Source organism: Pectinophora gossypiella, chromosome 2, assembly GCF_024362695.1.
Source record: "Pectinophora gossypiella chromosome 2, ilPecGoss1.1, whole genome shotgun sequence".
Lineage (NCBI taxonomy): Eukaryota > Metazoa > Arthropoda > Insecta > Lepidoptera > Gelechiidae > Pectinophora > Pectinophora gossypiella.
This window is the reverse complement of record NC_065405.1, coordinates 2923106-3043719: the sequence shown is the minus strand read 5'-3', so window position 1 is coordinate 3043719 and position 120614 is coordinate 2923106. Positions and strand designations below refer to the sequence as shown.

General features: G+C 39.2%; 11 protein-coding genes across 15 annotated transcripts; 5 read left to right on the top strand and 6 right to left on the bottom strand.

Annotated features, from left to right (window-relative positions):
* Positions 1–1778: 1778 nt before the first annotated feature.
* On the bottom strand, positions 1779–13527 carry LOC126372219 (protein disulfide-isomerase A6 homolog). Its single transcript, XM_050017886.1, has 8 exons — positions 13396–13527; positions 13101–13294; positions 11927–12148; positions 9187–9339; positions 7609–7818; positions 4370–4524; positions 3634–3792; positions 1779–2713 (listed from the first exon to the last, which is right to left on the bottom strand). Exons 1-8 carry the CDS (start codon positions 13421–13423, stop codon positions 2548–2550), a joined length of 1287 nt encoding a protein of 428 aa, XP_049873843.1. The 5' UTR covers positions 13424–13527; the 3' UTR covers positions 1779–2547.
* Positions 13447–15864, top strand: LOC126372417 (deoxynucleoside kinase-like). Of its 2 annotated transcripts, none has more exons than XM_050018158.1 (5): positions 13447–13553; positions 14055–14233; positions 14417–14669; positions 14952–15106; positions 15560–15864. In XM_050018158.1, exons 2-5 carry the CDS (start codon positions 14084–14086, stop codon positions 15734–15736), a joined length of 735 nt encoding a protein of 244 aa, XP_049874115.1. In that variant the 5' UTR covers positions 13447–13553; positions 14055–14083; the 3' UTR covers positions 15737–15864. The 2 variants fall into 2 exon arrangements, with proteins under 2 accessions (XP_049874115.1, XP_049874106.1); XM_050018149.1 differs by lacking the exon at positions 13447–13553 and adding an exon at positions 13715–13893.
* Positions 15865–18433: 2569 nt separating this feature from the next.
* LOC126371936 (solute carrier organic anion transporter family member 74D-like) lies at positions 18434–67924 on the top strand. Of its 3 annotated transcripts, none has more exons than XM_050017411.1 (11): positions 18434–18840; positions 41152–41873; positions 47231–47371; positions 53346–53480; positions 54343–54507; positions 55695–55820; positions 56865–57001; positions 57974–58110; positions 59060–59262; positions 59643–59819; positions 61193–67924. In XM_050017411.1, the coding sequence occupies exons 2-11, from the start codon at positions 41213–41215 to the stop codon at positions 61333–61335; spliced, it is 2025 nt and encodes a 674-aa protein (XP_049873368.1). In that variant the 5' UTR covers positions 18434–18840; positions 41152–41212; the 3' UTR covers positions 61336–67924. The 3 variants fall into 3 exon arrangements, with proteins under 3 accessions (XP_049873368.1, XP_049873359.1, XP_049873350.1); XM_050017402.1 differs by lacking the exon at positions 18434–18840 and adding an exon at positions 27150–27332; XM_050017393.1 differs by lacking the exon at positions 18434–18840 and adding an exon at positions 40831–41078.
* Positions 24832–25931, top strand: LOC126372503 (uncharacterized). Its single transcript, XM_050018305.1, has 2 exons — positions 24832–25043; positions 25174–25931. The coding sequence occupies exons 1-2, from the start codon at positions 24890–24892 to the stop codon at positions 25713–25715; spliced, it is 696 nt and encodes a 231-aa protein (XP_049874262.1). The 5' UTR covers positions 24832–24889; the 3' UTR covers positions 25716–25931.
* A 4088-nt stretch (positions 67925–72012) lies between the features above and the next one.
* Positions 72013–74070, top strand: LOC126372690 (heterogeneous nuclear ribonucleoprotein A0-like). The gene is made up of 3 exons (XM_050018541.1): positions 72013–72136; positions 73032–73262; positions 73880–74070. The coding sequence occupies exons 1-2, from the start codon at positions 72025–72027 to the stop codon at positions 73256–73258; spliced, it is 339 nt and encodes a 112-aa protein (XP_049874498.1). The 5' UTR covers positions 72013–72024; the 3' UTR covers positions 73259–73262; positions 73880–74070.
* Positions 74071–76212: 2142 nt separating this feature from the next.
* Positions 76213–79428, bottom strand: LOC126372653 (ATP-dependent RNA helicase laf-1-like). Its single transcript, XM_050018505.1, has 3 exons — positions 79271–79428; positions 78000–78135; positions 76213–76611 (listed from the first exon to the last, which is right to left on the bottom strand). Exons 1-3 carry the CDS (start codon positions 79353–79355, stop codon positions 76461–76463), a joined length of 372 nt encoding a protein of 123 aa, XP_049874462.1. The 5' UTR covers positions 79356–79428; the 3' UTR covers positions 76213–76460.
* A 6029-nt stretch (positions 79429–85457) lies between these two features.
* On the bottom strand, positions 85458–86718 carry LOC126372614 (uncharacterized). Of its 2 annotated transcripts, XM_050018450.1 has the most exons (4): positions 86577–86718; positions 86131–86316; positions 85899–86082; positions 85458–85599 (listed from the first exon to the last, which is right to left on the bottom strand). In XM_050018450.1, the coding sequence occupies exons 1-4, from the start codon at positions 86638–86640 to the stop codon at positions 85593–85595; spliced, it is 441 nt and encodes a 146-aa protein (XP_049874407.1). In that variant the 5' UTR covers positions 86641–86718; the 3' UTR covers positions 85458–85592. The 2 variants fall into 2 exon arrangements, with proteins under 2 accessions (XP_049874407.1, XP_049874399.1); XM_050018442.1 differs by having other exon boundaries at positions 85899–86316.
* A 2880-nt stretch (positions 86719–89598) lies between these two features.
* LOC126372673 (uncharacterized) lies at positions 89599–91379 on the bottom strand. Its single transcript, XM_050018524.1, has 2 exons — positions 91244–91379; positions 89599–90767 (listed from the first exon to the last, which is right to left on the bottom strand). Exon 2 carries the CDS (start codon positions 90585–90587, stop codon positions 90225–90227), a length of 363 nt encoding a protein of 120 aa, XP_049874481.1. The 5' UTR covers positions 90588–90767; positions 91244–91379; the 3' UTR covers positions 89599–90224.
* Positions 91380–93263: 1884 nt separating this feature from the next.
* On the top strand, positions 93264–94627 carry LOC126372553 (uncharacterized). The gene is made up of 2 exons (XM_050018377.1): positions 93264–93358; positions 93792–94627. Exons 1-2 carry the CDS (start codon positions 93268–93270, stop codon positions 94292–94294), a joined length of 594 nt encoding a protein of 197 aa, XP_049874334.1. The 5' UTR covers positions 93264–93267; the 3' UTR covers positions 94295–94627.
* A 4039-nt stretch (positions 94628–98666) lies between these two features.
* On the bottom strand, positions 98667–101113 carry LOC126372125 (uncharacterized). The gene is made up of 2 exons (XM_050017724.1): positions 100966–101113; positions 98667–100728 (listed from the first exon to the last, which is right to left on the bottom strand). Exons 1-2 carry the CDS (start codon positions 101018–101020, stop codon positions 99257–99259), a joined length of 1527 nt encoding a protein of 508 aa, XP_049873681.1. The 5' UTR covers positions 101021–101113; the 3' UTR covers positions 98667–99256.
* Positions 101114–111811: 10698 nt separating this feature from the next.
* On the bottom strand, positions 111812–113151 carry LOC126372484 (uncharacterized). The gene is made up of 2 exons (XM_050018282.1): positions 113001–113151; positions 111812–112620 (listed from the first exon to the last, which is right to left on the bottom strand). The coding sequence occupies exons 1-2, from the start codon at positions 113089–113091 to the stop codon at positions 111989–111991; spliced, it is 723 nt and encodes a 240-aa protein (XP_049874239.1). The 5' UTR covers positions 113092–113151; the 3' UTR covers positions 111812–111988.
* Positions 113152–120614: the final 7463 nt, after the last annotated feature.

Here is a 120614-nt window from a genome sequence, read left to right as displayed (position 1 = left end):
AACCTGAGTCTATTTATTCGACTGACCCTCGCTGTACTTGGTAAGTAAACACTTTTAGATATATTATTGGTGTTCTAGAATATTCGTGGCTGTATAAAGTTATATGGTTAATTTACTTTTCAGTGATAAATCAACTTTTATCACCTTGCGAGGGATTACGCGGATATGGTAGAAGCTATGGTAAAGATAAAGGCTACAGCGACCCTGGGAAGCCGAAAACACTAGGAGGGACTTCTCCTGGCCTTCCTTCTCAGAATTCTACAAGAAGAGGACTGGGTATTTCTGCTTGGGGCATAGTTACAGTTATTATTGCAATGATATTAGCAGGAATGGGATTTTATTACTTCGCCTTGTGCTACCCTATTCTATGCAAAAAGACACGTAAGTATGACATGATTGGGTTGCCCAGTGTGGCATAAGGGTATGATTAAAATATCAACACTTTCAATTTTAATTGTATATGTATGTGGTTGTGACTGGGAGAATTGTTTGAAGCTGGTTATGGAATCAATTTTTAAGAAGTATTTGCCATACACACTTTAATACACATGTAACTAGTTTGCTTATCTGTAAATGAAGTACTATGATCAAAGGAAACTATTTAGATTATGTTAATGTAGAATGGCACTATTTTAATATAATTCAATTGATAGTAAAAATGCATTTGAACTCAATGAGACTGCCTTGGACCAATAATATTGTAAATGAAATAAATGTGAGTACATTTATGTACAAAAATGTGTTCAATTAGTGATTAGGAATTGACTGGGCTATTTTTAATAGGTACCTATCTTTAATGTGAATTAAATGAACTTTGAAATTAATATTGGCATTTATTGTCTTATTGAAGCCTGTCAAAAGACATTTTTTTATTATAATAGAGTTTAATTGTTAAACCTGTATTGGACTTTGTAATAAATAATTAAAAGATTATGAATTATATAATTTGTAAAGCATATTTTGTGACCTAAATACCTCCCTGATAGAAGGTGCCATGTCCTTATTTCAGTGTGTGTTAGCTAAGCAAACAAGCTTATCTGTAACTGTAGTATATCTTTTTCTGTACTGTTCCATTTAGTCATCAATTTATACATGTATGTATATTATGTACAATGTTGGAATTCATATTATACAAAATTTGACTCAAAATGTTTGGATCTCTACACAACAGTATTATTTTATAGAACCAATCTTATTGATAATGTCACAAATATAGTGAAGACTGTATTTTGTATATTAGTTGTAATCTTAGAATAAGTTACTTTTATAGTTACACACAGCAAAATGCTCAAATATATGATTGTATCCAATTTAACGATTAGTTTTACTTTTACCTTTCAAACCGAAGCAAGACTGAAACATTTACTGTGAAATTTCGAATTATTTGTCACGATTATTATCGCGGGAATGAGTTTTCGCGCGATAATCGAGATTACTGTGTCAAATCGATCATTTTTTGTTTCAGTATTAGCTAATGCAGTGGGATTAAAGTTTGAGCTGTTGAGTAAGCAGATACCAATATTTCAGTTCTTCGAAACTGGCGCGTAATCCCCTACAGGCGAAGTGTTCAAGCGTGCAACATCGTAACCACAAAACGAATTACCCATTGTTTTATCCATTGCTACGGTATTCGAGCGTCAATTGTTATGCAAATCGAACAGCAGCGCTTTTTATGGCAACTAAGGCCATTCTATTTTTAAAATAAGTACATTGTATTCTTGGAACATTCAGTTTCATAGCGATAGTGTTGATTTCTGGGAATGAATAATACGCAAAGATAAATTATAAAAATGTATTATGAACCACTTTCACATTACATAAATAGTAAAATTGTATCAAGTACGGCCGCGTTTTAAATGCTTAAAAAACTTAGTGGAAGTTGCAGCCAGGAATTATTTGCGGTAGAACAACTATTCAAAAATAGTTTATCAACTATATAGAATACACACCTACAATTATACAAACTAGAAGATTTGAAATTGAACAATCACTAGGTCAAAAAGTAATATACATTCAAAAATTCTAAATTTTGGGCAAAAGAGCATTTTTAGTCTAAGAAAACAACATCCATTATATTCACGCTTTCATTCAACGAAACAGTAAAATTATTATAATAAAATAGTACTTGTGATTTGTAAATTAAGATTTATAAATACAATTTTAAAGCAACAGTGAGCTTATCAGAGGTACTTATAGAATGTGGATATGTATTATGGCTTGTATATTTAACATAGATGGAAAGTTCATTTAAAATTGCATTCAAAATAACAAATTCACCTAAGCCATGTATAGTTGTGAGTACTCAATAATTGCTGTGAAACAATCTTATTATATCATTCAAGATTTTCAAGTAGTTTAGACATGAGGCCGTTATTTCGCTTAATGGCAACACTGGTATTAGCTAACAGAATATTTATTGCCAGAGCTAAAAAATACAATTCAAGTTGATAATTTCCTACTACACTGTCTTTACGTGTTTAACGTTAGATCTTTGAGAGCATGGGAACCACATTCATTCGTCAGTCCACAAATCTCCATTGATTAGATTTATAACTCGTCTTTCTTGACGTCGTCGAGGTCGACGTCCGAGAGGTCAATGTCCTCTTCTGGGGGCAGCTCACCGTCCTTGCCGTCCCAGGCCTCGGTGGTGGAAACTTCGGGCATCTTCGCGCCCTTCACTGGTGCCGTCTGACCACGACCGAATGACAGATCCCTGTGGAAAAAATCAATAAGGCGTGAATACAACTTATAGTACTGATGAAAAGTTCCTTTAATATTTTTCCCAGTAGGGTTAACATGCGCATATCACGGTAATTTTATCCATTCTGACGTTATAATTATGTAGTTTTGTCGATTGGTGCTAATTATGTGAACCCAAATAAGTCATGTAGTTCTTTCAAAATACGAACAGAGTCACGTGGCAGGCATGTTAGGGAAAAAACTAAGTTATCGATTTCGACAAAAAATAATTCATCGATCGATAATTTACGCTGCGCATGTTAGCCCCGCAGGTTCTAGTTCGAGCGAGAAGAGAAAAATACGTGTTTCTGTTACGACAAGTGCGAGTAGACTGAAGGTGTACTATCGCCAAGTTGCACCTTTTCTCTTCAGGTATCCGTGCGAATACACATGGGCGGTTTGTTCGCGGTCTGTTTGCAACAACCATTGAGCCAAACCATTCTTAATTAAAAAAGAAAAATATTATTTATATGGTAACATTCGTTCCAACCATTCATTCTCTCTTCATTTTAAAATTATATCGAATCAACACGTTCTCTGTAATATCTCTTTTGAAAAAATAAATAAACCGTGAAATTGCCGTCACAAACTCTTTTATTTATGTCTTTCCTAGACACGGTCCTTGCTAGGTGGAGGATCCAATCAAACTCAAACATATCCCGAATCCATCACTGAAAACCGCATGAGTCTAGTAGTTTTGGGGATAAATGGCAAAAATACCACCAATGGTTTGCCGTCTGCATTCGGTACCACGACCGTATGGAGACGGCAAATCTATGTTGCCATTGTTGTAAGTAAAAATATCTTCATTTATTAGGTAACATAGTTAACACGATACGTGTCGGATTGGCCAGATTGTCTACTACGACTTCTGCCAAGTGTTTAGGAACTTACCTGAGGAATTCATTGATGCCGGACTCGGAGAAGGAGCCTCTCAGCGTGGAGAACTTGAGCTTCTTGGCGTTGACTACAGCCATGGCGGGGTACCCAAACCCGCCGAGCTCCAGCGCCTCCTCCAGTGATGGCTGCGCGCCCGCTTCCGCCCAGATCCAACTGAAACCAACAATGAGAATCTTTAGCAATAAGAATTACGTTTGTGTTTACTTTTCTATTAAATGTTCTGTTGTAATTTCTCTTGTTTGTTTGCTGGTATGCATGTGTGCCTTGCTTGAATGTTTTCCCTCTCACTCTTTCATAAGAATCTTTATCACGACAACTCCTATTATTTCATGGGGATGGGGATGGGGAAGCAATATCGCTATTTGACATTTGTTTGCATTGCGCAATTACTTTTATATGCGCAAATGTCGAATTGCAATATTCTTAGATGAATTGCTTCGATGTGGCCATTTCAACCCCCCTGTTCTACCGTACATAACATACGTAAACAGCATATATACGTCCCAATGCTGGGCACAGGCCTCCCCTCAAACAACCGGAGGGGGTATGGAGCATACTCCACCACGCTGTTCTACTGTAAGCGCTAAAAAAATGCAAGTATATGGTTCCGTCTGCTGTCATTCTAATCTAGCAAGATGAAGAAACCAATCCTCCTGATGTATTACAAAATTTGATTCTAAAGTGGCATCAAAAGACATTCTCATAAGATGGAATGTGTATTTGGACTCACCCCCACATCTTGTTCTTGTACTTGTCTCCCAGCCGCGCGAGGATGCTCAGGTAGTCGTTGCGGCAGGCAGCGTTGCAGTCCAGGATGTGTGGCAGGATCGACACCACGCATAGAGGCTTATCGCTGCATGCTTTCAAAGTTTCCTCGTTTGTCACCTGCAATCATAATACAGTGTTAGATAAAAAAAAATTAGGGGTAAATTAGGGGGGTTATTTAGGAGAACATTTATGAAACAAATATAAGAAACGGTGCAGGTCGTGTCGTAGCAGGAGGTGAAGGATTTGGCGGGAACAAGAGAGGAATGGCGTTTACTCCTCTTACATAAAGAGGGATCTCTATAACGTCGCTTTATAGTGAAATTCTCGTAAGCGCGTTTTCGAATAATTACATTCTGGTGTGATTTTCTCCAATAAAACATCGAATTCATTCAATAAGTGACTTTCCAGGCTACTTTGCTCAAAGATAATATAGTACATACATACTATAGTACAAACAGTTGGGTACAGTTCAAATTCAAAAATATCTTTATTCAGTAGGTAACATAGTTACACTTTGAATCGTCAATTTTTACATAACGAACGTCTCATCCGCCTAAAACTACTGCAGCTTCTCACAACCTGTATAGCCGGGGAAAAGAAGCTGCAAGAAAAACCTGCTCACCAAAAAAACCGGCTCTAGACGTTCTTTAAAAAAATAAATAAACATAAATATTGTTATACGAGGAGCTCGGTGGCGCAGCGGTAAACGCGCTCGGTCTGCGATTGTTGAAGTTAAGCAACTTTCGCAAAGGCCGGTCATAGGATGGGTCACCACAAAAAAAAGTTTTCATCTCGAACTCCTCCGTGCTTCGGAAGGCACGTTAAGCCGTTGGTCCCGGCTGCATTAGCAGTCGTTAATAACCATCAATCCGCACTGGGCTCGCGTGATGGGCTGCCCCCAGCAGTGGGGACGTTAATGGGCTTATGATGATGATGATTGTTATACAATTGAGTAATTCAGCTGCCTAATATCAGTATTCAACAATACCATATAATGGCGGCAGAAGCATTATATAAAAATCATTGTTGCTTTATATTTGGATCACATTATGTATAGAATTATGTTGCTCTCTATATTACTTCCCGGAAGAAGACGAAGAACAGCAAGACGTAATTGTGTCTGGGTGTAATGAAAAGGGTCATCATTTATACCCAAAAACGAAGATAAAAGATGCATGTCTGTTATCCATGAAATTAGAAGGTTAAACGAATGAAAATCTTTACAGCGCAATTTATTTTGTACTTGCGGAACGTAGCCTGGAAAGTCCTCATTAATTGGATTCCCAACGGCCTCCGTGGTCCAGTGGTTGAGCGTGTGGCTCACGATCCGGAGGTCCCAGGTTCGAATCCCGGTGGGGACACATCACAAAAATCACCTTGTGATCCCTAGTTTGGTTAGGACATTACAGGCTGATCACCTGATTGTCCAAAAAGTAAAATGATCCGTGCTTCGGAAGGCACGTTAAGCCGTTGGTCCCGGTTACTACTTACTGATGTAAGTAAGTAGTCGTTACATGAGCCATGTCAGGAGCCTTTGGCTCAATAGTAACCCTGACACCAGGGTTGATGAGGTTGGTACTCCACCTCACAACCCACACGATAGAAGAATTGGATTCCGAGTAAAAATTGGGACTACCAATTTTTACCTGGATTCAAACTAGTTTAACAAAAGTCACATTCCAGTGTGATTTTTCAAAAAAGCGCTCGCGATGTTTTTGAGGCGAACTTGAACTTTGTCTGCATTCATTACAAAAATAACCGAGATTTATCGATTCATGACGAAATGCTAGTTATGTGTTATTCTGTGTTTTGTTTTTTATCTATTCTGTGGTGTACCTTTCTTTCTTTCTTAAATGATTGACTGTGAAATATTCAAGAAAGTACTTACACTAACGTTACAAATACATTTCGCGGTCGCAAATTCACGACTCCTACATAATGTTGATAAAATTTTACGACGTTTCACAACGTACTTGCTATAAATATAACAGCATCTAAGGTGGCATGATCGGGTGCCGTTGTTTTGACTGTTCTCTTGTAATATACACTTACAACAATACAATAATACCTTAATAACACATAACATTCGTGATGGGACGTCGTAATAACGGCCGATTGCCCGCAGTTTCTTTGAGAAATTCGGGAGAGCCACACTGGTGAAGGCATCATATTTTCAATACAATTTTCTTAAAACACTTCCCTTTATAATAATGATTGTTTTTTGTGTATTTGCAGTTGTTCACGAGTCGTGAGTAGGAGTCTATGCTTCGTGTTTTATGTAAGTATACTGCCGCCTGCGGCTAGGTCCTGACCACAAGAAGTGCCTATTATCCAAAGGTGATAGATTGCGCGCAAAAGGGAAGGAAAAAAGTATAAGAGGCATAAAGATCGTAGGAGATAACATTTATCGCGTCATTTTATGTGTGTCTTCAAGCAATAAACAAGGTAAATATTGTCAGGGTCGAATGAATCGTTATTTTTATGTTTTTTTTTATAAGCAAATCACGCATGAATTAGTGAAGTTATTTTTTTGTAATTTATTGGCCTACAACGCGGCCCTTACGAAGATCGCATTCTTACCTTTTGCCGCGTAAGTGTGAACGAGACAGATAATCCGCGCGCTGCCCCTTACTCCTTAACGGCTTACAGCCATTTAGACTAAAGTAACTATAGCTCCTCACTAATGCGAATTGGTGCTTGGCGGAGATAGCCCATTCCATATACATATAATATAAAATTATGTCAGTGAGTGAGTGAGTCAGTACATAGGTCTCCAGCTTAATATAATATAATAACTGTCATTGGTACTGTTTTGTGTTGTGTGGTGAGTATAAGACGATTATGTATAGTACAACACCCACTCGTCGCCAGCTATGTTTAGTCCCATGCATAGGGTGAGCATATTTCCATTAACCGGGCACAAATCCTGGAAGACACTTCGACGTGGAGCTCGGTGAGATAGATAAAATACTTTATTGAGCACAATGGACACAAAATACAGAGATAAGGACAACAAACAGAAAAGCACAACAGGCGGCCTTATTGCTCATGCAGCAATTTCTTCCAGGCAACCAGGTGAGTACTTAGTTTATCATGCGATGGATGTACCTCTGACTATCTAAATTGGGACACCAAACTCGGCTACACGCTCGCTCGGAACAGGGCTATTACGGTTTTTACATGTATGTCTATTCTACTAACCTGAATAATTTCCGGCGGCGGCACATTCTCGGCCAGCTTGTCCATAGCCCACGCCACAATGTCGCTGGAGGTCCTGCCTCCGTTGTAGTCTTCCGCAGAGTCGCTGCTCTTCTTGCCGGCCGGGAAGAACTTGATGGTCGGGTAGCCTTGCACCTGGTAGCGGGAGGCGGTCGACGAGTGGACGGTGGCGTCGAGTGCGCCCACTTTGATCTGGTGAAAAGAGTATTTATTCAAGTTTACTGGTCTAATGGTTAGAACGGTTTAATTCCCGATGGGGACATTGTCGAAATCTCTTTGTGAGACTGTCCTTTGTTTGTTTGGCAAGGACATTGCAGGCTTGAATCACCTGATTGTCCGAAAAAGGGAGATGATTCCGGGCTTCGAAGGGCATGTTAAGATAGTGTGTCGTCATTATGAAAGCTTTGGACAGTTTGTACAAAATGCTCACTGTAACTTTCTTAGTATGCCGAGCGAGAGACCCTTTGCTTTATTATATAGTAATTAGTTTCTCTATGCGATATTTATCTCTATGATTTGTCACTATGCTACTTCCGCTATATGGAAAAAAAAACAAATTAACCTTTTTGTAAACTAATCTGCCTACCCCGTAAGATTAGTGACGTGAATTATGTGAAGTTCAAAATACGTAACGTGTAAAAAAATCAAGTAGGCATTGAATTAGTAGTAAATAGTTTGTGACAATTAGTAACACGAGTGATTTGAAGATAGCGTCAGTTTTACAAATGTTGCAATAAACATTAGGTAAATTAAAATTAATTATACTTTGTGCTATTAAATGATTTTGGTTGCTTTTTACACATAGGTTGTCGAACATGTGAACATCATTGGATCGGAACTTATCTTCTTTCTAGTAGGTTATAAGCAATGACCGATCTCAACCCTGGTGTAAGGGTTACTGTTGAGCCGCCATAGGCCCCTGACATGGCTCATGTAACGCCTTTGTAACGGGTTCTTACCGCGTTTAAATCAGGGATATGATACTCCCGATATTTCGACACTGTTGCAAGTGCCATGATCACGGGATGACTGATGAGATTGGAGTAGGTAAATCCATAAGTTTGAGGGTAGACATACTTAGATAAATAGTAGCCGGAACCGATAGATGCTGATTGGTCCAATAAATTCATGTCATTATTAAAAAAATATATATCTATACTCATCCCTGATTTTAACGCGGTAAGACCCCGGTTATAATGTATTGTGGTTTAAATCTATACTCGGCTCAAATACGAATTGGTGCAGGGAGGATGATGTCCGTTCTATACATAATAATTATCATAATTAACATAGTACTGGGGTGGTTAAAAAGGTCATATCAAAGAAATTCATCTAGAAAAGCTATATTGCTATTTGACATTTGTTTGCACACTTACTTGTATAGCTTATGTTTGTACGTATTTAAAATTCCGTGCTGTTAGCTTTCCTCAATAAATAAATAAACAAATGTCAAATAGCAATATTGCTTTTTTAGATGAATTGTTTCGATTGTGGCTTTTTTTAACACCCCCCCCTGTTCTTTATTATAGGACAGTGCTACAACTATCCAGCTGTACTTACCTTGCCCTTAAGTTCAGTGGCAGCCTTTGCCCAGTGTGGTTCCAGGTTCTTGCAGTGGCCGCACCACGGCGCGAAGAACTCCACCAGCCACATCTCATCACTGTCTAGAACCTTCTCCTTGAAGTTGCTGTCTGTCAGCTCGACCACGTCCGACTGCAAAGAAGATGATTACTTGATTATTAAATGTTTACATTGGCTGTTATTTTATTGAGTATATCCTTAGAGTGGGGGATTACACTATTTTTGGGCTCGTACTGGGGAAAGATAGTAGACTGGCGAAATTGGCGGAAACTGCCAAAGAGATATTCCTTGAAATTGAGTAGTTTCTCAGGTCAAATATAAATTGTGAAATTCTGATTACTAAATGTAATAATAAGTGCGACATTTAGTCACGTGTTTCTATGACGTCATAGGTTACTTTCTCACAGAAATTCCAGTAATTTCGTGTTTCGAGTTTTAGTAAAAAGTAATTGATTTGACTAGTTGGAAACTACCCTATTCCTCATTTGTAGAAGTCAAAACGGCAGTAACTTTAATTTGAGAGAAACCAATATTCCGAAATTGAAAAATAATTGAGAAAATGATGTAAAAGTTTTGTATGTACTGCATTATACGAAAGTTTTGGTACTTTCTTATTACCTACAAAAAAAAAAAAAGATTAACGACCTGCCATACCTACCACTACCATTATTAAACCCTATATTAAACAGTGGAATGATAATAATAGACCAGATCGATTGAGAAAAGGTGAAGCAATTTTTCTAGGAAAGGTACCTACTTGTAATCTGGTAGAGGTTTATAGACAGAAATATGAGCTTAAGTAGCCAGAGAAGTATACTATAATAAAGAGAAACATTGGTGTTGTCTTTGACTACTGCCGTTTCTGCCCACACCATTAGATGTCACGGGCGTGAGTTTATGTATGTATTTATGTAGTATGGTCTATAGTAAAGCTCAGCAGTAATTTTGTAAGATCTACGGCATAAAATTAAGTACTAAATGTAACAAAAATGTATTATTATGTTTTTTTAACTATACACCGGCGCTATGACATTGTTTGAACGATGACAATTTCAAGGATGTTTCGAAAGGAGAATGAATGGACTGACGTGGCGCGAAGCCCGATTTGGAACAAGTCGAAGTGAGAGTTTTGAGTAGGCGAGACGCCGCCGAGCGTGGGTAGATCACCATTTTTACACGTCAGAAAGTGTTGTGAATCACAACTTTGTTACTAGGTACGATAAAACTTTCAAAATAACTACTATACGATAACTAGCTTCCGAATAACGTTTTCCGTAAACAATCCATTGTATGTACAGTGATAACTATAACATGTCAACGCCCTGAACATTAACCGTATCTGTTATGAATAAAAACATTGAAAATTTTTAAAAGGTTTTTAAATATTCCCTCTTGTATATTCTTCTGAAAATAGTATTTGTAGAAAAATAAGTGATAATAAAACTGAAAACCAAGAAACATAATTTATATTAAGCATGTACTTCTGATATGTGTTCCTGTTTCAATTCCTGTCTGTGTTCAGATGTCTACCAATCTTTGCTATCAGAAGACATGCGTGGTTTAAGCCTTCTCCTTTTAACAATCATATTTTTATACTTCCTAGGTTTATTTGTAACAATGAGAGAAACTTCGAAGTCTGACAGTCTTCGGAATAGATTTGCTTTGAATCGTTCTAGCTTAAATAAATTCTTCGCAGTAATAGGATTCAATGGTGAAGGCTTGACTATCTGTTTCTTTTGCATTGCCTTAGTTCTCCCGTTTCGATGAAGTTTTTTCTTTAGATCGGCTAAGACGTCTACCGTTGTACTAGTTGTAGTTGTTGTGGATGTAGTTTTTTTACCAGTTGTTCTTTTGTTACCCCCCTTCCATGGTATGCTGTGCCCTTGTATGCCCACTTCTTTATGCCTCTATCAAAGTAGATAAAAATCTTATTGTTTACGTACTTTTAACGGCTTCCATAGTCCAGTGGTTATATTATATAGTGAGGTTGATAGTGCACTTCACAACCCACACGATAGAAGAATTTAAAAGTATTTAAAAACAAATCCCTTTCTTTATTCTGAATCATTATATGAATTCCATTTCCATTGGTGCAGTTACTATACTAATGTGCTTTTTAAAATTTCGTAATCCGGTAATTAAAAAGTTTTGGAAAAAGCTTACAGGACTTAAAAACTAACTTATAGATCATTTTTTTAACCCTTTCACGGACAGAGACCATGGTTCATTGGTGGTTCATAATAGGTAGTATGACACCTTGGAATCGCATTGTCCGTAGACATTCTGCCCTTGAAAGTGTTAAACAAGAAACATAATACGTAATATTTTCCAGACACTTAAGTGTAAAAGAATGATTCTATAAGCCTAAAAAGACACTACATTCTAGAATAAATAAATAAGTAACCTTACACTATAGTGTTCTAACTTTGTTAACAATATTTTTAAGTAGATTTTTATTGTCACTAAAAACAACAAAAAACAACTACAATGGGATAGACCTTTACAGAGGTGATGTGATTGTTCTAATGCCTATCACACTGTGAAAGATGGAAGATATAAAGGGAAGGAGGTTTACCTAGCAGTGTTAAGAATGAAAGGCCTAAGCCGTAGGGTGCTGTGCCTGATACGTCTGCAATGCATCCTTAAGTCGTAACAAGAAATTGTACATTTCAGGAGGTTTTGCCATATTTGTGGTTAAAGTGGCCAATATGTCTGATACCTGGTCTGATTTGCTGCCGGGTTTACTGCCAAGGCGTTCATAAGCCTTCTCCCTGGCTGCCTTCAAGCCAGCTTCAACAATGTCCTCAGCACTCCTCTTCCCCTGGTACGGGATGTGTTGGCTGCCCTTGAACACTTTGATGGTGGGGAAACCGGTGACCCCATATTTCTGGCCTAAACTCTTGTGGGAGTCTGCATCAACAGCTCCTACATTCACTATACCCTGGAAAAGACATTAAAGAATTAAATGGTTTGTAATAATAGGTATAGAGATTTTTTTTCCCACTAATAGAAATTTCAATTGATGAGTACATTTTAGTTTTCTGTCCACAACATTTCCGTATATTCTTTATAGCAATAAAAAGACAAAAACTACAATATCAATAGACTCGCCTCTTATTACATGGGACTTAAATACAGTTAGCAGTACATGTAAATACCATACACCTCTGCCTACCCTTTTGGGAACACAGGCATGATGCTTTGTTATGTTTTTGTGTATTACAATAAAAATCTTGTCCAAAGAAACTAAGAAACGGTGTAACAAATAGTGGGCTTATCTATTTTACACCTAATTTAATAGGTATATTACGTTCAATAAAGAATAACCATGACGCCAGGGTTGATGAGGTTGGTAATCCACCTCACAACCCATGTGACAGAAGAAGAATAAAGATGACAACATATATGCTGACTATCTTCTTATTACTTTAGATAGAATAGAAAAAAAGCTTAAATAATGACATGAGAGAAATGGGTACATATTTTGCCTAAACTTAATGGACAAAGTTTTGGCCACTTATATGTATATCAATTGAATAAGCAAGTACCAAGGACAGCAGAAATGTGTATTATTATTCTAATTGACAATGCTGGATGTTTGCCAAATACTTTCTATTCATTATAAGGAGACAAAAGAATGTATCATAAATATCTTCATTCAGAATATAAGCAATTTTTTGGATGACTTTAATTTTCTTTCTTGGATATATGCTACTGCCTAAATTGGGTATTATTTTAAAGTAAAGAGATAAGCCTAGAATATTCGATCGACAGCGAAGAGCTATTGAAACTAGCGCGAGAAGAATAAAAAAAAAGACTTGCAGCTGAACTACCTCTATTACTTACAAACCACATTAATTATGACAATACTTCCAGTAGTTGTTAGGGCTTACCTTTAGAGCTTTAGCAGCTTTCTTGTACTCCGGCACGAGATTCTTACAGTGGCCGCACCAGGGGGCGTAGAACTCAACCACCCACACATCATCAGATTTTGTGACTAATGTATCAAAATTTGAAGGATTTAACTCCACTACGCCCGAGGAGGAGTCGTACATGCCCCACGACCCCGCTACGCACAGTAAAACACCTAAAACATTAAATATGCAGTTAAGAACCGGCCGTTTACAAAATATTAAAATAACCATGAAGAGGAATTTTACGGTATAATTTTGTATTTTATAAACTTACCCAAGCAATATGCCTGAAGCATTTTCATTAATTATAACGTAACTTATTTACAGATTACCGGCTATTGGGAGATCGAAGACCAGACAACGTGAAATAAACACGTCAATTCTCTTTTTTGGCAACAGATTGTCAATGGATTTCGTGGTCGCGCATCATTGGTGAATTTATTTTTTCGCGGGCTACGCTCCCGGACATTATTGGCATTTGATGCGATAACGATAACGTGTATCCGAATTTATGTGTCTATGATTATATTTTTTCTTTTAAATCTTGAAAAAAAGAAATCATAGACAAGAAAGAAAAAAAATATGATCATAAATTAACAAATCGCTGATTGGCTGACTGACGCTGAAACTGTCTTTGCTGAAAGAATTTTTGCGTTTGTTATTGAAATATAGCATTAAATTCGCATTTTTGTTATGAAAAAGAAAAGGAAAAACAATTAAAAACACATTTTTACAATGATAAAACGTCACTTACAAATGCTTTTTAATAAAGGTACTTGTGTTTACTAATTTCATGGCTGACAGGTTATCTTGGCGCGTCGTTGTTTATTTTTGGGGGCAATTTCGGCGGGAAAGCTCATAAAGCAAGTGCCAAACCGTCTGGTGCATCGTGCTAGTGGTGGATTTAATAATTATTTAAATTTTAATTTGTAGCTGGAAGATTCTTCCACACAATCAGCGCAATGAATACCAAGCCTTTCACTGTGTTTGTCGAGGGAAACATTGGAAGTGGCAAAACAACCTTTCTAGAACATTTTCGACAGTTTGAAGATATAACGTTGCTGACTGAGCCAGTAGAAGAATGGCGCAATTTGAAAGGATGGAATCTCCTGGTAAGTTTGTTTTTTAGTTATTAAACAAATTATTGAATTATATATTTAATATAATAATATCTATTTAAAAACCTACCTCCATTGTATTTCCAAAGTGACACATGGTATTTATCTACAAGTTTATATTTATTATCCACCTAGATTGTCTATCTCTACATGTGAATATGGTGTTGTGTTTTCCAGGATCTGATGTACAAAGACCCGTCGAGGTGGGCAATGGCTTTCCAATCTTATGTTTCATTAACAATGCTGGACATGCATAGGCGACCAACTACCACACCGGTGAAGCTGATGGAACGGTCACTTTATAGTGCTCGGTATTGCTTTGTAGAGCATATGATGCGCAGTGGAACCTTGCACCCTGCCGAGTTTGCTGTCCTTGATGAGTGGTTTAGGTTTATTAAAAATCAGATTTCAATTGAAGCTGATCTTATAGGTATGTGTTCTATCTCTTTATGCTTACTCTTTTATTAGTATTTTTCAAGTATTCTTAGGAAAGCAATAACATATTTATGGTCTTCTATTTGTAATTTAAAGTTATATCAAGACTTCCTACATTATAAAAAAAATCGTTTATAAAGCATTTATAAAGCGTTTTTCCTTTTGAATTATATTTGCTGTTAGTAAATGTCTCTTAGAGTAAGTATGGGCAGAAGAACTTGACATTATGAGACAGCAAACATTTAAAAAAAATAACATAATTTCCATACAATTACAGTGTACCTCAAGACGACTCCATCAGTAGTGTATGAGCGGATCAAGAAGCGAGCCAGATCTGAGGAACAGTGTGTGCCTTTCTCATACATTGATGAGCTGCACAGGCTGCATGAAGACTGGCTTATGAACAGGACACATGCTGAATGCCCTGCTCCCGTAAGTTGTACATTAGCATGTCATTTTCTTTCTATTCAGAAAGGATGACAAACAGATTGAAAACTGTACATCTCCTGTACATACCCCTAGTTATGACATGGAGAAAGTTACATTCCTTCTAATTGATATTTTGGGAAAGTAATTACTGCTATCTGAGGCCAAACTACAAAGTCATTAATAAACTATGAACCACACTGTTTATCAGCCTCATTTAGTCACAGCAGTAGGTTGGGCTATTCCTTTGTGTAGGATGCCATGACAGATGCAATTTCAAGCAATTTTTTTTTATAAGAAAGAGAAAAATATTTATTCAGCATACTTAACACTAATTACCAGAACATATTTAGGTAATTAAATTACTTAATAATAATTATACATAATGCTGAATAATAAATAAAATAATAATATAATATTTGTGGGACAGTATATAAATGTCTACAATTATATTTTCAGGTCTTAGTAATAGATGCTGACTTAGATCTCTCTCAAATAACTGAAGAATACAAGAAAAGTGAACACCAGATCCTCAGGAAGGCTGTCGACGTGGTGATGAGATCACCAAACAAACTGAGTCCAAAGAAACCTATAACCACATCACCTATTAAGATAGTGCCACAGATAAGACTATAATGTTAGTCCCTTTTTATTTACATTAATTATTATTCATTATAGTTAGATTATGTTTGACACATTTCAAGATTACATCCACATTGATAAATATTTGCATTGTGAGTTAGCAAAGCGAATTTGACAGTTTTGTTAAAAACAAAATATTATACAGTTTTTTATTATGTCCAATTTGTACTAACATTGTATAATTTTATTTATCAGTGTAGATGCAACATTTAGACATTAAGCTTCAACATAATGGTTGCTTTAATTTAATCAGTTGAGTTGAATAATACTGATTTGTATTAGTATTTTATTTTATAGTTAATAAGAAATAATTTATATCACAAAAGATCTTAATGATTTAATGAATTGTTGAGTGAACAGTTAATTAATTTTATTATATTCATGTTTAGGTAAGACTGTCTTGTGTGAGACAAAAAATATTCCAATTTTGTGACTACCCTCTTTGGCGCATTTAACGATACAATCATTTATTTGTTTGATACAAGACTAGCATTTGAAATAATTGTTCCTGCTAATGATTTCCAAAAAGTTGAGATAAAACTTTGTTAAAAATGATAAAAACTTAAATATTGGTACAATATTTTTATACCAGAAAATAGGTACACTGTACAACTACTGTAAGATAGCTGTGTAAATAAAGTTGATAGCTTTAAATATTCTTTCTTTATTTTTTTACCGTTACCCGTATCATTATTAAAAAAGCCCAAATAATTAATCCACGCGTGCGCTGTGTTAAAATTAAGTACCTATACTATGTAATTCATATTTTTGTAAAAATAATTAGTTTCTCATCTACTGCGTAGAAAGCGTACCTGCCATGCTCGAAAATTGCTAAAAAAATACGTAAAAACTTGGTGTTACCATTTTATTTTTAAATTTCCACATCCGTGTGCTACTAGTGTGTAGTGATATACACTTCTCATCAAAAAAATCGAAACACCTTGCAAGTTTACGTTTTGTCAGGATTATCAGAAAAATGTGTACATTTAGGAATAAATGTTAAATGTCATTTAATAGTGAGTAATATGAGCTTATCAAATCTTAATGTTAATGTTCTAAATTTAAATGAATTTTTCATAGGTTTCGTATTTTGTTAAATGAGTCATTTTTATTCCGTATGGAGTATAAAGGAAATGGATAAAACAACACACGTAAATGAAAAAAAAAAGCTAAAAAACGTTTATTTAATAACTTGTATTCCCTCCCCGAGCTCTAATTACTGCTTCCATACGGTTCTTCATCGATCGGATGAGAGTCACGATCACATGCTGTGGTATATTGTCCCATTCCTCTTGGATTGCATCTTGCAGCTGGCTAAGTGTTTCTGGGGCAGGATCTCTTGCTCGAATTCGTCTCTTTAATTCATCCCACAGATGTTCAATGGGATTCATGTCCGGGCTTCTTGCTGGCCATTCCATAATAGAGATATCGACTTCGTTAAGATAATCTCGTACGACGCCCGCGGTGTGAGCCCTAGCATTGTCGTGCATGAATATGAAGCCGTTGCCAATAAAATGTGCATAGGGCATCACATGAGGCTCGAGACACTCTTCGACGTACCGATGACAGTTTAGTGCAGGCAGACGTGGCCCAGACACGAAAGCAAGCTCTGTCTTACCGTCGGCGCTGATTCCTCCCCAAACCGTCCACGAACCGCCACCATAGCTGACCTTTTCTTCAATGCAGCATTGTGCATAGCGTTCTCCGTCTCTTCTGTAGACCTTGTTCCTTCCGTCGTTACCATACAGCATAATTTTACACTCATCAGAAAAGAGAACTTTGCTCCACTGTAGGTATGACCAATTTAGGTGCTCACGTGCAAAGTTAAGGCGCGCTCTTCGATGGTCTGCAGTTAATTTCGGCCCATTTGCTGGCTTATGCGGTACCAGTCCACGATCCTTCAACCTTCTTCTAATTGTAGAGTCACTTACAGCCACCCTTCGTACAACACGAAGCCGCTGCTGCAGTTGAAAAGCGTTAAGGCGTCGATTTCTTAAAGAAGTTGTTACAATAAATCGATCATCTCGCTCAGAAGTGACCCGATTCCTGCCAGATCCTGAACGGCGCGTGAACAAACCAGTCTCCCGATAACATTTATAGACTCTATGAACAGATGACAGGCTTAGATGCAGTCTTGCAGCCACAACACGCTGACTAAGGCCAGAATCCAGCAATGCCACAACTTGGGCGGCTTCTGTGGGCGAAGTATCCATACGTTTTAGAAAAAAAACCTTTTTTCAGACGTCCCAAAGTCACAGTATTGAAATAAAAAACAAAAAGTTTAAGGATAGGCGCCAATTTTTAGTTTTTAAACGCTAAATGTACTCCAACCCTAAACACACATTTGTCTCAAAACAGTGATTCATTTCGTTTATAAGATAAACAAATGAAATTCTAATTTTGAATTTAGAATTTTCGCTTATTACTGTAATGGCCAAACTGCCAGCTATACATTTATGTATTTTTTTTCATCGTATGAATTCTTTTTTGTGTTAAATTCGGACAGAAACAATGAAAACGGAAGTGTTTCGATTTTTTTGATGAGAAGTGTAGATTTATTGGGTATTGTATAGGTAGAAAAAGCAATGCATTTGTTTGAATGTACTTAATTCAACAATACTTTTATAAAATAGATTCTACCTAAATCATAGGTAAGTTATAACAAATGGCAATCCTGATTACCTGTCAAATTTTATTGTGTCATTGTCAGGTGTTTACATGCCGATATTATTTATTTAGGTCAAAATTTACAAAATTATACCATAAACATGATAATTACATATTAGTTAGCATAAAAAAATGCATAGTAGAATTAGTTTAGTTTAATTTTACTATGGTTTGTGATGAGTTCTTGTTGCGGGAACGAATTTTTGTTCGGGTCGGTTATAAGGGAAGTGTTCGACAGTAATTTGAAGATTTTGGGGGATTTAGGGAATATCAGCTATAGTTCTTGGTTGATTCTTCTTGGCGTGCTGGTCGGCAGTGCGCTGCTGCTTCGTAGAATCACCGGTCAGAACCCGCGGTCAGCCTAGCGCTCTTTCGCTGAAAGTAAAAGTAATTTCCTGCGTTGAGTGCTTGTGACGAAACTACTGCGTAAGGTGGGTATGTTTTTATTATTACAAATACGCCAGTATTACATGCATAATCCTGTAACTTTAAAAATATTGTTTTATGTAGGCATATTGTCTTTTTTTAAAATTTTGTAGGGTACCCATATAATATCTGAGTACATCTGTACTCTGCCTACCTGTACTACAACTACCCAACCTATACTATGTTTAAAATTTAACTGTTTTAGAATGTAGGTAGTATGCTTATAAAATGACTACTAGTTTTGCTTACTATTTACTAATTAAATTTAAAAGAAACAATAAAAATCTTTTACTTTAATGATAATGATTTATGAGTTGTATGTAAATATAATTAATTAAATGAGTTGTAAATTCAATTTATATTTGTAGTAGACTAATGCGGTGAATGTTATTCTTATTTTGAGACTCCTTGCCTATGCCTCTAGTTTCTATGAAAATGTTAAGTCACATCTTATAAGTAAAATGTACCATGAAGGTACATCTTAAAGCTAAATTAAGTTTTTATCTATCTTACATTTATGTATAAGATAGGTACATTAAAGAAAGAATAACTTCTACTTAAAAAAAAGAATTAACATCTTGTCTCCTTAACATTTATTCTGTTTTTGACCCTGAATGAAGTCCTGATTTATTGACGAGGTCTGGGGTTTACAGAAGCATCTGATCAACTGCAATAGCATTTAATTTTGACCAATAAACAAGTTTGTGATAGGTCATAAAAGGTAACACATAAAATAACAATATTTTGATATAAGCAGATCATATGTAATGCTGTTATAGAATTTTAAAGTAGCAAAAGTATGGAATAGAACTCAATTTAAAAAATAAAAAACAAAATAAATCATAAATTTTGTGGCAGAAAATTGCACTTGAAATTAACTCAGAATCATGATCTGAATCATCTCCCTCAGTATTTGTTACCTTCCCTGAATCAAGTGGATACAAAAAGCATATAATATTATGAAACACCATCTTGTATCTCTGTTCTTTTAAATAAAAATAGCAAAGAATCTGCAGTCATTATCTTACCCTGTAATCTAGGCATCTAACCTGAACTACCCTGGACTGGAGACTAACTAATATTAACTCTCAGCTGTATATAATACCTGTTATCTAGAATTCTAGATGCTTGAAATGAGCACTGCACTTTGCTTGCAGATAATTATTTAATACAGAGGCATTTTTGCAATGGTGTGTTATGTGGCCTACTATTAACACTGCTGTTATAGTCTTTGTAATGAAAAATACAGAATGCTCGGTGAGGTGTGGGTACTTAGTTCATTTTGTAATGGATTCACCTCTGACTACCCTAACTGGGATAGTCATGAAGTTATGTTATTTGTAATGATTTACTCTTTTTTAATGATGTGAAGTTGCACTGCATACCATTATTGTATGAGCTTCCAAACTTATTTTCTCTTCTACCTTCCACTTTAAGGTTATGGCGCGCCTGAAGAGCTCCACGCACTAAGTCATCGCATTTTATAAATCTTTGTATGAAATTAAAATTATATGCGACCCGCATTTTGCCGCAAAACTTCGGCGCGTGCAGTTCAATTAGGTGCGCGTTCATCTTTAGACATAATTATTGAATTAGTTCTTATTTTCGTATTTCCTAGGGCGTCTAATACAGAATTGAACTATGATATACAGCAAATGTACGCAAAACTCACGCTCGTAGTTCCGGAAAGCGGGTAGATAGATTTTATAGGCACGTCAATAGAATACAAAGTTGCGTAATCGTTTTTAGCACATTAGAGCTTGGTTTATGATAATAGAACGAATTATAGGTAGATTTTCCTTTAGATATATGACTAGGTATATAAATTCACGTCCATAATCTAATCGGGTGAGCAGAGCCACGAATAGTCTGGTCACAATTGGAATCACTTTGAATACGAATAAACGGTATGCCTACGTCGGTTTTTACGACATATCTGGGTTATATGGCAATAGAAGCAAGTGAACATCTAAATTATTGTAATTAGTTCCCATTTCCAGAATAGAAGCAATTCCGTTTTTAAATATCTCTGATTTTGTAATGAATAGGATATTCTGGGTCAATAAATGAGGAGTAGTTTACGACGAACCTACATCTGAGTTAATTCTTGTTGATTTGAAGGGGTGAGGCCTTACTCTCGTCATATTTCTTAGTACAAAGTAATTTGTGCCTTACTGCAGCCAATAAAACAACTATCCCAATTGCTGTGAGTTTATGTTTTATTACCAACTCACCATATTATTGTAATTCTAGTGTTCTGGCGTATTTAATCATTAATATCCCTCTTAGGATTTCGTATCAAAACTGTCTGGAAGTTGTGTTTTGAGCACATGCGGCTCTGCCAACTTACGTATTAAGTTCCATGTATGTTTTATTTTTGGATTTTTTCTAATTTAGTTAAAAAGGAAAATATTCTCCACCACCATCGTCGCACAGCGCTAATATTTAATACGCTAGTTTCCAACTAGTCCAATCAGTTACTTTTTACTAAATGTCAAAACACGAAATTACTATGGAATTTGTTTGAAAAAGCACACTGTGACGTCATAGAAAAACGTCGTAGAAATGATAAAATGTCGGACTTATTACGTTTTTCTTGTTAAAAATTCATAAATAAGTTAAATAAAAAAAAATTGTTTTTGGTTAGTTTTAGATGTGTCTTCTCCTTCTCCTATCGTGTGGGTAGATTACCAACCTCAGCAACCCTGGCGTCAGGGTTGTTATTGAGCCGCCAAAGGCCCCTGACATGGCTCATGAAACGATTACTCCCTTACATCAGTACGTAGTAACCGGGACCAACGGCTTAACGTGCCTTTATTTTTACGTGTCTTTTTTGTGCCTTATTTTTCGTGCTTTTGTGATGTGTCTTTATTTAGTAATTAGAATTTCATAATTTATAAAGAACCTAGTACACGACCGAATTGATAAGGGGGGTATCAACTTTCGTTGCTCCATGTACATGATTGGTTAGAACCAGTGCAGTAGAAGGGCTTTCAACTAAGGTTCATGGGACTGGTTATGTTCCAACGAGATCCGAACGAAAGTGAGCGCGGCCGGTGAATGCCGCTGGTCTATCGCACTAGTATTACCTCATTCAACACGACCACTTTTTCACTTTCCTAGGCAGAAAGCGTGAACTGTGTCATATTCGTATTTTAATTTTATAGTTTTTGCCTCATAAACATAAGCCCACTAACAGACCAAAGGCGCAAAACTTATGTAAAAAGAGCTTTATTACTTAACCCTTAGACGGATAAGTAGTTGAAAGGCAGCCAGTTTAATAAAGTTTAATTTAATTCTAAATTAAAAAATAAATAAAAATAATCTAAAATCGAGACACAATTTTTTTCCTGGATTAAAACTAGCTTGTCTATAGCGAGTGTTTTTGTTATCAAAAATTACATCCGAAGTGGTTTTTCAAAAGGTGCTTACGTGATTTTCAGTATAAGTGAACGATATTTGAAGAACTAAATGTGGTGAGTCACCTTTGATTCCTTCATTACCTACCAGTACTTTTCATCAATTGTTTATCAGTGGATAAACTTGTCAAGATCATCAAAAATAGGTACCTATAGGTTTACAGGTATCACCTCCCTAGCATTATCCCGGTTTTCACAGGGTCCACATACCTAACCTGAAGATTTGGCAGGTCCCGTTTTTTACAGAAACGACTGCCTGTCTGACCTTCCAACCCGCGTAGAGAAAACCAGCCGGCAGGTTAGGTCACAGACCTCCGAAAACGCATTTCTCGGGAATGTGGGTTTCGTGTTGTGTTTTCCCTCACCGCTGAGCACGTGATAATCATTTACCTATGATCCAAACGTGAATTCGAAAATAAATTTGCTGGATTGGAACCTGCAATCTCAAAGTGAGAGGCAAGCGTTTTACTAACTGGGCTACTACGGCTCACATGTATGATTTAATTTTATTGGTATAGGTTTACAAATATGATATGGATTTATCAAAGGGAATCAATAAATAGCTTTATCTCAACAGCTGTTATCGGTATCTTGTACCGAAATGACCCATTAACTCCTATCGCGTCCGATTTCGCTCTAGAAGATTCACGGTTGGATAATTTCAGTTGGGGTTTGCCAAAAAAAAGCACTCCAATCAGTATCAATACATCTCAATATGACCTATTGAATTTGAATAGTCAAAGATACTAAGGACAGGTCAACTATTGGTTCTCTCTCGAAACACGCTCGTCGAAGTATCAGCTTCCCTTAGGGGCCTTAGGAAAGTTGCAAACGGTTATGATAGTCGACAGTGACAGTGAAGGTAACAGTGATAAAATGTATGGGATTGACTTTATGTCAACACACATTTTTATCGCTGTTGAGCTTCGAAAGACATGGCTCGTGCCTGTATCGACTACAACTTAAAAGTAAATAGTAGCCAGGACCGACTGCTTAACGTGGCCTTCAAAACGCGGAATCATCAATATTTTCGGACAAAATGATTTTTTGTAAGACGTGCCCCCCCTCCACCGGTGCCGAGAATTTTATAATGTTTGACACCTGCACGTATGTACCTCATCATCATCATCATCAGCCGTACGACGCCCACTGCTGGGCATAGGCCTCCCCCAATGATCTCCACGACGATCGGTCCTGCGCTGCCCGCATCCAGCGGCTTCCCGCGACCTTCACCAGATCGTCGGTCCACCTTGTAGCGGGCCTACCCACTGAGCCTCGTCCGACGCACGTATGTACCTACACAGCTTCATAATAAATGTTTCTTGTTCTTGATTCGAACCCAGGACCTCCGGATCCTGAGTCCTTCGCTCAACCACTGGACATCGGAACCGTTCCAGTCTAGTCATGTGGTATTTTACCCTGGCAAGTTTTCCGGAAGTTTGAAAATTAGTGAATTGACAAATTATAAATTCGCTATTTTGTCACTTATCATCTCGTATCTTTGCTGTTCGTGTCGCTCGCCCGTCACATTATGATTTATGTTATGACGGTCCTATAAATTCAGCCGCACGCGCACGTGGTTTGGAGTCCGAAACGAATTTGTATATATTTAAGTGGTTAGGAGCCGTGGTAGCCTAGTTTGAAGGTTACAGTTTCGAATACCCAGGCCCAGCACGGGCCTATACTAATAATTTTCGAATCCATGTTTGGATCATACTTTACTATCACGGGCTCAGAGGTGAAGAAATTAGTCTCGGAGGTATGAGACTAAACCTGTATTGGGCTGGTTTTCCCTTCGCGGGTTGGAAGGTCAGACAGGCTACTGTAAAAAACTGGACCTGTCAAATCTTGACGTTAGGTAAGCGGGCCCTGTGAGAAACGGGATTACTTCGGGGATAACGCTAGAGAGATGATACGGTTAGGATTCCGTCGAGTTCCAAACACGTGGTTGCGCCCAGGGCGATCAATTTGTCATTTGCAATTTGTAAAATGTCAATTCGTCTCCATCACCATGTTTTGTATGTTACATAGTCTGACGTAATAGAAAGTTAAATGGGCTTCTAGGAATCAAAATTAATGAATGTAGAGCATTTGGACTCTGGATGGATGATAAACAGGAAAATTTTATCTTGTAGGCAATGAGCGAGTTTGTTCGATAAAGGGTTTTGTTTTAAGTTCATCTGCATTGTGATCTATGTTTTAGTTCTAATACACCATTAGAGCAGGTCAGGTCAATATTTGATCAGTGCAGTTGGTCAGTCCGAATGATACCAGCCTGATGGACGTCTATTTGTATGAACATGTTCATGTAAAGTAAGCTAAACCTAAAGGTACCTGTTTGAAAACAGATTGTCGAAAATATTAATTCCAATTTAAATATTAATCAAGCGTACTGATCATATGTGAATCTAATAGATAGTATGCGCAGTGTCCTAAGGTTATCTGGTAATGCACAAGTTATCATCCAAGGCAAATCTACAATACCTATGTCACGTCAAAAACCAACACGTACGCGACACGGAAGGCACAGCGACGTTGCCGGTTGGTGCAGATAACGTCACGCGTCCGGCGCTCGCGCACTCCGCGCACGGGACCAGTCTCGCCGTGCCGCTGACGTGCGCTCGCCGTCGACACGATGCCGTCGCCGTTCACCAAGGACCAAGACCTCAACTTAATAAAATTTGTCAAGAAATCTCCTATACTTTATAACAACAATCATGACAAATTTCTGGATTCCGAGCAAAGGGAGAATGCGTGGAAGAGGATAAGCGATGCTCTTGAAAAACCGGGTGAGACTACCGCGAACTTGTTTTCAATCTCTATTACGACTTAGGCGTCTTTTGTTTCGTTTGTTTGTTCGTATCACTGATGTTCCCATACTGATAACCCTTAACTGATTTGGATTGTTTCTTATTCCAGCAATAGCGTGTAAAAATCGTTGGATTAATATAAGAGATAATATGAGACGTAAGATCAGAGAAAGGGAAAAGTTTTCGAATCAACCATGGAGGAAAAATCAGTCTAAGTACAAATATAAATATGAAGATGAGTTGGCGTTCCTGATCCCGTTTTTCAGAAACATTAACGTTGAGGGTGGATGTTCTGAGGAAGCAGACGACTACGCAGATAACGAGAACTCCGGGGTTGAATCTGAGAAAGTATTTTTTGATAATGATTATAGCACGGAAGATGTGTTAGACGTGAAGCCTAACGTGTCTAATTTTGTGCTCGTAAATAAAAGACAAGATGAATTTATTAATAATGCAAGTTTTGACAACGTTTCCACGTCACAGGAGCGACCATTGGATCCAGTTGCAGTGTTTCTGGAAGCCATAGGTTCGACGCTGAGGGAATTAAATCCGTTTTACCTGAATCAGGCGAAGACCAGGATATTCCAAGTAGTTCAGGATTGCGAGCTTCAGCAAATTGTCAATAAAGGTGAACAACCGCCTATAAATTGAATGATGAAATGTAGCCTTGACTATTGTGACAAAGTGCCATGTGATTTTAATAGTGTCGTAAGAATATTTTGGTATTAAACGATATAAAATGACTGTTATGGCTGTAAATGAATATTTATTGTAATTCGATATGTATATGTATTAATCATTAAATTAATATTTGGAAAAATAAAGCTTTTACCAAATAAGTTAAAGCTATTGATATTCCGGAAGTCCTATTGTTGTTTAATTTAAAAGCAGTTTAGTATATTCGATGAGTAGTTACGAGACTTAATTTATATCTATAAATCATAATAGTTGTCAATTCAGTACCCATATGCAGTTGACATGGAATGATGGGAAAACGATAAAAGGTTTTATGTAACCACATCGGCTGCTTTATATTCCACATAAATATTAACAACGCACAAACTGCGTCAGTGGCCGATATTTTACTAACATCAACTGTTCCCATAGACGCTTGACTTTCATCAGGATATTTTTGAAATTCAATACGAACAAAAACCAGGCTGTTTTGTTCCTATATGCTAATGGGACTTGTAGATACAATTGACAATACATGAAGGTATTTTTGCAATAGTTTGAAGTTTGAACAACGGTCCTGTCGGTTGGCATGATACGAGTAGAGCAAAAAAGAGAGACTGAATTTATTGAAATAAACATGCATGGTTATGGGAAATAACAGTGTTTTCCAGCTTTGCGGCAAACCGCTTGGATGTTTTATGTCTATTGCTCTTTTAACTCCTTGAAAGGGCCATTCGGACATGACGCCAGGATAGTAAAACAGACTTATTACACAGTGCGTCCATACCAAGTTGCACATGAATGCATCGCTCCAAAGGAAATGAATAAAAAGTGGTTTGAACGTTGAATATTTCTAGAGTCGCTTTTGCCGTTCACAGGACCATAATTTTACCACTCATGAGACTCGACAATGAATACCTATAATTCAATTTTATTTACGACGCGGATTGTGCAAGAAGATATTAAATAGCATAGAAATATAACTAATAACGTCATTATTTTAATATGTGAATATTCTAACTGGACTCGTTTGTATTTTATTTCATAACGAAAAATTCTTCGCCTAAGTTTTTTATTTAATATAGACTAGAAAGAAGATAATATTTTGAGGGCCACTCCAATCAAAGGAAACCATTTCAATATTTAAACAGCTAATCTTATCGTTTATCAAATTATCATGCACATTTTTAGCTCACGAAAGAGTTCGTAATCATTTCTCCTTCTGAATCGTGAGAGCAAAGATCACAAAAGTAGTGAGTGCTCGGCTGTATCAGGGGGCAGCAGTGAAGTGACGTAAGTGAACGGCTGAGGCTTTTCGGGGCCCCCACCAGCGTTTGGGTTTGTTGACAAGCGGTGGCCGGTGCGCGGGCTGCGCTGCGAGCGTCTCGCACCGGCATTCCGCCGCCGGCCTGCACGCGCGACGCCCCGCGGCCGCCGACACCCGCTCCGAGCCGCACCTCGACATCACGCCGGGTGATGCGCTAGTGCCGACGCAAAAAAAAAAAACAAGATCCATTACAAAACTAGTCCAGATTAGATCATTCCACGGAATTCGTCGCGCCCCCGACTCTAGGACCCTCGCCGAACAACATCGTAAGTCACTTCCTGAAACTTTTTTTTAAGTTACCAATGTGCTCTTGACTTTTGTGTTATGAAATGACTCGTGCTGCCTAGTTCTGCTAGTTGTTCTCGTAGTTATCACTAAAGTAATATGTTCAAGCGAACGTATTAAGCGATACTTCTTGTGATTTGGACGTACTTCTACGTGAAGGTCGTAATTTTATGTCACTTGCGTTCCTTTTCGAAACTAAACCGGTTGAGATGTTTTTAGTTGGTGTAATAAAATTAACATATCAGTGCTGGGATCGGTGCATGTACAAACTTTGTGGGATCGATGTGTTTGGGGCCTGTAAATGTTCAGGTGGATAGTAAATATAGCCATTGAGGAAACATGCGGCGGCTCCTACACACGGCTAACTACGACGATTGATGGTTTTGACAATCTAATGCATGTTTATCTTAAGGCCATTTAAATTTTGCTTTGAAATTGTCTTGTAATACTCAAATATTACGATGATAATACTGCACTTTGATCAGACATGACCTTCCCTAATCCGTGGAAATTTTCGTAGGCGTAATGGTAATACTGGGAAGAGTATTTTTATATTGCAAACAAGCACTCTAATTTTAGACGAACACCCTTCGAAAATATACCCTCTGGTTGAGAATATTGAAGGGGAGGTATGTGTAGCTCCTAGTACACGTGCACCTACTGACATTCACATACGTCACGTAGAAAAGGCAATAATTATCCGTGCGCACACGAATTTATCAATACTGCAACGTTACGACAGTATTTGTATTGCATTCGATGAGATCGTTCTGCCCACCTTTATCACCGTATAAACATGTAAACAGATAAGCATACGGCTCAATATTACCTAAACGAGACCAAGTGGGTGACTTTATGTAAGACCAGTATAGCAGTATTACACGACTGCCTTGAATTCATGTTGTTGAGCTCCTTATATATAAATTTCTTGTCTATTTTGGAAGACTGGTGCGTCTGTTACATCTGTGTGTGTAATAATATCCTCAATTTTGTTTACATAAATTTAAATACTCACGCCTGATGTCTATTTGTATGACACTAGTTGAAGACAATTTGCAGCTTTAGTAATGGTGTTCATAGACGATATGATTAATGACATGTTACCAGTATTTTGCCTAAAATTAGTTCATCACGTTTGGATAGTACGCGTACACGTGATTTCTTTGATATAATTTTATGTTAAAGCCGGCAGTGTCTTGTATATCAAAGAATTTATTTCTTAATTCTAAGTGGCCATGTGTATCAAAATACACGAGACGCCAAGAAACCGATCAATACTCTTTGTACCTAAAACAATTTGGACTCTTAAACATTATTAAACTTTCCTTCCTTCTTAAGCAGACATTTCTTGTTTTGTGACTGTCAATATTTTTCGTTTTACTAAGTATTTACTTATGATTCAGGTTTCACTGTTTCTAAATGATTGACACCATTTCACCAGGTTTTAATGGCAATTTTCTACTGCTAAATCTTTGGCACAGTTTTTTTCAGGTCTGTATCGTAAAACATAATTTTATCAGTGATGCTTGTTTGAAATCTTGCAGTCCAATTTCAAATTTCATCGACCTTCCTCGACCATGCTTCGAGTTACCATGTAAGCTCTTAAACCTAATAGGTACAATCGTGTATAAATAATGGTTTCAAAATATTAGGACGAGAAAAGATTTCGGAAATATATTGTCGATAGTTTTTTTGTCTTATGATATGATAAATCTATAAAAAAAACATCCATTTCCTATGAATGTCATCGACGAATTGTAACTACAAGTAAAAGTTTTATACGTTTATACATTCAGTCCAGTACGAACACCCTCTTCCTTGCGACCTCTAGACAGGTGACCTTTGACGCTCGTCACCATCAAATTGTGCCATATAAACAATACATTGTTTCCGAGAAAGCCTTGATTGAATGTTATGGGAGTCTACTCCTTGCCATGGCTTGTTATTAGCTAATAAAACAACTAGTTATTATTATTTTTGCTTTTTTATTGATCTCACTATTGTTTTTTATGCTTGATTCTTCTGGTATACACTTAAGGTCTTCTCTATCTTAATTTTGTTCAAATGTTTACTTCTTCCCCACAGATAACTAATTCGTTTTTCACTTTGCTTGTGAAAGTAAATGAATACAACTCGTCCTTTTCCATTATTATCTTTGCTTATGCGTTAGTACTGAATCTGATATAGAATTTTGTTAAAGTATCAAGTTTCTATCTTGTATGATCTGGTTCTGGTGAATATTCATTCAATACTGATTCAATAAATTAATTATGATAATGGACTAAGAACACCTGTTAGAGTTGAGATAAGTCTGCGGGTCGTAGCGACGCATAAATCGCAAATAGAAACTGACATTGGCTGTATTGATCATAGATACTTTGTAAGCTTGGTAGGATACAATTAATTCAAAGAAACATAAAATTATTACATTGATAAATCGCTTTCTTTCTAAAGCACATATTAACATTTAACTTTCGCCCTATAGATTGTACCCGTATAACATAATAGTTATTTTTATTTCAAAACAACTTTATCTTGCTTAATTACGACTGTGTTCACTGGATTGCAGAGCACATAAGGCGGGTGATAAGGTCTTCTCCAGCACGCACTATCGGTTATTGACCCCATCTCACACGCGTGAATCGTTTTATCTCGCTTTTAATTAACTGGAATCGTGGGAATAATGAAAATAACTGTAAAGATGAGCCCTCGCGTTTGCTTTCAAGCATAGAATAAAAATAATACTACGTATAGAAGTGTCCGCCCCGCACCTATTCGTATCCGGCACTGACTTCACCCCCCCTGAGTCTTAAATGGCCGTAAATCGCTGAGGAGTGAGATTTTTGTATGGAATATCCGGGGTGGGCCTTGAGCTTCAAGGACAGATAATGCTAGAGTGTGAGTAACGTTTGACACAAATTCGAATGTTATAGTTGGATGGGGCCTAAGCGAGATTTAATCTATTTTGGTCGACATTTTTTGTCGGACAGCGATGCCTAATCGCTGCTATTAAGTATGTCGTAAAACGCTCCTTGTCTGCGTACCTACGAAGGTCTTTCGGTACTCGTTTGTTACTACTATGTATTATTTAACCTCATTTAAGTACTATTAGTACGCCTTAGGATTAGGCATCTACTGCTGATTATAATAAGGTAAATATGTGGAGTAAAGAAAGATATACTATTATAATGTGACCTGTTCCAAGAGCCACTGACGTAGATAGATAGATAGAATCTTTATTTAGGTTTAAGACGTTACATAAATTTCTTAATATTAAACGTACTAGGTTTTGACATCTTTTTTCTTGCCGCGGTAATCGAAACCAAATATTTCGTTACAATACGCTTTATAAACATTGTCATCATCAGTTTCCTTAAATTCCTTTCCTACATGATCATCATCTTCTGTTATCTACTTCCTTCTTATTTTATACTTTCTGAATCTTGTTTCATTTTTCGTCCAAATTTTTGTTCTTTGTGTCGATGGCATATGATATCATTTATGGATTTTCTCGTCAATTATTGATCGGCCATTTTAACAAGGTCGTCGAACCATCTGGCCAGCCACCTACAGACAGTTCGGCATCTTCAATACCAAAGCATAATATTAGAAATTGGATCGAAATTGTATTTCAATAAAGACGTTATGCAGATGTTTACGTCATCTCATGGATTTGGTCTACACTAATTCTACATCTGGGTCGACAGCTTATCGTCGACCGATGAAAGTAATTAAGTTTTCGCTTTCGACCGGCCTGTTCTCAGTACTCTCATGATCATATTTATACAATTTTCCTTCTATTCTGTGTGTATTAATTATCTTGGCACTAAGTTCATTATGGGAATTGTGCATAAAACTACGAATTCTAAAAATACTGCAAAAACGCATATGAAAGCTGTAAAACGCATATAAAAGCTATTTCAGAAGTTCTAATTTTGCACTTTGGTTTTGGGATTCATGCATTATTAAAGGTTTTATGAAGTCTGTCATTATCACTGGCAAAAGTAAATTGAATCTAATCGCTGTATCGTAAGTCTATAGTTTCAAAACAATTTTTATTTTTGTCTGCCAATGAAATAGTGATTTTACGTGCTTTTCTTAACTATGCTTCAACGTTGTTTTATTGTGGAATAAATCTTTCATACGGAAAGTAAAAGTTCACTTTCGGCGTCACTTACAAATGAAAGTAATCCACTGACTGGTCTATTCGTTTCGCTCTCGTCGCTTGCTGCGAGCTTCTTTATCTGATAATTCGACCGGATTTTTATGCGGATTTAGGACGGTGTCCCTATTGGCAAATCGCCGCGTTTTATTCAATATAAACTTACAGTGGCAGAGTTCATTTTAATGTTCTACATTATAAGCCAAGTATCATGTAGCACTGGTTCCATAAAAGATATAAATCATACGATTTGAGTTCAAGGTATTGTGGAAAGAAACCGGTAACTGTGAATATGTCGACCTTTAATATGGTTGTAATGCCTATTTGTGTTAGAATTATGTTCTTTAGATTTATTTTATTCACATAATATGAAGTAAATAATTCTGCGTTGTGATATACTGTAAAAGTTGTCTTTAATTTATCCGGTTTTAAGTGAATGCAAATCTTATGAAATTTTGGATGCATACGAGAGAGAAAGTTCTGCGGTTGTTTGCGTCCGCGCCGATCTGTGCGATGATGGCATACGTCATCGCGCGAAAAGTTGCGCGGAAAATACGCTTCATTTCGTAAGCAATGCAAATCAATATTTAGCATAAAAGTTCCATTCGTCTAATACTTTGTGATATCATGTCTGAAACGGAATTAAAATTCATTCTAACAATATTTCGTATAGCAATTTAACAGTTCACACACCTTTGTCAGTTTTCCTCCTTTATACAAAAACTGAAAAATCCATCTAGATGATAAAAGGTTCAGTTATTCAGAATGTAGTTCTATGCTACTCATCCACCATTGAAAGAGAAATTGGTGTCATCGCTGAATTCGTTCCTACGGTGGTTCGGTTACCCGGTGCCAAAGTAAAAGTGTTCCAAAAAAATGTACCTACCTCGCGAAATTACATTGCGATTTCGCCGCAACCTGGTTACAGATGTGGGTCGAGTAACAGCTCTAACAGAGTTGATACTCTTTATTTTGCATCCGGAACACCATTAGCGAAGGCCATTGAAAATTTCGGTCGTTAGTCACCATTTATTGGACTTGTAACCGGCGACCGTGAATTTGCCAGCGTGGTCCACTTAACGTGCAATTAAGCGAATAGTAACTTACTTTGCATACTAGATAAAAGTTATCGGCTTTCAACTACTGGCTACATTCTTGACTGGGCCTTTTGTTCTCTCGTATCTGTAGACCGGGTCATTACCGAGTATCTTTACATCGTTAAAAATGCATTATGTTTTCTGTTTGTTGTTGACTTGTCTATTTATTTAAGGGCTGTGGGTTTTATATAATATCTTATGTAGTATCTTCTTGTCAGTGTTTCTGAAATGGTCTTGGGCATTATTTTACGTCCATTTTAATTGAACTGCCTGTGCTGTCATATTCGATTACCATAGTTATTACTCGAACCCTCTCTGCCCTACGACATAATTGGATATCGAAACCACAAGTGGTCGACGAAATTGATCCAGCAATTTCCTTTACTTACGTGGTTACATTCTCCCTATTTATAAGAACAAAATTACGTGTTATAACGATTGGAGGCCATCTTCGGTTTATTGGTTCTAATAATGTTATGAGAATGACGTACTTTGGTGATTGATATTACGAAGAATTTTGTAGGTGTAGCTATGGACTTTAATAGTAAACCTATCTTTACAAAGTATTTTCTGGTTAAAATTTACCTTTTAGTAACCTTTGACATAATGTTTATGTAAAAATACAACAAGAAATGACTAAACATGTCTTTAATTACCTGACGTGATCACGTGACTGTAGATATTGCTTTTACAAAGCGTAATAGTTGGTATATCGACTATATCTCGCAACTTTTTACAGTCGCACTTTTGACCAATTGAATCCAATAGTCGCAAACGGTGATTAGTCACTTTTCAAAGAGACCTTTAAGCTATTACAATACAACATTGGCCTTGGTGAAAAGTTATACCTAAGCTAGTCTGGACCTCAGATAACCTCGGCGTGACTAGTTAATGGAAAGTATTTTGCAGCGAAATTTTGTCTTCGGGCGCTATCTGTCGACCTCTGCTGAAGTTCAATTCTTGCAGATAGAAATTATTTATATTTAGTAATTATACTTAATGTTCGAGTAAGGTTCAAGATCACAGCTATCTGACTTAAGAATATTAAAAATTTAACGGTTTTCTGATATAAATTACGCATCCACTTATTCCTTATTTTTACGTTATTAAAATTCCGCATCGTATTTCTGAGGATATAATCCTCTCACCGCAGGCGCATTGTTTGTTTTCTTTTAACATTCGCACTGACGTGTTTGCTCAAACAGGCGAAGTACCTACTGCCTTTAACAACCACTCATGGAAAGTCTTTAGGCCTTGAATTAAAATTCTCCTCTTTATGTTTAAGTAGAGCAGAACACTGTGAACACTGTAGTATTCATTGCAAGAGGACTAATGACATATTGACTGACCGATGGCGATCTATGTCTGTAGTCTGATGTATTTAGGTCGAAGTTTTTCTATGAGTACTTAAGATTAATCGTCTATTGCTGTCATAGAGTTCATGAGTAACTCATTTATAAAATCCGCAGATATAAAATCGCAATCGGATAGTTGTAATAATAAACCTTTTCAGAGCTAATATGGAATTAATTAAACCAGTCAAGTGTTGCCCAATACAGGATATTATAGACATTCTCATAAGTTAATCCCTGTGAGATACCATGTCCACGTTGAGTTACAGAATCTCGTAGAGAAAATAAAAGTGTTGGTCGACTTGTGTGTTTTGTAGGAAGTGGCAGCCGCTGATATGTTTGCACAGGATTGTGCATATTTGTGCAATCTGCGCAGTGCCCTAATGCGCGTGAGCGTTGCTTAAAAATACTTGCTTTAATCCTGGCGGCGTGGCGTTGCTGTGTATGAGGTCGAAAGGAATGTCCAAAAGATTTTAAGTTCTTTTTTGAGACTGGTTTCTTTTTTGTGTTTCTTAGTTTATTTTTATTATTTTATTAGTTTTGCCTTTTAGGCCCTCGAATATTGAAAGATTAGTTTAAGAAGCTTTAGATAATGGTATGGAGTAGTATCAGACTTGATCGTATAACAAAGTGATTTGTTCGCTTCCTTCTTATAATATGTGAGCGCGTAATAATTAATTTTTGAGTGTATTAAATGCTAAACATCGTGTTCCATAACATACACATTTTTTGAAGTAACTATTTAAAGTTTTATGACTACCTCTATCTAAAGTTTGCTAGTAAGTACAAAAAATATCTCGCAGTAGTGTCGAATTTAGCTGCTGTTTTGTATGTATTTCTGACAATAAATCCAGTATCAATTTGTAATTCTTAAAACTTACCGTGCTATGATTGACCTTAAATTTCCACAATCAAACGGACACAGTCACAATGCTTACAGACTCTTAAAAGTAGTGCGTCAAGATTTCTCCACGCGAATCGAACTGCTCGTCGTTGTATGCAAATATCGAGTCTTGCTGCTATCCGAAGTCCAAAGGCGTATTCGTTGACATTTTATTTGCTCTCCCCTCGGGCCCGAATATTTCGATACTCGTTTATTCACTTTCACCGGGCATCTTGATGCGAGTAATTTTGACTCTCTTTGCCCACGTATCGAATTGCAACATCAGAATATAATTTATAATTGTAGCTTATTTGTCTTCCATCGTCGCAGCTGTATCAATATCGTTAATGTATTTGCCATTGCGATCGTCTTCATAATTTTTATGTATTTCGTTTTCTTTTATTATTTCAACATTCGCATCTCCAATTTATGTCAGTCTTTGAGCTATAACACTCATATCGTCACAAAGTTCGTTGCTTCATCTTTAATCTATTGAATGTCTGAATGAATATTACCTTGCGACGTGCCACATTTCGTCACTGAAGAGGCTTGTTAAACATTTGCAGGGTGGCGTATCAGTTCTTCATTTACACGTTCCACTTTGGCCAATAAATGGAGGTGAGCAATGTCAAATCGTCGGTACTCAATAATTTACAGTGTCCTTGCCTTGCAAGAGATCACGTTTCCATCAACTTAGCTTTTCATTAGGCGTTCGTTTTATACTTTTTTCTGAAACTAGAATGGACCGTACTTTCATCACGTTGACGAATTACATTTTTTGCAAACGGCTGGTTCGGTTCGTATCGTAACACACAATTGATTAAATGTGCAGTTTATTCACACATTATACTAATGTATGTATTGTGATGGTTCGTTACCAATATATATTTGGCTGATAAAAACGCTGATATTTGATTAAATCATACATTTGGGAACACATCACATAAGCAGCCAATTATATTTAAAAAACTGTAAATAATTCTACATGAAATAATTTTACGGTAACTGATTTGATGTCGTTGACGACTCAAGAAGACTAGGTTTACCTTGAAATTAATTTTGGAGCCACGTGACTAATTCATATGCCATGCTCATTAGCGAGGCCCGGAGCGGTGCTCCGACCAGCCGTTAGCTTACACATAGAGCATCGGGTGCCACGTGTGAAATCAACAATGTCAAGGCACGGTTATGTCAGTCTTGCGTAATTTGCTCACATGGAGTACCTTGCCACCGGTCAGCACAATAATGACTGTACAATCACAAAATTGCCGCCATGTTCAGATGTAAATAGTTGTTGGGCTATCAAAATTCCGGACGCGTTGCCGCGTTCACGTGATAGAGGCACCTCATATATTTTTTATGAACCTTTTGAGTTTTCAACACGTTGCAGTATATCGAACAACGTGATAAATCTAATTAAAAAGAGATAAAGACATGATTGCGTGAAATTGGCCCATACCTTTAAGGCTATAGTTGGGGGCAGTATATCTGATCGAAGCGCGGGGCGCGCCGCGGGGCGTCCGCTGTCACAAGGAGCTTTATGAAGGCACACCTCCTGAGATTTGCTTCACACGACTGTCTCTTTACGTGAATTATTGACTTTAATCAGCCTCATCTTATTTTTATTACCTTCAGATTTTCTTTCTCTTGTTATTTTCGTGCCCATGTTTCTTGGGATGTGTTTAATTAATTCCCAATTTATTTGTTTATCTTCGTACCGCCTGTTGCCCATAACTCGTTTCTTAAATTTGGATAAATCGATTTGTTTCGGATCGCTATCTGAATATTTATTATTTTAGTCTCTACGGCCGTGAGCTTTTACATTTATTATTTAAATAGGTTCGCGAAAAGTTGTTTCCAAATACGAAAATGCAACCTTAGATACACTGGGGCCACTGATGAAACATATCATCGGCGAAATTTGTCATTCGTTTAGCACCATGTAGGGTCTCGAGGGTGAACTTAAGAGAGAAAATTAACATTTTAAAGCGACGAATAAAAGCGTATTGAAGATAATAATTTCAATCTTATCACGCCTATGACTAGTATTTTGATCATGCAAATGTCATCTTTATCTGGATAACAATTAAATTGACTGAGGTGTGTATAAATCTCATTTGCTACAGATGTATAAATTGTTGAATAAATTAACACCGTTATAGGTATCTGCTAGTATAAATCAATTCTCTCATTGACAATACAGCTGCTGTTGAAAATGAATACATGCATTTACTAGAATTTGATTTGCAAATACGGCGGTAGTCACGCAGGCTGCAACGGGCTTCAGAACGTAGCCAATTACTTCCAGTTGATCCAAGGAATCTGTACTCCAATAAGCTCAAATACTAGAGACGCTGCTTGTCCTTTCACTTTAATACAAAAAGTTCAGCAGTTCATTGGACTGGATGTGAAAAATATTTTTCTCCTTATACTAATGTACACCTTGGATATGAACAAAATTATGGCGAAGAAAATCGAAACCAACTTAAGCTCACGCCTATATCCCAATTGGGGTAATCAGAGGTACATCCATCGCTAGATGAACCAAGTACCCACGTCTCACCCAGCTTTCTGTTAAACCAACGTGATAGGTGGTGAGTCGTATCGCCGTCTATAGTAGACGAGCCATGTTAGCGAAAACTGTACTAAGATAAATTAATAACTCATTGGTGCAAGTTCGGTACCATGGTTCGAACCGGCGCTCTCCGTTTGAAGAGCAAGCCGGTGAGCCACAGGACCACAGTGACTTTAATAATCAAAATTACTATACTTTATATGTATTCAGAAATTCATTAGCATGAATACCATCGAGATAAAAAAGATATACAAAATGTCAATCTGGCGATAATAGAATCATTTAAATATCGTTGACTGCACCTAAATAATATTATGCGTAATACGAGTTCATATTCATTGTAAATGCTAATCGATTAATACACAGCCTTTAAAATATTTGTAGTACACGCATAAATACATTGATATTATGAGCACTTCAAATAATAAAGATTACTTTTTATGCTTCACTCTTGGGAGGTTCAATGCGGAGTGGATTGAGAAACTACAACAGCCAGACGTTTTATTTGTTTGGTATTATTTATCTATATTTTAATTATGTACAAATATTGTTCATCCCGACACGAATAGCATCCTGTTATCGAGGAAGTTAAATGTTTTTCTGTTCACCGCAAAAACAATATATTATTTTTAGCCCCACGCATTTATCTATTCTGCTGATTAGTATGTTATTGTCTATAGGCGGCTTGTTGGCCGAGGTGGGAACGAATCCGGTTTAATTTAATTAAGACCAGCTTTAGTAGGTGTTTACTTTCGGTAGTACGCGACTGGTTCTGTCTATTGCCACTCTGCATAATCACTTGACATAATAGTTAAGAGATCTTATCTGTGTTGCCGATCGCTGCAATCTTCTGCAAGAAGTCATAATACATATTGAATATTTATGTTCCTTTAGTAGGTATTTTCATTTGCGTTGTAATATATTTGCTCTTGCTACTGAAGTGTTAATAATTTTGTGCTTTTATTGTTCTGTTAATTGAACTGTTGTTACAACTTGTTTGAATTTTAATAGCCTGTACAAATATATTGATTCATCTTGCACTGTTTCTGCAGTCTTTTTTACCGATTTCGTTACGTCGCTTTATATGGATAAGTCCCCAGACTATGATTCATCAAGCTAAGGGTGGTATTAATAAACTAATCTCAGCTGAGACTGCCCTCAAGATCATGCTCAAGTCTCTGTTTTTATATGAGAACTGTCACATTGACATGATCTTGAGGGCAGTCTCGAAGCTGAGATTAGTTTATTAATACCACCCTAAAACTTGTAAGTGATATTTGTAACAGCTTAATCAGTGTTCTACCATGTATTGACGTTATTTCTTCCTAGACTAGGCTGACCTCCATCACGGTCGGGACATGTCACGGGTTTGTTCAAAACATACGAACAATAAGGAGCATGGTGGCATCGCAACAGGTATCATTTGCTCACTCGCCTTGACCGCGCGAGGTCCTCTCACTTGCAGACATACTGCCTGCACCTGCGACGTCTCTTAAAAGGAATGCCTTTTGTCTTCCCTAGATTATGTGCCAATATCAAAATATTTTATAGAATAAGTTTCAAGAATTATATTACGTATATAGTATATTTCAAGTATTATGTATACTTAGTCTTGTAGAACGACTCTGCACAATGTTTAACGTATTGAATACTATTTAGCTACTCGATTGTTTTTCAGATCGATCGTTGATTTGTAAGTGACACGCACAAGTCTTCCAGCTCTTTTAAAAACCAGATGTCGATCGTTTGAGTTCACTATGAATTTCAAAACGTATGTATGAGATCACATTGTTTGTCCCCAAAACTCGAACTGCGTATGAATTTGAAATCTGTTTTATTATAAGTGCTAGTTTCTCGACAATCGACGGATGAATTTTAATGCGGTCCTTCATTTTAAATCTTCTATCGTTTGCCCATTTTCAAATAAAAATAAAACTGAGCGATCATATCGAGATGAGATTTTTCGTTTCCCGTCAGCATAATTTTTTAAAGTGTCGTTATCTAGAGGAGTATTATTTGAATATGTCGTTATTGTATGGGAGCTGTATTGAGCGATAGTTTATTCAATTTATGTCAATAGGTTGTCGGACGGTTGCTCAAATGATTCATTGCCACCCAATCGCTGGAGATTAAATAAATCGGCAGTTATTGTCCTCTTGTCGTCGGCAGAGTGGCCGTCGCGTGTCCCGCCTCGCCTCGCCGCAAGTTGATCTATAACCATCAGATATTCCACCTTATTCAGTAGCATATTAATTTTTACGCACTTGCTGGCCTCCTCTTTTGATTTTGTTTTTACGAGTACACACTATGCAAACATTTAATTATTATTATGCTGTTGGATATCTAAATAAATAAATAAATAAATAAATAAATTATGCTCATTACCTGAAAATGTTTGTTGGAAATTGGCCGACTAATTACTCAACACAAGCCTGAAAAATATTGCTATGTTATTAGTAGGATATTACAGAAGACGAAGACAAAAAATTGGCAAGACATCAACAAGTTTCCTCAAAATCGGGTGGTGTCTGTCAGTCTAAAACGCTTTGATGTGGCGGCAGACGGCAGACTGTAGAGATAAATAGGTCACTCCGCTAAAGGTTGTCGGGACAGCAACCCGGTTCAAGTAGTCTATTTGTCGCGTCCCGTTATCACTGGAGCGATAGCACGCCGCGATAGCCCACCATTGCGCAAGTTTCGTGCACTTATCTCGGAATGCAGTTATCCATGCGTTTCGTTGTAATAAAAAATGGGTCGATTTACGTATCTGTAGCATTTCTGTAACTTTGTATCTGTATTAATTAGTAGTATCAGTGAAATAGTTTCCCCGGTGGAACTGGTCGTCGACTAGCCGCTGCAGAGCGTCGCCCGCGCCGGTGCGCGGTGTCAGCGGTGGTCATCGGCCTCCGTTGCTCAGTTTCGCAACTCCAGTTAGCCGTATGACTCGTTACATTAATATTCTACACTTGCTACTACTGCGAACCTAGCGACTGCCCTACGTTCAACGTATTAATTATTTTACCTTCTTAAGTGCCACTTATTAGTACAATATAATTTGATCATCTTTGCTTTTATTTCATCGTTAACCTACCAGTTTCGGAGGAGTTCCAAAAGTGCATGCCACCGATGCGGCAACAATATTAATTTTATTTTAGTTTTTGTCATGAAGTGGAGTGGAAGTTGTAAGTGGAGTTGAGCTTAAAAAAGCTCTGTGCAGAGACAAAGACATTCCAAAGTGTCGAGACGAGAGTATCTTGGAGGAGGGCGTTGCGCAGACGGCTTTCATCGTGTGTAAATGCGTGCCGCACAAAAAATGGATAGGCGGCCAATAAAAACCCTGTATGGGGAGAACCGAGGGGCGGGCGCAGCGGGTGCGAGCGCACGATGCAACTTGCAGTCAGAGTCCGCCGCGGCCGCTGCGCGCACGCAGCCTCTACTCTGCACCCCATCGCTCGCTTCAACGATTCCCCAAAAAACTATGCGCACGCATCGCTGCAACCATACCGATTAGACTCCTTATTTCTGTGAGCGTTAATCACTACCCCATTTCTATTCCGTAAACGGATGGTCATAGCTACTTCTGTTATTCAAACGTTTCCACGTCAAATCTTATTAAAGTGAAGTATCGCTTAAATCGAAGTTAAGCCGTAATTATGACGTAAGTTGACTGTATGTCGTGGTAAGTTAATTAATTATGATCAAAAAGCTTATGAAAGCTTCTCTTGTTGCAGGGCGAATAAGGTCGCGCCACTATCAGCGGGTGGCGAGACGGGCCCCGTGGCCGAGGACGCCATGAAAGGCGTCGAAGCCACGCCAGAGGAACAGGAACGGCTCGCGACCGGCAACAACAATGGCTCCCTTGATTGCAAGCTACCCTCGCCGCAGCCGGCCGGCCCCCGTTCCGTGTTCTACTCCACCAGAGTGTTCATGCTCGTCTTTCTCTCGGGATGGGTACTACAGGGCATGTTCCTCACGTACTTCGTGAGCGTGACGACGACCATAGAAAAGTTATATAGAGTGGAATCAAGGACAACTGGGACATTATTAGCGGCGACGGAGATTGGCCAAATATGTACCGCTTTATTTCTAACGTACCTAGCGGGGCGCGGGCACCGGCCGAGGTGGATTGCCTGCATGATGCTGGTGTTAGCCGTCGGCGTGGTGGGTTGTGTGGTACCGCACATGCTCTACGGCACAAGGCTTCTCGACGTGCACTTGGACACGCACCGCGTGGGCGCCGCGCCGGTCTGCTCCCAGGAGAATGCCACGTCATACCTGTGTGACTCTGCGCATGTGCAGAGCACAGAGGCGCGGTCTTCGATGACGGCGATCATCCTACCATGGCTCTTCTTCTGCCTGCTTGTAGTGGGTGTTGGGCAGACAGGCATCGCTACGCTCGGCATCCCGTATGTCGACGACAACGTCGGTAGCAGACAGTCTCCGCTCTACATGGGTGAGTAGTCTTACAATTGTAAGTGATTTAGATAGAGGGGTCGCGTTTGATCTTGAGCGAGAGTAATAAAGCGTGGCTGACGCGGGCGCGGGTGCATAAATCACAGCCGCCCACAGTGCGCCTACGAGCCGCCGCCCCTTCGAGGCTTGCCGTAATTAACAATGTACTTACCGGTGAATACATAAACTGCACTTTGTTATGAGCGTCGTAAAATTAGCAGATTTTTCTTACTATTACTGGAAAACGATAAGCTAACTACCCTAACACCATTGGTTGGTCATTCGTATTTTATCTCCTAATCTCAGGGAAAACCAAATGGGTATAAACATAGATTCGCGATTCGGACACAGATGTTTCAAGAAATATAATCGGATAGTTACTACAAAAAGTTGTACAAAAACTGGGACGAACAATGCGTGTTTGGGTGTGAGTAAATAGTCCCAGAGCAAAAAGGTTGTGTTGGACTTTTGAACTTGTTTGTTGTATCTGCATCGTATCTTGCGTCTGCTGCAATGCCACTATTATAAAATCTGAGTGAGGTATAACGCAATGTAAATGAAAACATTTTTAAATATTTATTTTTGAAGGATCGTTTTTCCGAAATTAGAAAAAAAATACATCTCTCAAAATGACGTCAGCTGCTGTGTAACGGATAACGTCACAAAAATGATGCAACCACAAAAACCTACGTTGAAAGTAAAAAGATGTGCATTAAAAACGCCAGTGGTAGACACATACGTTTATTTACTAAACAACGACGGCCTTGTACTGATTTTATGTTATGGGCTCTGGAAATAGGCCAGCTATTTTCACATCAATGTATTAGTTTGTTGCACGTATAAAAACAATATCGATATCATGGATGAAGAATGCTATAGCAGGCTTATATAATATTGATACTGCATTTAAAACGGAAGTGGTAAGAAAACGGAAAGGAAAGATATAGAATAATGCTAATTTGAAACTTGTTAACAAAGGTATATTTAAATCACACGTTAAGAAGTCGATGCAAAATCTTGTTAATGCGATGACAGTATGTTGGTCTGTGATGTTAGATATAGCGGTGAGAGTGAAAAACAAAGTGTTATGGTAATGAATGTCGTGAGCTATGATTAGAAAACAGATTGAGCCATAAAACTAAGTTAAATTTAATCGTTGGAAAGTGCAGTAAATTAATAAGTAGGCACATTCATCTCTATTAACTTTTATTTCTGTCAAAATGTCATCTTTCGTTAAACGATGTTTCAGAGTATCTATGATAAAGGCAAAGGCCGTCGACGACGGTGATACCAGTTTTTAGTGTTCATTATTTTTTATCTCTCTTGTTCATTTATTACTTGATTAACGTCTGTTTGGTATCCAGAGATATTAAATTATGTATGTAGTGCAATGTCATCTTGCATCAGCTGTTAATCGCGAATTCATCAGCACAATTAGTGCCAATCTGTGCTAATGATTGCTGACCCGAATAATGGTATCGCATGCGATCGGTTTGTCGTTTCTCGATTTGGGTCGATGTTGTCCAGAACAGTAGATTTTAAAGTTTTAAATGAAATGTTCTGATGCTCTTTTGCATTGGTCACTTGGATTCTTTTCCTCACCTCTTTCGTGATTGTTTTCTATGATCGCTGCCAAATAGTTAATCATTGTGTTGAAATCTTCAACGTCTTGATCTTTTAAATACTTCGAATTTCTAGGATATCTTCCCTCGTAAGATTTTATATTTAATTCTGCATACCTAGGGTTCATTGACAGATAAAATTTACAATTGGCAAATAATTTCACTTGATGCTAAGTTAAATGCTTGTATGAAATGCTATTCTAATCTCGTTGAAGAAATGTGTCGTTCGGATGCGTTGCGTTACGAGGATGCAATTGCTATTTCAGTGGATGTTCGGTGCAAGTGTGTCAGTGGGCCGGGACGTCTCGAGACGGCCATTTCAGCTTGTTCTCGGCATTAGGTCCGGTAGGTATCTTCCTCAGCCCTAATTTTGTCTTTATGACTTGTCACATGAGCGGCTTGCGGCTTTTGTAATGTTCTGGACTGTCTGCGTTGTTTCTGCACTAAAGAACTTATTTATTTATCTAATCTTCATTAGTTGTTTTGTTAGGGTAACTAACTAGATATTTTTGCGTCTGTTCTCGTTTACATACTACCTCGTTTAACTAACGTGTTCGTTTATTTACATGGGTATGTTTGAATCAAAAGATTTGTACTTTACTTTTTATATAAATAACACAAGCTCATGGCGATATTCCCAATTGGGCTAGTCAGAGGTAAATTGAGTACCTGACTTACTTTTCAGTCAAGTTTATGCCAAATCTTTATCTTATTCTGATTCAACACTGGTCATTAGATGTTCTAAATTTTTGTCGGTCAATAGGTTTGTTAATTTGTCCAGATGTTTGGGTATTTCCATATTTGGTTTTATTTGTACTGCGTCACTGCTGGCCTATTGCACTACAAGTTTGATGGTGATAATTTGGTGGTCGTAAATTGAGCAACAGCATTGTTAACTATTTAGTTGTCCTTGTTTTATCACTTTAAGATCTTTAGATAAAGTCAACCGTTTTGTTGTTCAAGTTACTCTAAGTCTGCCACTTGACTTCGAGTTCAACTTTCTACGTCTGCATCGATATATCAAGCGCTTGTCGTTAAGTGCAAATCAATTGCTTGTACTTCACTTGCCCCTATAGTTATCTCATACCACATCTCGTTCGGTTCGTTAACCCTGAAAAACGAAAAGCGAATCGCCGGCGTCGTACCACTTGGCCATTGATTTACAATGCTAGAGTAACATTGTACGCGAGTTACGTCACGGCCCACGTTGCATGTGCACTTATGCAACTTTTTTGCAGTCGGCTCGCGTTACGCTGCAATCATTTGCGGTTGTTGCCGCAGGTCAGTTTTCTTGCAACATAATTACAGATTAGATTACAAAAAGGCTAGATACTGTCACTTTATCAATCTACATGCACGAGGATATCGTACTACGTAGGTGCATAATTAATTGATTATTTGTCTTCGATAAGACTTTGCGCATCATGTAATATTTTATATTTTGTATATTATTTATTGTCAGTATTTAGATGGTCAACGGTATTATCGTTCAGCGGTGTTGTTATTATAACTATTGGAATCGTCGTATTAAAGTTTCCTTCTTCCGGTGATATAAATATTATAATGTTTATTTCAACACTTCCAGTCGATGGCATTTCTATATCTTCATTGTTTCATCGAGGACGTCATATATAGTTTGGACAGGTGTGTTCTATCAATTCACACATCGTCTATTCATATGTTCGCGGTGTGGCGAATTAGTCATACTTCCAAAAAATTCGTAGGGGCAATGACCATTGGCTTGCATATCTAGACGATCTACTTATTTGTGGTCGGAAAGATGACTTTCAATTAAGCGAGTTAAACTGCTAATTCTAGATAATTTCGATTTCCCGGAATAGAGACAGGATTATAATAAATTCTGAGATGTCGATAAAAAAGTCGTGTTGTTTTAAAATTCTCTTACAATTTTCGAAAATAAGGGTAAGGTAATGTTTCTAGTCGTTTGGTTTTGAAGATAACTTTATATTCGATTTTTTATATCTAGGTGCTATCTTGTGGCACGTGTCATGACGTATCGTTTGATATAGTTTTTGCAGTGTGCACATGTTTGTGCAGTGTATCAGCAGCGTAAACGACCTTATTTGCTTTAGCGGACGTAACAAGGTTATCAGCGGCCCTGCATTCATATCGCCCTGTTTGATTATATTCATACAAAGAGGGTTTCATCTAAAATAGAGCATGTGTCACTTTGCCCTAATTAAACTAAATGATACTGGTTTGTTGCGGATGTCTACGGTGTATAACTGTTTCACCTGCGCCTGCGGACGAGGCCGGTGTGTAAAACAAGCTTCGCAAAAAATGGCTGGTCCCCGTTGGTGTTCCGTTCCGACTCAAACAATCTCAGAACGAATTACGAATACTAAGTAACTTTAATGGCGCAATTCGTCATTTTTTGACAATTGTTGAACGTTAATTCGAGGCAGCACTCGGCTGCTGTTAATGATGCATCGGAACCGGTACTGGCGTGCGGAACATTAAAAACTTGCAGGGGGACTCGACCAGCGCCCGTTTTGAAAAACGATCCTGACGAGACCATTATTTATTACAAAAGTGTATGATGATAATAGGATGTTGTATTTTATTTTTCCATCGACGTCGAGCACGCGAATCGAACACACGCCGTTTTTTGGCAACCCATGAGGCCGATTTCTGAGAAAGATTACATTTGGGACCTAAGTACCTGATTGTTTCTCGGTCAATCACCTCAAAGTGGTCCTTTGTTACGTTATTACAGGTTTAAATTTAAATTCGTATCTGGGACAGTACTGTGCATCGGTGAAATGCGTAAAGCATAATTCTGCTTAAAGGATGACGTTTAAAAGAAACTTGTATATTTTCAACGTTTCTGCAATTCATTCGCCGCTCCAATACTCAATTCCTTCTTATTCGCACTACTATACTCCAATGCTCGAGAGTATAGAAAGCGACAAAGATGACTGTTGACAGTCAATCCCTCAATCCATCCGCGGTTGAATGCCCTTCAATTAGCGTCCAGCTTTAGCCCTGAGATAAACTGCGGTCCACGAGTCCAGACATTTGCATAATGGCGTCTCCGCCTCCGTGATTACACCCGCTAATACTCCCGCATCATTACCCGTCTGCTACATAAGTAATGTTTCCGCGAATAAAAGAAACTCTTCAGGTGGTCTCATCATTTTTGGAGTAGAGCGAAGAACTGGTAGCGTTAAATTCAGCAAATCCTCTTGTGGTGTCTTCGTAGCTTTCATGGGCGATATAAGTAGTTTAGTGACCTTTGAGTAGACGTTACTACTTTAGATTTTCCTCATATCCTCGACCTGTTTACATGGCATCAGACTCTTATGAGACCATATCACCTTACACTGTATGTCTAGTGCGTTGCGTGCAATATAAATGCAGATGTGATTGGCATTGTGTTCGATAACGTAATCGGGACTAATCGCGTTTACATCGCGTGATGGTTACAACCGTGAAATGTGATGTGATCTGTGGAACATGAAGTTGGAGCCATCACGCAGAGAAAATATTTCGCTCATGAATTTGAATTTAGTTGTGAAGTGAAGTAATGCAGACTAATAAAAATCTTATCTAAACAAATGTTTGTAAGCAGTAGGTATGATAATATTTTCTTCAATAACGTCGATGATATTTGGAAAACTACCCATACATTAATGTTCTTATTGTTATTGTACTCGTACGGTTTTCCTTGTAATTGAACCTGTGTTAATGCAATTGTTTGTTTCTTTGTCCTCAGCCATTACAATCGGGATTAGGGTGATCGGACCGGCGTTAGGGTTCCTGCTCGGCGCGCTCTGCACGAGGGTCTATGTGGATCCTCTCTTCGACCCTGGATACGAGTACAGTGATCCACGATGGGTCGGTGCCTGGTGGCTGGGTAAGTAGTTATATCATCAAGTTTTGAAAAACTTGTTTATAACTCTGCGATTGGATTGGTTTCCAAGATGACAGACGGACTTGGTTATGCGTTAGTTAGTAGTTTTTTTCATATCAAAGAAGGACGTAACATAAAATCGTAAAGATAAAATCTTTAAGTAGATTTTAATAAAACATAATTGCCTTAAAAGTAGGACTGATATCTACCCCCTTATTTGGTTTATCCTTGTAAATAGTCAATGACTAATGTGTTTCCGTCTATTACGACTGCTTTGGCGATTACTGTATCCTGAATTACAATCTAATGATAATACATTTACATCACTTCCAATTATGAGATTCAGTGACGTGTTAAATTCAAACAAATTCGTGATTGAATCCTTAACACATGAACGAACTTTGGATTTATTCGAAACTTTTACATCGTTAAGGAAATGTAAGATTTCAATACTTAAATTTACTTTTTCATATCATTCTTGGAAGATTCACGTTTCAAAATTAATCGAATTCTCGAAGTCATAAGTCAATCGCCTTTATACATTCCTTATGTGGAGGGACCTTAAACTTGTATGGAGCGGTTACAAATGAGTATGCATGCATGCATATGCCTTTCCAATTAACCTGTCCACGTACAATGTTGCATTATCGCATAACGCACTCCGTTACACGCTAACGCATTTGGTAAATGGTCTTTGGTAGTGGTTTGGAAACAGGCGAGTCTGCTGTTTAACGATCAGCTTCAAACAGTTGTTTAAATTAGTTAAACATTTTAAGGAAACTTATAGAAAGAATATACGGGTCCAACCGAAAAACATGAAATTGACCAATATAGTAACATAATTAAGTTATCAAAAAGTCCATTAGTATGTTACAGTCGTCTAAAAATACACATATCCTGAATATAATTAGCTGTTGAAGATTTTTCCTGCCTCTAAAATTCAAGTTATATCTGGTGTTTCCTGTAGACATTCTATTCTTAATTTTGTCCATTATTTGGTTTATATATGTAGGTAGAATAGACTCTCTTTCTGTTTCTCATGTTCTTCGATGGTTTTCCCATCACTGCCCTTTCATCAATCATCGTTTACCTTCATAAACATTGTTTTTTATCTATCTGCTTTTGCTGATGAAATCAATTTTACCAAGCGGTTGCACTATGTCGTCACACATGTTGCATCCTGAAGTGACAGCATTGTAGGATAGGACGAAAATATAATATTGTCTTTCAATAAGTGTTCTTTAAAGATCTTACATTGAAAATAAACGTGTTTTATTTTAATAACGTTTGAATTCGCTGTTTCTGCGGCTGTACCGTGAGATTATCCCAGCCCGTGTAAAACAGAATGCAATGAATAAATGATCCCCCGCGCATGATTTAATGCATTTCATTAGCAGTTTTATTGACTTAACATATTATTGCAATCGCAACTGCTTGTATATTCAATACTCTCGCATGTCAAACTTATAAGAAACTTTCATTAAAATCTGTTAAGTTGCTGTTAGGTTGCGTATTTTACTTTCCGAATATAGAAGTAGGATGTTTAGAGTACTTTTCGTAGGAGCCAAAATTAGACCGGTCGACGACTTTTGCACCAATTTCGCCTATCGTCAATCACTAGACCTTAGCATTCCGGTGCCCTGTCATCTACCGTTACAGAAACCTGGCACGCAGATTCGCGCGCAAAATCTACGAAGAAAGCGTGTGCGTGACCGAAGTACCAATCGAATCGTGCTGGCCCTAAATGCACTCTTACAGTCCTTCAAAATTTACACTCTCCTGTTACCTAGGGCTAAGGTGCACATTCGACTGGAAACAGTTTTAACGAGTGATTATAAAGTATCGGTAGAAAACTGCCGCACGCGTGCCTCGACTGCGAATAAAGAGAATTCGCAAATACGCAATCGTTTCTGCGTATTTCCTTATTGTTCTGACATAAGTTCATGAATGGAGCTCTGAATTTTGATGAGTCTTTCAACGGATCTTTTTGTTGGCGGATTTCTGCCTTTCACACTGTTTTTGTTGCATTTAAATTCCATATGCTCCTTTTCACGGCCTCATTTTGTGTAGAGCTTCGTCTTTACCTATTTGTCTTTTTGGAGTAAGTGTAAATGATGTAGGTTGACTTAATTAATTTTAATTATTCTCTCCTCATCAAACTTATCACTTAAAATTATAATTTTATTGAATTCCTTTTCTTGTTTTGTCATTTATACCCTATTTGTTGTGTTACTACAGATTTTGGTATTTGTAGTTTTTTACCTCGAGTATCAATTCTTCAAAACCTACCCAACTCTCAACTATAAAGTCTAAGATGTTTTTTAATTGAGTATTGGGTGCGTGCACATTACTTTGTGATTAAATGTATCTGATCGTTTCTGAGAAGAACTATGGAGGATTTTTTGCCACGTGGCAATTTAGTGCAGCCTTTTGTTAAAGTTAAATTACTTTATTACGAGTAGGTATTTCGCGCTTGCCTATATAGACCTGTTTTAATGCCGTGCACATTATTGTTAGTAGGTATGCTTTTTTGAAAGCGTGTAAAATTTTAATAATTTTAAAAGTTTATTGCTGGAATAGTTGATTATTCTAATATTTTCGAAACGGCATCGTGTGGCACAGGTGTGCTCGTGTAGAGCTGGCTAGTATCAGTCGCTAAGGCGGAGCTGCAATTTCCACTCGGCTTTCGCTTTTTCTCAGCGGGTGGCCGTCACGCTGCGCCCGCGCACGCCACGCGTTACATAACGCACCTTACATCACGCGGCGTCACCACTACTAAAATAAGCGCTCTATGTACCGGTCACGGCCAAGGTTGTCCGTCGCCGGCAATTCGGTGCCCGTAATGAGGATTTAGTGGGTGGATCGTGGACACGCCACTGCCACCTCACTTTTACTTTTAAACCGGTCGCGTGTATATCTGACCTTCGAGGTTCATCTTCACTCCGGCTGTATGTGCCATCAATTTTGGAAATTCAATTATTATAATTATATCTTTGGATTATAACGCGACAGTGATAAGTCGCACACGTTGGCCGAGTAAACAATATATATCGCATAGTAGCTAGGTAGGTACCTGTGGTGTCTAGCGAACGCCCTTGACTGAGCGACGACCGGGCGACCTTGTAACAGCGCAAATGTTCTGTTTGGATCTATTCGATTGTTTTGACTCACACCTCGGGTTCTGCTGATATCGGTTTGTGATAAACAACACCCGTTTCTTCCCTTTGATATGTCTGAGTTTAAATAATGAATAAATCCTTTAGCATTTAAATTATGGCACATAAATCAAGAGTGTGTGTTGCTGAGAAATGATGAGTGGGGACGCATGACGGTTTTATTGCTCGCAATTTAAAGTAAAAGGAACCCCGGTGACTCTGTGTGTCGTGATTTGCTCAATTTATAGCATATTTTCGTGTGATTCGTCACGCTCTAGGGCGCCATGAACACTCACGAAATACAATCCTTCCTGTCGAATGCTCTGCCTGCTAATGTTATAATCCGATATACGAGGATCTACCTACAAGACCAAGATAAGAAGCCATTCTGAAACATATTCGAGATTTTATTATAAAGTAAACGGGCAAAGTTACAACAGATATTTTATATTTCTGCTGATGCCTAAAATAGATTGAAGCCTGTCGTGTTATAGGCATCAGTTACCACCTTAGTGTTACAACAATTATGATAAAGATACATTCTTGATGACGGAATTCGATTTTATGAGTTTGAATTCATGTTTGGATTGTAGATAATTGATATCCCGTGGATTTATGCCCGGTTAATGGCAATAGACTCCCTCCCTATTATATGGGACTCACACGTAGCTAGCGAGAAGTGGGTGTATTTATTAACCCCCGACGCAAAAACGACGGGGTGTTATAAGTCTGACGTGTCTGTGTAAATGTCTGTCTGTGGCATCGTAGCTCTCAAACGGATGATCCGATTTTAATGCGGCTTTTTTTGTTTGAAAGGTATATCTGTCGAGAGTGTTCTTAGCTATGTTTGGTGGAAATCTGTTCAGGTCTTCAAGGTCATCAGGTCGTTTGTTAAGTGTGATAGAAATGTTACACGCTCAGTTTGCTTGCAAGCATATGTGGGATAAGTTATTTCTTGCTTTTTATAGGATTAGCATTTTTAACCTTTTGTCATAATAATTGAGTACTTTTTTTTTTGGTCGGGGGTTTTTAAAATTTTTATTTTAATGTTATGAGGCGTCATGTTATGTCACAATTGATTTCCATGGGTATTGGGTATAATTGGAATGTTCCATACACGCGTGTACGCACATACGTATGGTCCATCTTGGCAACCACCTCTGTTTACTTGTTAGCGATTTTTTTTCACCCATGTCGATGATTCCGATGTTAGGTATTTGCGAAAACAATCGCACTGTTTAAGTTTTTGGTTAGTCAGATAGTAACCGGTACATAAACTCAACCGAAAATGTTTGTTTTTAATCTTATGCTGTTTATAGTGCCAGTGTTAATGAATGGATATAGGTACCTAGATGTATTTATAGATTTGTGGTATACACACAATGGTTTTATGTGAATTATAAATGAAGATAGACTGGTGGTTTCGATGTTGTGAATTAGAATAAACAAATGTTAAATAAAAGTGTATAATAGTTGTATAATTAAATAAAAAAGAGCAGCATACAATTTGGACTTATGAACAGTACAATACAAGACAAATGTACTTTATTGCACCAAAATAAAAGAAAATATTTACAAAAGAGACTTAACTAGGTACATGGCAAATGTTTTTTTCCTCCAGACAACCATAAGGCAAGAAAATCATCATCATCAGTATTATGCTGTCTTTCACAGGGTCCGCTTACCTAACCTGAAGCTTTGACAGGTCCGGTTTTTTACAGAAGCGACTGTCTGTCAGACCTTCGAACCCGCGAAGGGAAAACCAGCCCATACAGTTTAGGCATAAGGAATAATACTGCGTAGTTTAGGTCACATACCTCCGAAACGTATTTCTCGGTATGTGGGTTTGCTCGCGATGTTTTCCTTTACCACTGAGCACGTGATAATCATTTATGATCCAAACATGAATTTGAAAAACGATTTTGAAAATCATAGGTTTAGTCTCGTAAGCAATATGCGGTGTTATTTCTACGTAGCAATCTCTTTCAGGCTAACTGCTACAATAATAACAAGACAATAACTCGAGATGATTGGGTGTGAATTAGGTATTCATGAGAGTGTAATCAATCTCATTTAAATTAGATTGGCCGAGCGAAGTGCTAACAAGAGAATATGTGGAAAGTTTTTGTGTAGTCTACATATTCTAGATTTAAAGATATTTTAAATAACTATTAATTAAAAAATGCTAGAGGGTTAATATATTTAAAAGACTTGGATGTTGGTTAGTAAGTAAGGAGTTTTCTAACATGAATATTTTTTTTCCTTTTGCCCATTAGAGGGTCAGGCTAAGATCGTAAGACCATGCTGCCTAGTCTTCAGTATATTTTCTTTTATGTTTAATTTCAATATGTAAAGTCTTCCGTAATTAACATGAATAAATATTTTAATAACAATATTTTTTATTTTGATTAATAATGGCCCCGATTTCTGCAGACACATCCTAATTTTATTTCAAGTTATACCCGTCGTTTTCTTATCCGCCGAAAAGAAAAGAGACGGAGGATTTACAACAGTTAATTTAAAATGAATGAGCGAATTAATAATCCGGGCGAATAAAATAGACATTTCGCTGATTTGCAACCCGTTTGATGTGTGCTGCCAACTTAATTATGTCTGGTTACTGGCCAATATAAAATTATAATAAAAAAAAACTACTACCTACCCGCAATGGAGCAGTGTAGTATGCTCCATACCCCTTCCGGTTGAGGGGATGCCTGTGCCCAGCAGTGAGTCGTATATAGGCTGTTTATGTCATGTTACCAACTGAATAAATATATTCTGAGTTTTCAAAGTGGTTGATGTCAATATTGTTATGTTGGCAGGTATGGTATTCATCGCGGGGTTCATCGTGTTGCTGTCGGCGCTGATGTTCTTCTTCCCGCGGCAGATCAAGCCGGAGCTGCTGCCGCCGCCGCCCAAGAAGACTCAGGACAAGAACGATCCCCCATTCTTCAAAGGTCATACCACTTTATCATGGTTAAATTCGTAATACCTACCGCTGCTTCATAAGCGCACCTCTGATGATGAATGTATTCTGGTGGACCTCTAGCTAGGACATCGCCAATTGGTCGGTATACTGCGGAACTAACGCTATCAGCCGATTAATTCTTTCAAATATAAGCCTTTCAGACGATTGAGCTATGTACAAATTCACGTGGAGGAAGTCGCTATCATTATATGAACCAAAGAACATGCGTTTAGCTCGTGGCCTTAGCCAAGTTGCAAACTGAATGTGATATAATTATATGGGATTCACGACACCTTACGTCTATCGCATAATATAACGTGGATAGGTAGCCAATATATGCAAACAATGTATTTCTCTCTTTCAAATTATGTATTATAAACGGCCTCCGTGGTACAGTGGTTTGAGCGTACGGGTCACGATCCGGAGGTCCCGGGTTCAAATCCCGGTGGGGACATACCACAAAAATCACTTTGTGATCTCTAGTTTGGTTAGGAAATTACAGGCTGATCTGGTGATCAGCAATCTGGCGATTGTCCGAAAGTTAGATGATCCGTGTTTCAGGCACGTTAAGCCTTTGGTCCCGGTTACTACTTACTAATGCAAGTTAGTAGTCATGTCAGGGGCCTTTGGCGGCTCAATAGCAACCCTGACACCAGGGTTGATGGAGTAATCCACCTCACAACCCACACGATAGAAGAAGATCATGTCTTATACCCTCAGTGATTATCTCTCATCTCTCATGATAAAGAGATGATTTAAAGTTATATACTTATTGTTATGTTATCCTACATTCAAAATAAACGATTATTTCTTACGAGCAGTATCCCAAAAGCATCTATTACCAATTCCAGATTTCTTCGCGACAATCAAGCGCCAGCTGACCAATGATATCCTCATGTGGCGCACGGCGAGCTCCGTGCTCCACCTGATGCCCATCAGTGGGGTGTACAGCTTCCTGCCCAAGTATCTGGAGAAGCAGTTCCGGTTGCCCACGCATGATGCCAACCTAGTCTCCGGTGAGGTACTAGCGATGAGGGTGTGAGGATACCGATAGATGAATAGAATAGAAATAGTTTCTTAGAAAAGGACGCCACACCCAGAAACGAGACAAAAACATCATTTAAAATGTTCACAAAAGAATTACAAGAAAGCAAAACGGATGTTCGTTGAAATGATCATAAGGTGGTGATGGACGTCCTGAGATAAAACGGCCTCACTCAGCACAAGTCGCGGCCAAACCACGACGCTGGTATTATATGGACCCTGTTGATAGGCTATCAAATATTGTATTGAAAATCATAGGAGCTGCAGGCACACTCAGGACACTTCATACAAACAACCTCGTTTTACACAGACACTACACATTGACATTATCGTACACGCGCATCTGTGTGTGTGACGTCTGACGCCTAAACTCAAGTCTAAACTATGTTCGAGGGGGGTGAGGTAAACCTAGATCAGAGGCAGGTGGGGAGCGGAGAGTTGCCATTCTATATGTAGTATTATTCCTTATTCTATGCTGAAGGTCTGCGCGACAGCCGCGCCGCGCCTTCCAGACCTTCGACCAATAGACGCAGCGAATGCTATCTACGTAGACAGACGTTGTATGGCTATTGGTCGAAGCCCTTGGTATAATTGGGTCGTGTACTAGGTTTAAGATAAATTATGAAATTCTGATTACTAAATAAAGACACATCTAAAACTAACGAAAAACATTTTCTTTTTTCTATTAAACTTATTTATGAATTTTAATCAAGAAAAACGTAATAATAAGTCCGACATTTTGTCACGTTTTTCTATGACGTCACAGAGTGCTTTTTCATACAAATTCCATAGTAATTTCGTGTTTTGACGTTTAGTAAAAAGTAACTGATTTGACTAGTTGGAAACTAGCCTATTCGCGCCGCGCGCGTCACGGTTGCCGTGTCGCGATGGATGGACGAGAATGGTCTTTTATATCTTGGCCTCTCTTGCTATGGTGTACTTACCATGTCACATTCACTTGTTTGACAAGCATCAGCACATAATTCTGAGTTATTTCAAGTGGAATTTCCTACATACATTTGCGATGGAAAATTCCACTTGATGTTAACTCTGAAGCTGAATCATCCCCCTCAGTATTCAGTACGGTGTCACTATCCTGTAGATTCTCTGAACCGACAGCGTGTGCTGCAAGTTCTAACATCGACACTTCTGATTCCAGGTCTGGGTGGTATCCTGGTGATGGGATTAGGCATCATAACGTCGGGCGTGGTGATCGTCAAGCTGGTGCCCACTGCGAGGCAGGTAGCAGCCTGGACCGCCGCTACCGCTGCAATCTATAGTGCTGGTATTACTACTATTTCTTTAATTCGCACTAATCATCATCACCAGCCCATTAACGTCCCCACTGCTGGGACACGGGCCTACCCTATGGATGGATAGGGAGATCGGGCCTTAAACCATCACGCGGGCCCAGTGCGCATTGATGGTTATTAACGACTGCTAATGCAGCCGGGACCAACGGCTTAACGTGCCTTCCGAAGCACGGAGGAGCTAGAGATGAAAACTTTTTTTTTGTGGTCACCCATCCTATGACCGGCCTTTGCGAAAGTTGCTTAACTTCAACAATCGCAGACCGAGCGCGTTTACCGCTGCGCCATCGAGCTCCTCTATTTTGCACTAATATTTGCTATTAATCATAAGGCCGTCTATTACTCTTATTCCCTCTATTCTACTCTTATTGGTACTCTTTCTATTTCTCTTTTGTTTCGTATTCCCTGTACGTGCATAAAGTATTTGTTATGTTATTATCTTAATTATTTATTTAACATTTAACGGCCTCCGTCCGGTCGTTTGAGCATTGGGCTCACGACCCGGAGGTCCTAGGTTCGATTCCCGCTGGGGACACGACTAAAAATAACTTCTTCTTTGAAGGTTTGGGCAGGAGTCAGGACAGCGCAGAACCACAGAAGGGAAACTAGTATAGGCTATATTAATTATTTACTTTTTTACATTGTCTTTTTTTGTTTAGGGCATTGCAAGTTAGATCATCTGATTGTCCGAAAAAGTGAGATGATTTCGTTTTTCGGAAGGCACGTTAAGCCGTTGGTCCCGGGCGACTGGCGCAAACGTCTCCACTAACACTGGAGCAACGTGGTGGAGTATGCTCCATACCCCCTCCGGTTGATTTAGGGGAGTTTTGTGTCCAGCAGTGGGACGTATATAGGCTGTTTATGTTATACATTGTCTTACGTTTACGCGGTTATTATCATAATAATAATAGTGTCGAAATATCGGGAGTCTCATAATCCCTGATTTAAACGCGGCAAGGACTCATTATTATGTGTTTTAATTATTGTTTATGTTATGTTCTTTTGTATGCGTGTTCCAGGCATGGTGATCTTAATGTTCGTGAGTTGCCCGGAGGAGAGTTTCCGTCTCCTGAGCACTCCGGGGAACAACGCGACACTCGCCTGCAGTCAGATGTGCAACTGTGACGAAGGCCCATACACGCCTGTATGTGGACAGGTAATAATAATAATAATATAATATATCGTTTATTTCAGATTTAAAAATCCATACATTAAAAAAGATACCACAAACAATTAAAATAGTAAAAATCAAATTCAAATTACAAAATTAACAATTTAAAATTAAAAATCAATAAATAAAAACGAAGTGGTTCTATGCGGTATGGCGGCCTATCCACACCTTAAGAAAAGGCGAGTCCCACCGGTCCACCAACGCCCTCAGGATGCCGTTAGGGCTGTCGCGCGTCCTCGCTAGAAAGGAAGCAATATGCTATACTTATTTGTTATCCTAATCAATAGGCTAGTTTCCAACTAGTCAAACATGAAATTACTATGGAATTTGTATGAAAAAGCAACCTGTGACGTTATACGTATTATAGGTAAGTCGTTAGTCCTCTACTATTGCGTTATATTTTTTTTAAAGAACGTCTATGGCCCGAGGTTTGTCTTGCAGCTTCTTTTCCCCGGCTATACAGGTTGTGAGAAGCTGCAGTAGTTTTAGGCGGATGAGACGTTCGTTATGTAAAAATTGTCGATTCATAGTGTAACTATGTTACCTACTGAATAAAGATATTTTTGAATTTGAATTTATCCTGAACATTCCTATGCCAATCTCATCCACATTCTGCCACTAATTTCTATAATAATATATAAAATAAAAAACGGCCCTCCAAGCCGCTTGTCTATACCGGACATTAAGGTAGTCTTTAGTCAAATCGGATACTTTTTTAATAAACGTCAAAACACGAAATTATTATGGAATTTGCATGAAAAAGCAACCTGTGACGTCGTAGAAAAAGTTGAAAAATTGTCGTACTCATTATTTTTTACATTATTCTTGATTAAAATTCATGAATAAATTAAATAGAAAAAAGAAAACGTCTGTATTTAGTAATCAGAATTTCATGATTTATCTTTGACCTAGGAAAGTACCCAATTATTACATGAACCTTTGTATTGTTTATTCCAGGACTCGTTCACGTACCTGTCCCCGTGCCAGGCGGGCTGTGAGAGCAGCGAGCAGCTGGACAACAGCACTTGGCTCTACTACAACTGTTCGTGTATCGACGCCAACATACTCACTGATGGCGCTAAGGCTATCGAAGCGTTAGTATTACCACACCTATCAAACATTCACACCAGCTGCAGGCACACACATGACACTTCATACAAACATCCTCGTTTTATAGACACTACACATTGATGTTAACGTCCACGCGCATCTGTGTCTGACGTCTTCGAAGAACGTCGATTGAAGACTAAAGTAACACAAGTGAGGTAAACCTAGCTCGGACGCTGGAGGGGAGCGGAGAGTTGCCGTTCTGTACGTAGTATTATTCTTTATTCTATGGTCTGTGCAGGGACCGTAGTATATTATTCGTCACTAGATGTCGCTAACCGTATGAGATACATTATAGAAATAAACGCCATCTAGTGACAGCGTCTCATATCATTACGAACACTTTTCTAGTGGATATTAATTACAAAAAATGTTAGATGGCGTTGCAAAGTATAAAAACGCTTTTAGTTGTCAGCACCGTCTAGTCTAGACTTTCAAGAAGAATTAAGAAGATATATTTATTAGACTGTTGACGGAAGCGCTCCTAGCGGATAAATGTACGCAACCTAAAAGAAACATAAACCTAACCTAACCCCCTAACGTAATAAAGTATTTTATCTATCTATATAAATCCCGCTAGAACAACAGCGGCATCTAGCTCTAATACGGAATTTTCAATTATTTCCGGGTTACGCGTCGCAGTATGGCGATTGAGCTCTTTAGTAACAAACCGAGACACACCGTATTGTGGTTTAACAGTGGTTTACCTAACTATGTGATACTTTAATGATATAAATAAATATATTTATAATAAAAAAAGCAACATACAAATTACTAAAATCACAAAATAAAATTTCGCATATTGTCTTTCGAGATTCGAGCTTTGGGACGCATATCCAAGTTAGCAGGACAAATCTCGCAAATGGTATCCCGATTACTGTTTATAACACCTCTCTGCGTAGCGTCGGGGGTTAAGTATGAGTTGTTTGGCTCCAGTGTGAAGCGCTACGACGCGTCGTGGAACGCGAGCCACGGGCCGCTGCTGGCGGGCGGGCGCGGCGTGGCCGTGAGCGGCGAGTGCGGCGCGGCGTGCGGCCGGATATACGCCTTCATCGCCATCTTCGCCACGCTCATGTTCGTGCACGCCAGCGGGGAGGTGGGCGCCGTGCTGCTCATCATACGCTGCACTGACAAACACGGTGAGACACTCTTACGCCCGTATTGATAAACTAATCTCAACTTCGAGTGTGAACTAATAAGAAAACCAGATACGGTCGATCCTATGACAAGCCCTCGCTAGCTCTTTGATAACGTAAGTGTTACCACTGTGTTACCATTAAATTGGTATCTCTAACATTCCAAGGACGTAAATTTTATTATTGAAAATTAAGTGAATTACTGACTAATGTACTTGTCACATGTATAAAAAAAGTAAATATAAAAACATTCGTTGTGGGTAATTATTTTTTACGAAATGGCAACTCAGGGTGGGATGACGTCAGCTGGGCTAACCTTGAAATGTCAGCTGTCACTTTGGAGCATACCTAGTTTTCTTATAGCTTGGCGTGTATGATTGCAGACAAAGCGATGGCGATGGGCGTGATACAGTTCGCTATAGGCGTGTTCGGGAACGTGCCGTGCCCCATCGTGTTCGGCGCCGCCATCGACGCGGCGTGCCGCCTGCGGGACGTGGCCTGCGGCGTCACCGGCGCCTGCGCCTCTTACGACAACGACAGCCTGAGACACTTCTTCTTAGGTATTTTTCATTTTTTTATTTAATTTATTGGTTTACTTACAGCCATCTTACACAGTATTTTCTTAGGGTCTTCTTCTTCTTATCGTGTGGGTTGTGAGGTGGAATACCAACCTCATCAACCCTGGTGTCAGGGTTATAATTGAGCCGCCAAAGGCCCCTGACATGGCTCACGTAACGATTACTCACTTACATCAGTAAATAGTAACCGGGACCAACGGCTTAACGTGTCTTCCGAAGCACGGATCATCTTACTTTCGGACAATCAGGTGATCAGCCTGTAATGTCCTAACCAAACTAGGGATCACAAAGTGATTTTTCTGATATGCCCCACCGGGATTCGAACCCGGGGCCTCCGGATCGTGAGTCCAACGCTCAACCACTGGACCACAGAGGCCGACCCCGACCCCCCGACGACGAGGCCGTCTCTACTGTATACAAAGCTAAGTGTAGAGACTAATTATAAATAAACACAGCATGCAAAATAACAAAGACAAGATTAATAAGTAGGTAGGTAGGTACAAATACATAACCTAAATATAAAGACAGATTTATTTTCGCTTAATCTAAAACTTAAACATTACAAAAAATATTTCTAAATCTACGAATACTGTCGACATTGACATTGATTACATCGCTGTGGTTATTTAACAAACTGCTTAACCTGGGTACTGTAGGTAAATGCATGCGTATAATACAATTAACGTCAACGGCACCTAGAGCTTGATGCCAAGCGCGATGAATTAGTAATATACGATCGGCGATCAGTAATATATAGTTAGCGACATCATAACGAATACTGAGGGAGATGATTCGGATCATGATTCTGTGTTAATATCAGTTGGAATTTGTGTTTTTGTGGGTTTTTATTTTAATTTAAGTAAAACACTCAAATTTTCATGAATTTTCCAACCGAAAATTTCACTTTTCGTTACCATGATGTCACTAGCACTCATACGTATTTGTACGGGGTGTAAGTGACATCGTAATGAATACGGAGAGGGATGACTCAGGGACGGAAAATTCCACTTGATATAAACTTAGAATCATGGTCTGAATCACCCCTCAAACTTTTCGTTACGATGTCACTAACACTCTGTATATTATCAGCAGCCAATCAGCTCGCGACACCAAACACTTCAGGACCCCGATACCGACCCCGCCGGCGTGGTCGACGACTTCCCTCAATCAGCGCTTATCGCTATCGACCCATTAGGGTCGATTAATTCTTTAACATACAAAAGCAAAACATATAATAATTAAGTACTTTATCAAGCTAAAGTAGCTCGCGTCTTAAAGTTTACATAATCAAAAAATATTATACTTAAACATACAATATTTCTCGTATACTTAACCTCTTTATTTCTTCATTATAGGGTTGTCGGCAGCGCTAATGTTCTTAGCGTTCATAATGGACATGTTGGTGTGGAGCAAGGCGGGTCGCATCGACATGAACCCTGGTGACCCAGCGCCCGACCACGCCCCTCTGCGGCCCAAACCTAATGACACGCAACTCTGACACACACTCTACGAGACACACTTGTAAACGCAAGTACACCAGGAACTAAAGTCAGAAGAGAACTCACAAATTACACTAGGAACTAAAGTCAGAGGAGAACTGAAATGCAAGTGGATTTGGAACTGACAAGGAACTCGCTTAGAAATTATAGAAGATGGTTGGTAAATAGGATAGAACTATTAAGAAGTTCAAAAATCATAGAGAATAGTTGAAAATACCATGCAAAATTAGAAGAAAAAAAAGAAAAAGAGACATACAAGGGAACTGATAAAATAAGCAAAAATATTGACATTGTTAGTAAAGAACCGTTTTGAAGAAAGAACCACCAAAAATTATAAAAGAACTAAGAACGTGTAAAAGTAACTTTACAGCTAAGAAAAGAATCGATAGTAAATAAATTTAGGGTGTCATTTTTATAAGACGAATTCTAGAAAAGTAGTCTAAATTAGAAGAGAAAACAAAAAAGAATTATGGGAAAATAAAAAAAAATTGCGTTGTTTTTGTTAGTATAAGAAAATAATGTGACAAGCGTGATGGATTTGTAGGTAAGTGGTTCTTTGGAATTTATTTCTGAATAAATAATAATTGATGTGAAATTATGATAAACAAAGGAAGTAATCCATATGGCACTAATTTGTTAGTACGAATTTTTAGGCGATGTGTCTGTAGTTGTGGTTTTTAGGAAAGATAAGGAAGGTGTTAGGGAATAATTATAGGGTTGTTCTCGTGATCTAAATAGTCCTCTTCGAATAAACGTATGTAGTTCCGAAGTTTCCGCATTGAATTGTGTGATTTATGTGCTGTTAATTTTAAGGAACAGCGTGGAACATCTCCACGATACGATAAAACGATCGAGAAATGAAATAGTGGAATTGTGAATCAAATAAACTATAATTTTAAAGGCAGCTTTACAACATATTTTTCGATAAATAAAATATTTTTCTCGACACTTAAAACACCAACCAGTGAGAATAATGTATTTAAATGAACGACAAATTCTGACTGACGAACAATTATTATGAACAATATTATACATATTTAATTGCATTTTTAGATATTTATGCATTTTCATACTATAAGTTTACGTGCTCAATTTTATAAAGCAAATGAAATAAAGTGTACATAGTATATTAAAATATTAAATTAGTCATAAACATACAATACGTAAATAATATTTTGGGCATAATAAATGAAATAAATAATAAAATAATTGAAATAAATAGATACATCTGGGATCAAATATTAGCGAATGACTTTAAAATATACCAAATCGCGTAATAATATTGTCCACGAATTTTTTTTAATAATGTAAATATATCAATAGGTTTGGAATAGGGATATATTTTGTGTAAAACAATATTGAAGGCCAGTTGGTCGTAAGACGGAGTCCCGTACATTAGTTTATTTAATATACATCACAGTTTTTACTAAAATGATCACATTCAGGGGCTGAGTCATTATAGAGTGCTTGACCACTATTTGTCATCATACATTAAGTCGGAATGGATACGTATACAGTAGTAACTCTCCGCCCCGAACTAATTTGGATCGGGCGCCGCGCTCGGTTTACCTCACCCCCTCTGGGCCTTACTGTCTAAATGCCGTAAGCCGGCGGGGCTTGTCTGTCTCATTCTCACTTACGCGACAAGAAAGAGACATTTATATAGTGTCCGGGGTTTGACAATAGATAAACACTTCTCGCTATTTAAAAGTCTTTCAATTTTTAAATTTATTTATCTTTTCTCTATTTTTTTATAGACAAAAGCTTTTCATAGATCTATATTTTTATTTTATTTTTAATACGAAACGGTCGATTTTGATACAATGTGTGATGATAAAACAGTGGACATGTCACTTAACATTTTTCGATCGCGATTTACATGGCTAGTGATTAGACGTTTATATTAGTTTAGTGCAAGTTTTTTTTTTACAAATTATCAATTAAAAACCTATGTAAATATTATTATTAATCACGTAATCACATAATAAATTAGTCCAATAAGCAATTTCTTCTATTTTTAGATTTAATTGTCTGTTTTACGTTATGAAATATTCTTTATAAATCAATTATACCTTTTATCTGTAAGTTGAGCTTGGTTAGTAGTGCAGTGGGCCATTACTTGTGAACAAAAAAGTAATTTAAAATTCGTTAAAAGTTCCTCTCTTGTGAACATTAGCATCTTTTTCAGCATAAAGTGATATATATGCAGTGTGATAGCTCTAAAGATGACTCGGCTTATTTCATATAAGTTACGTCATGTTCGTGACGTTTCGGAGTGAGTTTCAGAACACCAGAAGTCAATATCATCCTAGAATCGGTTGTCTTTTTGAAAATTCCCTGTTAGAACATACATAAGTTCAAGTGGAGAAAGCATAAAGCATAGGAAAAAGACAAAGGATTTTAGAATATTTTTGTGGTGGCACTAATAATAATTGACGTCCGGTGCTCTGACACTTACCCTGTGGCGTTAGTTGTTATATAAATACATAAGATCACGCCTATTTCCCGTTGGGGTAGGCAGAGACCACGGAATTGCACCACGATCCTGACACGCCAGTTTCTCTTTCACTTTTCTCTTTTTTCCTTAGTTGCTATACTGTTTATATTGATACTTCGTCTATGGTCCACTGCACTATTAGGCGTATTCTCTTTATAGTTATTTCTAAATCAAGGCTGGGTCGCGTGTAAAAGTAGAGATTGTAGTATTAGTCGTTTGCACACGGTACAATGTGGGTACGGTCAGAAATGATGGGATATTTCGATTATTTCTCCTAGATCTGTGATGTTGTATCATGTTTTTTTTATAAAGTAACATTTTCTATATTGAATTCGTTGCCTTATAGTGAAATGAAAACCACGTAAGCGCATATTAGAAAATTACATTGTTATGTCATTCTCATCGACAAAAAAACTTAATTTCGGGTAAAAAGTGACACCACAAAATTTGTTACCTAATTGTAATTAATTGGGTTTTTGCGAGATTTCATATTCCGAATGTGATTATTTAAAAAGGCGGTTACGTGTTTTTCACTTTAAAACGACGATATGTTTAACCTGTCCACCTACTTAATTTTAAAATCTTTTCTAAGCTCGAAAAATATATCGTTTTAGCATGTGCAATATGATGATTTTGGTCGTTGCAATATTTTTAATATTACTTGAGAATTATCTCTTCGGTGTTCAAATGTCTCCATAATACCTCTATACTCTGTTCACTGCCACCAAACAACAATATATAACGTACAATGAAATATTAAGTACAATATAAGATTCTAACTGAAGAAAGAAAACCATATTGCCTCTATCGTTCCTCGGCCTTTAACTGCGAGTGCGAGCGAGAGAGATATATTTTCCTTCCTTTCGCTTTTGAATATTCCTATTCAAAGACAATTATAACGAAGTAACAACGAGAATAGTGCTCTAGCTAGTTGGCGGACCAAAATTAAACGAATACGATTCCTAATATAACTAACGGTGCATTAATTATGTGCAATTGCTTAGAAAAATGTAGCTAATTTTATATATTCTTTAGTAGGGTTGAATTAAATCTTTTTACACCTATTTTTTTTGGTAATTTTCGTAAGGAAATGTAAACAAATCGAATGAATTTGGAAATATTGTGTCTCTCTCTGACGTATAGTTTAAATGAATAGGTTAGAGGGAGAGAAATAACAATTTTCAGTTACGATTGGTTTGTAAATACGAAAATTACGAACGTGTGTGGTCAATGGTTCTCCCTTTTATTGTATACTGTATGTATTGCTTAAGTTAAATAATAATGAATTCAGGGTCGTTGGCAGGACATCAGCCCAGCGGCATGGGAACCGCGCGCGGATCTATATATATCGAGGGCTTCGAAGGCCTCGCTATCATTCGCGCCACGGGGGGAGGGGACGTTATAAATGTCTTATTGATCAAAAAGTACATCACATTTTAGATGTATATCTTACCAAAGTAGAGTTAACACATTTTTGATGGTAGAGTTAACATGAAAACTCTTAACAATTCACTGTCGATTATTATTATTATTAATAGCCCTCAATGACCCACTGCAGGGCAAAGGCCTCTCTTCCCTTCTTCCACTCCTCGATTTATTTTTAATTTTAATATAAATTGTAGAGGGTAAAAGTTTCTGATCTCCCTGGCTACGACCCTGAGTTGGTGCATTAGGAATTGTCGTCTTCTTTTCTATTTATAACGGCCATTTTATCTATAAATCACTTTTAATATAATTTTAGAGTGTAAACTTATTTTAACAATCGTCTCAGTGCTAGGGTCTAGCTAATTTGTTATTTGTTGCTATAGTTGTTCTAAGCAGATAGGTAGACTGTTTAGCTGTCGATGCCGGATTTTTTTATCGTGGAGATTAGATTAGACCTCATATAAAAGTCGACACAACTCACATAACGTCGCACTATACGTGCCACTGCTGCACAGGTCTTCCCCTAAGTCAGCCGGGGCACATAGAACATGACAGATGTTATATATAGAAAGTTCGCGACAAATACTTCAGGATCTCAAAACTGACCCCAGCGGCGTTCAAATGCAATTCGAAGTTCGCGCGCAACCTATTTTTTACCCGGTGAGAACCCTCAGCGCTCCCCATTTGTCAAGTCTGCGGTCACGAGCATTAATATGTATACACTTTGGTACCATGTCACATTAACATTTTTGACAAATTGAACTGTAAGTCTCACTAACTGTCAAATATGTTAGTGCGACAGAGTCCTAAAATGGGTACATTATATTGCTCAGGACTGTACATAAGTCATGTAAAAACGCACACGTCTTTGAACATTTTAGTTTATCGGGATCAAACAATATCTATATGCCTTGTTTTAACTTTTTTTTTATAAAACAAAAGCTCTGGCGTCGTCGTTCAGCTAAAACAGTCTCTTTATATTTAAGTTTGAAATGGAACGTAATATCTTTGAAATAGTGAACACAATTACTAGTCTACGTGTAGTTGTAATGAATAATACCTCTGGATGTTAGGTTAAAATTGTTGTTGAATAAGTGCCACAATACATAATATTACTATAATACTTTACGCGACTTTTATTGTGTTAGTAACGTTTATTTAAGCAGTGTTGTCGTTCTAGAGGGAAAGATGCTCTGTTGTAGATTTTCACTTACGCTTTATTTCTAAATTAAACAACGTATTTGGTGATGTTTCTGGCAGACTAAGCTTAAAAACCTAAACATAGTGCTGTTCTTTGCTTACGACGAGTACAAGACAGATGGAGCGAGTTTTAGTATTGTAAAACTAAGCTAAAATTAAGTTGGTGTCTGCAGTAATCTGCAGCATTGGTGCCGATACTCGAACTCAATTTTAACTAATTTCAATTTGACGCGACCAAAAGTAGCTCTATCTCGTTTTTTTTACCTATTGTAAGTGAAGGACGGCACTAGTTCAAGCCCTGTCAAAACTAAAATTAGGTTATGTTTGTGTCTGCCAAAATAGGCACCACTGTTATTGCTTATGTTATTGTTACTGGGCACAGATCGCGAAGCAAATTACCAATTTCCGCTTCTTCATTCCGGTCTGTAGTAAAGAGACATTATAATGACATATTTCCTTATTGGGAATTAAAATATCTGAGGGCCTTGCCAAAAAACCAACGTTTCAACCTACAATCGTTCTACCCATCCGAATTGAATGAACACCTTGCGTCAAGGATGATAAGTCGTCAGGCGTTTCGATTCGAGCGAGTCATACGTTATCGAATTATAGGAACGTTGCATTGGCAAGGTCGCTTGATTTGACGTTAAAAGCGCCGTTTTGATAAAAGCTAGTAATTAGACATTATTCATAAATTCGATGGAATATCTGTAGAAAAAAAAGTTTTTATCCCCGAAATCAACCCTCAACAGGATGAAAAGAAGGGGGTGGAAAAGAATAAAAGAACGTGTCGCGCGCGATAATCGAAGTCCACGACAAAACAGTACCTAATGAAGTAATAACATATAGTCGTATTCGCAAGTCGTCACAATGTCTTTTCCCCTAGAACTTCATCAATATATCTAAAAAGCTAGAACAGTGATGTATCTCGTAATTCAACTTTAATTTTTAAATTTTCTTCCTGTTATATCTACTGTTACTAAACCTCAATGATGGCGGAGTTCATTACCAATTTACAGTTTTATGTTGTGTGCCGATTCTGATAGACGCATGCATCGTTTTATTTTAGTTCGAGAATTCTAAGAATATCTCTGTCCCTTTCTTACGCTCACCATAAGAGGAGACGGCTGTGTTTTTAGAGCTGGCAAACTAAAATAAAAGAAAACGTCGGCCAAAATCGGCGCCATACTGGTAAATTAAATGGAAATGCCAAAATATTCATATTTAAGTTATTTTGTCTTTAGAAAAATATTGATGCTGTATTATTTCTGCCAGGAATTGTATTTTCTACTTCACTTACAATTACAACTTGTCTATGGTACTGTAGTTTTATAAAAATGTCCGTCTGTTTATTCCTTCTTACTCTTAGCGATGCGATGACCTAATATTAGGTGCAGTACAGATTGTTGCTGTGACGTTGGTCACGTATTTTTTAATTATTTGTAAATAAAAACTTTATTGAAATACATATGCATTTTATTTCTTTCAAAACTATTACGTATGTACGGTCACGAGGATTAATATGTATATACTTTGGTACCATGTCACATTAACTTTTTTGACAAATTGAACTGTAAGTCTCACTAAATGTCAAATATGTTAGTGCGACAGAGTCCTAAAGTGGGTACATTATATTGCTAATGACTGTACATACTTGAGCGAGCGAATGAGTACAATATAGAGCAATGTCATCATCATCATCTGCCCATTAACGTCCCCACTGCTGGGGCACAGGCCTTCTCTATGGATGGATAGGGAGAACAGACCTTAAACCATCCCGCGGGCCCAGTGCGGATTGATGGTTATTAACGACTGCTAATGCAGCCGGGACCAACGGCTTAACGTGCCTTCCGAAGCACGGAGGAGCTCGAGATGATTCTTTTTTTGTGGTCACCTATCCTTATGACCGGCCTTTGCGAAAGTTGCTTAACTTCAACAATCGCAGACTGAGCGCGTGAACCGCTGCGCCACCGAGCTCCTCGAGTGGACTGTCGAGCAATGTAAAACGTCCTAATTTAGGCATAAAACTCCTTTGAGGGACTTTTCATGTCACGTTCTCTAATAAAAATATAGATGACGCTATAGGTGGCCTGGAAAGTAGGTACCTTATCAGCTGGATGGAGCTTGGGATATAGACTACCACACCACGCTTCCTTGTTGGTCAGAGAGTCACCCAGGGCATAGATTAAGGAATAATACTACGTATAGAACGGCAACTCTCCGCTACCCACCAGCGTCTTGAGGTTTACCTCGCATATCGGACATAGTTTAGTCTCGTATGGCGTCAGTCGTCACACACACTGTGTAGTGCCTGTGTAAAACGAGTTGTTTTGTATGAAGTCTCCGGGGTTTAGAGACATAGAATAAAGAACAGGAACTCTCTGCCATGCACCAATTTCGTATCCAGCGCGAACCTAGATTTACGTCACCTCTAGTTTTTGAAGGGCCGTAAGCCGTTTCATTATAGTCGGCTACACGGCTTATCACCTAACGTTGGTCTGACAGAAAGCTCTGTGAAGCTTAGATGTCTTCTATCGTATCGGTAGTGAGGTGGATTACCAACCTCCCAAGCCTGGATGTGAGCTTACGTTATGTAAATACATTCATACGGTCACGCAGATAACTCTTTTTTTGCTTCGAAAATTTGAAAAATGCACCTCTGTTAACAGGCGCAATGCTATCTTTTGAAAAAATCTGTGTCGATCGTGATTCGGGTCCTCATCCTGTATACGCGAATTTTTCGGTCTATGTCGTCTAAGTCTGTTTCATGTAAGCTCTTCTTGGTCTTCCCTTCTTCTCTTTCCTTGTAGCTTCCCTTCTATGATGTTTTTAATAAATTCGTCGTGTCTTATAAGGAAGTGAAGGAATTGGTCTTGATAGATAAGAATGGAGAATGCTACACCGACAAGAGCGTGGCTTTTAAATTAGTGATAATGTTGTCTAAGTATTCAATCAAAAAATAAATACAAAATCTCCCCACACAGCTACAATGTTTCTCGCGAATCGCTGTAAAAATGGCGAATGACCATGACCAGCCAGACGCAGCTATTTTTTGTCTCCTCGTTTTTGGTATTTTACCATCACCATCATCCATTGTTGTTTTAAACCGTGTCGGTCAGATCAGCACGTCGGTAGTAGAATATTCGGCTGTTTTAGGCTGTTTAAGCTTGATTTACACATGATCAGGAAATCGGACGCAGAGCGAGGGATTTTATACGCAGTTTCAAACATCATTAGAGCCCATAATATATGAGAACATTATGTATGTACTGACGAAAAATGCACCCGTTATTATGTGTTTTAATTATGATAGTAACTGCGTAAACATAAAACAATCTAATAATAACACCACATTAAATTAAATTGTCTTAAGGGGCCTCTACATGTTGGCTTCGGCCCCACGCATACCTTCCTTAAGTCCGGGACTCTATAGGCCCGAGATATGGAACATGTACCTTTATGTTTTCCAACTAAATATTAATGTTATGTGTGTATATTTTAATGTTGTAAATGTATATGTGTGTCGTAGATTTTACCTAAATAAACTTTATTATTATTATTATTATTGTATGTCTTTTTCATATCTCGGGCCTATGGAGGCCCGGACTTTTGGAAGGCGTGCGTGGGGCCGAAGCCAACACGTAGAGGCCCCTTAAGACAGTTTAATCTAAATGTGGTATGACACCAACCGGCGATTATCCCTGTATGCACTATGGGAGTGCACCCAAAGACAATCCCCGGTTCGTGTAGGACTATTGCAAATTATGGGAACAAAGGGAACTGGGCTATTAGGTTGGGGGTTCGTGGACCGGGATACTGGAGCTATGGGGGACTATGGCGCCTGCTCGACCAATGTTTATTATTATTAACATAAAACATAAATAGCCTACTTATGTACGTCCCACTACTGGGTAAAGGCTTCCCCTCAATCAACCGGAGGGGAGATATGGTAACGATCTAATAATTAAAAAAGTATCAAATCCCTTCGGCTAATATTTATGCAAGTAGGTAACTAAATACGTAAATAATTTGGGATAACCATACTTACAGTACGCGCAAATGTAGGTAAGTATCATATTATTTAAAAAGTACATGCTAAAATTATAGATAGATAGATAGATGGATCATTTCAATGGTCCTAATAGGTAATAATATGTCCTTAGTGTATACCTATTTACCTTACCTATTAAGTATAAATATTACAATTACAACAATGAACATACCAGACAGGCAAATCTTCAGTAATAAGCGGAATCGATGCGATAAAAAGCATAATTTGATTAGATCCAATGCGCAAAACAGGTTTTTTGTATGTAAGTAGGTACTTTTGATGCTCTGAGATTTTTTGCGCTATGCTATACTGATCTAATCACTATGCTTTGTTATTGAGGTCTCTAGCATCGTCCAATTTAGATTTTTAGTTTTATTGGGTGTACTTACATAGTTAAAATGGTAGAACTTGAATTATGCCATGCTGCTTTCATCCTGGGCATGTTTGTTACGGTGCGGTCCACTTAGAATAGAATAGAAAAAGTTTATTATAAAAGGACGCCACACACAAAAAAATGACAACAACATCATATCACTTGTAGTACAGTCATGCATGAGCAATATCATGTACGCACTTTAGAACCCTGTCGCACTATCATATTTGACATTTAATGAGACTTACGGTTTAATTTGTTAAAAAAGTTAATGTGACATGGTACTAATGTGTAAACATATTAATGCTTGTGACCGTACAGTAAACAAATTGCTCAAGGAGTGTAGAGTGCGTGAGACCTAAGCGATTCCTTTAGAAATGTATTCAGGATATTTTCTTTGTCTAGAACGCACCGCGAAAAACCTAAAAATGTGAAATTGGCTTTCAACAAGTTTATCCTTGATAACGGCCTCCGTGGTCCAGTGGTTGAGAGTTGTGCTCACGATCCGGAGGTCCCGGGTTCGAATCCCGGTGGGGACATATCACAAAAATCAATTTGTGATCCCTAGTTTAGTTAGGACATTACAGGCTGATCACCTGATTGTCCAAAAGTAAGATTCAGGAAGGTACGTTAGGCCGTTGGTCCCGGTTATTACTTACTGATGTAAGTACGTAGTCGTTACATGAGTCATGTCAGGGGCCTATGGCGGCTCAATAATAACCCTGACACCAGGGTTGATGGGGTTGGTAATCCACCTCACAACCCACACGATAGAAGATCCATGATAAATACTTTAAATGATTCTGATTCACAAAGAAAGATGGCTATAGTCTAACCAACTTATTCATAGATCTTAAGGAGAGTATCGTCCTGTAAAAAGACGATCGAGATCGTCCCGTAAAAAGTTTAAGGAAAAGCAGTAAACAGGTCAACGACACAATATTGTCGCGGCAGCCTCGACAAAAAACGTCGCGAGCTCGTGCTGCGACGGAAACAAAAAACTGTCGATTGTCGGAACCATTCGATTTGGTGGGTTTGGCGTAAACATCGGGGATGATTGGCAGTTTCTATGTGATGGGTGGTGTATAAAACGGTTGGCTGGTGAGGCTTGGGCACATTCCGCAGTTGGTTCAGCAAGTAACATGGCAAGGTTGGCAGTATTGACCGTTTTGGCTGTAGCAGCAGTCTGCTTCGCCGCGCCTCCTCCAGGACGTGGTCCTAAAGATGATTCCGCTCCTCCGAGAGGTGAAGAAGGTAATTACTTGCTATATCATCTACCATCCCCCTTTCACCTTCGGACTTCCAGACGTACAGTCGGGTTCCATCCCTATTTGGTGGATATCCCAATTATTAGCACAAAGCGCTTCGCATCGTCCTTCATTATGCGCACTGTTAGGGAGTGGAATTCTTTGCCGTCTTCAGTATTTCCGAATGCATATAACCCGGGTGCTGTCAAGGCCAGAGTGAACAGGCACATTCTGGGCGAGCTCGCTCCATCTTAGGCCTCGTCAATGCCTTCGGGCAAGTCTGGGGCCAAGAGCAAACACCCATTATTTTTTTTTAAATTTGATTATTTAAAAAAAAATAATTACATAAGCTCACGACTATATCCCAATTGGGGTAGTGAGAGGTACACCGATCGGAAGACGAACTAAGTAACCACGCCTCACCGAGCTTACTGTTAGACCAACGGGTAACGATTATTAGGAATAGTAAATATATGCCATGCAAATTTATGACATAAAATTTTATGCAACAAAATAGGGAACCTTCGTTACGGTGTCACTAACACTCATAAATAGACACTTGTATGGTGTAAGTACTTCTACGGGTGAAGTGACATCGTAACGAATACTGAGGGGAATGATTCAGCTCATTATTCTGAGTTAATATCAAGTAGAATTTTTCATCGAAAAAGTACCAAGTAAAAAGTAATAAGAAAATTCCACTTGATATTAACTCAGAATTATGGTCTGAATCATCCCCTCAGTATTCGTTACGATGTCACTAAAACCTTGTATACGAGCCTATTGCTATTGCAACACTAGAATTGGTTACTATTGGGTTTCGTTCTTTCGAATAAACGAAACTGGGAATTGGTCTTATCTAACTAAACACATTAATTACAAGTATTTGTCACCTGTAACAGGTGACAACCACCGTGTGAGGAGGCATTACGTTGGGGGTTTGAATGAGTACGGCGGAGGCGGCGGCGGCGGCGGTGGCGGCTATGGCGGCTACGGCGGTCATGGTGGCCACGGTGGTCATGGCGGCCACGGTAGCGGTCTAGGCGCCGTGGGCGTGCCGCTCACGCAATCCTTCTCTAAATCCTCGGCCAGCGCCAGCTCCCAGAGCGGGGGCGCTGTCTTGGGATAAATCGGTAAGCCAGCCGGGTCTGCATGACAACCGCGCCGAGCACGGCGCGAATTACCTATATTGAGCGCTTCGACCAATAAACGATACGAATATCATCTACGTAGATGGACGTCAAACGGCGATTGGTCGAAGGCCTCGATATAATTCGCGCCGCGCGCGGCTCGGTTATCGTGCAGAGCCTACAGGAATTTTTATTATTTGCTTAAGTTAGTTTTTTTTGAACAGTTGTTAAAGCGCTTATCTCTCACTTTGAGGTTAAATTTCTTTTCGAATTCATGTTTGGATTATAAACGATTATCAGGTGCTCAGCGGTGAAGGAAAACATCGCGAGGAAACCTACGTTACCTAACCTGTAATGGGCTGGTTTTCCCTTCGCGGGTTGGACGATCGAACAGGCAGTCGCTTCTGTAAAATTATTTCAATCTATAAGTAGATAATTGATATCACATAGTTTATAGGATTTGTGCCCAGTTAATGTCAATAGGCTTATATTGACTTAGACATAGCTGTCGAGGACTGGGTGTAGGTATACTATACATATCTGCCTACCCCGTTGAGGTTGCAAGCGTGGTGCTATGTTATGTTATTTCTTTCTACAATAGGTTCAATCTCTTGTTTCAGATATCTAGACGACATACCCTTACAACTGCACATTGAAGAATCCACAATCCAGTGCATTTATGTGATACGTTATTATTTATATTCTTAGCTAAGTTAAAATTAGAATTTAAATTGTACTTTATATACAAACTTTACGTATAAAGTTTTATAGCAATTGTTTTATTTCTAGTACTTAATAAAATCATTAAAATGTCCACAATCCAACAAAAATCGTTTGATTTTTAGTAATCGATTATTATTTTCATTGTTTATTTTTTTTTTTGCACCGAGTAAGAATCCTCAGCGCTCCCCATTTAGTACACCAAATGGAGTGAATGGTAGTGTAGTAATGGTGTGTGGTGGTGTGGTGTGGTATGGTAGGTCAATAGTGATAAGTGTTGAATAAGGGAAATCATCGACCACGCCAGGGGGGTCGATATCGGGCGCGGTTAAACCGGCGACAGCGGTTTTCATACTAAATGCGCGTTAGGGCCTTTTCATACTCTTTCTTCTATTCCGTGTGAGGACAAGATCTTGAAGTCTCTTTTACCATTGGAGTCCTGAGAAGGATATCATGAACCAACTGGTAGGACCAGCTAGTACAACTTAAAGGTTACTTACACAGTCGCTCGGTTGGTTTGTATGTTAAGAATCGACGGTTTTGAGTTGTAATTGTAAAAGCCGCGCCTCACCGCGCGAACGATCGCATCATGTGAGAAGAATATTAAATAAAAGATATTGAAAACTGAAGACAAGGCACTGGCCTAAATTGGATATTGAAAAGTAAAGACAAGGCTTAGGCCTATTTTGATCGTGAATTTCGAATATTAAATCACTATAATCAAGGCTGTATGGTGTTCACACCTTTGCCTGCCTTATTAAGGCGAATTTAAACAACAATAACATAACCGCCTTACGTCGCTCGTAGTGTCACTGGTTCGTAACCCGCTCTGGTAACCCGGCTCGGGCTTTAAACAGCTGGATTCGACTTCTTGAATTCGAATTCAAATTTGGTTCATAGAATTCATAGATATTTTTTTTTGTTTTGGTTTTCCCCGAAGGGTAAGGCAAAGGGAACTATAATACAGCCATGTCTGACGTATTTTTTTTCTTGATGATTAATGAAATGATGAAAGGTGATGATGATGAAACCTTTGCCCCCACCCTCGGAGTAGACTCCTACTCCGAACCCCAAACGAATTAACTCAAAAGTCCGCATAAACTTTCGAATTATGAAGCGGCTTCAAGGCACGAAGCGAAAATAGGCAGATACACTTTGTTTATTGAATACTCCAATATAATAACACTCGCGAATGTCTTCCGACTAACTTAATGCGATCATTAACCACAAAACACCACTTCGTATTAATTATTTAGATTATTCAATGAAGAAAGCAACTGTCCCGTTCCCGTTTCCCGCCAAAAAACCGAATTCATAGATAATTATTGATATCACAAGGTTTCCAGAAAAGCAGCCATTGTCGTTTCTGTTTTTACAACGGAAACGTTCCAAAGTGGGTACTTTGGGAAAGACCTGTGCGGACAACCGCGCGGTTATCCGCGCCGGGTGATAACAGCTTAATTGGTGAATGAAAGAATGAGGGGCTTTCTAGGCTACATTCACTCATTACTCGGGTAAGTACACAATTAATCCAAAATACAATACTATAATAGTAGAAGCATATATGTATAAAAATAATTGTTGTAGCCGACCCCACCTAAAGTGGGATAGCGCAAGGAAGAAGAGAAGAAGATAATAGTAGGAGCATATATGTATAAAAATAATTGTTGCTTGATATTTGGATCACATTATGTATATAATTATACTTACATTGTTTTAAGTTTACGCGATTATTATCACAATTAAAGCACATAATAACGGGTTCTTACCGCGTTTAAATGGGGATATGAGACTCCCCATTTAAACTCATATCCCCATTTAAACGCAGTAAGAACCCGTTATTATGTGCTTTAATTATGTATATAATTATGTTGCTACCTATATTGTTTCTCTTTAATTTGATCAGGATAATAATGGTGGATTAAAAAAAGGTTAACAATTGCACCCAAATCAAAGATGAAAGATAGGTACATTATGTCTGTTATCCATGAAATTAGAAGGTTAAACGAAGAAAAAACTGTACAGCGCCATCTATATTGATTTTGAAGAATGTATCCTGGAAAGACCCTCATTCAGTAGCCAGGACAGATATTTAAAAACAGATATTAAGATTAAAAAATATAATCACATCAATCGATATTTGTCAAACTTTTATTGACATTGCTAAGATAACTCTAATATACAAATAATAATATCTAAATTGTAAAGCAAACTTATTATCAGCCAACAAAATTCGCCGTGGTTATAAATGCCCATAAGGCCACGCGCGCACTACGAGTTTTTCGCCGCGCCGCAGAAAAGAGCAGCGGCATAATGTCGCACTGTAATACTGCGCCGCTGCGGTGGCTCTGCCGTCAAGTGCGCGCAATACAATTTAAAACTGTTTGGTGCAGTATTACAGTGCGATTATGCCGCTGATTTTATCTGCCGCGCGGCGAAAAACTCATAGTGCGCGCTGGCCTAAGTCCGTCGTGTTTGTCGTTATACAGCGTTCTTCTGGTTCAGGGTGTAAGAGGAAGCGGAGGCGGCAGCGGAAGCGGTGGACTTGATGAAGGAGCGTCCGCCGCGCGTGTCCGACGTCGGCCGGCCGTCACGGTTGTACGCCAGCTCTCGACCGCCATTGCTGTTGTATCTGAGAATTTGACAAATATCGCCGGTTTATAGTGAAAACCACGAAAATACAGTGCTTTAGGTAAGTACATACTAATTTGGTAATACAGGACGGAAGGGGCAAGTCACAGGGACTGTAACCTGGAACCTGACAGAGGGCAGCAGTAACTATCAGTACTATTCAGAGGCGGAGGACAGGGGTCCTAGTATGGCTTTGTAATAGACTACTCTGGGCGCCATCCCACTTGCGTCAGACAGAGTACTGCGGGGCGGAAGGCAAGAAGGAATCCACCGCCCTATTTTTCCCTAAAAAAGTAGCATGGAAAATGCTGCACCGACAAGAGCGTAGTTCTTAAATTGATGATGTGATGAGGTACATACTAATAGCGCGGCTGGGGAGAACTACTCCCTGGCCAAACCTCAAATAACGTTCATTTTCTTTTAATGCTTTGATGTCTTATTTTTTTCTTGGAGTACGGTCACGAGTACTAATATGTATACACTTTGAAACCATGTCACATTAACTTTTTTGACAATTTAAACCGTAAGTCTCATTAAATGTCAAATATGATAGTGCGACAGTTTAGAATGAGCGCATGATATTGCTCATGACTGTACACGTGAACGAGCCGTGGTAACCCTGGTAGAACGCTTGCTTTGAGCTCGCAGGTTCGAATCCAGCACAGGCTGGTTTTTGAATTCATGTTTGGATCACGTGCTCAGCGGCGAAGGAAAACATCGTGAGGAAACCCACATTCCCGAGAAATGCATTTCCCGAAGTATGTGATCTAACCTGTATTGGGCTAGTTTCCCCTCACAGGTCTGGAGGTTAGACAGGCAGTCACTTCTGTAAAAAATCGGACCTGTCGCTTCTTCAGGTTAGGTAAGTGGAGCCTGTGAAAAACGGGATAATGCTAGGGAGATGATGATGATGACATGTGAAGGTAGAGATTATTAGATTTTAGTGATATAATTAGATTCGCTTCTATGCTGTTCTGGGAGCAAATAAAAAACATAGACAACGTTCAGCTGCTTGTCTTCCCGGGCATGTCGAAACCGACAGAGGGATTGTGTCCTCTAACATGATGGACTAATGTTATGGGCGATAGGCTGATCCCTTATCACCATAAGGTTCATCATATCCAGCTTACGACATCGTATCAACAGTGGCTGCAAGTTGTCTTTGATTACTTGTGGCTCTGCCCACCCCATTAGGGATTACGGGCGTGAGTTTATGTATGTATGTATGTATATAATTAGATATTGTGTATTGAATAGTGGCCGGCCAGGGAAGGGCCCAAAACACTTAATTTAAAAAAAAATAACGTAGGGAAATTAATTTTGATTAAAAATCTTCTTTGATTTAAGTTATTCAGGTCCTTTATAAAGTTGGACACTTTCCCAACGTACCCTCTCCCATAACCGCCTCCGCTACTGCACCCGCCACTCTCCTCGCTAACACTGGCGTCTCGCTCGTCGCTCCCGCGCCCGTACCCGCTACTGCTATCACCGTAACCGCTGTTGTAGCCACGTCTTACACGCTTCACTGTAGATTAAATAGCATCTTTAAGCAATAGTGCTTCAGTCCTTCCGCATTGTAGGTAAATATTATCTAAGATAATGTACTTACAATTAATTAACTGATGTCAAAAAAAAAAAACTAAGATAAAACTACGCAAAAAATTCTGTCATAACCCGCGTATCCCGTACCTACAATAAAACTTTCAGGGATTGTGACCCCTTTTTTATCTAAAATTTCCTTCAAACATGGTTTAAATAAGCACACACACACACACACACACACACACGCACACACGCACACACGCACACACGCACACACGCACACACGCACACACGCACACACGCACACACGCACACACGCACACACATACTGTGATGCATCGATATACGGCGCATCTTCCGTTCTTTGCTAAAACTGTTTACATTATCTAATAATTGTATGTGGAAGTTTGTAATGGCCTTTCAATTTATATACTTAAGTTTTATTAATACTATTAAGACGCTGTAAATTTCCCAAATAAATAAAATAAAATAAAGATATAAGGGTCAAATCAGATGTTTCCCGTTCGGCCGATCAATCGTTCCAGCCATTTTTTTCGTTCGCCGTACTAAGTTAATCTAACACATGGCGTCACGTTCCTATTTGGGTATTGTCATTTCTTTCTAACTCCCTGATTTCGGATATCCATTTCTTTTTTGACGTGACTTACTGTAGATTTGCAGTATTCACTACTAGTAGTGTCCGGCCTAGGCCGGACAAATGGGAAGCGCTGATTGCTCTCAACCGGTACAAAATTTAAGACTGCCCATTTGAGCTGATATCCACTACAATAATAGCCCGGTGCCAGAGCCGTGGTAACCCAGTTGGTAGAACGCTTGTCTCTCACTTTGAGGTCACAGGTTCGAAACCACTCTCCTGAGTAAACCCACATTCACGAGAAATGCAATTTTCGAAGGTATGTGACCTAACCTGTGTTGGAATGGGTGGAACGGGTTGGAAGGTCAGACAGACAGTCGCTTTTGTAAAAAACCGGACCTGTCAAAATCTTCTGGTTGGGTAAGCGGACCCTGTGAGAAACGAGATAATGCTAGGGGTGATGATGAACCGTTACAATAATAATAACATACCTCTATTATTTATTAATGTCTGGAACACTCACCATGTACACCACAGTCACCACATGCCACCAGCACCAAGAGCACCACACACCAGATGACCCTCGCCATGTTGACTGCTACCACCATGTTCCACCACCAGCCTTATATACGGTATATCAATTGGTCCCGCTGCGTCAAATCATCGCTACGGATACGACACGGTCACATAATGTCACATTTTGACACACAGATGGAAGGACAAAAGAATTTGGGGATTGTCGAGCGATTATGTTATGTTATGTTGTCAGCATATGTAGTCGCTAAGCCATGACCTTAGCTTTTTGAAGGTTACAAGGTTGACAGGCCCGGCAATGGCAGTTCAGGGCAAAAGTTGTGTGCAGCATGAGGATGGCATTATACAGTGTAAGTGACATCGTAACTAATACTGAGAGGGATGATTCAGCTCAGAATTCTGAGTTAATATCAAGTGGAAGTTTCCGTCGAAAAATTCATGTTATTATTGTATTTTTCTATACTTTTGCGATGTAAAATTACATTTAATACTAACTCAGAATAATGAGCTGAATTATCTCTCTATTCGTTACGATGTCACTTACACCCTGTAAAATTACGTACAAGGACCTATATGAGTACGTATATACGTAGTAAAATATTATCTACATTTTGCATACATCAATTTATCATCAGACTTCACACACGAAAAGTCTTCGTAACGTAAGTAAGTACTTACCTAAATACGAAGGAGAAACTCAATCGACTTTTAAATTTAGATTCTAACATTGTTTTCAACAAAATACTTATGTTTTTTAATACTTTTTTTACTGTTTTTTTTTTACAACTCAGCCCGCTTACTGTCACTATAACGTCTCGGCTACTTACTCGGTAGATAGGTACTTGATTTAATTAAGAAAAAAACATACTGCCAACGACCTTGCTTTATTCACTTAAGTGGGTCTTATTGAAAACAAAAAAAAATTGCCATGCTAATGTAATATAATAACAAGTGGGTAGGTATAATAATTATTATAATAAATTATATTTCTCTTTGCTATAACAAAGAGTACGTAGTCGAATAGATTTACAATACAATACAATACAAAAACGTTTTATTGCACATATAGACACAACATTAAAAACAATACAAATGTGACAAGAGAAGTATAATCGGCGGCCTTATTGCTAAATAGCAATTTCTTCCAGGTAACATTAGGGCGAAAGAACTTGCTACATATTTAAATTGCAGGCGATTTGAAATGTTAAGTCTCATACATGTCGCCTTTAATTTAATAATAATTAACTCTCGAAAGACAACTAATTATTACATATTACTACTATAGTAATTAGGTACATATTTTTTTCCCTTAACCCCGTTTCCCGCCGCCGGCGCCTGCATTACTGCCTCCGCCGCCGCCGCCTCCGCCTCCACCGCCGCCGCCTCCGCCTCCACCGCCGCTCCTACCACCGGCGTTTCCACCACCACCACCGCCGCGTTCTTCACTGCTGCTGGAATCACTGCTACTGTTACCGCCTCTGCCGCTGCCACCGCCACCATTGCCCCCTCCGCCTCCCCTTCCGCCACCGCCGCTGCCTCCTCTACGACCAGCGCTGCCTCCACCTCCATCTTTATCGTCTTCACCCCATTTGCCTGAAATAAAAAAAGTAAATACCGGACCTGTCAAATCTTCAGGTTAGGTAAGCGGATCCTGTGAAAAACAGAATAATTCTAGGGAGATGATGATAATTTACTTCGATTAAGTAAATAAGTACATACATACATAAACTCACGCCCGTAATCCCTAATGGGGTGGGCAGAGCCACAACTAATCAAAGACAACTTGCAGCCACTGTTGATACGAAGTCCAAAGATGGATATGATGAACCTTATGGTGATAAGGGATCAGCCTAATAAAAAAATAAATAAATAAGCCTAGTAAATAAGTCCTGGTAAGTATTAGGCTTTGCTTTGTAATAAGCCAGTTCGTCTCTTGAAGCTTGGGATAATACGGTAGATACCAACTAGTCAAATCAGTTACTTTTTACTAAACGTCAAAACACGAAATGGCTATGGAATTTGTATGACAAACAAAACTTGAAAAACGTGTCAAATGTCGCACTTATTATTACATTTTTCTTTATTAAAATTTATTAAATAAGTAAAATAGAAAATATAAATCTCCGTCTTTATTTAGTAATCAGAATTTCTAATTTTTTTCTTAGACCTAGGAAACTACTTAAGTAATTGAAGTTTGTAACAGTCACTGTCACTTTACAGAGGATCGCGGAGGAATTAATGATAAAATGATGATAAACTCACCTCCAGGTCTACCCTGAACACACACAGCCAACACAACGACAACCAGCGCCACCACAGTTATCCTCCTCATCTTACAGCCCTACCTCAACTAATCTTTTCACTAAAACGAACACCTTAAATACACTACAAATTGATTGCGTTCTATTTTCGTTTTCCATTAAACGGTGATTAGAATTCTCTTCAAATAAATTCTTTTGGAAAGGTGGAACGACCTTGATTAGGACAAATTAATTAGAAACGAAGAAACTTCTTGGAAGGGCATGATAAGTACTTACCTGCATGCGTGAAAGGAATAATCACCCCGAATGGCCCCGATTCCTGCAGACACCTCCTAATTTTACTTTAAGTTATACCTGTCATTTTCTTATCCGCCGAAAAGGAAAGGGACGGATGATTAACAGCTCTCAATTTTAGGAAGAATGAGTAAAGGAATGAATAACCCGGGCGAATCGAAAAGGTATCTCACTGGTATGCAAACCGTTTGACGTGTGCTGTCAAAATAATTCTGTCGGGTTATTGGCCGATGTAAAATTTTTAGACGGTTGTTTTAGATTTGTGCTTAAAATTGACGTGTGTTCCATAAATTTTATGCTTGTCGATTACCCGTCCCTTTCCTTTTCGGCGAATAAGAAAATGACAGATATAACTTAAAATAAAATTAGATGGTATTTACAGGAATTAGCACCAATGTATCCCATATACACTACGGTCCCTGCACAGACCTTAGAATAAAGAATAATACTACGTACAGAACGGCAACTCTCCGCTCCCCTCCAGCGTCCGAGCTAGGTTTACCTCACTTGTGTTACTTTAGTCTTCAATCGACGTTCTTCGAAGACGTCAGACACAGATGGTGATCGTAATCCTTAGGCGATTAGGTACCGATGCCGTTGACGGTAAAGCGATCGGCAAGGTCCCATCGATTTGTAAGTACCTATGTAATCCGCTGATATCTAACATACGAACACCACCCGATGTGAAAATCGACTTATTAGGGTTGGTCGAACCTCGATTCTGCTCCGCACCACCCAAATCCCCGACTTCAGAATACATCCCGCTTAGGGACGACACCGAAAAATATCGGGCCCGATCACTCTAGACATTACTAGAGGTGGTCAATCAGCTCGTGATAGCAATCACTTTAGGATATACGATAGCGACCCCGCCAGATTGGTCGACATTTTCTCTCTTTCAAAGTTTATAGCGATAACGCTCTTGCCTCTCACTTTGAGGTCGCAGGTTCGAATCCAGCACGGGCCTAAACCAATGATTGTTGAATTTGTTTTCGAATTAATGATCGGATCATAAATAATTATCACATTCTCAACGGTGAAGGAACACACCGTGAGGAAACCCACATTCCCGAGAAAAATACGGGCCGATTCTCTCAAGTATATTTCTCTCAGACGACGCCCTGAGTTGAGGTTCGCACCTAGATTGCGTACTCAGATTTGTTGTCTCAATTGTTTTAGGCCTCTGCGCTCCTATTTTATTCGGCTATTAAGTAATTAATGCGAAAGTTGCTTAACTTCAACAATTTCGCAAAGGCCGGTCATAGGATGGGTGACCACAAAAAAAAAGTTTTCATCTCGAGCTCCTCCGTGCTTCGGAAGGCACGTTAAGCCGTTGGTCCCGGCTGCATTAGCAGTCGTTAATAACCATCAATCCGCACTGGGCCCGCGTGATGGTTTAAGGCCCGATCTCCCTATCCATCCATAGGGAAGGCCCGTGCCCCAGCAGTGGGGACGTTAATGGGCTGATGATGATGATGATGAAGTAATTAATGGCATCTGAGACAAACCCACAATAAGTCACGTAAAAAAATATCAGCGGACTTTTTGTAGTTTTCTGTATAAGTTACTATTGTAATAAGTATATAAGTTACTGTATAAGTTAGTATTGTAGTACTTAATGATTTATAATTCTTTACAAAACTGATAATGCTATCATCACGCACGTTTCGGAAGAATCTGTATCTGTTTTCGCCATTAAACAACCTTATTACTTACTTATAATACTGAGTAAAATAATTGTATTTAATTGTACAGAAAACTACAATGCAGAACGATCCACGGTTCACTGTTTGTGTTTTTTAAAGTCAATTAGTCACTGGTTTCATAGAGGTACTTACCTTAGTTAGGGTTTTTTCAGTATCTACAATTACTTACGAGTAGGTGCTTATATAATTATTGTTTCGGTTTTTGTTAATAATAAAAAAGTATTATAATGATAAGTAATTAATTACGTCGTTAACTTGTTAGTTTTGGTAACTAGTTAAAGATTTTAATGCACTATTTAATTTATTGTGCCATTGAATTCGGAAAATAATTAATAGTAGCGTAACGTAACGTAAATAAGTATATAAGTCCCGCTGCTGAGCAAAGGCCTCCCCTCAGTCAACTGGGTATGGAGCGCGGGGTATTTGGATGTAGACAAATAGTAAATCGTTTAACGGATAATAAATGTAGCCTGGCAGAAATTGCTATTTAGCAATAAGGCCGCCTATTGTACTTATGTTTTTATTCGTATGTTTATGTCCTTTGTATATGTCGTTGTGCAATAAAGTATTATTGATTGATTGATTGAAATGTATCTACTTACTTGACATCAGAGGGTGAGAAGCCTTAACATTTAGCTTCAAAACGACACCATTAGAAACAGGTTATGAATTGAATATACTATTAGGTAAGTATACTTACTATGAAAAGCGAGAATACTAAGTTTTCAGACAATAAAATAAATGTTCCATCACATTTCCTCAACGTCAATATACTTAACTTTGTTTATGTAGGGACTTGCTTCTATGCTGTTCTGGGAGCAAATAAAAAACATAGAACACGTTCAGCTGCTTGTCTTCCCGGGCATGTCGTAAAAACCGACAGAGGGATTGCGTCCTCTAACATGATGGACTAATGTTATGGGCGATAGGCTGATCCCTTATCACCACAAGGTTCATCATATCCATCTTAGGACTTCGTATCAACAGTGGCTGCAAGTTGTCTTTGATTACTTGTGGCTCTGCCCACCCCATTTGGGATTACGGGCGTGAGTTTATGTATGTATGTATGTAGGGACTTACCTTACTTTCTCAGTATTGCATAACATAAACAGCCTACATACGTCTCACTGCTGGGCACAGGCCTCCCCTCAATCAACCGGAGGGGGTATGGAGCATACTCCAACACGCTGCTCCACTGCGGGTAGGTGGAGGTGTTTTTACGGCTAATAGCTGGGACCAACGGCTTAACGTGCCCTCCGAAGCACGGAATCATCTTACTTTTTTGGACAATCAGGTGATTCAAGCCTGAAAAGTCCTTACCAAACAAAGGATAGTCTCACAAAGTGATTTTGAGAATGTCCCCATCGGGAATCGGACTCGGACCTCTAGATCGTGAGCCTAACGCTCTAACCACTAGACCACGGAGGCTTTTGTAGGATTCTTTCTTAATTTTCTTAATTTTCTCTGGTCTTTAAAGGACACTGATTGTGGAAGTAGGTAAACGTTTTTTGTTTTTATAAAGAAACACTCGCAAAGACACTCAAAAAGAGACTCAAGAAATGAGATTATGAAGGGGTGTGAACCTGTAGCATATTCATCATTAAACTATCGGGTCCTCATCCTGTCGGCATGTTAGCAAAACGTCGCCAAGTGTGAGATGTGCAATGTCTTCTCGGTGAGTTCAATCTTAATGTTCGAGTTGAATCGCGAATCATTCTCGATTGTGGTGTATATCAAAATGTGCCAAGTTTGGTGGCGAGCTTTGATATTATATTTTCGTGAGTTCCGACATGAAAATGGATAAAGAAAGGAGGAAGGACGTGGTAACTTGTTCCTCGTAGCTAGAACTATCCATTTTCACGTCGGAACCCAATTTTTCACCCATTGCAAATAAAAGGTAAGTAATACAAGTAGATTTTAAAAACATATGCTGTTTATTGGCTACATATAATGTAATGTACAATAAGTATTATGGCGTTATATAAACTATATCACATTGAGCAGTTGGTACTCCTGCCTCTGGTCTTCTTTGGATCAGCTCCGTAAAATATTAACGTCTGGAACAAATATAATCAGTAAGTTACCTACTATCAATTACCTACAAGATAATAATTATTGTGAAACAAAATGTTGCCATCCTCTTGGATTTTAAGACGAAAGTTTATATAATAGTTACTTAATAGCAGCGAATCAGGGAATACCTATTGAGTATTGACCCCAGCACAGGGATAATCAGGAATTTGTTGTTTTGTTTTAAATACGTTCTCCACTATAAGCAGGCTGGGGCTTTCTTGTACAATAATTGGAAATCGGGAGCAGTGGATTAATTTAAGGAGATTGTACATTTGGAACTTACCCGTATCCTCCTTTATGTCCGCCGTAGCCGCCGCCACCGCTGCCAGCGCCGGCGGAGGCCGAGGCTGAAGCCTTGGCGCTGGCGCTAGAGCCACCGAAGCCGCCGCTGCCACCATAGCCGCCGTTTCCGCCGCCGCCGTGTCCACCGTGACCGCCTCCGTTACCGCCGCCGAGACCGCCACCGCCTCCACCTCCGTAACCGCCCCCGTTGCCGCCTCCAAGGCCGCCACCACCTCCGTGACCGCCGCCGTTGCCGCCTCCTAGGCCGCCTCCACCGCCATGACCGCCGCCAAAGCCGCCGCCGCCTCCGCTGCCGCCGCCGCCGCTGCCTCCTTTACCGCCTCCGAATCCACCACCGCCTCCGAATCCACCTCCTCCACCGTATCCTCCGCCACCACCGCTACTACCGCCTCCATAACCTGAAATTTCAAACCATGTATTTTTACAAAACTTAAAACAGTTTGTCTACCTTAGAAAACAGATAGCCAGGCGAGGCATAACTGATGCACATCTGTAATTCCTATCAGAATGTTCAGAGCAACAAATTACACGAATACAACTTGCAGCCACAGTTGGTTGTTGGCTGATAAAGACGATTCAGAGGACATTAAAATAATGTAAACTCTGCTAGGGCAATATTTCACTAAGTGTGTGAAGTAATGAATGTTGTTATAAGTACCTGGTGCAGCAAAGGCACAAGCACACAGCCCTAAGGCTAGAGCAACGAACACAAGCCGAGCCATCGTTGAACTGTGCTCAGTACACCCCACACACGGCTTTTATACAACCGAGCTTATGTCATAACATGCAAATGTTTATGCTCTTCAGTTTTTACACAGGAACCATTTTTTGCCTTCAAGTTCTGCTAAATAAAACGAGTGTGAATTTTTTATTGCATTTCTTGGAAATAAAACGGGGAATCACTCCAAGGCGCATTTCAGTGAAAATGAAGATTTGTATCTTTGATTTGTGATCTGAAACTTGTTTTGATTTAGTGCATACAATTATTTAATAGGAAAATGACATAGGTATTATTTGTTGTTCTTGTTAGCACATCATATTAGCGAATACGATATGATCGCTAGAATATTACTGCATTTATCTAATTATATTATTTTAAACTATTGTGTTATGTCTAGTTAGATACCTTGTTGCCTTGACCACCAGAGTTGAAGTCGCAGGTTCGATGTCATTTTCTTAATTTCCACGGATCTGGCCTGGGTGTTTATGCACCGTCTGTGGACCATCTCATCGTGGAGTATGCTCCCTCCGATTGATATGGGGATTGAGCCCTGCTATCTTCTTCTGTCGTGTGGGTTGTGAGGTGGATTACCAACCTCATCAACCCTGGTGTCAGCTCATGTAACGACTACTTATTTTACGTAAGTAGTAACCGGGACCAACCGCTTAACGTGTCTTCCGAAGTACGGATCATCTTACTTTCGGACGATCAGGTGATCAACCTGTAATAACCTCACCAAACTAGGGATCATAAAGTAATTTATTAAAGACCCCGCCGGTGTGGTCGACGATTTTCCTTCATTTAGCGCTTACAGCTATCGACCCACTAGCGTCGATGAAATCTTTCAAATATAATGCTCTCAGATGACGCCCTGAGCCAAGGTTCTCGCCCAACTGAACACCACACACACAGCCCTGTTGTCTTAAATTTCGTACCGGGTGAGAGCTCTCAGCACTCCCCATTTGTCCGGCCAAGTCGTTAATCTCATCCGTGGCAAATGTATAATACGTCAATTAGCTATTATTATATTAAATCAGATGTAGTAGCCGAAGGCTTGACTGAATTTGAGGTTGCAGTTTCGAATCCCAGCATAGGCCTAAACCAATGATTTTCGATTTTCTTTTCGAATTCATCTTTGGATCATAAATGATTATCACGTGCTCAGCGGTGAAGGAAAACATCGTGAGGAAACCCAGATTCCTGAAAAATGTATTTCGGAGGTGTGCGACCTAACCTATATTGGGCTGGTTTTCCCATCGCGGGGCGGAAGTTTAGACAGGCAGTCGCTTTTGTAAAAAACAGGACCTGTCAAATCTTCAGGTTAGGTAAGCGGACACTGTGAAATACGGGATAACGCTAGGGAGATGATGGATGATATCAAATCAGATGTAATGTCGGTTACTAACAAATTATTAAATAGTATTTGTACTAAGTCATGATGGCAAAACGTGTGTAACAGTTTTTGTAGGACTTTTTGCTTTTATCTTATTATCTACTGAATTTAATATTAATTATAGTCAAGTACATACTGGACACGAGTTTTGTTTTCATTGTTGTCAGGGTTATTATTGAGCCGCCAAAGGCTCCTGACATGGCTCATGTAACGATTACGCACTTACATCAGTAAATAACCGGGACCAACGGCTAACGTGCCTTCCGAAGCACGGATCATCTTACTTTCGGACAATCAGGTGATCAGCGTGTAATGTCCTAACTAAACTAGGGATCACAAAGTGATAAGTCCCCACCGGGATTCGAACCCGAGGCCTCCGAATCGTGAGCCCAACGCTTAATCACTGTACCACAGAGGCCGTTTATTTTCATTAAAAATGAATGTTAATAAAAAAAGAACGGTTCGAATCCCTGTGGGGACTTAAGTCGTAAGACCGAAGTTCCTTCTAAAATACGAACCCCATTCTTTAACTATTGTGTCTGGAAATCTTGGCTTTAGGAGGTGTTGGCAACCCCAACATTAAGTAATATAATAATAATAATAATAACTTTATTGCACAAAATAAGAGAAATACAAAAATATATATTTACTTAAAACTAAAAGTGTGCTTATAAACTAATTAGAATTCAGGAGTTGTACAGGGGTCCCCAAACTAGGCAATGCCTGAATCTTGGGGAACCAGATATTTTTTTTATTAGAAACTAGCCTTAATTTTACTTACAATGTAAAATTATAACATTTCGATTGCAATGACATGTGTCGCGTCACTTCCGTTTTTCTTCTGCTCCATTGAACTACATTGACGTTTTAACTGCTTCTGCTACATTGACGTTTTAACTGCCAATCCTCAGACAACAAGCCCTCTACAGCCATCACGTTATTTCACACCAAATCCTAACAGGAGGATATTACAAAAATTATAATTCAATTACGCATGTAATGGGTTTACGTTACTTTGTAATAAATAGGTAGAGTGCGGATCTCTGAAACCTTAACAAAGAAAAAATAAAACGAAATACTGGTTATAAAATTCTTTGTAATTTTATTATTAGTTTGAGGTTTGAGTGCACCTCCTCAGTTGACTTTTCCTTATTGCTGGTGTAAAATTAAAGTTTTATTATAAAGAAAGAGAGTAGAGTAGACTAGTAGTTGTTTTAAGAAATAAATATGTTATTATTTTTTATTAATATAATAGGCTCGCGTTTGACCTCAATCTCACCTGATGTTAAGTAACGATGTGGTCTAGGGTGGATCACGCTTACCTTTTAATTTTATTATGAGGCTGTGTTATGTTATTTTATCTTCCAGTAAAGTCCCATTGAAATCAAGAGCAAGAGGGTATTATGTTGCAGGCTGCATGTTTGCTCCTATTTTCTCCTAAGGAGGTTACAAATGTATCAAAGTACTGTTTGGTAATTTGAAAAAGGTTGTTTTTAACTATCGTTATAAATATAATATTGCAAAGGAATAGGGTAGGGTCTAGTGAAACTCAAAATAAACAAAGTATCAGGCTTAACTCAGTATAAATTTTAATCGTACTTATAGATTTTTTTTTTTTTTGACGTGACTTATTGTAGATTTGCCGCAGATGGCATTAACTACTTGGCCGGACAAATGGGGAGCGCTGAAGGCTCTCACCCGGTACAACGTTTAAGACAACAGGCCTGAGGGTGCCCAGTTGGGCGCGAACCTCGGCTCAGGGCGTCGTCTGAGAGGAAAAATATTTGAAAGAATTAATCGACCCTGGTGGGTCGATAGCGATAAGCGCTGAATGAGGGAAATCGTCGACCACGCCGGCGGGGTCGGTATCGGGGTCCTGAAGTGTTTGGTGTCGCGAGCTGATTGGCTGCCTCTATGGCTAGAGTTATAGATTTTATGTAAGTGGGTACGAAGCATGAAATTGTGAAAAGTTTTAATAACACACTCATGAGTTAAGTATTATAATACTAAATAACTGGCAATATGTCGATGACATCATATTTCTATATCGATATCTTATTTTACATAATGATAAGTAGGTAAGTATTACGAATTTAACTAGAATTAAATGAAAAGATCTCCCGCGGCACGGGTGGTCGGTCTTCGGCTTCGCTTCATCTGCGTCGTCGACGTAGCAGAGTTATTCTGAAACTTTAAATCATAACGGTTTTAAAAAACCCTGGGTTTGCTCTAATGGCGGTATGAACCACCTCCGCCGCCGCCGCCGCCGCCTCCGCCAGCGCGCCATCCACCCTGACCACCACTCCCATAGCCGCTGCCGTGACCGCCCCCATGTCCACCGCCTCCTCTTCCACCGCCGCCGCCGCCGCCTCCACCACCGCCGCCGCCGCCGCTGTTACCTCCACTACCGTGACCACTTCCACTTCCATGCCCACCACCGTGCCCATGGCCGTGGCTTCCTTGGTTTCCGTGACTAGGTCCCCTTCCCCCGCTGCCATGTCCACGGTGGGTGTCGTGGCTGCCGTGACCACTCGTTCCACTTCCTCCGCGCCCATGGTCGGTGTTACCGCCTTGGTCCCTCCATTGGCTGTGAGAGCTGTAATGGCGCTTGTCGTGGGTAGTGCTGACGTGGTCACGTGTGCTGCTACTGCTGTAGTCTCGGCTGCTGGTCCGGTCGTTACCCCCGCCACTGCAGGGGTTACAGCCCCGGCCACTGTCGCTCTGACGGTAGTGATCTGAAAATTATCCATTATTGAGCTGACAAATCTACAGATGGCAAAGATTAGAATAGAATTAAATGATATTCTAAGTCTTTATTCACCTGTACAAACTTTTGATACGAATACGAAGACCGACACACGAAGTCCTCAGATTCAATCCTCAGTCAGTTTTACAACATGGAAGGTACATGAACGTGTTCTATGTTTTTAGTTTGTTCTCCCAGTCCAGCATTGAACTATACTTAAAGCTTGCTGCACACCTTTATGTACTGTTCGAGTTTGAATGCACGCGTTCCACACAGAAGTTCATCGTATTTTCAAACTAACTTACTTCTCCCATAACGCTCGCATTACCCCATACTTGGCACCCTTGATCACCGTCCACGCGCTCCCCACTTGTCTGTCCAAGTATTTAATGCCATACGAAGCATCTACAATAAATCACCTCAATACTGTGTGAAAAACTTAAAATAAATATTAAAAATAGGTACCTGGGGCAGCGTATGCTACGGCCAGAAGGCCTATCTCCAGGCACAAGAGTGTAAGACGTCCCATTCCTGTTTGTTTAACTGTGGTCCGTATAATACTGTAGACATTAACTTCAACGTAGCTTTTATACAAACACTATGTATAATACCTACTGGCAGTGATAAGGAGTAACCGCGTCACCTTTTGCCGCTAAATAATAATTCTGACATCATGTGTGGTGCACTAACTAGGTCATCGACCATGATAGAAATAAGAGCTTGTAAAAAGTACGAAAAATGGCGGACTTACAGCCTAGAGGAATTTCACGCAACCGTAGGGTGATCTGTCATTATCTTTCCTACACTTCTTTTATAAATACATACAGAACCTCCGAAATATTTCAAGATGGTATTGGTTAGGATTTCCACAGCTACGTAGTCTACGTTCTAGCTGAGTACCACTCATTGCAAGTCCATTTTGTGTCAAAGCATTCATCAAAGCACACTCTGGAAAGACCTCGTTCTTTATACGTTCACTGTATAACTGAAAATTAGGTAAACGCATTGGAATTTATGTACATAGACACACTATGGCATGAAAAAGAATCTGAAAAGCTTCCCGTCGGATTTTCCCATCTTCCCTAGTGCCCCATATATGGGACATGGAGGTGTGATGCGAGATGGAGAATGCCCCTTCTATTTATACGTAAAGATACTGTTTATTCTATACTTACAGTTAGTTATAGTTAGTATAGTTAGTTCTTTAAGTAGTTATAGTTAGTCTGTTGTGTAGTTACTTGTAAGAAATTAACACAAAGGTGGCATGTCGATTGTCATAATCGTGGTTAAGGCCCCAGGCACCTAGGGCTCATACTTTCTTTTCATGCCTCTTTATTTTCCAGATGTGGCCCCAGAATTTTAATGCTTTTGCGGGGGCCCTGGGGCCTTCGCCCCCTAAGGCCGTTACTGTGTGTCTGGACATGACACTCGTCTGCTAGCTCACGTAATTAATAATATAACATTATTATACTTTTCCTTAATAATGTTTTAAATCTCTTTCGCATTGTATTATACCCTCCTTCTTGGAACCACCGCGGTCAGCAGATAAGATATTTTATTTATAAAATGGAAATACCAAGCGTAACAAACATTGTACAATATAATTAGGTAATTACTTGCTTTATTTATGTAGTCCTTATTTATTAATCATTATCATAACTTTTAAATCATTCATAAAAACCCAACCAAGAGCGTGTTGGGTATTAAATTTAGGATTCCGTCGCCATTACGGGCTGACCAAAAGAATATGAAAGAATCACGTTCCAGAGAGAGAGAAAATTTAAATAGTTTTTTTTTATCAGATATAAAACATTATTACACCATGAAACCACGTGAATCGAGATAAACTTACTTTGTTTATAATTTTTGTATTGTCATTGTCAAACTCCCGTGACAACAAGCTACTGAATGCAATACTTACTTATTAATTAAGTTTTTTTTTTTTACTTATTGATCGACATTGAAATTGAGAAAATATGAAAGAAAAATAAAAAAGACAAAATACACTTGCGCCAGAAAGTCGACTAGGGAACCATGGAAATCCTAATCCACACCATCTTGAAATAGTTTGGAGGTTCTTTATGTTTAGTTAGTTAGTGGGGTCTGTTTTCCGCATTTAGACTCTAAGTTTATGCGTGCTATTGTTGACTACGTAAGTTACCCTAACTTCTTCCCGATGCTCAGAAGCCTCGTTGTGCTGACACTCCCATGCATTCCAGGATTACATGGGAAGCAGTTTCTTCTGCATCCAGACAGCCTCTACAAATTCTTTTCAAAGGCTCTTCATGTATATATGGTGACAGATCACCATATGGCCTGAAAATCCTGTAGGCTGCCATTTTTCATGCGTCCTCTCTTTTTATACGCATTTCTATCGTGGTATTATTTAGCTGCCAAAGATGACGCATTTATTCCTTATCACTGCCAGTGTTATTACATATATCCCAGCCTTTGTATAAAAGCTACGTTGGAGTAATGTCTACAGTATTATGCGTACCACAGTTGAAGAAACAGGAATGGGACGTTTTACGCTCTTGTGCCTGGCGATAGGCCTTCTTGCTGTGGCATACGCAGCCCCAGGTACCTATTTCTAATATTTATTTTAAGTTCTTTATACAGTTTTGTCGTGATTTATTGTGGATGCTTCGTATGGTATTAAATACTTGGTCAGACAAGTGGGGAGCGTTATGGCAGCGGTAAGTTAGTTTGAAAATACGATGAACTTCTGTGTAGAACGCGTGCATTCAAACTCGAACAGTACAAAAAAGGTGTGCAGCAAGCTTTAGGTATAGTTCAATGCTGGATCGGGGAAAAAAAATAAAAACATAGAACACGTTCATGTACCTTCCATGTTGTAAAATTGACTGAGGATTGAATTTGAGGACTTCGTGTGTCGGTCTTCGTATTCGTATCAAAAGTTTGTACAGGTGAATAAAGACTTAGAATATCATTTAATTATTTTCTAATCTTTGCCATCTGTAGATTTGTCAGCTCAATAATGGATAATTTTCAGATCACTACCGTCAGAGCGACAGTGGCCGGGGCTGTAACCCCTGCAGTGGCGGGGGTAACGACCGGACCAGCAGCCGAGACTACAGCAGTAGCAGCACACGTGACCACGTCAGCACTAGCCACGACGAGAGCCATTACAGCTCTCACAGCCAATGGAGGGACCAAGGTGGTAACACTGACCATGGGCGCGGAGGAAGTGGAACGAGTGGTCACGGCAGCCACGACACCCACCATGGACATGGCAACGGTGGAAGGGGAACTAGTCACGGAAACCAAGGAAGCTACGGCCATGGGCACGGCGGTGGGCATGGAAGTGGAAGTGGTCACGGCAGTGGAGGTAACAGCGGCGGTGGCGGCGGTGGAGGTGGCGGCGGCGGCGGCGGCGGTGGAAGAGGAGGCGGTGGTCATGGGGGCGGTCACGGCAGCGGCTATGGGAGTGGTGGTCAGGGTGGATGGCGCGCGGGCGGAGGCGGCGGCGGCGGAGGTGGTTCATACCGCCATTAGAGCAAACCCAGGGTTTTTTAAAACCGTTATGATTTAAAGTTTCAGAATAACTCTGCTACGTCGATGACGCAGATAAAGCGAAGCCGAAGACCGACCACCCGTGCCGTAATTCGAAATACTGACCTTGGCGTTCATTCTGGCTGCTCCACGGCATAGAATAAGGACGTATAGAACGGCGACTCTCCGCTCCCCACCAGCGTTTGGACTAGGTTTACCTCACCCCTCCCTCGAACATAATTTAGACCTGAATCGTATGGTGTTAGACGTCACACACACAGGTGCGCGTACGATAATGTCAACGTGTAATGTCTGTATACAACGAGTTTTTTTTTCCTTGGTCTTTTATTTACTTAAGGGCTTTTAACAAAATTTGTTATGCCAGCCCCATCGATCAAGACTGACTAAAACTGATAAAAAATCTTATTTAATTCATGCCCCCACCAACAACAGTCTAAGATGTGATGCTGTTGTGAATGAAAGCATAAATCAAATATGATTCTCTGCTCGTAGGTTCTTATAAAAAGGCCTCCAAGATAGGTTGTTTGTAAGAAGTGTCCGGGGTGTGCCCACGTCTCAACAACAGCTCAGTAACGTAGACTAATAAACCCAAAAAGTTCCAGGTTAAGTATATAAAATAAATAAATATTCATTCATCATCAGGCTATTAACGTCCCCACTGCTGGGGCACGGGCCTTCCCTATGGATGGATAGGGATCGGGCCTTATACCATCACGCGGGCCCAGTGCGGATTGATGGTTATTAACGACTGCTAATGCAGCCGGGACCAACGGCTTAACGTGCCTTCCGAAGCACGGAGGAGCTCGAGATGAAAACTTTTTTTTGTGGTCACCCATCCTATGACCGGCCTTTGCGAAAGTTGCTTTACTTCAACAATCGCAGACCGAGCGCGTTAACCGCTGCGCCACCGAGCTCCTCAAATAAATATTAAGTACTTACATTAAATCACGAGGATGTTATAGAATTGCAGTAGAAGATCGTGTGATGTATTCTGACAATTTCATCTGTTTCTAGACGTAAATTACAAATTCATATTGTATTTTAGGTAAGAAAGCTATTTGTTATTAAAAGTACTCGCGTAATATACGAGTACCATAATTATCATATAACCATCTTTGATCTTGAACTTGCTTACCTGACACTATCGAGCAGAACAATCATGGCAAGTTAATTGCAATAGGTACTTGTATACAATTATATAATAATGTTGTTTACCTACTAACGTTGTCTGCATCAGTACCTTTTTTAAGTGAATTATTCTTCTATCCTATATTCTTCTATTGAGGAGCTCGGTGGCGCATCGGTAAACACGCTCAGTCTGCGATTGTTGAAGATAAGCAACTTTCGCAAAGGCCGGTCATAGGATGGGTGACCACAAAAAAGAAGTTTTCATCTCGAGCTCCTCCGTGCTTCGGAAGGCACGTTAAGCCGTTGGTCCCGGCTGCATTAGCAGTCATTAATAACCATCAATCCGCACTGGGCCCGCGTGATGGTTTAAGGCCCGATCTCCCTATCCATCCATAGGGAAGGCCCGTGCCCCAGCAGTGGGGACGTTAATGGGTTGATGATGATTCTTCTATCGTGTGGGTTGTGAGGTGCATTACCAACCTCAGCGACCGTGTTGAGGGTTATTATGTAGCCGCCAAAGGTGACATATTTGGTCGTGTGACGACTACTTACATCAGTAAGTAGTAACCGGAACCAACGGCTAAACATCCCTTTCGAAGCACGGGTCATCTTACTTTCGGACAACAAGGTGATAATGTACTATCCAACAAAGTAAATAGCATAGTGATTTTTGTGTGATATGTTATTGAATATGCACCCTTATAATCGGTTTATTGTGGGCAACACCACTAGTTGTCATATACCTTTATTTTTAACCCCCGACGCAAAAACGACGGGGTGTTATAAGTTTGACGTGTCTGTGTAAATGTCTGTCTGTGGCATCGTAGCTCCCAAACGGATGATCCGATTTTAATGCGGTTTTTTTTGTTTTTATCCATAGACTTTCGTTCTCTCTGCCTGGTTTCTTCCAAAAAAACATCTGGCAAACGTAATGGTCGTATTTTGCTTTATAAATTAATCCTTTTGAATCTCATTGACTGTATGTAATTAATCGTGTTCTAAAGTGACAATAAATATTATTCGTGGCTCACAAGAAGTTGCTTTTATTATTCCAGTCAATCACCATTGGATTTTGTCAAAAAGCCTTTCTATATGTCTCCACCGGGATTCGAACCCGGGACCTGATCGTGAGCCTAACGCTCAACGTGTATAGTATGTGGTTCTTGCTTCTTATATATGTATGTATGTGTACTTATTATGTATGTATTGCGCATATTGTACATTACTTAGTTTGTTACCGCTATCTTTGAACTTTTGCATATTACTTCGGACAATCAGGTGATCAGCATGTAATGTCCTAACCAAACTAGGGATCACAAAGTGATTTTTGTGATATTTCTCCAATAATCGGGAAATCAACAGCCTCCGTGGTCTAGTGGTTAGAGCGTTAGCGTTATATAGGCTGTTTATGTTGTGTAATCGGGAAATACTAAGGAGTAGGTTTTTATTATACTAAAAATAAATCTACTACAGTCTACAAAGTATCACAAGGTACCACAGAGTAGGTACACATCAAACAACTTTTTTGTGTCGCTCTTTGACGGATGATTGAAGAGCTCTGTTTACTAGCAGACGATCTTATCGCAAAAAATATATTTGTGGTTACATAATCAACTTTTGGAATCAAACCTGCTTATTGTTTTTATACCATACATACCTACACATGTATAATAAAGATAATAAAAAATAGGTATACATACATAAGAATATACGATCTTACGCCCGGCGCCATAAATCACTAATGGGGTGGGTAGAGCCACATAAGTCAAAGACATTTTTTTTTGTTTTGGTTTTCCCCGAAGGGCAAGGCAAAGGGAACTATGAAAGGGAAAGGAAACGTGGGAATTGGTGTCAGCGATGTTGCAATCGAATGTGCCGTGTGCAAAATGTTGTCAGGCACTATCTTCATCAGCAGATTACGAAGGGGATGATATCGTAACACCCGTACAGCCATGTCTTATGTATTTTTTTCTTGATGATGATTAATGAAATGATGAAAGCTGATGACGATGAAGGATGAAACCTAAGCCCCCACCCTCGGAGCAGACTCCTACTCCGAACCATAAATGAATTTTCAGTAAAAGTCTGCATAAACTTTCGAGTTATAAAGCGGCTTGTTGACACGAAGCGAAAATAGATAGGTACACTTTGTTTATTGAATATTCCAATATAATAACACTATCGTGAATGTTTAATGCGATCATGAACCACAAAACACCATTTCGTATTAATTATTAAGATTATTCAATAAAGAAAGCAACCGTTCCGTTCCCGTTCCCGCCAAAAAGTCCAAGTCAAAGACAACTTGCAGACAACGTTGAGACGAAATCCTAAGATGCATGTGATAAACATTATGCTGAAAAGAGATCTGAGCCTACCGCCCATAACAATAGGGTCGTTTCCAACTAGTCAAATCAGAAAAAAAATATTGTGAAGATGAGTTGGTTCAAGTCCCGTCCGAATCATATTTTCTTTGATTTACTTACTTAAATCTCATTGTGAGTTTCCCTAAGCACGGGTAAAGGTCTACCAGGATCAGATAGGAAATGGGGAAATGAAATTTCCATATAAGCCACATACTTTTTTTTTTATTATTTATTAAAAAATTGTTTGTTGTACCTATCTAATACACCTAACCTGAATTTTTTTGGGTTTATTAGTTAAACGCTTGACTCTCATTGAAGGGTCGCAGGTTCAAATCCAGCACGGACCTAATCCAATGATTTTCGAATTCATTTATCCTAGATAAGAAGAATAAGAAGATAAGTTTTCCTTCACACACAATAATACCCGTGAAATGTATGACCTAACCTAACCTGCATTTGGGCTGGTATTCCCTTTCGTTTAGGCGCTTCTATAATAAAAACCGGACTTGTCAAATATTTAGGTTAGGTAAGCGGACCCTGTGTGTGTGTGTGTGTGTGTGTGTGTGAGTGCTAGATAGATGATGAGTTTATGTTGCATCTACCTACACGTACTTAGTTAATATTTTTTAATGGAACTGATAAAACTCATTTGTAATATTCACTTTTAAATTATAAATTATTTGTGTTATATACTTCAATGATTTATGAGGAAGTAAATTGATCTTATAAAATACAACTATGTATTTAGTTTTCGTTTTTATAAGTTTTAAAGGCGGTTTATTACCAGCCAAGTACAAGTTCCAGACTCATAAAAAGTTAATTACAAAAAGGTTGAGATGGGACATAATAAAAGACGTCAATGCATGAGAATATAAACTTAAATAATTTAATGACTATAAAAATTAAAAAGTCTTGCTTATCGTAATCATTAACATTTTTACAAGCGTTCTTACATTATAAAACTAGTACCTAACTAACAAAACACGGCACTCGAATTTGGTATCGCGCGCGATAGGCACCATGCTACGGGCGCTGCTTTATCAGTATTTACAAAAATATGGCAAGCATTTCCTCACATAGTAACATTTCATACCTACTTTCACTATGCAAGGGAGGGAGCTGTATGCAATCTTTAGATGTAGATAATTTAGGCTTCATCAACCCTGGTTTCAGGGTTACTATTGAACCGCCTAAGCCCAAGACATGGCTCATGTAACAATTACAATATACTTACATGGGGATACAGAAGTCAGGACCGACTACTTAACTTGCCCTCCGAAGCACGGGGACAAAAATTTTTTGAACCCAAGATTACAATACAACGAATACCGAGATTGTATAGCCTAATCCAAAGTCCAAACATACATTGTAAACTCTAAAATATTATCACATGGTGACAAAATGCTTATACATCATAGAGAATGCCTTAGTTTTCTAATACACCAATTTTTCATTTGCCGTAGCTACCGCTACTAGAGCTAGCTGAAGCGGAGGCTTTCGCGCTGGCGGAGGCGTAGGCCCCCCCACCTGAGCTTCCTGACCCGCCACAGGAGCCATCACAACCGCCAGAACCTCCATGGCCGTCTGAGCCGCTATGACCGCCAGCCCCACCGCCCGCGCCCCCTAAACCACCTCCATAACCCCCGGCGCCTCCGTACCCTCCACCGCCTCCGCCTCCTAGTCCTCCACCATATCCACCGCCTCCGTAAGATTTGCCACTGCCAGAGCCTCCCAAACCGATGTTCAGAGAGCCTGATATTGTCTTACTGAAGCCGAGGCCACCCAATCCGCCACCGTGGCTGGATCCACCGCCACCACCGAGTCCCCCGCCGCCCCCGAGACCTCCGCCGCCTCCATACCCCCCGCCGGAACTACCGCCGTAGCCGCCTCCAGAGCTACCGCCGTAGCCGCCGCCAGAGCTACCACCATATCCGCCGCTCCCAGACCCGACAACTTTCAATGTGCTGCCGTATTCACCGGAACCACTGCCTCCAGAGCCTCCAGCGCCACTACCTCCAAAGCCTCCGCCACCACCGCCTCCGAAGCCGGCGCCGCCACCATATCCGCCTCCATTTCCACCTGAGGCCCCACCGTACCCACCGCTGCCGGATCCCACTACTTTAAGAGTGCTGACGCCAGATCCACTGCTGCCATAACCTCCGGAGGCTCCTCCAGTGCCTCCGCCGAAGCCAGCGCCACCTCCATGCCCGCCGCCGCCGCCCGCGGTGTCACCGCAGCCGCCGGAGCTACAGCCCGAACCACCGCCAATACCACCGCCGTCTATTTTCACAGTTACAACCTTGGTAAACCCGCCACCGCTGCTTCCACCGTAGCCGCCTCCACTGCTTCCTCCGTAGCCACCACTGCCTCCGTGTCCCCCGCTAGATCCACCGCTGCCACCAAGGCCGCCGCCGCCTCCGAATCCACCGCCGCCTCCGTATCCACCGCCCCCGCCGCCGCCGTTGCCGCTGTAGCCGCCGCCGCCGCCGTAACCACCTTTGCCTCCGTCAAGTGTTCCGGTGAAAGCGAAGCCGCCAGATTTTCCGTCATCCGATTTTGTGTACACAACTTTTTCGTTTCCGCCGCCTAGGCCTCCACCTAGTCCTCCGCCTCCGCCGCCGCCCAATCCTCCCCCTCCGCTGTAACCCCCGCCGCCACTATATCCTCCCCCACCATTACCCCCGACACTGTATCCTCCGCTGAATCCACCGCTGCCGATGTTTTTCAAGCCAGCGTGGACTTTTCCAAGTATTCCGGAGACTCCTTCGTGGATGGCGTCTAGGCCGCCCCCGAAGCCACCGCCGCCGCCGCCACCGCCGCCGTAGCCGAAGCCGCCCCCACCTCCAAAGCCGAAGCCACCTCCCCCGCCGCCTCCGCCGCCCCCGCCTGCGTCAGCGGCACCATAACCTCGGCGCACTCTTTCTGTAAAAATATCGGAAACACTATTACAATATCTGATAAAAAAAATTACAATCCTGACTAATATGCTTATTACCTAATTACATAAATGGAGAATATCGGAAAAAGCTTTAGCTATTAACTACTAAGTACTTAAGTATGAATAAACAAGTTTAAAAAACCTCCATTACACGTTTAAAAAATGTAAGAAAAACTTTGTTATATCTAATAATAAGGTAAATATGCAAAAAGCGTAATTACCTGATGCACCGCACAGCGCGGCGAGACACAACACCACACATAAACGCCGCCTCATGTCTGCTTGTTGACTAACTGGATAAACCTTTATACAATCCTTTTATATTAATATCATCAAACGTGAGTAGAGAATCAACTCTTGGGGAAAACAATTAGTTTTTATATCACGCTTCCCATGGCAAAATTATTCGGAATATATACGTAATCTACCTACCAGGTAACTTTTTGTCGGCCAATTATTTAGGAGAGGTTTTGAGAATCGGTGGTTGTTATTAGATAGATCTTTTTTTAAGAGAACAGCTGACGTAATCGTACATCGACCTTGGGAGGTTTATAAGTGTTTAATAAGATAACTATAATCTGTAGGTATATAGTCTAACTAAACTAGTTTAAAGTAGGTATTTACAATTTGAAAACTAGTTGTAAGCAGTGTTCTAGCGTCTGTTGTACTAGTATGCATCGTTAAATTTTATCAGTGCCTAGTTCATTTATAGATTAGTAATTTCTTTCTATTTTCGAAGGTAGAATATAGGAGAGAATTTAGTCTACTGTATATATAAAACACGTCAAAAGAAGATGGAAATATTTAGAACAAAAGAAGACTACCTATGTATGATTTGAGTTATACATATGTACCTATTTCTGGTCAATTTACGTCCATTTTAGCCCAACAGCTGTAGTGACCGCTCGACACGATGGCCCAGTGCTGGCCCAGCTTAGTTGGCTAGTGAGATGGCCCATCATGTAAAGGTCCTATTGATACCTATCTAGTTTGTGATTTGATTTCTCGACCAACGTATGAATCCATGTTTGTAATCTTCGTATGCGGAAAGCCGAAAAGCATATCGCGTATACAATGCAAATGAGCCGTGGTAACTCAGATGAATGTTTGACTCTCAATGTGAGTTCGCAGGTTCGCAGGTTGTGCTGGGAAGTACAGGCCCTAACCAATGATTTCCTTACTGTTTGTCGAATTCAAGTTTGGAGCATAAACGATTACTTGGGGACTAATAAGGCCACTTTTGATGAATCATAATATGTTCCTATTATGAATTGAATTGCAAATCGTAAAATGGGCACTTATGGATTTTCATATTTCAATTCAAATATGAATTTCCCATTTTGACAGTTCTCTAAGGAAAGTCGTAAAATGGCCAACTTTAATTCGGGCGGATTTAGGCTGATCAGCGCTGTAGGAAAGCGTGAGGAAACCCACATACCCGAGAAATGCTTTTCGGGGGTATGTAACATAAACCTGCATTGGGCTGGTTTTTGTCTTCGCGTGTGGAATGTCAGACAGGCAGACGCTTCTGTAAAAAACTCGACCTGTCAAATCTTCAGATTAAGTAAACGGACCCTGTGAAAAAAGGTATGCGGAGACTATATTATACTTATGATGTATATGTTACTTAATCATCATCTCCCTAGCATTATCCCGTTTTTCACAGGATCCGCTTACCTAACCTGACAATTTGACAGGCGACTGCCTGTCTGACCTTCCAACCCGCGAAGGGAAACTAGCCCAATACAAGTTAGATCACATTCCTCCGAAAATGCATTTCTCGAGGATGTGGGTTTCCTCACGATGTTTTCCTTCACCGCTGAGCACGTGATAATCATTTATGATCCAAACATGAATTCAAAAACAAATTCGACAATCATTGGTTTTGGCCTGTGCTGGATTTGAACTTGCGACCTCAAAGTGAGAGGCAAGCGTTCTACCAACTGTGCAACCACGTGTCAATAACTAAATAAGAAGGTAATACCTATAACCGCTGTTGACATGTTTTTTTTCTTTTGAGAAAACCTTGCGTGAATACATCACGTGTCCATTTTTTTTTATAGCCAATACCTATGTTGTTAATATTAATATACATCTTCTAATAATAAACTTCAACTAAAGGTTGTTTGTAACTGAAATTGATAAACAAAACATAAGTACTTACCTATAGAGTTCGCTTTGAGTAGGTACATAAATACCACAACAATCACAAGTCACAATCATTATAGAATGTACAGGGTGCTATATCAGTCGCTATACAGTGAACAATGACGGGGATGATTCAGATCATGATTTAGAGTTTTCCATCGCAAAAGTATGGAACTGAAAATAATTTAAAAAAACAATAAAATTTTCCGACGAAAATTCCTCATGGTATCAATTCAGAATCATGGTCTGAAGCATTCCTTTAATTATTTGTTACGGTGCAACTAGCACCCATACGTACTTGTATGGCTACCTGTAATACTTGTACAGGGTGTAAGTGACACCGTAACGAATACTGAGGGGGGTGATTCAGCTCATTATTGTGAGTTAATATCAAGTGGAATTTTCCATCGCAAAAGTATAGAAATAAAAATCAAAAAAAGAATCATGAATTTTGCGACGGAAAATTTCACTTGATATTAACTCAGAATCATGGTCTGAATCATCCCTTTGAGTTTTCGTTACGATGTCACTTACACCTATATAGCTCCCGCTAGCACACATACTCAACCCTACTCAAAGGTCGCATGTGTTACAATCATAAAATCTCGTAAAAGATGACTCCAATACTATTCTCAAAGTAATTATCTTCATCACACGACCGGAAATTTACTCCAGTAGGATTCTTGTAAGATCATTAGTATGTAAACTGTTACGACTAGTTGAAACTCATAAATAAACGACGCAATACAACCACAATGGATCATTGGTAGTGGAATCGATTAGTTTAAATATCCCATGGAAACATAATTGACAGTGCTGTTTTAAAGTTCTCTCTGAGTAGATGGGCTAGTAAAATGCTGAAATTCATAAATTTTAATTAATCATAATAAAAATAAAATTATTTACATAAACAGCCTATATATGTCCCGCCGCTGGGCACAGGCCTCCCCTCAACCGGAGAGGGTATGGAGCATACTCCACCACGCTGCTCCACTGCACGTTGAGGGATCCTATGCCTATATCCGACTAAATCGGGGGCCCGTGTTGCTCTATGAAACAAAATTATTCAGCATCGTACGCGCTGTGAGAATTGACAGTTTTATGTGCGTCATTATTACAAATTAGGTAAAATCGAATTTAGTTTTTTAATTTGAATTTTTTGATGACGTCATCTCGTTGCCATAGAATAAAGAATAAATAATACTAACGTATAGAGCGACTACTCTGCCCACCATTTTAGTCTTCAATCGTATGGGCGTCAGATGTCACACACACAGATGCGCGTGTACGATAATTTTATTTTATTTTATTTTATTTTATTTGGGTAGCTTACAGCCTTTTTTACAAAATGAATACTTATAAATACAAACAAATGCCAATGAAAAGCTACCACAAGTGAACATAAAACATTTTAAAATGTCCATACAGACTCAGATACAGCCAGAAATTAAATGATAATGATAATGTGTAGAGTCGGTGTAAAAGGAGGTGTCTGTAATATACCAAAAACACTACAAAAACATAAATTTTATAATTATGACAACTAATGGCTCATAATTTTACCACTGTTTACAAATAATTCGCTGGGCTCAGTGACTGAACGTCCGAACGTGAACTTTTGCTCTTTGATTGTACCTACCAGCAACGCTTTTGCTCTACGTGAGGAGGAATTGAAGCAACTAGTATCTAAAGATGGGAAGGACCTGGATTTCCACCAACGAACAATGGAGTTGCGTGGTGGAAATCTCTAAGCGTCCTATCAATGTCATCCTTCATCGTAGGAATATACTTTTGGTCAATGTTCGCCTGAAGTTGTACATAGTGGTGCTAATTCTTGTAAACACCATCTAATTTTATTTTAAGTTATATCTGTCATTTTCCTATCCGCCGAAAAGGAATGGGACGAGTAATCGACAAGCATAAAATTTATGGAACACACGTCAATTTTAAGCACATATCTAAAACAGCCCTATAAAAAAATTACATTGGCTAATAACCCAACAGAATTAAGTTGACAGTCACGTCAAACGGTTTGCATACCAGCGAGATGCCTTTTTGATTCGCCCGGGTTATTCATTCCCCCTAAAATTAAGATTTGTCAATTATCCGTCAGAAATCAGAACCATTTATTCAACGTAATTATCATGGATAAACTTGTTGAAGGTCAATATAACATTTTTGAATTTACGTCATTTCGCAAGGTGTTATGGCTGAGGAGAATGACAAGAAACTGCATGTTGCTGTCACTTTCCTTTTCGGTGGATAAGAAAATGACAGCTATAACTTAAAGTAAAATTAGGATGTGCCTGCAGGAATCGGGGCCAGTGTGCGTTTATTTTATATTGAGAACTTTTCCCGTACTCTACTGTGCGCGTGGATAACTGACGTTTTACTGTGGGAGTGTTCTACATAAAATGGTAACAATATCGGCTGGTCACGACTCAGGTAATGCATCGCGCTAATACCACATCCGGGTCTAACGATTTCTGTGGTTTTAAAGATAAGTATATAGAGTACATAGGTACCTAGAGAATTGTTTATTTATAGGTTATTGCAATTTTTTGCTAAAATAATTTGTCTTATTGACAATGGCTAAAGGCATAAATTTAGATTCGCCAAAAATTTCAGATACGTCAGCGATGATATATATAACACACCTGATAACCATACTCTGTTGTGTACAAATGTTCATCACGCCTGTTTACCCGAAGGGGTAGGCAGAGGTGTACAGTATATACATATACATAGGTGGCGAGCCTATTGTCATTAACCGGGCAAAAATCCTGGAAACCACGTGATATCAATTATCTAAACTCATTATCAACTCATGTTTATTTATGTACCGAGTAGTGTTGGGTTCTTACCCGGAAAATTCCCGCGTTTTGGGAATTTTCCCAATTCTGAGGGAAAAAACCCGAAAAATTCCCATTTCAAGGGAAAATATTTTTTATCGCATATATTTGTATTAAAAGTAAGGATTTCCAACAAAGACCATTTAAATATAATGTATGCCTACTTATGCCCAATTTATCTTCTGTCGTAGTGTCGTATGAACTCTTAAAAAACTTAAAGGAGATCATCGGATTTCGGCCCAGAAGTTAAAGTGCCGGCCAAAAAATAATTTTGCTATATTCCGTTAGATCTTATCCATATGAGCATTTATTACTATGGCACCAAAGCTGTAGGGTCAATATCTTCGGTTTTATTCGATTTTAAAAAACAGTATTTTTCATACATTTTTGGTGAAAATGTAAAGTGCCGGCCAAGTAACAATAATGATATTATACTTAGAACTTATCCGTCTGAGCATTTATTACTATGGCACCAAAGCTGTAGGGTCAATAATTAATAAAAAAAACTGAATTTTCATACATTTTTGGTGAAAATGTGAAGTGCCGGCCATGAAACAATATTTGTATATCCCGTTAGAACTTATCCATTTGACCATTTATTATTAGGGCACCAAACGTCATTGACCATTATTTTGACTTTTGTTGGACTTTACGTTATAGTTTCTGTGTGAAAAGTGCCGGTCAGCAAAAAACACATGTCAAAGCTATCGAGAAGATACCTGTAAACATTATTCACTATGACAAAAACATGTATTTTGACCATTAATTGTTTGGCTTTTGTTGGATTTAAAAAAAACTTGATTTTTGATTCATTTTGTATAAAAATAAAATATAACAGGCGCGTTATTTAAAGGATCGTCAGAATGTTTATTACTATGGCATTAAACGACTATGACCAATATTATGAACTTAATTCGATTTTCCAAAAATCAAAAAAAAGTTTTATCTAGTGATAATGGAACTATCTTGCTAAAGGCGTAATATGGTGGTCGTCTTTTGAAAAATAGGTTTGCGTTTGACCACTACCTTACCTGATGGTGATACACGCTTAAGAAACTACTTTTTTAAAAGAAAAGTGTATACAAGGAATAAACAGTGGGGTGATAGAGGTACCTACTATGTTATCGGCCGAGTAGCACCAGGACATTGTGATAGGCATACTTGCAAAGTACAACTACCCGACTCCTGTTTTCCCTAACAGATACTTCAGACGTCATGCCAAAATACGAGTTTCGTCACTAGATGGCAAGCTTATCTTTGGAGGGTGGTAATCATTTACGGTCAAGGTGAATCAATACCATAATTCAACCTAAACTTAGGCCGTAACGTTGAGTCGAATGCAAAAACTACAGCCAACGTCATATCTAAAATCAGATAGTATTAATATAGAAGTTCACCTAACAACACACAAAACAAAAACACAAAGTATTTATCTGACTAATAACTAGTCATTGGGAAAGCTCTGCTTGTTGTCATTGTTAAAATGTATAAAAAAAAGTTTTTTTAAAAAGTCCAATAAAAGCCAAAGTCGACATTTGGTAATATAGTAAAAATACGTCGTTCAAGTCGTTTACCAAAAGATTTGACTTATTTTGTTTTGCTGGCTGACATTTTCCCATTTGAACCAAAACGGAAAGAGAGACAAATAAAAAGTCAAGATAACGGTCAAAAATGTTTTGCGCCAGAATATTAAATGTTCTAAAGGTCCTTTGTAATCCGCCGTATCGCATTTTTTACCCAAAGCACTTTATTTTCATACAAAATAAATAAGAAATCAAGATTTTTAAAATACACTAAAAGCCAAACTAATGGTCATACAAGTTTGGCGCTATAGAAAAAAATGTTAACAGACATCTACTCGATACTCTCAACATGATATTTTTGCTGGTCGGCATTTTTCATATTTAAACTAAAACGTAAATTCCAATAAAAGTCAAAATAATGGTCATAGATGTTTGGTGTTATTAAAAAATATTGAGAAACAACTATTAGACAGATTCGACGTATTTTTTTCGATGGCCGGCATTTTAACATATTAACCAAAACTGAAAGTCCAAATAATGGTCATAGAAGTTTGGCGCCATACTAATAAATGTTCTAACGGTCCTTTGTAATACGCCTGTATACCTCTTTTTCCCAACGGACATAATATTATTTTTTACAAAATGTATGAAAAGTCGAGATTTTTAAAATCCAATTAAAGCCAAACTAATGGTCATACACGTCTGGTGTCATAGTAAAAAATGTTCAGAACAATCTACTCGAAAGGTTTGACACATTTTTTTTCTCTGACCGGCACTTTCAAATTTGGGCCGGCCAAAGTATGGAAAGCAGATGATCTCCTTTGTAATATATTTTGAATGGAATTTTCGATTTTAATAATTCCATGCAAAGATATCTACATATTATAGGATATATAGGATGCTTTTCGCACGAGAGAATGTCATCATCGAGGAGCAACATGGTTTTGTGCAAGAAATTGGGAGGCACGAATACCTACAGATATTATTTACTTGGACTATGAAAAAGCCTTTGATCGAGTTCCTGTCACACCATTGATTGCTAAATTAGAGCCCTTTGGAATCAGAGGCAATGTCGTGAAGTGTATTGAAGACTTCCTGTCAAATCGCACATTCTCTGTGCGCATCGGAGAATTTTTTATTTTATCTCTGTTCCCAGAAAAGTCCTCAGCGGTGTGCCGCAGGGATCGGTGTTAGGACCTATTTTATTCAGTATCTACCTTACAGATCTTAAACATGGTATCATGTCTGATATATCACTCTTTGCAGATGACACGAAAATAACGGGGAATCCACTTATTAGCCATAATATAATCCAAGATGATCTTGATAGAGTAATTGCTTGGACCCGAGATTGGCTAATCACATTAAACGTAGACAAATGCACTGTGTTGCATGTTGGCAGTAACCACCCCACGTTGAGTTACACCATTGACTCAAAACCTCTCGAGTGTGTTAAAAAACAAAAGGACCTTGGCATAACGATAACACATAATCTAAAGTGGGACGAACACATTATTGGAATCACTAAGAAGGATAACTCCCTCTTATACATAAATAGAAAAGCTTTTTATCATATAGATACGGAATTGTTTCTTAGGCTTTACAAAACTTACTTACGTCAGACCGCTGTTAGAACATGGGTTTCAAATATGGAGACTTTACTATCGGAAGGACATTGCACTACTAGAGAGAGTCCAAAGAAGAACAACAAAGATGGTGACAGTACTGGCTGGCCGGAATGGACCTTAGCGGGGGCCGCAGGACTCTCACCTCTGGCTTGCCTTCATTGGCCAGCCAGAGTGGGGCGTTAGAGCTATACGCTCGCAGGGTGGAAGTGAAAGATGCATAAGTCGCGAGTTGGTAAGGCGGGTGAACCGCCTCGCAGAAAGCGGTGTACACCTCTTGACACGCTGAGATGCTCACAACCATGTTGCTGCCTTGCCGTCCAGTCGCGTCGGCGTCGGCTAGATAGGTGGCCCAACCAGTGAGTGACGAGTCACCGCCTGCCCAATGTATCTCTGTTATTAACATTGGTCGAGCAGGCGCCATAGTCCCCCATAGCCCCAGTATATAGGTTCACTAACCCCCAACCCAACAGCCCAGTTCCTTTTGTTCCCATAATCTGCAATAGTCCTACACGAACCAGGGATTGTCTTTGGGTGCACTCCCATAGTGCATACAGGGATAATCGCCGGTTGGTGTCACAACACATTTACAGTAAATTGTCTTAAGGGGCCTCTACGTGTTGGCTTCGGCCCCACGCACGCCTTCCAAAAGTCCGGGACTCCATGACAGACCCGACCCGAGACATGGAAACGACATACAAATAATAATAAGATTAAAAATAATTAAATAAAAAATATTTTCCCATGATTCGGGAATTTTTCGGGTGTTTATTTTATTTTCCCATATTTTCCCGATATTTTTTCTTTCCCACCCAATTTTTTCTTTCCCTGCCCATCACTAGTACCGAGTAAGGAATGCAATAATACGAAATTACTATGGAATTTGTATGAAAAAGCACACTGTGACGTCATAGGAGATGTGATAAAATGTCGTACTTATTATTACCTTTTTCTTGATTAAAATTCATAAATAAGTTAAATAGAAAAAAGAAAATGTTTTTCGTTAGTTTTAAGTAGGTCTGTTTTTATTTAATAATCGAATGTCATAATTTATCTTCAACTCAATTCCGATAACGCAGGAGATTCCGAATTCTAGGTACCTACTTACATACTTATTCGATTTTTAAATGTTTCACCTTTATTTCTCGAACACAGCCATTATTTTTTTCTTAAAAACAGTCTGTATTGTGGTTTCCGAATATGTTAGTTCCAGCCAGTGACCTCGTAATTAGGTAGCAAGTAAATAAAAATATTTCGGAAGTGAAAACCCATTTGAAGTTAGGGATTTTTAGTGTATGTCGTCATAATAACCTGCTTTTGTTATAAGCAACTAGAGGTTAAGTATTTTTTTCTTTGTCATGTTTTTACCTTGTCAGTTAAATGTACTTAGGTAAGTACATGAAATAAGTAGGTATTTTGGTGTCAAAAGATTTGTATTGTTGTAATGAATGACCTTACACTCTTGTAAGTGTCTTATTTACTAATATCGACCTCCGTGGTTGAGTGGCTGAGCGTTGGGCTCACGATCCGGAGGTCCCGAGTTCGAATCCCGGTGGGGACATATCACAAAAATGTAATGAAAAAAGTGGGATCACAAAGTGGATCCCTAGTTTGGTTAGGACATTACAGGCTGATCACCTAATTATTCAAAAAGTAAGATGATCCGTGATTCGGAAGGCACGTTAAGACGTTGGTCACGGTTACTACTTACTGATGTAAGTAAGTAGTCGTTACACGAGCCATGTCAGGAGCCTTTGGCGGCTTAATAATAACCCTGACACCAGGGTTGATGAGGTTGGTAATCCACCTCACAACCCACACGATAGAAGAAGAATACTAATATCGCTTCAATGAGGGATTTTCCGGGCTACGTTTCCCAAAGATAAAATACAGAGTTGCCTACTTTTCTTCTACTACTTTAACTTTCTAATTTCATTGATAAGAAACATAATATGCATCTTTTTTCTTTGTTTTTGGGTTTAAATGATGACCCTTGTTACCCGAGCACAACACATCTTCCACCCATTATTATTCTGATCGAAATAAAGAGAAGCAATATAGGTAGCAACATAATTCTATACCATATTTGATCCAAATATTAAGGAACAATTATTGTTATATTATATGCCTCTGATATTATATTTTTTTTTAAGTAGCTCGGTGGCGCTGCGGTAAACGCGCTCGGTCTGCGATTGTTGAAGTTAAGCAACTTTCGCAAAGGCCGGTCATAGGATGGGTGACCACAAAAAAAAAGTTTTCATCTCGAGCTCTTCCGTGCTTCGGAAGGCACGTTAAACTGTTGGTCCCGGCTGCATTAGCAGTCGTTAATAACCATCAATCCGCACTGGGCCCGCGTGATGGTTTAAGGCCCGATCTCCCTATCCATCCATTGGGAAGGCCCGTGCCCCAGCAGTGGGGACGTTTATGGGTTGATGATGATGATGATATTATATTATATTTTTGAATGATTATGTACCCGAGCAATGAGATGTAGAGCGTCATCAATATTGTTTTTGCAGAACGTAGCCTGGATGGTCCCACAAAACATAATCGTGGACTTCGGTTATTATATCGGAAAAAAGTCGTTTGCGCAGAATATTGTAGTGCGCAAGTGCGCGCGCCTACACAGGTTAATATATAGATATCGCACTCTGGAATACCTAACCTAATGTAGCTTTCTACTGGTGAAATAATTTTCACCATCATCATCATACTGGTGAAATAAATTTCATCGATTCAATAGCTCCAGAGATTACTTCCTATAAACAAACATCACTTTTTATATTATTATTAGCACAGTATTTTTTACTAATTGCTTGACCAAAGATAGATGGGTATAGGTATTATCCGCATGGATTGATATTTAGTTTTTTGCGATCTCATGCACGATCTAACATTATATTTTTTATAGAAACTAAAAACAGTTTAGGCTTTATTTATTTTATTACTACACAATAGTACAAAATTTACACCTAACATACATTAAAACTTTTTGAGCAGTTTATGTTTAGACGATCTGTATTGTTAAATCATGACTGTTTTTTTCCGTTAATTAAACTGGTCGAAAAGTTTTTCTTTTACAGGTTTATTTACTTTTTATTGTCTTTGTTTTTGTTGTTGATATGTTTTGTAGTCCTTGATATCGGGTGTGGGCATTCCGTAAGCGGTGGCGTGGCTGGTGGCGACTCCTCCTCGGCCGGTGCTGTAGGCGTTGGCGATGGCGGTGGCTCCACCGGGGGCGCCTCCCCCGTTCCTGCCCCACCCGAAGAACATCGGGAAGAACGCCCCAGTTGGCATCTTAGGCTGCTCCTCGTCTTCCTCGTCATCAACAGGCCGTTTCGCTTGCTTCTTCTTTGATACCTTTCTTGGCTTCTGTTCTTCTACTTCCTCGACTTCAGGTTCAGTCAATTCTGGCACTACAGCTTTCACTGTGGTGGAGAAGACTTCGGTCTTCTCCGTGGGGTCGGCGATTTCCGTCGGTTCCGTGGCGGGTTTCTCTGGTATCTGGTTTTGAGGGTAGTAGACTTCGTTTTCTTGTGGGAGGACGAAGTTGGGCTCCTGTGTCTGGCGGCGCCTGTCGGGGAGGTAGTACTGGCTGGGCTGGGCGTCCTCTGGCGGCTTGAACATGAAGGCCGCCATCCCGCCGCCCACGCGTGGGTTGTAGTACGGGTTGTAGTACCGGCTCAGCACCATGCCGCCACGGCTGTTGTCCGATGCACCGTACGATACTGTTGACAAATTAAAACATATTAGGCCATTGCAATAACTGAATACTATCGGTAGTTAGTACATCGGGGTTATTTTCTTATTAGAGATCTTGATGCTTTTGGAATTCGACGTCATTTACTTTTGTCCAGCCAAGTAGCAAATCTACAATAAGTCACGTCAAAAAGAGTAAATAAAGACGTCATCGTACAGTTTCTTTTGGAAACAAATGAGGCGATGGATTTAGATAATTACTTTTTTTTCAACACTATAATATAGAGGTAGAACAGTGATCATTTATTATCAGCTTACATTACTGGATTTCTCATCACATTTATAATTTTACAAACCATAATGCTTAGAGCAACTCTTGTGAGCATGGGGAAAATACACAAGAACTTACGTGAGTCGACGTTTCCATAATACGGGTAGTATGGATACGCGTAAGCCTCTAACAGCGCACAACTTAAGAACACAAACGCGATAACTTTCATTGTACTTATATATTTTTGAACACAGTTCCCTATGGAAAACAAGGGTGCTGTTGTGAGTGAAGCCACGGAGTGTATGTCCCTCACAACCAAATGCCGCGTTATATAGTCTAGTCTGTCTGGACTCATTGGGATGCGAGGCACGGCGCCGCAGCGCCCGCGCCGCTTTGACCGTCATTTTACATGATTCGGCTTGTTCCCAACCGTTACGGCAACTGGACATCCTAGTAAAGGACTGGCGCATGCGCAACACGTAACCAATCTATCAGAGGAACCGTTCCTGTTATTATCATTTCGGGGCAAAACTGTCTTTTCGTTTCGGTGACTCAAGATCTGACCAGGAGAATTTTTATGGAGAATTATTTCGGGCATAATTTGCGAAACGTGTAGTAGACGATGTGAAAAATTAAAACTTTATTCATCCATAAACAAAACAGTTGCTTACAGAACAAAATATAGAAACAAAACAAAAATAAAATTAAATAAAACAAAAACAAATAAACAAAACTCAAAATAAAATAAATTATGTACAATTAACACTAAAAAAGAAACTGAAAAATGATCGTTTATTTGGAACGATCATCAATTGAACATCGAGACTTGTTTACTTCATCATCTCCTTTGCGGTATCCCGTGTTCGCAGGATCCGCATCCCTAACCGGAATATTTGACAGTTCCGGTCTTTTACAAAAGCGACTGCCTGTGTGATAAATTCCAACCCGCGAAGGGAAAACCATTTCAATACAGGTTAGGTCACATACCTCCGAAGCGCATTTGCCGGGAATGTGAGTTCCTTACCATGTTCTTCAACGTTGAGCAAGAGAATTATTTATGATTCTATAAGTACTTATATGAATTCTAAAATTGTTGGTTTAGGCTTGAGCTGGAATCGAACCTGCGTCCTCACAGAGACAGTAAAGCGCTGTTCCAACTGGGCTAACAGAGCTCCTCCAAGATACAATTTTAGTTCATTTCTACAATAATAATCCACCCCGAACCTCAATACCGGAGTTTCACCAATGAGTCTTCTTCTATCATGTGGGTTGTGAGGTGATTACTAACCCCATCAACCCTGGTGTCAGGGTTATTATTGAGCCGCCAAAGGCCCCTGACATGACTCATGTAACGACTACGTACTTACATCAGTAAGAAGTAACCGGGACCAACGGCTTAACGTGCCTTCCGAATCACGGAGTCATCTTACTTTCGGACAATCAGGTGATCAGCCTGTAATGTCCTTATCAAACAAAGGACAGCCTCACAAAGTCAATTCGACAATGTCCCCATCGGGAATCGAACCCGGACCTCTGGATCGTGAGCCTAACGCTCTAACCACTAGACCAAGGAGGCTGTTAATCTACTACTTTGGAACTAGCATGCTCTACACGTTGGCTGAGAAGAAAAAGCGGCGCAAGGATAGCGTTGCCAGATTTTTTTTGCCAAGTCGGGATTTTGGAACTTTTTGAGTGAAAAAAGCGGGATTCTTTCGTCGAAAGCGGGACATACTAAAAAAAACGTATATATATATATATATTTTTGAATATTTATCTTTTAATTTGAGTTCAAATTACGTTTACGTGATAATAGATTGCAAAAATATCCATAGAAAATGTATTTTAATCATCATCATCATCAGCCCATTAACGTCCCCACTGCAGGGGCACGGGCCTTCCCCATAGATGGATAAGGAGATTAGTATTTTAATAAAAATATGATATTTTTAATCAGGTTTACTGTATCGTTAAATAGTTGGGTCTTATTCGTCTTCTGAATAAAAAAAAACGGAAATCAAAATCAAAATTTGGAAATTTTGACCACACTTGTCTGTGCCATCCGCCCGCGCTTTCTCAGTACGTTGCACGCACGGTTATTTCCGAAAAGCGGGACTGAGCGTGTCCCGCGCGGGACATTAAATTTTGATTTAAAAATCGGGACGTCCCGCCAAAATCGGGACGTCTGACAACGCTGCGCAAGGAACTCTTTAACAGCACGGGTTTTTCTGCCGTTCAGCCGTGTGAACTTTGAGTATTGTTGGTCTATAAATATAGGGTATTAACGTGCTGGAAGCGTGCACATTATGCTGCGGCCGCGTCTGCCCTGCATAAATCGACCTACGTGGCATGGCAAGGAGGTTCATTCATGACGATTTATAAACACTAGTATCCAGTGTTTACTAGGGATTTAATGTTTCTTGGAAGTTTGAACTACCACTGTGTCAGATATGCTTAATAGACTAGGAAAATGTTCTTGTACTATTAAAAAGAAAGAAAGAAAGAAACATTTAAAACTTCCGGACACCACAGACACAGACAGACAGGCACACAGACAGTGACTATCGGGTCGGTCTTACGGTGATATTGGCCCCGATTCCTGCAGACACCTCCTAATTTTACTTTAAGTTATACCAGTAATTTTCTTATCCGCCGAAAAGGAAAGGGACGGATGATTGACAGCTCTAAATTAATGAATAACTCGGGCGAATTAAAAAGGTATCTCGCTGGTATGCAAACCGTTTGACGTGTGCTGTCAACATAATTCTGTCGGGCTGTATTGGCTAATGTAAAATTTTTAGACGGTTGTTTTAGATTTGTTATTATTAAGCCGCCATAGGCCCCTGACATGACTCATGTAACGACTACGTACTTACATCAGTAAGTAATAACCGGGACCAACGGCTTAGCGTGCCTTCCGAAGCACGGATCATCTTACTTTTGGACAATCAGGTGATCAGCCTGTAATGTCTTAACCAAACTAGGGATCACAAAGTGATTTTTGTGATATGTCCCCACCGGGACTCGAACCCGGGACCTCCGGATTGTGAGCACAGCGCTCAACCACTGGACCACAGAGGCCGTTAGTAGGTAATTAACTCATTGCTAATACATAAAGTTCCCTTTATGAACGAGTTCATGTTAAAAAAGTTCTTTGTCAATTCATATTCTGCTCCATTAGACCTAGGATTTTCGCGCTTAGGTTTTGTCTAAGTTGGTAGTTATATATCTAAATAATATCGTTATCAAGAATGCCATTCGTTCGATTTGGTATTGCAACCACGGGTTCGTTGAAGCGATACGATCAAACGTCTACAATTTGCGCGATATTATCTGCGCCTGCGACTCAGATCACCCGGCTCATAACAGTCAAATTTACGGGACTAACAGCCTCTTATGCATTATTAGTAGTTGTAACAGGCGTCGTGTTCCCTGCTTTGCATATTGGATGTCTTGCTCTAAGTTAGTTATTGCTGACATAATATACTATGGCTGTTAAACTACTATTCTTGTTGACGCTAATAAACTGTATACACCTGTTAAGTTAGGGTTATATAAGAAGTCTTAATTGCAGCCGTACTCTTCATAATTACATTTTCAATCTTTATTTTTTATTTTAAATAACGAACATCTCATGCGCTTAAAACTATTGCAGCTTCTCATAATCTGTATAGCCGGGGAAAAGAATTTATATATGTATATTTAACGTGATAATTACCTATTTTCTCATTACTCTGGTACATAATTATTCATAAATACAATATAATGGCAGAAGCATATATAAAAATACTTGTTGCTTGATATTTGGATCACATTATGTATAGAAATATGTTGCTACCTATATTGCTTCTTTTTATTTTGACCAGAATAATAATCGGTGGAAGATGTAATTGTACCTGGGTGTAATAAGAGGGGTCATAAACACAAAGATATTCAAATTCAAATTCAAAAATATTTTTATTCAGTAGGTAACATAGTTACACTTTGAATCGTCAATTTTTACATAACGAACGTCTCATCCGCCTAAAACTACTGCAGCTTCTCACAACCTGTATAGCCGGGGAAAAGAAGCTGCAAGAAAAACCTCGGCACAGGGCCTTAGACGTTCTTTAAAAAAATAAACATAAAGATAAAAGATGGATATGTCTGTTATCCATGAAATTAGGATATTAAATGAAAGAAAATGTTTACAGCGCCATGGTTTTGAGGAACTTAGCCTGGAAAGTCCATCGTTTCAAGTTTGGTGTGCAGAGGTTAATTTATTTGTTTACCACAATCCAGATACCGAACATAATCCTTGATAATTGACACACGTTGAACCAGCAGCTCTGCCGGAAACATCAGCAATTGGCATTAGTATGATTATCAGGAGTCTTGGTTCACGCCAGTTGGATTGACAAGTAGTTTAACTTGCTATTACCATACGGAGCATGTTTCGTACGCCGAATAAGCACAGAATATATGATCTGATTCCATTAATACTGACTCTTCCTTTTAGATCAGCCTGATAGGTGAATTAAAGGATTACAGTCAGTAAGAAGAATAAAATACTATGAGTAGACCAGTCTGGGAGCTATCCCACTCTCGTCAGAGTACTGCCGGGCGGAAGGCAAGAGGGAAACCACTGCCCTATTTTTCCCTAAAAAGTAGCATGGAAAATGCTGCACCGACAAGAGCGTGGCTCTTAAATTGATGATGATGATAGAACGGCAACTCTCCGCTCCCCACCAGCGTCTGAGCTAGGTTTACCTCACCCCCCCTCGAACATAGTTTAGACTTGAATCGTATGGCGTCAGACGTCACACACACAGATGCGCGCGTACGGTAATGTCAATGTGTAGTGTCTATGTAAAACGAGGTTGTTTGTATGAAGTGTCCGGGGTGTGCAGGAAGGCAAGAGGGAAACCACTGCCCTATTTTTCCTTGAAAATGTAGCATAGAGAATGCTACACCGACAAGAGCGTGGCTCTTAACTTAGTGATGACAGTCAGTAAGACTCCGTTCGCCAGTATCCGTTTCGGAGGTATGTGACCTGTAAATTAACCTAACCTGTAATGGGCTGGATTTCTTTCGCGGAATGGACGGTCAGACAGGCAGTCGCTTTTATAATAAATCGGTGCGCAATGTCAATAAATGTCAAATAGCAATATTGCTTTTTAGGCTGTTTGCTCTTCTATTCTGTCCGTTCCACAATCAAAATAAATCGTGTGTTATCTCTCGCGCATGCGCGTTGCATCGCACGCGCAGCCGGCAGACATAGCGACGCGCAGGCACAGATCGCGTGATATGCTATCTACTACTAACAGTCGCTGTTTCTGTTAGTTTCCAAGAAAGACGCGAATTTGCTTACATTTTGTATTTAAATGTACTTTTTGTTTTGTATTTATTGTCTTGTTAAAAAACTGCAATTTTAGGTGGTTTTTACATTGCGTATCTGATCTACATACATACAAGACCTATCTACTGAGATAACTCGATAAAAATGGGTTATGAAACTTATTAGTGGACATGATGTTATTATGGAGCGAATGACGTCAAGATAGAGACACCCTTTGTCTCAGCTCAGTCTGCGCCGGCGCATTCAATGCATATTTATTGACGTCAGAGTGCAATGAAAGCGTACCGATGCTTTGGTACCAGGGTGACAGGGTTGCTCTCAGAGCTTTAAGCTTCAATATTAAATTGGTATTGGTACTTCTTAACCCTGATGACGCCCCGAGCCGAGATTCGCTCCCAACTGGGCACGCTGGACACCCAGGTGACAGCCCTCAGCGCTCCCCATTTGTTTGCGTCAAGTAGTTAATACCATTTGCGGCAAATTATGTGTAAAAACTATTTGATACGGTACTGTAGTACTCGTGGTGGCCTAGTTGGAAGACCGCTGTACTCTCACTGGGAGGTCACTGGTTCTATTCCAGCACGGGCCTAAACCAATAATTTTCGAAATCGTTTTCGAATTCATGTCAATAATGAGGAAACTGAAATTCCCGAGAAATTATATTGGGCTAGATTTCCGAGTTGGGAGGTCAGACAGGCAGTCGCTTCTGTCAAAAACCGGACCTGTCAAATCTTCAGGTTACGTACTTATGTGGACTCTGTAATTTCGGGATTACGTTATGACCCTGTTGTAAACTAAGAAAAAAGAACCCAATATTCAAGATAGATGGTGCCGGCGTCGGCTTAATGACGATACATTGATGGAAAGAATTTCGCATGGACAGGAGAAGGACCCGGCGGTGTAATAATGGTTAACACGCTCGTCCCGGCTTGACAAGAGCTGCATTTGGGTTCATTTCCCATCCGAGAGTTACTTATCTACGACGGTCTGAATTTGGGTTTTTAAAAAACAAATATATATTGAAAGTAAGTAATTAATTATTGAAATAAATATATTGAAAGTAATATAATTAAAAATACATAGATGTTTATTACCTGAAAGTTGCAAAAAGATTAAATACAAATAAAATCTAATCAATTATGAATCTATAGCAGAATATGATGTTTCGATATTTGACGTCGGTGCTTCGTCAGCGATTATTAGGCCTTTGGGCATGGTAACTCGATTCAGACCTTTTTCTTTTTTTCTTTTTTGTATACTGTATGTACTTATTCTATGATCTGTAATCAGTCACGATCTAGAATTAAAATTATAGTAAAAGCACGCCCCTTATGTCAATTTTCCTGCTTTTTATTGGCTTGTATTGTCCTTGTCGATTAGCATGAGCGTGCGCGGGCGACGACGTGCCTCGTTCACTATCACGAGTACTGAGTGGTTCTAGAGCAATACCCAACGCGCATGCGCTAAAGTTATCCTCTTTGTTTGTTTATCTACGAAGAGACTTCTCGTCCAAGTGTGTTTGATTGGTGATGATCTTTATGGGTTTCGCAATTTTTATGAGTCTCTTTAACTTAGGTAAGTATACTCAGTATTCGGTATGTGTTACCAATTTTGCTGATAACTATTATTATAATCAACTGTATTTTTTACTCAAATATCAAAACCATACGGCTCACCCCCTATCACGTTGGTCTAACAGAAAGCCGGTGAAACGTGGTTGCCTATATAGGTAGTTTGTCATGCGATGAATTTACCTCTGACTACTCCAATTAGAATATAGTAGTGAGCTTATGTTATTATTACGTTATGTTATATTTCACTCATCACCATCATCACCAGCCCATTAACGTCCCCACTGCTGGGGCACGGGCCTTCCCTATGGATGGATAGGGAGATCGGGCCTTAAACCACCACGCGGGCCCAGTGCGGATTGGTGGTTATTAACGACTGCTAATGCAGCCGGGACCAACGAGTTAACGTGCCTTCCGAAGCACGGAGGAGCTCGAGATGAAAACTTTTTTTTTGTGGTCACCCATCCTATGACCGGCCTTTGCGAAAGTTGCTTAACTTCAACAATCGCAGACCGAGCGCGTTTACCGCTGCGCCACCGAGCTCCTATACTACACATATTTCACTCACTCACTCACTAATTTAAGAGCCACGCTCTTCTCGGTGTAGCTTTATTCATTCTTGTCTATCAAAGGCCAATTCTTTCACTTCCTTATAAGACACGACGTTCACCTTCTCTTTAATCAGTTCCATGTAAGCTCTTCTTGATCTTCCCCTTCCTTCTTTCCTTGCTTACCCTTCTATGATGTATTTAATAAATTCGTCGCTTCTTATTAAGTGTCCAATCACCTTTCCTCTTCTGTCCTCATTAACTCACAATATTTACTTTTTCCCTTACTCTTACTAGC

Excerpts from the sequence above, each read along its gene's own strand:
- LOC126371936 (XM_050017393.1), top strand. Across the intron at positions 41,874-47,230 it reads ACAGTCTCCGCTCTACATGG|CCATTACAATCGGGATTAGG; the intron begins GTGAGTAGTCTT and ends CTTTGTCCTCAG. Across the intron at positions 47,372-53,345 it reads GGTCGGTGCCTGGTGGCTGG|GTATGGTATTCATCGCGGGG; the intron begins GTAAGTAGTTAT and ends TTATGTTGGCAG.
- LOC126372553 (XM_050018377.1), top strand. The coding sequence starts at position 93,268 with ATGCGTACCACAGTTGAAGAAACAGGAATGGGACGTTTTACGCTCTTG. Across the intron at positions 93,359-93,791 it reads TGTGGCATACGCAGCCCCAG|ATCACTACCGTCAGAGCGAC; the intron begins GTACCTATTTCT and ends GATAATTTTCAG.
- LOC126372690 (XM_050018541.1), top strand. The coding sequence starts at position 72,025 with ATGGCAAGGTTGGCAGTATTGACCGTTTTGGCTGTAGCAGCAGTCTGC. Across the intron at positions 72,137-73,031 it reads TCCTCCGAGAGGTGAAGAAG|GTGACAACCACCGTGTGAGG; the intron begins GTAATTACTTGC and ends CACCTGTAACAG.
- LOC126372484 (XM_050018282.1), bottom strand. The coding sequence starts at position 113,091 with ATGAAAGTTATCGCGTTTGTGTTCTTAAGTTGTGCGCTGTTAGAGGCT. Across the intron at positions 112,621-113,000 it reads TTATGGAAACGTCGACTCAC|TATCGTACGGTGCATCGGAC; the intron begins GTAAGTTCTTGT and ends ATTTGTCAACAG.
- LOC126372673 (XM_050018524.1), bottom strand. The coding sequence starts at position 90,587 with ATGGGCGCGGAGGAAGTGGAACGAGTGGTCACGGCAGCCACGACACCC.
- LOC126372125 (XM_050017724.1), bottom strand. The coding sequence starts at position 101,020 with ATGAGGCGGCGTTTATGTGTGGTGTTGTGTCTCGCCGCGCTGTGCGGT. Across the intron at positions 100,729-100,965 it reads CGCGCTGTGCGGTGCATCAG|AAAGAGTGCGCCGAGGTTAT; the intron begins GTAATTACGCTT and ends ATATTTTTACAG.
- LOC126372653 (XM_050018505.1), bottom strand. The coding sequence starts at position 79,355 with ATGGTGGTAGCAGTCAACATGGCGAGGGTCATCTGGTGTGTGGTGCTC. Across the intron at positions 78,136-79,270 it reads TGGTGACTGTGGTGTACATG|TGAAGCGTGTAAGACGTGGC; the intron begins GTGAGTGTTCCA and ends TTTAATCTACAG. Across the intron at positions 76,612-77,999 it reads GGAGGCGGTTATGGGAGAGG|ATACAACAGCAATGGCGGTC; the intron begins GTACGTTGGGAA and ends TCAAATTCTCAG.
- LOC126372417 (XM_050018149.1), top strand. The coding sequence starts at position 13,857 with ATGATAAAACGTCACTTACAAATGCTTTTTAATAAAG. Across the intron at positions 14,234-14,416 it reads TGAAAGGATGGAATCTCCTG|GATCTGATGTACAAAGACCC; the intron begins GTAAGTTTGTTT and ends TGTGTTTTCCAG. Across the intron at positions 14,670-14,951 it reads AATTGAAGCTGATCTTATAG|TGTACCTCAAGACGACTCCA; the intron begins GTATGTGTTCTA and ends ATACAATTACAG.
- LOC126372614 (XM_050018442.1), bottom strand. The coding sequence starts at position 86,640 with ATGGCTCGGCTTGTGTTCGTTGCTCTAGCCTTAGGGCTGTGTGCTTGT. Across the intron at positions 86,317-86,576 it reads TTGTGCCTTTGCTGCACCAG|GTTATGGAGGCGGTAGTAGC; the intron begins GTACTTATAACA and ends TTGAAATTTCAG.
- LOC126372503 (XM_050018305.1), top strand. The coding sequence starts at position 24,890 with ATGCCGTCGCCGTTCACCAAGGACCAAGACCTCAACTTAATAAAATTT. Across the intron at positions 25,044-25,173 it reads CGATGCTCTTGAAAAACCGG|CAATAGCGTGTAAAAATCGT; the intron begins GTGAGACTACCG and ends TTCTTATTCCAG.
- LOC126372219 (XM_050017886.1), bottom strand. The coding sequence starts at position 13,423 with ATGAAAATGCTTCAGGCATATTGCTTGG. Across the intron at positions 4,525-7,608 it reads CGCCGCCGGAAATTATTCAG|GTGACAAACGAGGAAACTTT; the intron begins GTTAGTAGAATA and ends TTATGATTGCAG. Across the intron at positions 3,793-4,369 it reads TACAAGAACAAGATGTGGGG|TTGGATCTGGGCGGAAGCGG; the intron begins GTGAGTCCAAAT and ends TGTTGGTTTCAG.